This window comes from Accipiter gentilis, chromosome 2, assembly GCF_929443795.1.
Source record: "Accipiter gentilis chromosome 2, bAccGen1.1, whole genome shotgun sequence".
NCBI lineage: Eukaryota > Metazoa > Chordata > Aves > Accipitriformes > Accipitridae > Astur > Astur gentilis.
In genome coordinates, this window is record NC_064881.1 from 41,844,962 (window position 1) to 41,966,857 (window position 121,896).

A 121,896-nucleotide genomic window follows, 5' to 3' on the forward strand; every position below is an offset into this window, starting at 1 on the left:
AACAATTTTAACAAAACTTTGACATGAACAAAGAAATACTTCACCTCCAAATTTAGCCTGCAATTGGATGAAATTTTCTTCCAAAAACCACAGTCCAAGGACACAGGAGAACTGATAAATTTCAGGCAAAGCTTTTTAAACTTCAAGGAGTTTCAAGTAAGAAAAGCAGGTCTTACAGTGGAAAAATGTTTGGCAATACAGGCATTGCAGTTGCTACCAGCTCCACCTATAACATGTTCAAATTAGTGTATACTGCAGAGTCCCTAGTAAAAAGTAGGTTAGTGCGCCCAAGTGTTTCCACTAGTATTTGCATTGATACTGGCCATGAGAACAGCAATGTTTCATCTATGAATAAAAACATCAAGTCTAAGCCTTTCTGGCAATACATATAAAACTTCCCTTTTCTCCCACATGTTAACATGGAGATTCACGGGCAACATGCCAAGAAGACCGGAGAAGCTAAATTCACTGTATAAATAATTCAGGATCAAAACCACTGGTGGTAAATCTGGAAAGTCACCATCTGACCTACCATATGTGGTTACTATGGAAATAGCTTTCTCCTTTAACTTAATGTACTCAGTAGTGGGAACCATTTCCTTATGATTCACATGAATCTCTGGCATGTTCTCCACTGCTAAGTGCCAGCGAAAAACTGTTTGTTGCAGTGATATTATAATACCTTGACAGGACTACAGGATGGAAAACTGCCACAAATTGGGTCTGAGCTAACCAGAGTGAAGTTAGAATACCTGTCAGCAAAAGCAAATCAGAAGAGGGTCTGGCACCCAGGATTGCTATGTGGTCATGTCAAATGCTAGTAATATCAGTCCCAAGTTGATAATAAAACTGTAGTTCACAATGAATAGGCACAGCTTGTTTCCAACCCAGAGATGAGGTTCTGGCCACCTGCTTATAAAATGTGTTCTTGTTTGGATTAAAAAGACAGGGTTTGTGATTTGAAGGATTAAGCACTGTGTAAAAATTCAAGAACTCAGGAATTCTTCCCTGCCCCTGCTACTGCTGCATTGTCTGTGGAATTCTTTTCACTTGTCTATGCCTGTTAAACTGAAATACTTATATATTCCTGTGTATACATCATGGTGTTTAAACAGATTGGATATCCTGGTGATTATAGCATGAGTCAGGAAGAAAAGAAAAAAAATCTATTGGAGGGACAAGGGAAAGGGAAGAAGGGTCAACTACTAATAGAGTAAACCCCAGAGTTTTAGCAAAAACAAGAACAGCACACTAGCGATGCTCAAAATCAGTCCATTTTGAGCACTATTGGGAAATAGTGTGGGAAACTGAACAGGAAAGAACAGAATGGTCAGGTTATTGTTATATGAGTAGTTTTTCCAAAGCCTTCATTTCATCTGTGAGATAAATAGCATGTTTTGCTAAGTAACAAAAATATTTAAATTTGTGTAATGCCTCTACAGTAGCAAATCAAAATTCTGCATCATGCACCCTGGCTTTACAAGGCCACTAAAATGAAGCCACCTCTGTGATGAAGTGCAGCAGTAGTTACACTGCTCATATTAACACTCTATCCAAGGGCAGCAGCAGAAGATACAAATTTATTTAATATTTTACAAAGCAAAGCCATGTACAATTCCTGGTTATTAACCAGTGCTCTGCAGAGCCTGTATCAGAGCCTGCCTTTCCCTTGCACGGGCCAGCAGAGATTCCTGTCGTTTGCAAGGACATAAAAATTCCTAGTCACTTGCTACATGACAGATAGGAGAACGGTGCAAAGCTCTTTAATGTGAAAGGAAAAGTGTAGGAAAGCCCTACAGAAGATGCTCTTCTTTAGGAGTGCTTGGATCCATCAGGCCTTGAAGAGTAGAGAGCGGGTCCTTGAAGAGCAGTCCGTGGGGCAACGGGTAAGCACACTCTCTGTAGAAAGAAGGAAGAGGCACATCCAGAGGGCTCAGGACTTACCTTCTCCTGCCTTTCTCTGTGGGTGATATAGCTTTCCCACTCCTCGATGCAATCCACAAGTCTGCAGTCAGATGTGGTGAATATGGACTTTGGAGAGTCACCGGGCATTTGGCACTTTAATAATTCCTGACTTACTCTGACTCCTTGCTTCCCCCCACATCCTTTCCTCTTTTTATCATGCAGCAAGAAGAACTGCTTTCAAATACATCCGAAGTTGACCAAACAAAAAGTACAAAATAGAAGTCCTTTTTGACACCTTTGGAACAACAGCGAGCACAACACCTTGGTGTAATTTAGGATACCATTTGGACTCCAGATTGGTTATCTGATATCTGCTGACAAGGAAAAGTCAGCATCTGTGGCAGCTGGGTCACACTGATACCTACAAATGTGATGGCCACAAGAATCACAGCTCTTGAATGACAGTGGCCCTGATTCTCCTTACTTTTAATAACTGCTGTTCATTATTGTTTTGTTCACATAGCTCAGTTGTGGCCAAAATGGGGAGCAATGCTGCCTTTTACAGTTATTGGGAGATTTAAGCACTGTTCAAGATCCTTCACGTCTAGATATGATGAAGTGCAACACGCTTTTTTCCTGAATTTAGAATCTTTTCCCCTAACAGCCAGCTAGTCATGATAGAGATTGAAAAGCTAGCAAATGGGTCACTAGTTCTTTCTAGAGCCTGTCCCAACTCTGTAATACAGAAACCATCACAGTCTACAGATTTACACCCCATTACCTGCAGCACTGATGTGCATTTTTCAAACTCAGGCAAATGGAGTTTGATCACAGCTGTTAAAACAGTGTCAGCAAAGCATACATCAAGAAGTAACAAAGCTCTCTTCACTGTGAATAACAGTGATGAGAAATCTTTTGATTTGGTCTCACCTCCACATTGCCCTTTCCCAAAGTGCAACACATAGCACACTTTTCTGGAGACAGCGTGCAGATTCCCTGCACCTATCCTCTCAACAACATTTATTAAGTGATAGCAAGGATACTGTGTGTTACCAACATTTATTGGCCATTAGCCTGGCTGTAAGGGGCAATGCAGATCTCGCACTGTCAAGCAGGAGAGCTCAAGGCAGCAGACCCTGGAAAGGCACTTTGCTCTGCACCTCCACGCCTGGAGTGGGTCGGCTGCTCTGCTCGCCCAGAATAGCACGGGTGAAGGACAGTCCCAAAGCGCTGGAAATCTCCTAAGGGGAAAGGCGGACCTTGCACCTTCACACATGGGACAGCTAGAGTGGGGAGAAGGCTAAAAGCTACATATTCTGCAACTGTCTCAGTCTGGCCAGATGCATTAAATGGCTGTTCTGCTTAATCAGTCAATATTACAAAGATATATACTTAGTCAAGTGAGGTGTAAAAAACTGAAACACAAGCTGCAACCTTGCAGCTCTGTGTGTGCTGAGATACAATCAGCCTATAGTCGTAGAAATAAAATCTTTAATCTTCTAGGGCAGCTAGTCACAGTTACTGCCTCAGGCATGCGGGGGTGACCTCAGCCTTGGACATAACCCTCAGCCTGAGCAGAGACTCACCTGGCACCTAAGTTAGGCGCACCTCCCCGGGCCAGGGCAGCCCAGCTGCCCCTGCACCTCAGCCCCTCAAGCTCTGCCTTCCTAATTCGCGTGGTGCTGGGGTGCTTGCGTCTGGTCCTGCCTCATCCTCCAGTTGCACTGGAGAGCATGCGGAGAGACCCACGGCAGCGCTTTCAGGGCTCGTCATCTCCGGCTCTGCACGGGGCATGCACAGCTAACCCGCTTCCCAGACTTACTCAAGTCTGCAAACGCCATCCCCATGCTCACGCAGCCCTGCTCTTTCCATTAGTAAGCTCTGCCAGTCCCACGTCTCTGGTCCGGTTAACCGCAAGGCATCTGAGCTCTTCACGAATGATGGAGGGGGAATGGCATTGCGCTCCCTGGGCCAGGCAATCTGTCTCAGCGCTGCGGATGCCAAAGACCTTTCCCTACCAGGCAGGCAGATAGACCTCTCGTAATTAAGTGAGGAGCCCCAGCACCTTTCATTACCTCTCGATCACATACTATTATGCTGACTCTCCTTACCTTCCTTAACTTTCATGTGAGAACCGCTCGGATGCTTAATTCTGCAAGTGATGGATGATCTCTAAATGGGCAAAGAATCTCAATTTCCTCACACGCGATTAATATTATCTGGCCTAGGCAGACCTGCGCTGCATATCTGAGAGCTTTGCACGTAAAGCTCTCCTTTCCTACAGCCCACTGAATTTCAAAAGCCATCTCAACATGTCCAAAATGTAAAAAGACACAGATGAGCATATTTGCACCATGTTTTATGGTCTTTATGGCATCCAAAGCAAATCTTTTAGTAAATAAATGTGTCTGATTAGCAAGTATTTGTGCCGGGCAAACCCTGAAATCACAGTTGTTGCTAGGTTATCTGTTTGCATGACCATGTCCACCCATTTCTGTAGGGGATGCATAAGAATTTGCATTATTGGGACAGCCAAATATTTGCACTCTCACAAACATTCCAGTGAAAGATTATTTTGTTTTGCACAGAAATATTCAGGCTTCATCTGCTGAAAAAAGGGAAATCTTTGGCCCTCAATCCAATTCACAGACAAAAACGTTTGGGCCTTTAGTTATCATTAACAAAATAGAAATAATTATTTGGCTTTTACATTGTTCTGTTTGTTTGTTTGTTTGTTTCAATAAAACCAGGAATTTTCCACATCAGTTTTTATTTTGACAATGAAGTGATTTCTTTTCAAGCAGTATTTCCAAAGGAATATTCCAACTGGCTTTAGCTGCTCACATTTTTGTCCAATAAAGAAAGGGAAAATGTCAGTGCAAGAGACAAAAGCTGCGGAGTCATACAAGGATGAGCGATCATGAGGAGGCATTTTACTTGGTTATTTTCAAAAATCTGTTCCTCAGTAAGTAATAATTCTGAGTTCTTGTTCATCTACAGATCTCAAATAACATTTCTAAGAGAAGTCTTTATCCTTAAAATAAAAATTCACTTCTTTCACATGCTTTTCAGAAAAGGGATGTACATACACTTCACATGCAAAATTATTTCTAGCCACCCACACTAGCTTCAGTAACCACATATTCCAATTTCCATAACCCATTTTCTTCCCCACAGTTTCTCCTCACTGAACTGTCAAATCCTTCGTTGTACTATAATCTCCTTTTCCATACAATTTCCTTTCAAGAACCTCATTTATTTTCAGGCGCTAACAAATAAATAATCATTTTCTAAATTGATCACCAAAGTTAAAATCTTAGCTTGCTGCTGCTGTCATTCTACATGTAGTTCACAGTCACACACAGACACATGCACAGACATGAAGAAAGTTAGGAAAAGTCTGGCACTAAAAGAAGAAACTCAAGGGATTTAAGGACCTATAGTCTTGAATTTTATATACTCCTAAGGCTACATTCATGCTTGGAGCAGTAGAGATTCACTCTGTTTCACAATAAGAAGCAGTTAAGTTGCATGCTTCCATTTCACAATTTCAGCCTACCCAAAACACCATTTCTGACAAAGTCCTGACCATGTTCATCCAAGTGACTTAAATCCACACTTTCCTGTCTCCCAGGCTCATGCTGGCTTCTGACATGCAGTTTGAGGTACCTGGTACTAAAATGCATGTAAGAAGATAGACGGACATATCATATATCACATGCAATATCGCAATAATAGACACAACATACTCTACTAGAAACTGAATTATTCATTTTCTTATTTAACTTTTCTATCTCCGTTCTCCAATATAAATGAAGTTGTTATAGAATCCCTGCTCCACTGCACCCGTATAAGTTGGTTCAGGCAGTTACAAGAGGGAATTGGAGGATGACAGTTCCCAAAAGCAAAAATTGTTTTTTCCAAAGTATCTTGGTCTGATATAACTCTGCTACTGTTTGCTTGCTTTGACTTCAGGATGAGACTCTCCAGGTGCATTTGGCAAGGCCATTCCAGAAGATCTGCCTGAATGTTCAGCCCAAGGGTAAACTTACAGTAGCAGCTGTCTGGCAAGGCTTCGTTAAGGTATTTTGGGGGCCAAAAAAAGATCTGGTTTTGTCATAATTTATGCATTTTCAAAAATCTGTTTATTCTGATAGCATTTGCCCTAGCAAGAAATTGAACTACACATTGTGAAGTTCATGTGCCTTATTTTGTCCTTTTGTAATGGCAGGTTTGATTTTCTTTCTCCTCAAACAGCCTTCAAAACAAAATTCAGTTACTAAAGTTACAAAAGATTGAAATTAAGACCAAACATTTTGTCTCATTTATCTGCTTTCCTGGAATTTCACTTACTTGGAAAGGGTAGTTTTTCCTTTTCAGTTGGGAATGGAAAATCAGAGTTTCCTTGAAACAGAAGATCTAGTCTCCACCCATACTATTTGCCATCAAATGTGCTTATAAATGCTAGGAAAGGATTTTCAAATAATCAAAACCATATCAAAATTGCTCAAAGCTTCATTCTTGTTATGCAGAGGGAATAGTTTTGTGGTCACTGTGATCAGGCTAAGTCCACAGCGGAGCATGTGGACCCAAATGGTAGGTCTTCCCCAGTGCTTTGCTCCATTAGAAGACCCCCAGGTCAACCAACATATCAGAAAGTAACACCCAGCTTTCAGAGTTAGGCAGCAAAGATTGATCACGTCCAACAGTGGCAGAAGGAGATAGCAAATTTTGCAAATAGTTAGTATTGGTGAGCTTTAATGAAGGTTTGAACCAGAACTCTAAAGAATCTCTCAAAGCAGAGTGGCTGGATTGTCCCTGGATGAGGAGGCACTGGTCCGCTTCCCCTTTTATGTGATGAAACTCTCACTTGTCTCGGAAGGACACGCTTCCGAAATTCACTTTTACCAGAATCCTGAAAGTATAATTACTAGAGGTATCATTCCTAAAACCAGATAAGATAGAAGGTTAGATCTGTTGCACAAATAAGTCCATGAACTCACTGACACCGATAGACTTCAGATCACACAGTGCCAAAACTCTGCGATCTCAGTCTTCCCTTTACTCAATCAGTAAGGGGTTGTCCTACCAGATGACATATCTGGATTTTTTTTTTTATCCCCAAATAATTACAAGGAAGATGGAAATTCTCCACTGGGAGAAGATTAATGAGTGTGTAAGTACACAGGGAATTGAAAGGGATGTTACCACACCCAAAACAAATGTATCACAGGACAACGCTTTGAAGAACGTCACATTTTATGAAATAAGATTCCCATATTATTCTGGAGTGTTTTAGGACAAGAAAAAAGTACCTGTGATGTCACCAGACCTGTTGGGTATTTCCAGTATGGGCTTGTGCTGCCAAGTATTCCCGGAGAGGTGATTTAATTTTGGCTGTGTCACTACTGCTATGTCAGCTGTACTGCTGCAAATGCAGCTCTCGTGTCGTTCCAGCTGGGCTGTTGCTGTCTTTCAAAATTCTTGTCGTGTGTAACACTACAAATGGACAAGTCAGCAAGGTAATAGTCGCAATAATAAATTCTAATTGCATGTATGGGTAAGATCAATAATGCATTACTACAGGTAGCAGTTGTTATGGGGCCAAGTCTGGGACTAACAAAACTAAACAGCAGCCTGAGTAAAATGAGCTTTTTGCAGACTCGTGCTAACCAGGTGCATAAATGTTTGCTTGCTCCCAGCCTCAGCAGAGCAGCTCGATGAGGAAAGGACGTTGGTGGGTATTTGCCTGGGAGAATGGGGCTTCTCTCCTGGTGTGGATCCTCCTAATCCAGAGAAAAGGTTAGGCCTCTGCACTCCACTACAGCAATTAAAAAACAGACCAAATGAGACCTCTTGTCACACGATGTAGATAGAAATAGTAAAGTTTGCCAGCTCCTCATTTAAGTAGGAGCACAGTAGTTCTCCCTTGGTAGTTCCAGTAGATGGAGCAGCTCCTATCCTGGCGCCGGCTCCCGGGGCTCTCTGCTGCAGCTGTGTCCCTAGCTCTGGACTTTTCCTCCTCCAGAGCTTCACAAGCACACTGTGACAGTGCCTCAGGCCTCCAGCTGCATTTTGGAAGAAAAACGAGGAACAAAGAGGTAGCATTCATTCTGAAAGAGCAATATACATCGAGTCAAGCATAAAACAACAAAAGGAGAAGTTGAACCAGTGCTGGAAAGAAAGCAGTTTGCCGGCAAAACCAGAGAGAAGCAATGTGGATGGATGCACAGCCATCCCATGAAGGAGTCCCCTTTCATCTACTTCATAGCTCTTTCACTGCAGGGACATGTGAAAACTTAACCACGGGCCATGCAGTAAGCTGACACCCATTTTTTAGCTCACACAAATCATCTGACATCATTCAGCTCCCTGGTGGGTGAAATGGAGCCAGGGTGCGAATCCCACAGAGACAGGACCCCAAGACCCCATCGCAGCAGCTCACATTGCAGCCTGTCATTGATACAGGGGTCTGGACCAGCCAGACCAGCACTAAGCCAGGATCTGCTGTCCCACCTCCATGCCACGATACAGACACAGCCTCCTGGGGTCCCCTGGGGACAGATCTTCACCTTCCTGAGACTCCAGAATATGGACCGTTTAATGACAGATTGCATGTTGCCATGTCCAGCTGAGCTGATCTAAGTGTCCGCACGCACAGCCCACAGATAGGGCTGCACCCAGTTCAAGTTTGCTTTGCTTTCATTAATCTTTTTCAGCAACAGACAGACTCCCAAGCAGCAGAAAACAGCCATATCAAACACGGGTCTTTTCCAGTTTCTCCCTGTACTGGGGAAATTGGTGTCCAGAACGAAGGAACCAGAAGCAGCAGCCTCCAGCTCATTCCTTCTCTCCAACTCATGGAAACAGAAGGTGGCACAAGGCAGAAACCACCACGGGGTAAGTCAAGAGCAAGAAAATCAGTCATGCTCTCCTGATGAGGAAAAGGTGGAAGACCTCACTAGGAACAAAGATATCAAATGAATATCCACCAAAGCACGCCGAGGGTCAATCCTCCACTTGCACAGTGACCTTACACAAGAAAAGCCAATGACTATTTCTCCATTGACTAAAATGTCAGTATAAACTCTTCCCAGCCTAAAGTGACCCACTTACGTGGCAGTAGTAGAGACAAATCTAAGACTGTGAATTTATCTACTGACAAAATGCAAAGACACGAAAGCTATGTTCTAGCTGTCTTCTGATGACTATGGGGCACATGTGTCAGTAGGGCATATATTGGCCCATTTTCGGTGACATACACAACACATAACTGGGAAAGGTCTGAAAAGCACACAAGTAAGAAGCTAAACCAATTAAAGAAGTTGTGATAGACCCATGGTAAATACAGGTAACCAACAAGATGATAGCGAAAACATAACCATCCAATGTACAAAAGGCAAACCAGAATGAGTGCTATTGCAGTCAGACTGCTACATAGCATGTTTTATTGACAGGATGGTTTGTTACTCACTGTGTTTCCTAAATAAATGAACTGGAAAGGCAAACCCATTCTTGAACTGAGACTGGGGTCAAAGATGACAAAGTGAGGCAGGGTGCCCTGATTGAAGGTGACAATGACTGTCAAACAATCGATATTAACAGAGGAAGAACCAGTCCTGACATAGTCAGAAGCTTATTACTATCACTGACTGTTAGATCCTTCTTCTGCAGTCAGTGATTTCTCGGATTAGACTGGAGGGACGGTGGTTTCCCCTCTGGATAATTTCAATAATATTTTCATTGTCCCAGAATTTTAGTAGATTAAAATTCATGTACTTGGGGAGACTTCTAGAATGTCTCTGGAGCTACATGATGACAAATCCCCTCACTACTGCCATCTGCTTTTGAACTGATCCTGGGTGATAGGGCTTTCTTCTTGCTCGTCGCAAGTGCTCAAGGAAGCTCTTTCACAGGTGTAAATCAGGGCAACTCACTGATTTCATTTCCTGAGGAGAATTAGCTAGATCGCCATTTTTAATCAGTCTAAAATTTTAGGGCAAAGAATATTGTTTTAAATGAGTCAGACCAAATCCATCATCCCTTCAGCACTGCACATATTTCTCTCTACTCTGTAATTTCATCTTTGGAAGTTCCAGCAATGTCAATCAGAGCAAACTGAGAGTCCCAAGGAATAATGAAATAAAACAAAATATTCAGTGTTACATCCAGCACAACTTGGGAATGTTTTAAAAACTGAAGTGGGACTTCTGCAAAACCCTGAGGAAGTTTTATATTTTGTAGTGTCAGCAAAGCAGGAATAACCATCCTCTCCTCCACAGAAATTCACAAAGAGCTATAAACACGTACAATAAATCTAAGACTTGTGACCACTTCTTAAATTGAATGTGTCGGAGGGCTTTTGCTGCAAATCCCAAGGTACTCTCAATATTATTATATTTTATTATAATGCTTAAATAAGCTTTAAAATTTATACATGGACTAGGTATATTAACTTCCATAGTAGCTGTAATCCAATAAAGAATTTACAAAAGAAAAAAGCAGTAAATTTTTTTATATTGTTTTATATTTCAATATAAGAGCCAATATTGATTCTTTTAGCTTTGGTATTATGTGTTAGATTAAAAAGTCTGTGAAAACGATTCCCTGACTTTCTAGGAGTTGTAAGGAAAAAGCTAGGCTTTTTTATGTGAACAGATAGCTGAAATAATAGCCACCTCCAGCCTAAACATGGCACACGCCATCACCCGAAAGAGAAGCACCTGCAAAAGGCAAAAGGATTTTTTTACTTGCTATTCTTCTTTGAACATGCATATTTTAAGCAGACAAACAGGGAGATCAAAGGAAACAGAAGTGTAAAGGATACAACTTGAAAAAACATCACCAGCATGACAAGGTAAAAGGGAAAGAAGTGCCAGGGAAAGGGCACATGGCTTGCAGAGAAAAGTCACTGCCTCTTGTCGCCCGAGTCTTTCGAAGTTCAGAAATAATGGATTTTGTATGTTGCTTAAAAGTAAGCACCCCTGCCTGAGAAGGTGACTGCATTCCTTCCTTGGTTTCTCCTCTTCACAAGAGCCCGCTGCTGCCGCCCAGCACACGCCTAGAGATCCCCACGTCCAGGCAGGTCCCCGTGAAGTCAGTGTGTCCCCAGAGCCAGAAGAATCCATAGGCAAAGCTCAGACCATAAGGTCAAAGCATTTGCAGACCCCGCATGTGACTTCTGCCAGCTCCCAGGGTGCTTAATGTTAAACAGTCCCGCTGAAATCAATGGGGCTGCTCACGTTTGTACTCTTATTCACAGCTCCCCTAGATGTTGCATGGCCATGTCTTAATTCTAAAAGCCCAGAAAAATATCATCAATGTGGGGTTATGATTGCAGAAGTGTAATTTGGAGGAGCAAGTGGTGCAAGAAGGGAGAATTAGAGGAGTATACTGAAGTGTTAGTACAAGCGCCTACTGAAAAAAAATTAAGAAAACAGCATGCTACTGTAAAGCTTCAAGTCCAATGGCAGTAAAATGAAAGAAAATTTAATGCTTAAGTCAATTATTATTCATTAAACACTGAGAATGTGATAGGTCTTAGACACCAACTGTGTTGGTCTTCACTGGCTTATCAGCTAAGGGTTCCACCACCCCAGAATACCCCAGTTCAAAGAAATATTGCAGTTTAAAAACTCTTTTGCAGACTGCACAGAGTCACTTTCCCAGAGAGGCTTTGGGAACCCAGGAGATACAACACTGAAGCAGAAGCAATACTGCCTAAGAAGCCTCCCAGCTCATCTTTGCCTGACCTATTTGTGAAAATTCCCCAATGAAGGAAGCTCCACAAGCTCCCTGGGCAGTCTGTTTCACTGTTCTTACAGGGGTGTTCCATCCAAACCAATCGCCACTGCAGGTTTTGCAGGAGCCCGTATCAGCCGCAGCATGTCATGACTCTGTTAAACATGGATTTTGCTGGTGTATGGGGCTTTATTTTTAATGGTATAAAAGTGAGCATGAAAAAATTATCAGGTGAAACTGAGTAAATATACTGGTTACATTAGGTTTATTCTGCACTTCCTTTTCTTTAAGAAGCCATTGTTTATTGGCATATTAAAGCCAGTATCTGTTAATTTAGAAGGTCTGTCTGCAGAGTAAGTTAATTTACTAACTTGTTCTGTTACTTCCATCTCTTGGTGTCTGTTTCATTGGAGTCACCATGGTGTCTCTCCCTTAACACAATCTTACTTCGAGGGGTCATCCAAATTAGTGTTAGACCCTGTGCAAACTGCTGTGAATCAAATGCGGATGATATTGGTCTTTTTGGTCTACCCTGTGCCAATCAAAGTGGCAAACAGACTACAGAGACACATATAAGTCACATTTCTATATTAAGCTATAATTGTGATACACAAGTGAGTTCAGTGGGCTGGTCAAAAATTGTCCTAGGGCTGCTGTCCTGGATCAGAGCAGTGATCCATCTAGCTCACTCTCCTGTTTTTTTAGCACAGCAAGTCCCATGTACTTCAGAAGAAACCTTTTAAAATACCACACAATAGTCAGACATGGATTGAACTAAGCTCTGCATTAAATCTCAGTGTTAAACCTAGTTTTTAAAGACTGGATTATCCCAAAAGAGCAAGATTTAGTAATAAACTGCTAAAACCTCAAAGAGAAAAAGATGTAAAAATAGCTTTAATGTAGAAACTAATTTAGCAGTGATGGATAAAGACAGTGTTAGCGGGAGATAGGTAGGCTCCAGTTGTCATCCTTTCTGATCTCAGATCCAGATCCAAAGAAGCATTTGCACTACTAACTGCTCTGTAGATACGGAAATCTCAGTGTAATCAGTAGGATCTCAGCACCCAAATGGAAGCCAGGTGCAGCGTTATTCCTTCTACACCAGTTCATGGAAGCCTTGTGTTCCACTTGGGCTTGGATGAATCCTGATTCAGAAAACATTCATGCAGGTACCTAATTTTAAACCCCAGCTGTACTGACCCCACTGCAGTTGGGCAGAGTCCAGTTCTATATAATCATAGGACCCCAGAATCACAGGATGGCTGAGGTTGGAAGGGACTTCTGGGGATCATCTGTCCAACGCTCCTGCTCAAGTGGGGCTACCTAGAATATAGCCTTCACTGACACCACTTCCCAGGGACAAAGCTAACCACTCATTCATACGTTCTCATGTAAGAGCCTCCAGCAGACCCTAAGGGAGGATTTCTGTTCTTACTGTAAAACGTTTAATTCCAAATCTTCACATTAGAACAGACAAATAGTCTCAACTGTGGTAATTCAGAGTTTCTTGGTGAGTCACCACCCAAGAATGACTGCAGGCATCTCTCCTGTGGAAAGGATATGTCAGCAACTCTACGTTATACCGAGCTCTACTAGCAAACAGACACTTTCCGAAGCAAGATCAATGGGAGGACGTCATTCGTACCTGTCCCTGAATACTAATCATCTGTGACAAAGATTGGAAATCAGAGGTATCTAACTTTTGGGGTGGAATTAATCTACAGATTCATAGGTAGAAATTTAGCTGTCCACATGTGCACTAGTAGTGTAAAGTCACATTGCAGTCAGCTCCAGGACTTGATTTTGTTGAACAAATATAATTGTCTAATGTTGTTTGATATGCTTCAGAGGATCCAGGAGATCTAACAGGGCTGTATGACATGGCACTGCGCCCATGAGATGTCCAGTTCCTCCATGAGCAGCATCAGAGATCAAGCGTGATCTCCTAAACTGATATCCCAGAACACCTTGGACCATGTTTATGGAGGCTGTACTGATTCGGTCACCTAACACAGGCACCTTAGTGTCACTGGAGATGCCTGTCTCCAGCTACAGTTCCAGAAGGGGACAGGTCTCCTTCAGGTCCTACACCATATCTGCCAGTCCCATGCAGGTGTGTCAAACACACTACAGTATCTCAAACAGCATTTGATGCATATGTGTGCACAACTGATATCCCTTTATAGTCACTGGAGAGGAAATAGTTCACACCAACTACTTCAGACAGGTTCTTTGTGATGACATGAATCCTATCATGGACAGGTCTATTGCTATTTATTGAGTATAAAGAGGCTTTAGATGATGAGCTCAGATACAGACTTCAGTGCTGTACACAGCTTCATCTGATCAGATGAGAAACACTCCAAGAAGCACACTTCCTCATATTACAGGGGTTTGCGGGGGGGGGGTGGTATTCTTCCTGTATAAAACCAAAAATGTTACATTTTGCACAGCTGGTTTAAACTCTAACATTCTTAATCATCAAAAAGTTGTGAATACCTTTCATTCAGCAGAATGTGTTCTTATCAGTAAAGAATACAGCAGCTCATTTCAGGAGTGAAAATCTTCAAATTTTTCACAAAAATATAGCATGAGAATTTACTAAACTAAGTTACAATCATGGGAGAAAAAGTTGGAATTATTAGATCCCTTAAACTGCAGAAATAGATTAGGGGATGAACATAAATAGAATTATGTGCTTCCTTGCATCCTCTGCCAATGAATATTCTATCTAAAGTGAATACAAGCTTGATGGGATCAAGCAAAAAAGTTATGACTGGGGTGGCTAATTACTGAATGGAAGGCTGGCAGCGGAACAAGTAATGACACCTCATTGCTAGCTCATCAAAATGGGCATTTCAATGTTGAACTGAAATCTGTAAATAAATAATTTAAGACACTTTAACAAATTCTATTTTCCAGGAAATGAATTCAACATAAGTACCTAACACTCATTGCAAGACTCACTTTTGATGTTTTTGCAAGTGAGAGGTGTTTTAAGAGGAACAGTCCTTCAGTCATTAAGAGTATCACAAAAGCAGCTCACACTATGCTTTCCTTGATTTATTTATGTAAGTTTGGCATGGGCCTTTATATACTACAAATGTGTGTGTTTATGTACTCCTAAGGGTTGAGAGATAATTGTGGAGGAGAATAGCAAGTTAACCATTGTTTAAATGTAATGTATAACTTTCATTTTACTTAGCAGAACAACAACAACAAAATAGAGAGATTCTTTTCACATTTCTAAACCAGGAAGATGCAGACTTATCGCACCACATTAAGCCAAACACAATTCCCTAAAAATTTGGAATCAAATAACACTTTTGCTTCCAGTTTTCATACCAGATTATAGTCCACAAATTTGAGTAGTATATGGGATTAGCAAAATACACAGAAACTTACTGCTTTTAGCCATCTTCCTATAGAAAAGCAGGAATTGATTTGGTCCTTCCTAGAGGACTAGATTATCTAGTCCAACCCCCCTGCCTTGGGGGTCTCCTTCAGAGTCCCAGCTGCACATGCCAACTGGTTGCCACAGTTTAGCTAAGAGTGGCAATTTCCATGTAGTGATAGGACCACACACGGTGTAGTTTCCCACCGTCAACTGGGCAATGATGGGACCCTGCTGAAAAGGACCCAAAGATCATGGTGGACACCATCTGACTATGAGCCAGCAACGTATTCTCACAGGGAAAAAGCTGCACTTTTAGTTATGTTTGGAGCAGCAAGGCTCCAAATCAAGGGAAGTTATTATCCTCCTCTACTGGGTATTGGATTGCTGGGTCTGGTTTTTGGCCCCCCAGTCGAAGAGGCATGAGGCTTAGGGAACAAGACCTAGGAGGAGATGCTGAGGGAGATGAACTTGTTCAGTTTGATCAAAAGGAGTCTAAGGGATTATCTAACAGAGGTCAGCAGCTACCAGGTGGGTAGTTACAAGGGTGACAGGCTTGGGAGGATCAGGTTGGATTGTGTTTCACCGTAGGCAGCATGGGAGAATGCTGCCCAGAGGGGTCATGGCACCTCTATCCTTGGAGGTTTTCAAGATTCAGACAGGCAAAGCCACAGCTGACTTGGACTAAAGTTGTCCTGCTTTGAGAAGGAGCTTGGACTAAAGACCTTCAGAATTTCATACCGTCAACTTGCCTGGGACCCCTTGCTTGACCATTCTGCCAGCCTGATCCTCTGCCCAGCTCAATGGTTGACTAGGGGCCCGGGGGCATGGGAGCAGGGGCAGTAGCACCTCTGAAAGAAAAACTTCCCTGGGTAGATCCAGGTTTCCTCTGTGCTCAGAAAGATGGCAACAACTCTGACAGCTTCCCTAAACTAGCATGCACAGAAATAAAAGCAATACCACCCTTCTTAAGTAATTTTTCTCATTGGTTGCAAGTAATATGAGTTGTAGTATTTGTGTTTGGTTTTTTTCAGGAAGAGAAGGCAGGGGAAGGACTGGCAATCAGAGAAGCAGCTGTTCTGGCATGAGTGGGAAGGCACCATATAGTTTCAGTCTTTTCAGCAAATTGGCCTTCCTAGGAAAGCGTACCTAGTGACAGCTTGAAATTATGTCTTTGAAAGGGAAAAATAACTTTAAGTATGTGACATGAGGACAAGAACAATTAAACACTGTTCTTGCCTCATTCACACCTGCAAAGTGTTCACAGAAATACACTTCACTCCTTCCCCTTCCTCATGTGAAATGTCTCCAGATGCATATTAAAGCACAGTGTTCTCATGTACCTGCTGCAAGACTCAGAGCAGAGAGCAAAGACAGCTTCCAGCGTTCAGAAAACCTTACACTTTGGGTATCTGGCCTTTCTGACTTAGTGCTCCCTTCACTGATGCTCAAAAGTCAATAGAAAAGGGGGCACATAGTATATGCAGAGCACCATCCGCCCTGATTATTTTGTAGGTACACAGATTTCAGACTTCAGGTGACAATAAAAATCATCCAATCCAACTTGCAGCACTGCAGAAAGCCAGGAAACTCCTTGCCATTCCTGCAGCATATCAGCTAATCCATGGTGGAGCTTTGTGATAGCCTCTGCTTTCTTTTTAGCGTAGAAAGAGAAAGGATCAGCAATGCACAATTGCTGGAGAGTAGTAAGTGCTCTGCTCTTAATCTCCCCCATGTGTGTGAGAAAGTAAACGAAAGCCAAGTAAAGAAAATGGGACACAGAGGACCATATTTTCAAAGTGCATCTCTTAAGCTGTCACCCATTACAAGCCCCGTGCACATTAGATCCATTTATGTCACATTTGCACTTGCAGATTGAAGGCCTCTGGTGCAATAACTGCTCATTTTACACCAGCAAAGCATTGACACCTGAGGCCAAGGTGGCCCTGCGAGGAGCAGAGGCAGCTCAGCGAAAGCCGCGTTCGCTTTCTCAAGAATTAAACCAGACCCACTGTTTATCAGACAGGTTCCCCTTGTTGCGTATGAGCTGTTTGTCCATGCGTCACTGGAAAAGCAGTCCCTGCAGTTCTGGTCGGTCAGGTGTCTGCTGGGTCAGTAGGCTTTTCCCCTCCTGCAGCTATGGCATGTGCAGTGCAAAACAGGGAGCTGCGCTGGAGAGGTGGGGAAGAAGCGGGACCTCCCCTCCTGGGGGCAAACAACAATCCTAACATGGAGCTCCAGCAGCTGCTTCACAAGCAGTTGAGGATGAATTACCACCATTTGCAACACAGTGTATTACAGTAAAATGGCTTCAGTTTCAGGAATCTTTAGTACATCAGGCTGTAATGCATGGCAGTTCTGCTGCTGCTGCTGCATGGAAGGCTGAGCTGTCCCTGCAAAAAGTGGTGGGATTCATTCCAACTGTTTGAAAATAAGCTGGACACCAGGAAAGGCCAGCTCTGCCCTATCCCAAAAAGTCATGGTGAAACATCTCCCTGCACAAATTCACAAATCCCCAAAGTGATTGGGAAAAAAATCAGAGATTTATATTGACAAACAAAGGAAAATAAGTAACGACCATGATCAGAGTTACCAGGTTTGTACATGTCCCAGATGGCAGAAGGCACAGACTATCTGCGTTACAGGAAAAAGATATTTTTAGTTGAAAACTCAGAGTATGGAAAGAATAGCCCTGGCCATATTTTGCCCATTAAGCTCAGTGAAGTTCTCTGGGATAAGGAAATGAGTGAGAGAATCCCTGGCCAGAATCCACCTTGGCTTCTATCTACCGCAACCAACTTCACAGCTAATTCTTGTGCACCCCTTGCTCCATCAGAGCATTTACTAAATAACTTTAAGTACATAATTATCACCCTCCCATTTAGGCATTAAACAAACAAACAAAACAAAGTTTTCCTGGAGCAGGGACCCTAGTGCGTAAGAATAAACATGGATATAGCAGTAGTCAACAAAATCAATACCTAATTTTTTGTAGCAGGGCCCTTCACATGAAGGACTCTTCTTCAGAGTAAGACCAGGAGTGGAGTTTGCTGAGACCTCACCAAGCTCTCAGGCACAATGGTGGACTCCAGTTCACCTAATGGCAGATACTTCCAATACAGGTGTTGATATCTGCTCATCACCTTCAACTCCTTTTATAGGAAGTGGAGAGAAATAATGTGTTCTTGAACTGCTCTTCATTTGATCTCTCTAGAGGTCTGTCTGGGGCATTCATCACACAACCCCTTGAGTAGTAGTATTCAGTTGGGGGCCAGCTCAGGGTAGACACATTGTCTTTAGCAGATGAATCCAACCAATTATCTGCAAAAGGCAGAGACTGTCCAACCCCCCCCCAGGCCCTTGCAGAGGAGCTGAGACCCAACCCAGATGTGAGGGTCAATGAGGAGCCCTGGCCTGGCCCAATAAAACTGGGGCTGCCACACCACTTTCTTGGGAGCAACCTGAGCAAAAACCCCTGCGTCTCAATAAAAGCCACTCTGAAGCTCAAGAGAAGCCAGTGAGCCCTGTCCCAAAGGGGAGCTAATCCTGTCCCTGGATGTGCAAGGCAACAGCTCCATAAGACGGCTCCCAGACAACAGCAGAGCCTGGGAGACACCTCTGCCCCCTTGTGCTGCCCACCCAGCGCTGAGATGGAGACCCTCCTCCCCGTCTCCTTTCCCCAGCCTTTGGCCCTTTGGCAGAAACTGGATCCCCTAGTCCCATATGACAGAGAAATGATAAGCGATGTCACCATGTGTCACAGCTCTGCGTTTTAGTGTCCACATCTTGAGGAGGTGCTGGGCTGGCCTTGTATAACTAATTCCCCATGGAGGAGATAGGGGAAGGACATCCTGAGAGCACTGAGTCAGTAACGGTGAAATTAGTGACTTACTCCCGAGGACGCCAACACCTCAAACTAGCCCCTGAAAGAGGGTGAGGATCCACCCATCAGACCCATTCATTAGTGAGGATGCAGTGTCCAGTGCAATGCCAATGCCCTGAGAGAGGATGCAAAAACCAGCCAAGAAGTTTAGTCATGGTTTTCCTACAGCACAAGGTTTGCCTCTGTGATTGCAGGGGCTCCAGGCTGGAGATGAGTGAGCCAGATGTGCATATCCACAGCTTGGGTGGCAGCTTGACTGAATGAGATGCCCCAAGTGGAATTTCTTGACAGCCCTAAAACAGATATCTTTAACATTGGAAATGCTGTGGGTTTAGTCCATCAAACTCTTGCTGAGTTCCTGCTTTCGGGTGAGTTCATTCTATTCTAACTCTTGTGTTTACCTTTCTCTGTTGAAGTTTTTTTATTCTAAGGTGGTTTAACTTGCTTGAAGCTTCTGGCCCCAGAGTAAGACTCAGATCTCCTTGGGTATGGTAACATGCCCATTGTAAAAGTTAAAGTGCAAACAGCTAAGGAAGGGAGCACTATTCCTCTCTCCTCTTATGGCTTGAGAGCTGAGGTCCAAAGAGATCATCTAGCCAGAGTCACACATGAAGTCTGTAGCAGCAGATATAATCCATTACTCCTGCGGTTTATCCTTGCAGCACTCTAACTAGAGCAAGGACTGCCAACCACTTGGTTTCTACCTGGCTTGCAAGGTTTTGTGGTTGCTGGTGAAAGAGCTGTATCTACTGGTGGGAGCTGTGATGCCAGTTTGGGCTGCACTGGAGTTATGGTGCTTTAATCAGATGTGGACGTGGCTGTGCTGTGTCCACTGGAAACTGGCTTCTAGCGTTTCCCAGCCTGGTTATAAGGTTCTTCGTCAAGTCATGCTGAACACCCTCAGTGCAGATTAATAGCTCCTGGGTTTAGATGTAATCTAGCTCAGAGGCTGCAGAGATGCTGTCCAAGAAGTTCATGAATCTTTTGCAGGGAAGCAGATACTGTGTTTTCTTCAGGTCAGTGCAGAATTCAATCCTTGTCCCAAGCAGCTGCAAACAGAGGTGGTGAAAGGCTTCTGGAGAGCAAGTGCTTTGCTGACGACTTCCAGGTATCTCCCCAGTGAGCAGAGAGGCCCATATAAAGCATCAAGAGCACATGTGAACAGCTGCCATGGGAGGAAACCGCTCGAGTTATGAGGTTTGTTTTCAATTCTTTCCCCAAACTCAGCTCCATATGTTGCTACATTTTTCCAGCCTCTGCGAAGTGATTCATGTGGCATGTTGCCTAACATTGCACAAAGTGTGCCCATACGAGGCCTCGCAAGTGTGCGGGAAGAGCTCTGCACTAAGGCAGGTCCCACCTCTGCAAGGGCAGGCAGGACTAACATCACTGCCCGTAATGCTCCTGCCCTTCTCCGGCTAAATATGGAAATCCCACAGAGCTCGTGTATTTCCCAGCCTGCAGTGCCTCATGGCAAACCCTGTTTGAAGTTCCCGTCCCTCCTGAGGCTCCAGTCATGCTTTTGCATCCAGTTGAGGGAAGACACTGTAACTCTGGCAGCGAACCCTGTCCTCTTGGCCATAAACGTCCTGCAAATAACCCGCTGGTGTCTTTGGCCCAGCACCATGCCTGATGGTCCCACATAGATCTCTTTGTCCAGGATAACAGAGCAACATCATGTAAACAGCATCTTCTATCCGGAAACATAATTGCAAACTCTCAATTGATTTTGTGCCAAAAAGATATACCATAAAACTCAAGCAGGCTATTAATGAGAAAGACGTTAGCAATAAAAATCCATATAAGTCTGCCCATAAACATGAGCGAGCATTATGAGAGTGGGAGATGGACATGCAAACGTTGCATGCTGTTTACCCGGGGTAGTTTTGCTAACATTTGGAGCTCTAGTGTAATAATCCTTCATATAAATACTGCAAGACTCCACTACATAATTATTCTATCTTGAATGTCATCATCTGTACTTTCTCCTAGAGTACAAGTGGTTTGGATAATTGGAGGGAATATTTGGGACTCGATCTCTCGGTACCAGATTCAATTGCTTTTGCAGCAGCGAGAGCATGAGCGTATGTTAAAGGTATGTCAACTCCAGGGGAGGCAGGAAGATTGAACGAATTTCATCCCCACTTACACCACATCCTGGAGGGTGGAGGGAGTGCAGTGCAGAGCTGGCTGAACCTGCATCTAAGTGAAACCATGCCAGAGCTAGTACAAATCTGCTTTCTGTGATGAGGTGAGTGGCACTCTGGATAAGGAGAGGGCAGTGGATGTTGAACACCTTAACTTTTACAAGGCTTTTGACACAGTCTCCCCTGGTGTCTTTATCATCAGATTGGTGCAATATGGGTTGGGTAAGAGGACAATAAGGTAGGTGGAAAATTGGCTGTGCTGCCAGTCTGAAGGAGGTGTGACCAGCAGTGCAAAGTCCAGCTGGCAGCCAGGATCTGGCAGTGTCCCTCAGACCAGCCCTGGGACCAGTACTGCTTCTTGTCTACCCTAATGTCCTGTGTGATGGGACTGAGTGCAGTCTCTGCAAGGCTGTAGACACCAAACCGGGGAGTGGGATATGCTGGAGGGCAGGCTGCTGTTCAGATGGACCTGGAGAGACTTAAAATTGGGCTGACCATGTGTGGGACTCCCAGAGGAGGGGCCCTTCCCCAAATTGCAGGTTCCCAGGTGATCCCCAAAGATTCTGTCCCAGTGCTTCAACACTCTTCATCCAAAGTTTTAACTGTCTCGTGTACCAAAGCCCTTCCCTCTCAAGTGCAACATCACTGATAAGGAGCCATCCTTCAACTCAGGCAGTCTAAATAACTTTGAGCATCTCAAGCCGAGATCCTTGGCCTCAGGCCCCTTGGTTTCAACTGGCATGAGTGCTGAACCTGAGGCAGCCCTCCATGGGGCAGCTGGAAGGATCAGGCCCTCCTTGAACAGTGACAGAACAAAGGAGTGAAAAAACCACTAGGAAGAGGGAAATCAAGAGACTGTTCTGCACTTGCAAGCAACCCTGAGTCTAGCTATTTTCTTCCTCACCTAGGGAAGTCCTTTTGGGTGTAAATTTGTAAGAAATGAAAGCTTCTCACCTACTTCTTTTAGTGGCAACATCTAACATTCAGGCATTCCTGGCACTCACTCCTCCTTTGCCTTGGCTGAAGCACTCAACCCCTAATAGCCCCAAAGTGGGGATGTATCCACAGGGGACTTCCAGACCAGACCCCACCTCTCACATCTGCAAGGGGTGTTTTAGCAGAAGACAAAATGCCATGTACAGGCAGGTGGAGGGCATGGAGCCATCCAGCTTCAACAGGTAAACCAAGGCGACCACCGAGCCTGCCCTGCAGCCCCGTGATTAGTGCCTATCTTGGGGATGGCATTGGGGATGGGGCAGGCAGAAGAAACGGGGTCCAGAGTCTTCATGTGCCAGAGAAGCACCCAGCACATGTCAGGAGAAAGGGCTGAGCCCTTCCCCACTCACACTTAGGAGCTACCAGAGGAAAGAGGCTTCTGGCAAGAGCACAACATGACACCTCAGCATTTCCCACCGCCTGGGCAGACATCTGCGAATCCCAGGCTCGAGCTCCCACACCCACCATGAATTCCTAAATGGGAGGTGTGAGTTCACAGGACAGCAGGTCACCTAAAAACAAGGCTTGCAGGTACACAGTGATGCAGCGTTTGAGTCGTGGTGTTGAACCTGAAGATTTCTGTCTTGATGCATTCATCTGTAAAGGAGAACTACAGTATTCACGCCCCTCCACAAATCTCCTGAGAGAACATGGGGCTTGAGGTCAGGGAAAGCTGCCCACATCATCCCCACGTATAAGGCAGAAGGTCCTGCTAAGGGAATCATGTAGTTTTAGGTGCCAAATCAAAATTAGGAGGAAGGAAAGTAAAAGTCTCCCCCTTTGCCCTCTCCAAAACACAACATTCTTTTTTTTTTTTTTTTCAGTGATGAATTCTCAAAGAAACTGCTTGTTTAAGGCAAAAAGCTGAGGCATTTAATTACAGCGATGCCATTCATAACATGACAGTTAAGCATCTGTTGGCTTTTATAGTATAATCTTTATTCTGTACCAAGAAAAAAAATTCTCTGGGCTAATCTGGGTGAATAGCCCTGACCCCAGAGCCCAAGAACAGCAAATCCCTCTCTCCAGTAACTCAGATTTGTACTCTCTGCACCACATAGTTTGCATGATCATCCACAACTTTGAGAGTCCTTCAGGGTAAGTCAAACGTAAAGGAAGTCCTCATTATATATTGCTTATTTTGCCTCACATCTGATGATTTAGGCCATATCCTAATAACAGCCTAATCCAAGGTTTTCCAAACTTTCTGTACTACTTGACATTCAAGTTGCTTCTTTCAACCCCACCTATTGCTTGTACTGCTATGGGCTTTCTCATCTCAGCTTTTCTCAGCCTTTCAGCAGGAAATGGTCAAAAGTGATGTGATTCTCCAGATTAGCTGGACCACTTACACTGGTCTTACAGAGGGATCCAGGCACAGTTTAGGAACATTAAATGGGTGACAAGAACAAATCATACGGACAACCACAGCTCTCAAATGTCCCTGCTTTTCTACCATGTTCTCCAGCCCCTGTTGAATAGTTTCAGAAAGAAGCTCTGGGAGGATAATAGTTGCAAGAGTCGCCCAACGTATTGCACTATGAGACTGCATTGATAATATTTTAATGAAGCATCAAAACCTGCTGAAATCAGCTGATTCACTGTGCAGGCAAGACAAGTTGCAAACTAAGCAGAGAGCTAGCAGAGACCTCCATCAAGTGCCCTCACCAGACATACCATGTAGCCCTGTCCACCAGCTATCAAGCTCTGCCTTAGAAACTGCCTGGTAAATGTTCACCCCTCACTCCTCCAGTCAGTTAGGACCTGTGTAACTCCTGGCTTCAGGGCAAGTTGGCAGAGCAGTTTCAGAAGCAGCAGTGGCAGTCCAGGATGGCACGCCCCTTGTCTGCAGTCCCCACTTTACAAACAAGATATTCAGGTACCAAGAGACTATGAGTGATTTGCCAAAAAAATATGAGGTAAGGTTATTTTCTGAGCCCAGTTCTCCGACGTCTTGTCCCAACACCTTATCTTTATTGTCAAGCTGCAAAGGAAGTTAAAAAGCCACTAATCTCCACCAGCTCCATCCCACCACCACCACCACCACTAACATCTTTGTCGGCGACATGGAGAGTGGGACTGAATGCACCCTCAGCAAGTTTGCCGACGACACCAAGCTGTGTGGCGCAGTCGACACACTGGAGGGAAGGGATGCAATCCAGAGGGACCTTGACAGTCTGAGAGGTGGGCCCGTGAGAACCTCATGAATTTCAACAAGGCCAAGTGCAAGGTCCTGCACATGGGTCAGGGCAATCCCAAGCACAAATATGGGCTGGGCCATGAGTGGATTGAGAGCAGCCCTGAGGAGAAGGACGTGGGGGTGTTGGTCGATGAGAAGCTCAACATGACACGGCAATGTGCGTTTGGAGCCCAGAAAGCCAACTATATCCTGGGCTGCATCAAAAGAAGCATGGCCAACAGGTCAAGGGAGATGACTCTGCCCCTCTGCTCTGGTGAGACCCCACCTGGAGTACTGCATCTAGCTCTGGGGCTCCCAATATAAAAAAGACATAGACCTACTCGAGTGGGTCCAGAGGAAGGCCATGAAGATGATCAGAGGGCTGGAGCACCTCTCCTATGAGGAAAGGCTTGAGAGAGTTGGGGTTGTTCAGCCTGGAGAAGAGAAGGCTCTGGGGACACCTTCTCGCAGCCTGCCAGTACTTAAAGAGGGCCTACAAGAAAGCCAGAGAGGGACTTTTTACAAGGGCATGGTAGTGATAGGACAAGGGGTAATGGCTTTAAACTGAAAGAGGGTAGATTTAGATTAGATGTAAGGAAGCAGTTCTTTACTGTGAGGGTGGCGAGGCACTGGCACAGGTTGCCCAGAGAAGTTGCGGATGCCGCATCCCTGGAAGTGTTCAAGGCCAGGTTGGATGGGGCTTTGAGCAACCTGGTCTAGTGGAAGGTGTCCCTGCCCATGGCAGAGGGGGTTGGAACTAGGTGATCATTAAGGTCCCTTCCAACCCAAACCATTCTATGATTCTCTTCTGTAATTCTATACCTGTAAAAAAGAGTATTGTTCTTTAATAAGCAGGTTTTCCTTGACCAATTAAAAATACCTATTTGTGAGATGCACCTTCAAAACCAGGTATTTTTAAATGCTTCCTGCAGGGATGTGCTCAAGCTGCAGTGTGATCTGAAAGTTTATAGAGGTGCAAACAAAAAAGATATAAGATCTGCTCCTCAAAATCAAGCAGCAAAAGACAACTGGGTTGACCACTGCTCCCTGGGACTGTGCATGGCTCACAGGGGCCAGCATTTCATTCTCAGCAGCAGAACAGCTTAGTGAACACATACTCTGGGAAACATGCACTGAAAAGTCCAAGTCAAAGTTCAGCTATTTTGGAATTGCTAATATGAAAAATAATAGTTTATTATAGGAAAAAATCCTAGGACACTTCCTCACACACATTCATCTCAGAGCAGCTACAAGTTGCTTACTCAAACTTTCCATCCTTACATTAATTGTAGCAGCACCTTGGAGTCCCAGCAAGAAGGAAAGCCAGACTGCAGCGGGCACTTTGCACGCATACAGTAAAGGAGACAGTCTGTTCTCTGGGAGTTTACAATGAAGCAGATAACAGAAATAAATAAATCAGCTTTGAAGGAGCAAGCAGCATGGAAAGCATCAGGCAAAATTATAACACTTTGAATAAGCTTGAATGCATGGAAATTGCTTTCTAATTGACATTTTTCTGAAACCCAAACTATACTGCTTGCCTTCAAGTGGACAAAGCAATATCACAAAAACCCTTAGTACATTCAGCACAAGCTTGACAGCTACTAATTAGCCCAACCGTTAACTGAACAGTTCAGGGAAGAAAAAAGGGCCAGAGCATCCTGATTCTCAACGTTACTGCGCTGATTAAAGTCTCTGTAAATTATGGCTCGGTCACCTGTAACAGTCTTCTTGCCTGCTGTTTAAAGTTTCTTTGCTGTTTTTTCAGTTCTAAGACAAAAACTTCTGATGATATTAGAATTTTAAAAAATAAGTCTTCCTTCTTCAGTAATGCACAGGTGGCTCTCCAGCTCACACATAAGAGCAAAACAAAGCAGGTTTGGAGAATAAATGCTTGTTTTTATGCCGTTTGCTCTACTGAGATGAGGCTTGCATTCACCTTCTGACATCAGTGAGAGCTCTCTGATGGGTCTCACTGCACACAGCATTATAAAGCAATGGTGTCTTCAGTCTTAGTTTTGAAAAATCTGTATTGCCGAGTCCTGGATTCACTTTGTCACACTGATTTCCAGATCCACGTACAAAGCCTTGCGTGCAAGGCCTCCAGCTCATGAACACCAGTTATGAAGACCAGGCAGCAGACTGCACTTGCACTTTCAGCAGGAGAAGGTATGATAAGAAAGAAGAAGGGAGAGAAGATGAGGGAAGAATTCACATTCCTCTATTTTGTAGAACTACAGAAAACAGAGGAAGAGAAGAAACTTGAAAGGAAAAAGATCAAGTTCAGAAGGAGAGGATATTTCTCAGAGAAATAGTAGAGGTACTCAGAACAGCAGAAGGAATTGAGAAGCGGGCATGGAGCACGGAGGACCAGGGTACGTCTCCTCGGCTGAATGCCCATCCCACAGCAGGTCCGCAAGTGGCACATGGTGCACTGCAGGGCATGTCCTGGGTGTTCCCCACAGGTACCACCTGGGTCTCCCAAGAATCAGATCCAAGAGCATCCCAGCAGTAGGGAGTCCAGAGTCAACACACTTATTTTCAACCCTCACTCTTTTCTACCTTGTAAATATATCCAGACATGCCAGAAAAGAGGTCAGAGCCTCTCATCACTTCAAGTCCCACAAGATGAATGTAACGTGCTCCAGGACTGCTCATCAAGGTGGTGGATGCAATACTACCAGCTTGGTTCACTGGGAAAAGCCCATAAAATGCAGGAGAGGAAAGTGATGTTGGGAGCTCGTGGATTAGCATCCATGACACTATTTCTAGAAGTGCTACACATTTACCACCACCACCGTATTTCAAAGGGAACTAACAGCTCTAAGTGCTTTCTAAAAAACACAGTATAGGATTTTAATATGCTTTTCCTGATTCAGAGCATGCGAGGGTCTCTCATCATTACAGGATGGGGAAGAGATTGCTATTCTTTTAATGTTTTGGCAGAAAAACAGAAACCTAGATTAAAAGATATAAATTAAGGCTTTATTAGAAAAGAAATGCTTCAGTATGAAAACCCCAAAACTGTGTCATTTTAGAGAAGTTGGTCACTAGGAAAGGGCATTGTTTTCTTTCTTTCTTTTTTTAAGCACATTAAAAATGGATGAAAATGAGCATACAGTCCTCCAGCAGCTCCTAGCCTGCCCACCCTCTGGGGTTCGGTTGGAAAATTGTGCTTGGAAAACATCTACAAAAATGTTGGCAACTGTATATCAGCTTTTCCCCAAAAGACCTAACGGGCTTTTATTATCCAAACAGATCAGATGGCTCGGAAAATCCACATCTGTACTGAGCTGCCGAATGGGAAATGAGATCAAAATGTGAAACTAAGAACTTCCGATAGCTCCTTCGTAAGTGACATTAAAACCAGACAGAGGAGAAAGAGGTTTGGCTCCTCCGTTCCCCCACGTTCCCCCAACTCCTGAAGCCCCAGCAGAAGGAGGCTGTTAGTGATGGAGCAAGCTCCCCATGGGGCCAGTGAGCCTCTTCCCAGCTGATTACATGGGGGGAGGAATGAAGAGCCTTGGTTTCGAGGGGCCAGCCCTTGTGATGGTCTCAGCTACCAGCATTATGCTCAGACAAATCAATCCTTGCAGCCCAGAGAGAGAAAAAAATATGAACAAAAGCACTTTCTGCTGGTGTTTTTTAAACCAGAGACAATACTTTTAATATAAGGTCTGTTTTCACCGATTTAGAGAGTCCTTTTTTAAATACAACATTGGGGCTTATTAGAAGGAATGTTAAGATTAAACTCAGCACACAGTCTTCTTTGCTTATAGTCTTTCTCCCTCCGGACAACACAAAAAAGATTGCACACTTTCTTTTTTGCTCTGGCAGTGACTGCTGTTGTTATTATTTTCCTCCCTCTCTCCTGATGCTGCCAGTTGAGCATGGAAAGACACCCGAATGGAGAAAATCGACAGGAGAAAAGGCTTTTGGAGTGAAGGTCGCCTTACATCACTTAAAGTTGCTAGGATTAGCTCATTTGAACTCTTATAGCGTTGGGAGATGTGGTATTTGGAGGTAAACCCAACTTTTTCTTCAGTGGTATGGTTCATTCACTGTAATAAAGTTTCCACCAGGATGAATTTGAGTTTAGCTTTAGTCTTCTTAGTTTCTGTTGTTGTATTACAGCACAGAGTGCTCTCTGCAAACCTGTACATTTCCTCAGCACTCAGGAAAGCAGGTCCTAACTCAAGCTGAGTCCCCCAAAATATAACCGTTTCTGGGATACAAAAATGAATTTGACACAAGTAGCCCAGGGCAATAAAAAATAATGTGAAGTGGGAGGAGTTTTTCTGTGCGAAGAACTGACTATTCAGATGGAAAAGCCTCATTAAAGGAATATAAAACTTACAACTAATCAGATCCACATAATTATTCAGATCTGCAAAAGCCAAGACAGTCCTGAGATAAGCTTTCTATATAGTTCACCTCTGATGTGTAGCTGTGATAAAGCACTTGGACTGAATCATCACTTTATTCCCAGAGCTAGATAACAGGACATACCATTGCACAAATATTTATCTTCACCCAGCTATCAGCAGCAAAGCCAATAAATGCTTGATCTATTCATCGTCCCTCTCTCCTGGAGTTTGGGGTGGGTTTTTTTAGGGAATGGTAATAGCAACTGGCAGGCTTGTAGCCCAGCTATAGAAACAGTACAAATGTCATGTTTGTACCTCACCCCCATGCCAGGGAGTGCTTTGGCAAAGAAGGAATATCTTGTAGGCGTAAAACTTGTCTGCTAAAATCCAGGCAGACACATCCAAACCACATTGTGGAGACAACAGACAACATTTAATCAGGCTGGACTTGAACCTGTATCTGGAATGAGCTACACAAGGCTCCCCAGCCTTAGCCATCCCCTTAGTGATCTAAAGGTAAGTTGCATCAGTCTACAAATTGTACTCCCATGCTTTATACAGAAAATGTGGATTTCCCACAACCTCGGTGTTGTCTTTATGTGACTTCTGGGTATGTAAATTCAGAGTATAGCCAGTGCACAGGGCTAGTACATCATTCTACCTGAGAATTAACATCTGTCCCACTACAGACAACAAGATATTTGCCGTTTTGCTTCACTGGGACCAGGTTTTCAGGCAAAGTGCTTATGGAAGTAGGCAGTAGGCTGGAAGAGAGGAAAAAAGCATCATCTGGACAGCCCAGGCCCCACCTGTTGTTACAGGTTTGTGTGGTGGGGTTTTGGTAGTGGGCGAGCGGCCGCAGGGCCGGCTCCTGTGAGAAGCTGCTGGAAGCTTCCCCGGCTCCAAGTCGGACCCGCCGCTGGCCCAGGCTGAGCCCAGCAGCCACAGCGGTAGCACCTCTGGGAGAACAGATTTAAGAAGGGGAACCTGCAGCGGAGAGGGGAGTGGAATGTGAGGGGAACCCCTCTGCAGACACCACGGTCAGTGAAGGAGGAGGGGAGGAGGGGATGCCCCCGCAGCCCGTGGGGAGACAAGATGGCAGGCTGTCCCCCCCAGCCCATGGAGGGGCGCGGGGGAGCAGATGCCCAACTGCAGCCTGGGGAGAGAGGAGCCCACGCCAGAGCAGGGGGATGGATGCCACCCAGGATGGCCGGGGCTCCATGGGGAAGCCCACGCTGGAGCAGGCTGTGACTGAAGGACTGCAGCCCCGGGGAGGGACCCACGCTGGAGCAGTTCGTGAAGAACTGCAGCCTGTGGGAAGGACTCACGTTGGAGAAGTTCATGGAGGACTGTCTCCTGTGGAAGGGACCCCATGCTGGAGCAGGGGAAGAGTGAGGAGTCCTCCTCCTGAAGAGGAAGGAGCGGCAGAAACAATGTGTGATGAACTGACTGAAACCCCCATTCCCCTGCACCGCCAGGGGGAGGAGGTGGAGAGAACCGGGAGTGGGGTTGAGGCAGGAAGGAGGGAGCGGTGGGGGAAGGTGTCCTCAGGTTTGTTTTTTACTTCTCAGTATCCTTGTTTTGATTTTATTTGTAGTAAATTAAATTGATTTTGGTTTTTTCCCCAAGTTGAGTCTGTCTTTTGCCTGTGACCACAAGTGGGGAGTGATCCCTCCCTGTCCTTGTCTCGACCCACGAGCTTTTCTTTATATTTTCTCCTCCCCATCCCACCGGGGCTGAGGGGGAGGAGTGAGCGAGTGGCTGCCTGGTGCTTTGTTACCTGCTGGGTTTAAACCACAACACCTGTTTACTGGCAATAAAGGAGAGCTGTAGGTCTTGTGTTACAACCGTCGCTGAAACTACTAAACTCTGTGGGTAGAAACCGTGCTGTCCTCCATCTCATCAAACCTCAAGGTTTCCCCCTTTCCCCCATTCCCTATGCAGGTCCTGCAGGTTTCATATGGTAAGAAAACTATGTGCTATACTTTGCTGATATGGTCACCAGATGGACCACGCTTGCAGTTGTCCTTAGATGAAAATACCACTCAAGTTTCTGGTAGGACTCAGGTCAGCTGTAGCCGGAGTGGTGACACCCTTTACGCTCATTCACGTGTGTTTCCAGCACCCGGTGCACTCAGATCCACTTTCCCCAGATCTCCAAGGAGAGAACCTACTAGCAGTGAGCAAGTCAGGACTGGGCAGGAGCACTGCCAGAGGCCCTCCTCAAACCTCTAGCACACATCCATGCTCAGAAAACTTTTCCTCTAACCCTGACACACATCACTAGCTAAACCAACAGGAATTCCCTCTTGACCATCCTGTTGTTTCTTATCTTCAGCATCTGCTCCATCATCTTCTCCAGTTAACTACTCTCCAGCAATTAATTCACAAAAATCCACTTTGACATCAGATTTGATGTTTTAATTGTCCAAAGTTTAGGTGAAATTCAGGAGCACCTTCTCAGCCTGCAAGATCCGCTGCTGCGCTCTTGGCATTTTCCCTGCCAGTATTGTGTCAGATGAAGGACACCAAGAGTCTCACTGCTGCCTGCATTTCTTACCAGCTGGTTCACTGGGATTTTTTTCATGTAGTCTGAGTTTTTCATCATGGTTTTTTACCTCAAGTGGAGTCTCACACTAACATGGTTACACAGTTTTCAAATGATGGTGAACCTGTGCATGGGACGTTGGTACCCAGGCAGAGAGAGCTTGTATCCACCCACAACCTGCTGAGACAGCATCATTGCATCCCAAAGAAGCCCCTCGCCAAACTCAGCTCTGATTTCAGCTGGGGCTTCTGGGCCTTCTCATAGGGCAAATATTTCTGCATGTAAGATCTGCTGGGACCACAGATGAAGGTGCACTGGCTGTGTTAGATATCTGTTTTCCATTGCAGTCAAGCTGTTTTGAAATCACTTGTCTTTATTGCTGAAGCATTAGTGTTTCACCATCAGCTTCAATGGGAATCGTTATGCCAGAGAAGCAGATGAGGCAGTCCACCACCCTGCCCTCTTTTTTTTTTTTTTTTTTTTAATTTTACAGTACACACAAATATTAACATATCATCCTGATAAAGCTTTGTTTACTGGCGTGGCGCCAACCCCTCTGCAGTGCCTCCTGCTCGGCAGCCTAATCTCCTGAAGTTTGAGGGATGCAGTCCAAATCTCTTAGCAACATTAAATCTCATTCAATTAACTTTGTTGGGGGACAAAGTCATTTTGTTACCGTCGTTTGCCAGTCTGCTGTATATAATATGCCATCCAGCAGCTAGGCCATTCAGCCTTTAGATACGGCAAGGAGACGCAGCACGCCCCAGCGCAAGGGCTCTGGCTAGACTGGGCATCCAAAGCTGCAAAATTACCCATTAGTCAAAAAAACCCACCAAGTCCTCAAAAAGGTCCACAGGGTCAACATATCCGAGCCACTGCCTGGGTTTTAATCCCTTTTCTTGGTGCCACTTGTAGTCTGCACCCAGCAGAGATGCCTGCTCCAAGGCATCATCACTCCTTCTTTGGGTTCATGCAGCATCCCTGGCTTCAGAGCCACTGGTTCAGCATCCCCAAGCAGATGTACCAACACAGCGTGAGTCTGAATCGGGCCGGTCAAGTCCCCTGCCAATGCTAAGTATATGAATATACGTCTCCATCTGGCACTGCTCTATGAATAAAAGGTCATTATTGCCTCTATGGGGATTTCTTTAGTACCTGTAACAAAGTAGGGAAGCGTATGAGGGTGTCTTCCAGGTCACCGATGAAGAAAAGGAAACTAGTACTGAACTCAACTAGAAGATTCTGGGGTGATGTACCCTCTGTGAAATGGTGGGTTAACATTGCAGGCCTCTCCTACATGTGATTTTACACAGTGTTTATGCTTAGTTGCAACACATGAATCTTTAATTACACATATAAGACGTTTAAGGGAAATTAGTTTAGTCCAAACTCATTTTCTTTCCAGAACTAGTCAAAAACAACCAAAGAAGCAATAATTTGTTTTCACCACACAGCAGGTGGCATTATATCCTTCATTAAATTATACAGATATGATTAATATTAATCTGCATTTGTATCACTATCCATCAAATTCAGCATCCATCACACCATCCTTAGCATAGCATTTATTTTTAAATTTATTCCATTAAAGTGTTATGACATAAGTAAAAGCAGTGAATAGGACCTGGACGTGGAGCGACCCTTCTGCTACCTCCCCCCCCCCAAACAGTAGATCCCAGCACTCCTCTGAAAGATCTGCACATATACTATGGCATTAAGGAAATCATTAATAAAATCTACACTTATTTTTCATTCCATTACTGACTTCTAAAAACTGTTGCAAATAAATTCAAAGGGTTAGGGGAAGGGGGATCCCTTATCTTCATATTTTTAATACTGAAAGGAATAGTTCTGAAACCAGATGGTAATTTACAGTTCATTGCCAGCAAAATGCATGTCCATGCCTTTATAAAGGTATACGGCTTCATCAGTTACCCTCTTGGTGTGTTCTCCCTCTGCCTTTTCCAAGCTTCCCCCTCTATTGCCACCCATGTATTGCAACTTCTTGTTCCCACCCCGTCTGCTCAGTCCTGGATGAAAGACAGTTGTTGGCACCATGATGTTAAATTTAAATTGTGTCTTGTAATGTAAAATCACCCAAAGGTTGAAGCAACAGGCGCATGTTGTTTATAAATCAAATTTTACATACAGTATCATTTTTTTTTCCCCCAGACACTCTCAGAGTGCAGGAAAATCAGTATTTTACAGGCAGCACTTGAGTTGAGTTTAACCATCTCTGTGGAAAAATGTCACCATAAATTTGCCACTGAACCAGGGTGACATTTAAGGTGGCTACCGAGACAAAATATTTTGCCCTGAGAGAGCTACCTTTCTGGATATTTCAAAAGTGGAAGAAAACATTTCCCTTTAGTTGTAGTAAATACACATAGCCTAACCTGTAATTTAGCATGTTCTCCAGCAGCTAGCTTTGCAAATCCAGCTTTCCAAAACTTACAGGAGTTATTACTAGCATGTCCTTGCAGCAAAACAGAATCCCAGAGGTACCCCAGCATGCAGGGAAAATCTATGTGCAGAGGACCTAAGGGCAGATCTCTTACTAAGAGGGTGATATGCGCTCATGGCTGAGCCCTGGTAGGATAAAGACTCCGATTTGTTTCTGTGAACACTGTGATACCTCTTTTATATTTCTGATAGTGGTACGGGTACAATTTTCTGTGAAAGCAGGAAAATTCCTACTGCCACTGCTGAAATCCAGGCCAGTCTTAGAAATACCACAACACGTAGCGAGCCAAACTGAGCCTTCCTGCTGCTGTCAGCGATGGCATGAACGATGGGTGGCACAGCTAAGCCAACAAGTTTAGACTCAGGGCATCTGGCTGTGCCATGGGTTCCTTGGGTGAACTCAGCAAAAGTCGCAAGACCCCCAATGCTGGTTTTGATTTTTATGAATGCTTGCCCACAGCCAAAGCCGCTGGAGAACTTGATCTCCAGTTTCCCACCAGTAAATTGGGATACCATAAGGGCTGACAATATGGGCATGCTGTAAAGCTTATCAAGTTAATCTTGTAAGCACCCTGAGACCCTGGTATGGACAGGGCTACAGAAGCATTGTTATTTTTGAGTACACACAGACAAAGACAAGTAAACTAATTACATTCACCTTCAGAAAAGAGAAGATTTTAATTTTCTCATGTTAAACCTGCCCAGGGTAAACATGCTTCTTTTCTCCTGCTGTTAAAATATGTTGCCATAAGTGTTTAGCGTAACATTTGACCTGTTTCTCTTGCATCTTCCTAGATTACGGTCAAGCCATTTGCACTTCAATAGTTTGGGGGCTGTACTGCATTTTCTGGGGTTGGAACATAGCTCAGCTGTAAAAACTTGCTGGAGGCTGTAAGATGGCATAAAAGGCTGAGCCAGGGAGTATTTTTCAAGCCAGTTTTGGAGGGAGAAAATCGTTATACTTGATTCCTTTTTTTTTCCCTTTGATTGTGAGCCTAAAAAAAATATGAAGGTCTTTGAGGTCAGCTCGCCAAAATGGCTTAAAGACAAAGATGCAGCAGCCATTTGCCAGCTTTCTCACTCGACAGGTAAAGCAGAGAGTCATCAAGGCAAACTTAAATGGCCTGATTAGTAATATACTGGGTCTATATGGATGATATACATTCAAAAAAGGACACAGAAGGAACAGATTTGCAAGGACTGTCAGCCTAAAGCACCAGCTCCACCATAAGGGACAGAGGAACCTAGAGAGCTGAGGGCTCTGTGCTCTTCTATCACCATACAGACCTCGGCACAGCAGACCCACTGTGGTCCCCTAGACCTTACCATCACGTAGAAGTTGCCACAAAGTCTTAATATGTGAAAGTCTAATACTATGAAAGTCTAATACTTCTCCTCTGCACAGTGTGACACTTGAGTAACTGCATAATTTTTCCCAGATTCTCTCCCCTCCACCCCAAAACACCTCTCAGCTTCATTAACATGTATCATTTAATAGGCATGTATCATTTAAGTCCTCATGAACAGCACCATGTCTGTTCAGCAACAAATAAAATAGCCAAAATAGGCTGCCTGTTAACTTTCCAGCTCCCCAGAGAGGTGGCAAATTGTATCACCTCTAGAACTGCCAAATATCCCCATCAATTCTGTTTGCACCACCAGTCTAAAGATGCTATATTCTAATCTAAGGGACAGATAAAGACATATTCTGAAATACATACTAAAGTACAGATAAATAGACAAGCTGTCTCAGTGAATTAGTTACATGTGCAAAAATCTTCCTAGAAGAGCAGGCTCAGTTTGACGGTTAAAATCTGATCCAAAATCCACAGGAATTGCAAAAAAAAAAAAAAAAGAAAGAAAGAAATCCCCTACTTTGAACCAGGGGCTCTGAACCAGGTCTTCGGTTAATTGGAAGTGGATAACACTGGATATGACACCTGCTGGGCAGTCTTTGGTCACTAATCCACTCCAGTTGTCCACAAAGGCTTGCGACAGTTGTCACCCTTCACGCCAGGCTCAGCAGGGAGGTGGGAGATGAATGCCTCAGAAAGCCAAACCACTCACCCTCAGCCCTGTTATCTTCTGGATGGGGTTGGGGCAAAGCCACGGGGGAGCATAGGTGAAGTATGCATTGCCACCGGCCATGCAATACCTCCCTCCAAACAGGAAAAAGAGAGTTTGGTCTCCAGCACTTTTAATCTATGGATACAGAAGGGGGGGGGGGGGGGGCAAAAAAGTCTTAAAAATTCCAAGGATTTCTATTGAAGTAGTACCATAAACTGGTGGAAAATATTTCTCAAAGCAAGCAACTTTCTCTAAGGAGAGAAATACATGTTTTCTCAAGTGGATGGCCACCCAGCCCTAGCACTGAAGTCCTGTAAAAAGCTCCGGGGAAGGCTTTCGTCCGCCTGCTCCAGGACAAATCCCATCAGCTTGTAGCAGAGATCCCACTTTTGTTAATACAGAAGCTGCTTTTTATTCCTCCTGCCAAAGCAGCCTGGCCTGCCCGGTCCTGCAGTGAGGTCATAACTCAGGGTTGATCACATCACAGCACGTTGCCATGGCGATGCTTGAACTGTCACAAAGGATGTGCGCTGTGATTTCACAGCAGATGGGCTGTGAGGGAGGAAGCCCTCATTTAAATTTTAAAAATTGCTTTAGTAATTAACAAGAGCAATAGAAAAAGACATTAAAAAGAAAAGAAAAATCCCCAAACCACCACTCTCAGCAAAGGTTATGGGATTCACGTGGGATCTGCAGGCCATCCGCAGGGGAGGGTGGCCAGGCTGCTGCTCCGAGTTCACCCGGGTCTTGGGGTTGCTGATGGGTCCAAAAAAGTCTGGAGCCTGCCCGGCGGCAGGAGGCCCAGAGCAGCGGCGGGCGAGCGAAGCCCCCCTGCTCATCAGTGCATTTCAAAGCCCGCCAGCACTCGGCCAGCCACCCTTCGCATGGGCCTGATAGGAATGGCAGAGGGCAGGCGGAGGGTGCCGCAGGCTTTATTAAAACGCAGACTGCCCGGTGGCAGGGGAGGTGTAGCGCCCTGGCTTCAGAAGTTTTTAGCAAGGAGCTGGCTTAGGTACTTCTATAGCCCCTTTTGATACAGCACATGAGGAGCCCAGAGTCACACAGATGTGTTTGCCCTCGCATTCTGAAGTGTTACCCCTCCAGGATGAGAGCGCGATCACTTGGTCCCCTAATTCTCACAGCCCAGCAGCACTGACCCACACGGTAGCCTACGCTGGCCTTGCCCTGCATCCTCAGCATCTCTGTCGCAGACCGATAACCCAGTCCCACCTACTGCCCCCACACTTGGAAACTGAGACCAACAGCGAACAATGGAGGCAGAGCAGATGGTGTCAAGCTTTCCAGCTAGCCATGGTGCAGCCCTGCTCCTGCCTTGGGCTTGTCCGTCCCCGGCAGAGGTGACCTTGAGGAAGCAGAGCCTTAGGTCCCCCGTCCCCGCGGTCACCACAGCTCGTTGCAGAGATGCTGGCATCCCCCAGCTTGCCGCAGCAGCTCTCTTCCACATGGCAGCAGCTCAGCAACCTCAAGGCAGAATTAAATCTCTCTCCCTTCCGCCTGCAGCAGGCAACGCACGCGGTGTTTCAGGGACCTTGGGCTGAGTCCTCATATTTAATGGGGAGAGCAGACTTCAATGCAGCATGTTCCTCGTTCGTTCAGTGACTAACTGTTGATCTCTCTCAGAATAAGCCAGATGGTTCCCGTGATAAGTGATCAGCTCTCCTGGAGTTTTTGAAACAGAAAAAGACAGATGCCTGCGTGCCTCTTGCCAGGACCCATCTTAAGCTCAGGCGATGAGTGCAAATGCTTAGGGAGGTTGTGTTCGGGGGATTCTCTCCATCCAGGCTTAGCAACTAATCTTCCCCGTCAGCCCTGCATCCTGAAGGGGAGGCATCTTGCCTTCTGACAGCTTCCCCCAGCTTAAGGGCACTACAAATCATAAGGTCAGCCCCTATAATTGGATCAGACCTTGATATTGCTTTGCTCTTCTGTGCATTTATATTAACATCTCATTTTGCAGACAGCGCATCTGATCGGTGCTCGCTGCCTCAGCTTGCGTTTGCACTCCCCGGCGATTGAGAACACCGATAGGATCGACAAAGCATTTTAGCAAAGGAGAAAGCTTGATCTGGGGAGTTGTTTTGCTGGAGTGGGGGAAAAACCACCCGGGTTGAGGAGTGAGTGACAAACACACGAGGCTAAAGAGCTTGCTTTCTCGGCCACTGGCCTGCACAACATGTGCTGACCACCCGCCAAGCGCCTCTTTCCCACCCTCAGCACAGAGATCGAGATCTCCACAAGAGAGGGGAAAAAAAGGAGCAGTGTTCATCTGCTGACTTCTTAATTTGTTTCTACCTGAATTTCTACTGCTGACTGTATAGAAAGCCTAACTCCGCTATTGAGCGATCATTAACAACGCCAAGCGGGAGCAGGGGAATCGCCGTACCTGTGCAGGGTAAGAAGAATGGGGTGGAAGCGGAGTTAGGAGCAAGGTGTAAAATTAGCAATTGAAGCTGAGCCTGGTTCTTCCCAAAACCAGCTCTAAGGCAGCAGCTTGGCCCGCCAGCCTCGGGCTGGTTCTTCCTGCCCGGGAGAAGCTCACAGCCCACCCATTTGCTGCCGCTGCATCCCGCAGGCAAAACTCCACTTGATCTTACAGCTTTAGGCCGGCATAAAAATGAGCAACATGTAGCCAAGCGCTCGACAGAAAATGACTCTTCAGTTCTTTTATTTTCATGCCTCTGTTTTGGCTCTTAAAGTATGCACATTCCCTTCAAGGATATTTACGCAGCCTCTTCAGAGCAAAATTCGGAGCTGCACCTCCAAGAGAGGGAATTAGATCTGTAATGCTGACTCAGCCTGCAATTTCACAGGATCAAACAGTCAGAAGGAAACCATTAAGCTGAAAAAGACTGAAACGTATGTGACAATACACATGTCAGACACTCATCTCCTCACCATAAAAAATATATATATATACACATATGAGTACACAGTTCATTATCTCTGACCAAGGTATTATTTCACAGGCAAGCTTGCAACTTCATCTGAGGGCTTTATGGAGCAGATGTCACTTTAAATCTAGAGGAAGTTCACAGAGGAAACAGAGAGACCACTAAATTTAAAGCAAGCAAGTGCTCTGCCCTCACTTTCCTGGGAAATTGTGAATGCATGTTCACTGTGCTTCGGAATCGGTGTGGCTTCCATTGTGTTATTAATTAAACACAGAGGCCTTATGCAAAAGAACTTTAAAATCGCAAATTTCCTTTTTGCGTCTTCTGTAAAAGCAATTTCCACTTTGTTATGTTACCCTGCATAATTTTAATGTTAGGTTTCTATAAATGAGTTACATACTGAGATTTAGCAAGAGTGTTCACATTGCATTCATCACTGATACTTCTTTTTTTTTTTCTCATGATTTCCCAAGGAATCAAGGCTTTTGTAATTATAAACTCTAATCATAAACACAGTTCTCCCATCCCTCAGTAAACTTTTGACCCTTTCACTTAACTTCAGTTAAATTTGACAGAATCAGAGCTAACTAACCACGTTTCCTAAAAGGCAGCATCTGAGTAGAGATGCCACACAGCCTGTTGGTCCAATCATTGCTCAAGATTCAGAGGAGGAATTTGATGACCAAGTTGAAAAACATTCATTCACAAAACAGATCTCCGTGCACTGTATTTTGCACTTCGATGTGGGAAAATGCAAGGTCACGCACAAGCAGGTATCCGTAGACTCACCTACACGGTCTGAGCAGCTTCCCTAGCAGTAACATTGAATACGCAGCGCTCAAAAAGTTGTCCTTACTTTGTTCATTCGGGACCGCAAGAGCAACTGCTACAGTTTTAAACCCACGTCCCCCTCACCTTAAATACAGTGAATTGTGCCCCATCTTTTATGATCTTTCAGCTCCTAATTTGTGTGCTGTCATCCAGGGTTTGGGGGAAGGCAGACGAGCCTCACTAGGGGCCTTTCTTGGTGCAGGGATCGCTTTGACCTCAGGTTAGAACTGTCTTCCTTGCAACGCGGGCTTAAAATTTGAAACCCTGGACCCGGCTGCCATTGCCGGCCCTTTTTTGCACTTGAAAGGCAGCATTAGCTGTCGTATCACCCAATCAATCAAAGATCCTTTTGCATTTGGCAGTGCAAAAAAAAAGTTAAAGAGGCCTTCAAGTAAGTGTTAATTAGGGCAAGAGCAAGCAGATGATTTTTCACCTGCTTTTCCACTGATCTGCCCTTTCAAGAATATCTTATATTCATGAGTGTAGTAGTCTTATTAAAACACTTTGGCTTTTCTTTTTTTCCAAATCATAGAAAAGGAATTTGAGACAGTAGGGAAAAAAGTGTAGGGGGGGGGGGGGAGGGGATTTTTTGCCCCCTAAAATAGCTCCTTCCCCCCCCAGGCATTCAAAATTCAGAAACGTTTCCAGGTCTGAACAGCTGCTGAGCTACTGAAGAGTTAAACAAAATATATTCAGTAAGTTTTTATAAGAAAGCAGAATTTCCATTCAAAAAACCAAACCAACCAAACCTCCAGGGAGGAAAACCAGAGTTCAAGGAGCATCGGCAAGCTCTAATGGTCATCTGCGGTGCCCCCAGCAAGTGCGGAGAGGATGCCCATGCTTGTCCCTTCCTAACAGCTTTGATCTAGAAAGAAGCGGAAAAGTTAGCAGAAATCTCGGAGCCGGCGACAGAGAGGAAGGAATCCATTCTGTTATCAAATACTTGCAGAGACTGTACTCAATCAGGCAGTCAAAAACACGCCTACTCAGATAAGGGTATCCCTGCAAAGAAATCTCTTGACACTGCTTTGACATATTTACGTTCTTCCGTGATTATTCAGTTGCAATAACTTAGAGCTCCTCTTCTGACACTCTCATACAAGCCGGTCCCCGGCCCTACACGGGGAAGGGAAACAAAATTTTGCCCAAGGAAGTTACTGGGGCGGGCTGAGGACTGCAGCCCGGCTCTGACCTGCGTGCCACGGCGCTGGTGACGCAGGACAGGGCGAGAGCCGAAGCAAGCGGAGATTCAAAGCCTTTGGAGGTTTAGGTGTACAATTGAAATATTAATTTAGTGCGATCTAATCCAAGATACCGCATGGTAGATAGCACACCCCTGAAGTTACAGTGAGATTATGCTACTCGTAAGTCCTATTAGCCTAGACTTGTTGGAAGATCTGCTATCTAGTAGCAAGATACAGTCGGGAAATTATTTCTTTTAATGAATTCATCGAAGTAAACAGAAAAATAGCCTGGGTCCTATCTGTCTACATCTCTTTGGCAGAAAGGCAAAGAGGCACGAGAGTTCATCGACAGTTTTAAATGGGGGAAAGGATTCCTGCGATGCAGCAGAGGAGCAGAGATTGCAGCATCCCTTGGAGATACACACCACCTTCTGCAAAGCGATAAACAACCGTCGCCTGAAGCCCACCCAAAATTCGGGTGGCTGGCAAAACCTCCACCGCGAGCCGAGGATGAAGAAATGCCTCCCACCTCCCCAGGTAACCGGCCACGCTTCGGAGGGGCAGCCTCATCCCGCCCCCCCCCCCCCTCAGCATCCCGCCGCCGAACCTACAGCGGGGGCCCAGCCCCCGTCCTCCCAGCAACGGGGGTCTAACCCCGCCGGCCCTACACCGGGGGCCCTATAGCAGGGGGTCCATCCCCGCCACGCTACGATGGGGGGGGGGTCCCGACCCCCACGACCGAGGGGTCCAGCCTCTCCCATCCCCACACGGGGAGGTCCAGCCCACGCGATCCTGGACCGAGGCTCCTCACCCCATGGCCCCTGTACCAAGGGTCCACACACACCCACACCCCCCCCCCCCGCCACCCCGCCACCGCTCGCACCGCCCGGGGCCGAGGGGGGTGGGGGGAGCGGGGGGGGGGGGGGGGGCTGCCCCCCGCTGCGAGCCCCGGCTGCGCCCGGAGGATCGCGGGGGGGGGGTGGGGTGGGGGGTGGTCCGCGCGGTTCCGCCCGTGGAGCGGGACGGGGGGGCGCGGCGGGGAGCGGCGGAGCGTCCGGTCGTGCCACCCCATGGGGTGCGGAGCGCCCGGCGGAGCCCACGCGCGCACCGCTCGGGGCGGGGGGGGGGGGGGTGGGGGGGGGGGGGGGGGTGCGTGGAAAATTCGTGGGGCTGAGCCGGAGGAGGAGCGGCCGGAGCCGGGCGGGGGGACGGGGAGACGGGGCCACGGCCCCGCTCGCAACTTTCCGCCGCGCCGAGGGACCCCGGCGGCCGCGCCGGCGGTGGTATCGTATGCAAATACGCACGCTGACGTCAGAGATCATGTGGGTTTTGGCGTAGATCCCCACCGATCGAGGGCTCTTTTTTTTTTTTTTTCCCTTTTTTTTTTCTTTTTTTTTTTCTTTTTTTTTTTTTTTCTCCCCCCCTTTTTTTTTTTTTTTTTTTTTTTTTTTTTCCGCGGCGGGGCCGGGGCGGCGTGTGCGTGCGTGCGCGCGTGGCGGTGCGCGCGTGTTTCCCCCGCGGGCCGGCGCGGGCGGGCGCGGGTGCGGGCGGGGGGGGGGGGGGGGGGGCGGGGGGGCGCGGGGTCCCGCGGCCGCGGGCTGCCGCGGCGGCGCGCGGAGGGGCGCGGAGCTGGCGCGCGGAGCCCCGGTGCCGCTCCGCCCGGGACAGTCGGTGCCGCCGCCCTGGGCGCAGGTAGGAAACTTCCCAGGCGGGTCCCCCCCCCGCCCCCCCCTGCCCCACCACCACCTCCCCCCCACCAACCCCCCCCCCCCCGGCGGCGGCGCGGCGCTGCCCGGCCGCCCCCCCCCCGGCCCCCCCCCCCTCCCCGCACACATGCACTCGCCGGCGCTCCAGCCCCGGCCGCTCGCACCCAACTTTTCCTCCCGCAAAAACTGTCCGGTTCCCGGGACTCCGGCGGGGGCCGGGAGGAGGGGGGGGCGGGGGAGACCGCCGGCGGGGTGTATGGGGGGAGCGGGGAGGGTTGTCGGCGGGGGGCTCTTAATTTTTGTAGCTATATTTTTAATTTTTCGCCGTGCAGCTTGCTTCCCTCCCCCCCCCCCCCCACCCCGTCCTCCTCCCCGCTCCCCGCCGCCTCCCGATCGCAAGTTTGGGTGAAGGGGGGAAGGCAGGAGGAGGAGGGGGAACGGCGAAGGGGGGGGGGGGGGAGGAAAAAAACATGTCTACGTTTGTCTGTGTCGACATCAGCAACACAAAATATGGCGTCCGCTTTCGACAGGGCGTTACGTAGAGGCGAGCAGGGCGATTTTGTCAGTGCGGTCTTTAAAAAGGAACCGCTGGCTTCCACGGGCGGGGGGAAAGCCGCCCCGGGGGTGCTGCAGGCGCAGGAGGGGCCCCGGCGCCGCCACGCGTGGCTCCGCGCCCGCGGCCGGACTTGGCAGCGGTTTCGTCTGGTTTAATTTTTGATTAATTTTTTTTTTTTTTTCCCTCCCCCCCCCCCCCCCCCCCCTCCCGTCTCCCTTCCCCCCCCCCCCCCCCTCCTTGTCAGCTCCCCCGTGGCGTGGGGGCTCGCTGCCTCCTGCCCCGCCGCTGCCGGTAAGTGCGGAGAGCGGCGGGGCGGAGCGGGCGGCACCGAGCCCGGGACCGCGGCGGGGCAGAGCCGGGCGCTCCGCTCCATCCCTCCTTCAGCCTCTGCGAAAGTCTCTGCCTTCCTGTGGCGTTTCATTTATCTCGGGATGGGGAGATTTGGGGAAACTCGGCCTTTGGTACGGTGCACCCGCTTCTTTTTTTTTTTTTTTTTTTTTTTTTTTTTTTTTTTTTTTTTTTTTTTTTTTTTTTTTAGGAGGGGTGACTTTCCCTTTTGTTTTAGCTGGTTTCCAAAGCCGTCACACAACTGTCTCCTTTATACCCCCCCCCCCCCCCCCCCAGTCTCTCTCCCTCTGGGATGAGGGAGATGGCAAAAGACACAGATTTTTCTCCCTTCTTTGCTAGGAATAAAACTTGGAAGTGGAGTTGGGATGTGCCTGCCTGACTTTGGGGTATCCCTCTGCCCGGCTCTTTCCTGAGCCCTTTTGTTCGCTTTGCGCCTGGGAATCCCTCCTGAGGGAGACAGCCTGCTGGGGGGACGTGGCCCTGATTTCGTCCCCCGTTGGGCTGCCCAGGCACCTCTCCGGGTGGAGGCTCCCCATCCTCTCAGGTCAGGTGCTTCTTTTAAACCCCAGGAGCCTGCGAGGGCTCTGCCATGCAGGGCAACTCAGCAAAACTTTTGGGTTGGAAGGTGGAGAACAAAAGGGGGAAAAGCATCCAAAGACGTAGGAATGGGAAGGAAGAGGAGGACTTGTGCTGGGTAGGAAGATGACTTGGTGGTCAGGATTGCTGGGCGTCAGCACCTCCTGCCAACTGGGTCCCGAGGCGGCAAGTGCGGGGAGCAGCAGGCGAGGGTGGCGGAGCGCGTGGTGCCTCGCAAAGCTGCACCTCTGGCAGCTCCGGGGATCTCCCTCGGCGGTGCCGGGGTCGCCGTGTGAGGCTGTCAGCTAGGCAGAACTGGTCTTTCCTATTTGGTTTTTTTTTTTTGTCCCACAGGTGTCAAGATCCCAGTTCAGGAAGGGGCTTTAGTACGTCCTTTAGTGGAACGATGGTAGTCATCCCAACACGCACAAAAAAAGCCTTTCCAAGTCGGGGCTGAGAACCAAAATGTCAAATGCCTCAACGTAATTCTTTTACAGCAAATGATGGCAAATCATTGCAGCTCTCTGCTTCGTCATCTAGCTTACCTACAAATAATCCACATGTAGCTGGTCAATGAGTTGTCTTTTTGAAAAAAAATACCTAGAGATTATACTTCGTGCAGGGTTTGTCCCTCCTGGCTGGGGCTGGGATAGTTGTGCAGGTGCAGGTGTGACTACCAGGGGTCTGACATCTCTAGCAGAAACCTCTGGCATGTTGTCTTACTGGGAAATGGCATGTGAAGTAACACTGCTGTGTGCTGCTGTGGTTTTATTAGACCAGTAGAGGACTAATTTTGTTGTTTAAGAGGTATCTGTGACTGAAGTGCTTTGCCAGTGTAATATATTCTTGTCCCAGCAAAGCCTTTCTAATGTAGATGTGGCTTCAGTCTGTTGTATGAACTCAGCAGCTCTTTGAAACATAGAATTGCAAATTGATATCCGGGTCAGGGAAACCAATCTACTGGCCAGCAATCGGGAAGAATATAAATGCTAAAAAGCCCATGCACTTTTAAAGTTGTTGGCTGGTCCTTATTTTACTTCAGCAGGTCCTTATTTTGCTTCAGCAGTCGTGTGCGTGTTTATCCACTTACAGGCTTCTGCAGAAATGAATGGCCAAGAGCTCTCCCGTGTTCGTCCTCTCTTCTTGTACCTGTGAAGAGCTCCGTGCCGGAAAGTGCTTATAGATGTGTATAGCTCAGTTACCAGCCCAAAGCCCATGTGATTACTCACCTTCATAAAATGACATTTTTCCTGCTTTCCCACCCCAAAAGTTTTCCTGTCACAGTTTTGTCCCATGGGACATCTCTGTCATTGGTGTTTGAAAGAAGCACGCTCCTTCCCACTGCTTCCTCTCAAAGTACCTCTTTTTTTCCCCCCTTTTTACTCTAGTTACAATCAACAATTTCTAGACAGTGTCTGTAAAATCAATAATCCATTATATGAGAAAGCCCAAATTGGCAATGTCACATTTTGGCTCTTTTTTGTTGGGTGGGGGGAGTTTTATTGTGTTTTTATTAAAAGTCCAAAAAAGAAAGCTAACATTAAATATAGCAAAGTTACTTGCTGCTTTTTACATTTTCAAACCAGTATCAAACTGCTGTGGGCTGGAACGAGAACACAGCAGGTTTTGCTCATCCTCACGCAAGATGAAGATTTTAATGCCAGGCATGACATCACTGTTTTTGCATGTGCGACATCTTCGGGTTTTATTCCTTTTAGCTTTGTTCTAACTCAGATGATCCTCAGCAATATTATTTGGAGTCTCTTCTGATTGGGTGTTTTGACCCATGTCTAAATTGTTTTCCTGTGTGCCCACTTAAGGAATGAAAACATCCACTGAAAATAAATCAAAATAGTATTTCGATTAGAACTTGTTTAGAAACAGTGTCACAAGTGAACTCCCTGAGATTTTAGCATGGCTGTCAGGTTGCAGTAAAGCTGCATTTGCTTTTTGTGTGGAGAGAGTGTATTTGTAGTTTTGACTTCCTGGCAGGCGTGAGGATAATTCAGCAAGTGTGTTCTTTCTCTAAAAGTTACTGCAAACTGAAGGCTGTAACATGCATATCTGCATGATGGTATCTGTTCATATTGAAAGTAAGTAATAAACAAAAGTAGGCATAAAAATAATCCATAAAGGCTTTAACTTAAAGCCATTAAAGTAATTGCTGGTCATCTGTCAAGGTGTGTTTACGTGTGTCACATCAACTGGAACTAATACTTGTGGTGTTAGTTTATTTTATCAACCCTTCAAAAATAGGCAGGTCTGAAGTTTACTGAGTGTCATGATAACAGTTCAGTCCCAGGGTAGCAGTAAGTTAGTTTGTTTTCTGAAAAAGCCAGAAGAGCTGTTGGTTTCCAGAATGTTACAAATACTTTTCATACAGGGTAGTATTTGACAGTTTGGTTTACAAAGGTGTAGCAAGACGGGAACGAAGTGAATTGGGCCCCTTGGAAGATGAAGGGAAGAGAGCTCAGTTCCAGCCTTGCCATCCCGAGGCAGTTCAGAAATCGCCAAGCCAGCCCTCCCTCCCCAAAACTGCCATGCCTTTGCAAGTCAGAAGGGTTGTTTGATTGATTGCTTTGTTTTAAAAAAGATGCACTTGGGGTTGTTTCATGAAATGCTGCGGGTTTGGATGTAAGATGATGCACTTGGCAAGCTTTCCTCAGAACTGTGAGACCCAAAACCTGTTTCTAACGTGAAAACTGAATTTTCCATAAGCTGCGTTTACGTAAAATGGCCAGTATTATGAGTCTGCTGGTGAAACTGGGAGATCCGGTGAAACTGAGGGAATGTGTGAAATGATTTTGTGTTATTTAGCACTGACAAAGCCTCAGATGGCTGTTTCTTGTTAGCAAGCAGAGGGAGAACGACACAGGCAAGCAGAGGAGGTTTTGGCATTTGTAACCAGGAGGGGACTTTTTTTAAAGTCCTCCTGGGGGGGATTATTCTGGTAGCTGAGGACATGGGTTATGATGCAACATGCCTTTGAATTCATGGATGAGACAGCACGTGCCCGAGCTGCCTGCGGCGGGCAATGTCCTGAGTGGGGCTGGTGGTGGGAAGGCTCGTGTTGGTGCTTGGCAGAGGGGAGCGTTTGCCATCTGGAGGGCTGACGGAGAAGGGAGGAAGGGTCGGGAAGCAAATGGGGGGAAGAAGGTGATCTGTAACGCCTGCGTGGTTAGAAATTGCATGTTGGGAGGTGGGCGGGGGGGGGATTTCAGTGAGTTGTGACAACCTTTCGCGAATCGGCCCGTTGCACAGGGTACATGCCGGGCGGTGAACCAGGGCGTATGTAAGGAATTCAGTGTCCCTCCGGCGGCGAGCCTCCCCACCTACGTCTACAGTTGTTATCTTCTCCAGGTTGTGGCCCCTGGGCAGACTTTCCAGCAGGGATCTGATCTAGCAGAGCGAAGCCTGCTCACCACTTGCTTGCCTCTCCGATTAACTTTTGCAGACATTTTGGGAGGAATTTGCAGATCACCACCGTCCCTCTCCCCCATAGACTACAGGTTAAGCAGGGCCATGGTCCAGGCTCACCCTTGGGCTCAGTTGCCATCTACACCGTTCACAAGTTCTGAAGTGATGTAGGTCTTCTCCATCTTGTGCTGCCCTTCATCTCGCAGCTGGGGGAAGCCTGCTGGCTGCCCACCCCCTGGGGCTCTGGCTGGAAGAGCAGCCCCAGCATCCATAGGGTCATAGAACCATAGAAGGGTTTGGGTTGAAAGGGACCCTTAAAGGTCATCTCATCCAGCATGCCCTGAGATGGGCAGGGACACCTTGTGCTAGTTCAGGTTGCTCAAAGCCCTGTCCAACCTGACCTTGAACACTGCTAATGATGGAGCATCCACAGCTTTGCTGGACAACCTGTTCCAGGGTCTCACCGCCTTCATCGTAAAAAGTTTCTTCCTATGTCCAATCTAAACCTACGCTCTTTCAGCTTAAAACCATTGCCCCTTGCCCCATCACTACAGGCCTTGGTAAAAAGTGAGCATGTATGTATTTCAGACTATTGTAACACCTCATTACACAAGGTAGGTACCCAGAGCCTAGGGGTGCACGAGTGCTTTGGTAGGGTCAGTGTCGCACAACCACGCCAAGAACTTGGCTCCTTGGGTGAATTTGCTGCTTGTGGCTTTATCCTTCCCACCCCGCGCAATGAGTTTGATAAGCGGCGTTAGCAAAAAATGCCCCTTTGCTGGTGTAACAGCCTTTCTGCTCACAGGTTTTTGCCAGGACAGCTACATCAGTGACATGTCCTGCCCTGGGCTGATAGAACTGCATGGTAAGCATTAGTGGTACAGGCCTGACATGAGACGTTCCCATGCAGAGATGTCTGTTGTTGTGTGCTTGTTCAGCTCTTGATGTCTGCACATCGACACTCCTCTCTGGGGAACCTTTTTACTGCTTGAGTTAAGCCCAGTGCTCCCTGCAGGAGCAGGCGTTGGAGGCTCTGGGCCACAGGAGCGGGGCGCGTCCTGGCCCAAACACAAGTGCCTCTGTGCACATCGTGGACTTTCCTCCCGACTGGTGTTTTCTGACCAAGGTGTAGTTCAGTTCAGTTCACTTGGGAGACTCCTCCACAGCCTGAAATTCATCTTCTGTCCTGGAAAAATATAACAAAGCTGAAAAACTTAAGTTATTTCCCTTGTGTTACTCTACTCGCTGTCCCCGTAGCTGTGGGTTTGCACAGAAACAGTCTTGGTGAGAAGCAACCCTCTGCTTCACTCCCTCCTTGCCTAAGGGAGAGAGATACAGATACATAGATATTTTTAGTGTTATTTTTTAACTTGCAGCATTTCAGTGATGTGATTTACAGTGTGGTCCCAGTTGGCACCAACAGAGGGGACAATTAACTTCATGCGAGCAGTGGGAGGGGTGGGACGGGAACTTCTCGCACTGGTTTCCGTGCCCCATCACAGACCTCAAATCTTAGTTTTTCTTCCCTTTTTTTTTTGCCGTTCTTCCTGTCCTGACCTTATTTGCCCTCTTAAATGCTAAATTTTTTTTTGAAGTTGCAACCTCATACTACCTGTCGATTTTGGCTTCTCTTTTGTCATTAATTGTCTGTTATTCCCACAATTTTCTAGTAAGTTTAAAAGCTGCATATTTCACTTGCTGGAGCTTAAAGGAAAAAAAAAAGAAAAGAAAGGAAAGAGATTTTCTCGCTTGTTTTGAGTCAATGACCATAACTAAGGAAGCCTCAAGTTCAGGGTTATTTAACCTCTTGTCCAGTCTGATGACTGGAGGAAGAAGTTCTGTGAGCAAAGCTGTATAGGGAAAAATGTGTTTCCTTTCTTTTTAAGCAGAATCTTGTTGTTTGTTGTTGTTTTTTAAAAAGCACCCAAAAAAAGCAGGTTCTGAGCTGCTGCTAAAGGCACCCTCAGAGGGGTTTAATAAAGTACCAGTATTTCTCAAGAATTCTGTGCCCCTTCCCTTGCCTCCAATGTATGTGTTCCTTTTTCTCACTCTCCAAGCTTTGGACTTTTTTAATATCTCTGAAACCTAATTTCATGCTTATTAGTTTCAGTTACTTTATGTTACACTTCACTCAGATAGCAGAAGTAGGAAAATACTTGCTCTTTTTTAAAATCTTATTTGCAAGAAGAAAATCCAAGAGTAAACTGTTGGAGGTAGTAAGTTTTGTTGGGTTTCAAAGAGTGCCGGGACGGAGGCCCTGGGAAGTGATGTGGGGAGGTTTTGCATCCTCTCATGCTGGGGAAAGCCAGTACGAAGCAGACAGCACCGGCATCTCCAAGCTTTGCTGCCGGGCTGGCAGAGCACTGCTGATTCACTCTCACACGAAATAAAGGAAAGTCCTGATGGTTCTGGCCTGAAGTGTTTTTGAGGAGATGCCTTCCTCGCCTCTCTCTCTGCCTCCCACCTCTAAAGCAAATATGTTTTGTTGTGGGGTGGGTTTTTTTCGGCATCCTGTTCAGCACAAACTGTCAGGCACTGCAGGGAGTTTTTCCTTGTCTTTTGTCTCTCCAGAAACTGATTTATTTAAATGATATGCTGGGAGCACACTGCTGTTACAGGCTTTGGTGCTTGTTGTCTTCTGGACTTTGGTACAGTTTCCTTGAAAATTGTGGAAGATGGGGTTATCCCCAGCACGGTCCCCCCTGAAGCTGATTTTTTCCTGCATTTTTCCAAAGAGATTCCCCTTCTCAGTCTTCTGAGAAGAGCAGCGTTGGGTCCGACCTATTTATTTTCACGTGATTGAAAGGCGAGGAAGTTGTTTGAATGCTCGGCTCCTTCCTGGGGAGAGCACTTGGTCGCCTGGGTGGGTGTCCACCTGGCTGTTGTTGCTCCCATCTGTGGGACCACTGCGCTAACGCCCTCCTTTTGCTCAGCCAAAGGTGGTTGGAGTCCTTTATCGCTGCTTTATTTCCTTGTCACCGTCTGGCATCCTCATGGCATCTCTTGCAGCCTGTCACAGTTATGATACTGCTTTTCATTACTGTCATGCAATGCTCGGTACCAGGAGGAGTGACCTCGTGGTTGCAGGTTTTTGGGATCTGTTCCTCTTCTCTAAGGACTGGTCAGCCAGGTATTTTTGAGACCCAGAAGCCCTTTTACCTGGGCTTTGACCTAAGGCACAGGTCTCCCCAACCTGTGCTCAGGTACAAGCATCTTGCCGGGAAGATGCCAGCTCCACTGTATTACTGTTTTGAGGGTGAGGTTTAATTTTCTTTGAGAAGATGCTGAAAAAGCCTCGTGTGGGGTTTTTGAACCAGGGACGGTACCTGGGGATGCTGTGCGGGAGAGCTGGCAAACGCGGCAGAGTCCCTGGTGCAGCTATGCCAGGCTGCTGTGTGCCGGGGCTGGTGGCTGCTGAGGACCTGCAGGATTTTGCCCAAGTGCTACGGGTAGGAAGTTTCCAGGTACAAATGGTGATGAATAAATTCAGACGACTGCTGCCTTAGAAAGCCTTTACTTCCCTCTGTCTGTCTGGGATCCTCTGGCATAAGGAAGGAATAGGCTCCATGTGTGCTTTAAAGCAGTTGGAGTGACGAGGAAGAACGATGCGTTTGGAGGGAACTGTTTTCTTAACTGCTCTTAACCTGGTATCTTATCTTTCTTTACGGTTAGAGCATCCTCGCAATTTTGCTGTTGCTAAAACAGTTTTTATGGGACGCCCCTCATCTGCATATCTGCCGGCATCTCGTCTGTGTGCCTTGCGCTTATGTCGAGGGGATGAGGTGGTTTGGGAAATACTGCTCAAGGCGAACACAAGTTTCAAGATCCACAGTTAATCAGATACAGGAAAAAAATGTTAGCTCTCTAAAGTATTTTGCTTTCAAGCCTAAATATACTTGAAGTGCCTAAATTCTGTTTGCTTGTCCTGTTATCCTGGATCTTATCTATAAGTACCTTATTTTCATGTTTTACCTTATATTTACATGTTTACCCTCTATGTGATGGTCCAGGAGACTGTGCGAACACTTGGTGCATGTCTGAGCCGGGAGAGGAGTGTCACAGGATATTATTTATGCTGAAAAGAGCTCATACATAGGGATGATCTTAGCTCCAGCCCCGTCTCTTCAGCAGCAGATCAGAGTGCCGAGTCGGTGGATTTAAAGTTAATCGCCTGAAATCTGAACTCCTTTTTGTTCGCTCTGCTCTTGCTTTTTGGCGAGTGGCGGACCGTCTTGTTTTCCCCGCAAAGAGCTCAAGAGCAGATGCTTTCAGCCTCGGGTCTGCAACTCTGGGGTGCGGGAGGTGACCAGGCACCAGCACAACCCTCACCAGCTGGTCCCAGTTCCCTGCTGGGCCCTCTGCACCTCTCCCACAAAATGTCAAGGGGATTTAAATATGTTTTGGTGTTTGGTTGTGGTTTTTTTTACCAAAAAAAAAAAAAGCCACAAGCCCCTGTCTGCACCCTGAGCCCAGTTTAGAAGGAAGTACGTTGTTGAGCGCGTGTTTTGCGTTTTCAATGTTTTTGCAGTACCCTCTTCCTTCCCTCTTCCCCCACCTGCCTGTTTCCACCCTGCCATCACTTCCAAGGGCTCCGTCCGCATCCCAGCAAGGAGCCTGCCGTGGCAGGGGGCTCACAGGGAAGGGAAGGCTCCATCGGGGGAAAAGCGTTTGTGGTGCTTGACGAAGTGAGAGACCTGCTTTGAAATGTGCTATTAAATGTGAAGAGCACCCCCTGAAAAGTGTGCGAGGTACTTTGCAGGGAGGATATTGGGTATTTAACATTAGCATTGCTGCCTCACAAAATTGGTGGTGATGTAAACAGTATGCAGTACTGTATGGCAAAGGATTTCTGGCTGTTTGCAGGCTGCTTTACTTACAGAAGGTAGCGGGCAGCAAGAGGGGATGGGGATTACCATCTGATCTCTGCCATGCTTTTAACTTTTCTTTTAGATGTTTTGTGTGCAACGGTGTGAGGTGTAGCTTGCTGCGTTTTGGAAATGGTGTATTTGCACAGGAAAGCTGAATTCGTACCTGAGCCTCCTCTCTGTATCGATTTCTGCAGCCAAGGTTGGAATTTGATCATATTTTTCAGTTAGCTGCTTTGGTCTTGATGCATCCTTTCCTATTTGCCTCTCCCTGGCACAAGCAGTACCCCACAGTAGGTGCAGTTCTCGCAGGACCACTCAGACTGGCTCACGTTTTCCTGTAGCGTGCTTTTGTTATTTTATTTTTCAATCTGCCTGTATTTTGTTCATGCCTGTGTAGAAGGGGTTTTTATTTGTTCCTTCTCATTCTCGTCCTGACCTTTTTACTGAATCTCAGGGTGGAGGCTGCTACTGTGTGTCACAAGGCTACTGTCACGTTGGGTTTGGTTTGTGCATCTAGGCACTGCCATAGCATCCTCCAGAAGAGTTCCCACACCAAGCTTCTGGCACAGATCAGCCAGGAGACCCTTCTTCTGCTCAAATTTGTGATTGCGGGTCTGCACAGCAGCGGAGAAAGACTGGTTTGCCACGCTTTATTACTGGTCTTCTACAACCTACAGATACTCATCTTGAAACATTCTCCACCTTTTGCTGTAGCCACTTGGCTTGGTTGGGTTGCAGCTTGATTAATTTTTGGCTAGCGCATGAGTGGCCCTTGTCCCTTTGCTGTGTTTTAAAGTCAGTAAAAAGTGCTCAAAAAGTTGGAAGCAGCAAGTTTAACACATGCTTAGTACTGAAACTTTTACAATATAGCTAGAGGAGGAGGAAAAATATCAAGAATCTTACTACTTTTTTCCCCCTCTTTTTTTAAATGAAACGGGCAGCTAATAGGAAGCTGATTAAGAAACATTTGAGGTTGGGTAGCTTTTTTTGGTCATTAAACTTTTTTTGTACTTGTCTGCGGTTTTAAAATACCTGTTCTTAAATTATGTAAAATAGATGGTATGAGGGTGAGGAACAGCCCAATGCATATCTGTGTTTGGCAGCGTTCTTCATACGTGAAGTTTCATCCTTAATGTAATTTAAATAGTTCAAGGTATTAAAGTCTTTAAATCAAAGTTTATAACGACTTTAAGATTCTCCCCACTTAAAGCATGAAGGAAAGTTACATGCTATGGGTTTTAAAAGGAAGCACTGTACATTCATTGCTAATTATGTACTTTATTACTAAGTCCAAGTAGTGATTTTTTTTCCCAAGGCATGTTTGGCAAATGATAGTTTTTAATCAAATTACAGAATAAAATAATTACTTGAAATTTAACATAAACTTATTTTATAGGTCTTAATACACTGAGGATCTATTAAGGTCACCTTTGATCTGCATTGAAAGTAAGCAGGCAGAGTCTTGTTTGAAGGCAAGCAAAGCCAAGGACCGGTTTTGTTAAAAACTAAAAGAGGATCACCCCAGGAGGTTCTTGTTGGAAGCCCACTGTTTAGGTGAGAGTAGGGTGTTGATAGAGAAGGTTTTTGTCTCTTCAGTGAATACCTGCAGATAGATTAGGCAAATCATAGTTAATTATTTAACAAAGGGCCCAAAGCTGCAGTCGCCTTTGACTCCTGCACTACTTAACACCTCTGGCTGGGAGCGTGGAATTAAGACTGTAACTTTGAAATTAAGCTTTTCTTTTCCTTTTCTTCTTCCCAATGAACGCAAGTCTCTTGACTGCCAGCTCTGAGCATCACAGCCTGAACAGATGAAGTGCAAACTTTTGCACTCTATGCTAAGGACACTTACATAAAAGGGAGATACTCAGATTGCCCGCCCAGTTCATGAGCTTGCTGTTGAAGAAGATGGGTCTGTGCTGTCCCTATCCACCTGGGGATCTTCAGGGAGTCTTTCTGCTACCAATCCTTGCTTTTTGTGCAGACCCCTGTCAGTTGGTTGAGCAGAAAAAGCTTCATCTGTGACAAGCCAGATGTGATGTGAGCTGAAATCCAGGAAACTAATTATTCCTGGGGCCAGTGGGACTGACGCAAACTGCTTTCCAGCACATCTGACTCGTGAGATTGAATTCCTGCGTGCACTGGGAGAGGGGTCAGGCTAACCCCCCTCTCCACTTCATGGCACCAGTGATGGGGATTTCTCCTCTGCACCCTGTCTGTTATCGTGAGACCGGTAGGAAGTCACTGTCTTCAAGATTTTCACCTCTGTCAAATGTGACAGACGTTAGCCAACAAATTAAAAAAAATGTAGTGCTGAGATTGACAGAGCCACATACAAAAATGAATGTGGAGGCAGCTGGAAACCAACCTCACAAGTCCCTTAAAAATCAGTGATACTGCCAGGGATAAAAAGAAGGAAATGGAGTTTGGCAGTGTCCAAACTTTTACCCGGTTCTTCTTGCCATCCCCCTTTTGTTTTGCCCCTGCCTGGGCTGTAGGGCTGGAGTTGCTCCCGGCAGCCTGGCTGGCAGGCAGCAGCCGTGTGGTGCCCTTCCTCGGTAAAGCTCCCGGCAAGTGGAATTACCAAAAGGTGACGTGCTTTCCCGGCTACAGACAAGGCAATGTCAGTTCAGAGGTATGAAAGGGTAAGTATAGCAAAAATACCTTTTCACCAGAGTCCTTGCTGGATGCAAGGCTGACATCACAGGAGCTGTTCTTTGAAGTTGGCTGCCTAATTCTATTGTGAATTTGGCTTTCAAGGTACAGCTTTGAACAAGCAGCTGAGACCTTTAAAAGGCCCAAACCCTTACCCTTTTTATCGGCATTTTTACGTATGTACGACTACAGGGTGCACACACGCTCCTGCACACATGCATTGTGTGGTCCTAGCTGGATAAGTGTTTGGGACATTGAACTTGTGTTAAGTAAGATGCAGCACTGAGGCCTTTTCACTCCCACAGATGTGCCCAGAGCATCAGGACAGTTGGTTCGGACACTTTGCAGCAGTCACCCACCATCCCTGCTGGGTGACAGCGGCAGGGCAGAGGGGTCAGGTGTGGTTCTGCTGGAGGTGCTGTGATCACGTCCTGGGTCTTGCTGTGATGGGGAGGATTTGATAAGAGAATCAAGCCATTCCTTCGCATTATCACATTGTAGTGAATGGGCAAACACTGCTGTTCTCATCTGGCTGTTACCTCTGAGATCACCAGCAGCTGCTTCATTAACTATTAATGGCCTGCTCATTAATGCTGTAAAAGGCTAGGACCAATCTTGCAAATTTTCTGGACTCTTTCCCTGAAATATTTATGACTTGCTCGCTGTGCAAAAGGGCAAGAGCAACAGCAGAGAACATGCCTCCAAGTTTTGTTGAGCATTATTAAAGAGCTTATGAATATGAAGAAGCTGGCAGCTTCTCTTTTTTGGCTTTCTGAGCTTGCGTGGCACATCTGGACATAGGGATCGAGCGGGCAGGTGGTTTCTGGAGCATCAGTGGCTCAGTTGGTCCGTTGGTGAGCTGTTACTCCAGACAACCCCCTGTAACACATCAGATTCATAACCAGACTAACCTAGTCTAGCGTCTGGTCTTCTGCCTTCTTAGGAGAGTCTTGGCTGCTTTAGTGATTATCTGTAGTTCCTGTAGTGCTTTCCTTTGCGTCATGCTCTGCAAGCACCAAGGTGTAAATGATACCTCCAAGAAGGTTTTATTACTCTTGTTTAACAGATGGGAAACTGAGGCACAAATGTCAAACAATTTGCCTGGAGCCAAGCAGTGGGAAGCCAGCAGAGGATGGAAATGGTTTTGCCCAAAACTGTAATGCTGCTTTTGATTAAAGTCTGGTTAGTGTGAAAGAGGGGGACACTCAGCAAGCCTCATCTGAAGCCATTGCTACAAGTTGTTCCCATCCCATCCCAAACAGAGCTCCTACATGATCACAGAGAGGATCTCTGAGTAGTGCTTTCCCTGGGAAGATGCCAGTTGTTTTAGCTCCCTCTGGTACCAAGTAGCAGCAGAGAAGCTGTTTTTCCCTTCCGTCCAGATTTTGAAGATAAAATTGTGTTCTTCCCATCACTTACATCTACCAGCAATGAAGAGTCTGTCCACTAAATCCCAACTGCAGCTCGGCTGGTGGTGCACCAGGCAGATTAAAATCTGTATTTCTTTCCCACAGTCATCTGCAGAGCAAACATTAGGGTAGATACACGTGGGAGGCTTTTTTTTGGTAAAGTAGGGGGATATGCTTTAAAGAGAACAGGTATGACTCCAGGAGTGAGGACTGGTCAGTACAAAGTTTAACATCTTTTCCATTTGCAGCTAGAGTTTAGAGTAAAAAGGCTTCTGTGTGTTTGGAAGAGGCAGGGTGTGTCAGGAATGACCAGCCTTTAATACTGTTTGAGCTTCTGGGCTTGCGGGTAGCGCCGGAGTGGAGCTAGGCGGCAAAATAGATCCATATCAGAAGCATTCCCTGGTATAACTTTTTCATTATTATTTCTTACAGAGTGTGAATATTTTATCCCACATTATGTCAAATTACAAGGGATGTTTGGTTTCTTTCCTGGAGCTATTCCTTTTAGTTGATGGAGCAAAGTTACGGTGGACCCAGGATAGAATTTTAAAGTCCCGTCCTTCACCAAAGCAGTGTTTAAGGGTTTATCTTAACAGCTTAATTTCATACTGCTAGGACAAGGTGAAGAGCCTGCTCGGGTAGCCTGGTGGTAGCCACAACTTAGTGATAGAACATGGTCATATTGTGCCCTGTATGACTGCAGCAGGCCCTGGTGGCACTCCATTGTCACATTCATCTCCAGGAATATCACGGCAGCATGCTGAATGTCATCTGGTCTTGCTCTCAAAACTAGCATAAGTAAGTGTCTTTGGGGAAGACTTCTGGGACTCTGCTGCTGCAAGAATAGCATCCAGATATTGAGCGACTCTTGCCACTCTTCATTGAAGCAATTCCTCCAAAAGCTAGAAGATGGATAGATGTAGGAATCAAGTCCCAGTCCCTTGGCTGGTGCAGCTCTTCCAGAGGTAGCTGCAGTAGATGCTGCAGAGCAGATAGTCCTTATTTTTTTAGTTATCAGTGGTGCTGTTACGTCTCCATCTGTAGAGCTGCTCTCTTCCTCATGGAAGATCTGCCCCCTCATCCCAGAAAGGGCATGAAGCTCCACCTAAGTTTTGGGAGCCCTTTCCTCACTTCTTCCTTGGTTGTTAGGAGGAGTCTGCCCAAAACAGACCCTGTTCCTCCTCTCTGAGTTTGGGGTTGAATCACAGATGAGGGATGTTGCAAAATCTCTGTTTCTGAGCAGAGGGAAGACCAGTGTAATTCAAAATGTTGGAGGCTGTGTCTCATTTTTGCCAAAGGCACCAATAGTCAAGAATTGATGATGTGAGATCACAGCGATCATTAACATTTTCAGTAAGTAGAAACTTACTGTATCCTACAAAATAACTGGAAGAGGGAGGGGTTCTCTGTAGAAACATCAGCTCTTGGTTCTTGATGTCATAACATGAACTAAAAGAGCTGCTGGCAGCAGAGGAATTCCAGATGTGTCTTCTGCATGCCACTCAGCTGTGGGTTATGTTTCCAAGGAAGAAGCATGTCAGTTCACACTCTTGGGCAGATTCCTGATTTCAGCACTTTTGGACTGAGGACTGGACCGTGCTTTGGAGAGTGCTGCAACTCGTTATTCATTTTCCTTTTCTGCCAGTGTACTCATGTCTTGTCGAGATAAAAATGATTGCTCACATTTATGAATAGTGGTTTCTAAAGTCTAGCCTTTAAAGTGATGTCTTGGCATCTAAGTAATCAATGCGGTACCAGTAGTTCACTGGGACTTGTGGGTCTCCAGCATTTTTGGTAGAAACTAACTGTTCATTAGTTATATCTGTGTTTTCCTTGTGGTCTCAGGTGGGGTAGTGGGGTACCCAGGTTTGGAAGTGTTAGCTTACATTTTCATGTGTGTTTAGATTGATAGGTACTCCAGCCAGTAGCCGCTTTGGTTAACGGTAAACTCTGACTCAGGAAAATGTTATCTAAGCCTAAAATTAAGAGGAAGAAAGGGCAAAACCAGCATTGTAGTTCATGGGTAGAAATGGGGAACCGGTCAGCCAGCCAAATAAAATGGCTCCTGGTTGACTCTGGAATGAAGCTGTCCTGCAAGACCTGCTAAACTTGGCCTTTTCAGAAGAGCTTAATCATCCTTTGAGATGTGTTAGTTTCTCATTTTTGCCACTGATACTGTTTATGTATTGTGCTTGCCTTGGCTTAAAGAGTGCATATTCACCTTGCAACTGCCGTGCTCAAGTAGCTGAGTCCTTCTGCACTAATGTGACGTGATGGGGCCCAAAACAGCACTCATCTAGAGTTTGCGTATCAGTGAAAACTGTCCTGTCGGGCTTTTTATAAAAACCATTTGTTTCACAGCATCAGTGTCATGACTCTTACTTGACAGCATCTGATGGTCTCCACTGCCAGTGGACTGAGCAGCTCTGTGTGGAAAGGCACAAAGGCTGAATTTTGTATCACAACGTGGGTTGTAACATGCTGGGAAGTTAACTCACATCTCATCTTCTTCTGAAAATAGCTTGGGGTTAAGCCATGCCTACACTACAGACTTCTGCCAGCAAAGCTGTACTGGCCAAAAAGCGTGGAGAGGTGTGATTCCCGAGTGACATGGCCATGGCCCCCAAGACACAGCGTGTGTACACTGGGGAAGCTGCCCATTCTCCAGCCTGCGAGGGTCTCACGCTGGGTTCTTGTAGACCAGGGTTTGCTGCGATAGCCCTGTCTGCCCTGTAGCGTTTTGACAAGATTATGTGGGTGTTCGTCTGCTGCTGGAGTGCTTCTGGGGTCTTGGTTCCTGTAAATTTTTAAAGGGGTGTTTTCAGATCCTCCTCAGTAAAACAGAGGTGAAAGGCGCATTATAACATTTGTAGGTCCTCTCTCATCATCCTTCTTTGTGGGGTGGTTCTGGTCTTCCTGCTGCGCTCTGGAACGGGGCACGGCAGCTGTTATTCTAGCTATGTGCCATCTAATGCTGGCTAATGTTGCAAGATCCAAAAATAAAAAGTGGGAAAATACGCAGACAGAGGAAACAAGGCACAACTTTACCTCTTGGGCAGAGTAACCCTCTTCCCTCTTCCTAGCACAGCTTCGTCCCCTGAGTCTTGAAAGATGGGTAACTTTTGGGTTTTTACCATGTACTCTTGTGGTGGGTTGACCCTGGCTAGACTCCAGGTGCCCACCAAAGCCATTCTATCACTCCCCCTCCTCAGCTGGACAGGGAGAGAAAATATAACAAAGAGCTTGTGGGTCAAGATAAGGACAGGAGAGAAAACTCACCAATTACCGTCACGGGCAAAACAGACTCAACTTGGGGAAAATTAACTCCATTTATTACCAATCAACCAGAGTAGGGTAAGGAGAAATAAAACCAAACCTCAGAACACCTTCCCTCCACCCCTCCCTTCTTCCCGGGCACAATTTCTCTCCCTAATTCTCTACCTACCCACCCCAGTGGTGCAGGGGGACGGGGAATGGGGCTTGGGGTCGGTTCATCACATGTTATCTCTGCCACTTCATCCTCTTCAGGGGCAGGACTCATCACACTCTTCCCCTGCTCCAGCGTGGGCTCCCTCCCACAGGAGACAGTCCTCCACAAACTTCTCCAACATGGGTACTTCCCACAGGCTGCAGTTCTTCACGAACTGCTCCAGCGTGGGTCCTTTCCACGATGTGCAGTCCTTCAGGACCACACTGCTCCAGCGTGGGTCCCCCATGGGGTCGCAAGTCCTGCCAGAAAACCTGCTCCAGCGTGGGCTCCTCTCTCCACAGGGCCACAGGTCCTGCCAGGAACCTGCTCCAGCGCGGGGTTCCCACGGCGTCACAGTCTCCTTTGGGCACCCACCTGCTCTGGCATGGGGTCCTCCATGGGCTGCAGGTGGAGATCTGCTGCCCTGTGGACCTCCCTGGGCTGCAGGGGGACAGCCTGCCTCACCAGGGTCTTCCCCACGGGCTGCAGGGGAATCTCTGCTCCGGCGCCTGGAGCATCTCCTCCCCCTCCTTCTGCACTGACCTGGGGGTCTGCAGGGCTGTTTCTCTTACACGTTCTCACTCCTCTCTCCAGCTGCCTTTTCCGTCCGTCCCAACTTTTTTCCTTCTTAAATGTGTTATTTCAGAGGTGTTACCACTATTACTGATTGGCTTGGCCTTGGCTGGTGGTGGGTCCATCTTAGAGACGGCTGGTATTGGCTCTCTCGAACATAGGGGAAGCTTCCAGCAGCTTATTACAGAAGCCACCCCTGTAACACACACCCCCCCTGCTACCAAAACCTTGCCACACAAAGCCAATACAACTCTCTCTTTCCACACTGAGTTTTAATCCTTGGCTTCCTTCAAGACCTTACGTTGTTACACTGCTACTGGAGGTCTTTTGGTGAAATACTGCTCCTATCTTCCTCCCTGGCCTTTTAGAGTTTCTTTGCTCGAGAACACCTCAAGGTCATCCCCAGCCTCGTTGGAGAAGCAAAGGAGAGAGTGGTTTATCGGTGCTTATTTGATCCCATCTCTCTTAAAGCACCTGGTATCTGCTTGCATATTTTCCATCCCAGTATTTGTGATACAGAAAAGTTTTGTTAAAAGAGTTAGGTGTGGAAGCACTGAGGAATAAAAATGGTTTACACAAGGTCACGCGGGGAATTCAAACCTCCTCTCCCATAGTCTGGCTGGGACCATACCCTCTTCCCTCTCCTTTTCCTCTGGTGCACCCGTGTGCCTGGGTTATGAGTTGCTACCTGAATAGTTTGGCTTCTCAGTACAGTGTAGGACACACTGATTTCTGAGCAGGTACCTAAGGATGTGCCAGCTGAGTGCCACAGATGGCAAAGGCCACATCAGACCTGCAAGTCTCTTATTTATCTGTCTGCTTGTATGTTTAAAGTTACTTACTGCCTTTGGCAAAACTAGTGCAATCATTTGGTCTTTTAGAATTGCCCAATTAAGTCTCAGATCAGATAAAAGTCTATTGAGATGTGATTATCAAGAAGAAAGCATCAAGATCGCCAGCTTGGCCTCCGTGAGGAATGTGGGTTCTGACTTGAAACAAATATATGGCAAGGCTGTGACTTCAGCTTGGTTTTCTCCCAGAATAAGAATGGGAAGTGTCTCATCTTTTGTAACAGTCTTTACCCCCCACCCCTTCAGTGAAACTTGGCATTTTTTCTTCCTGCAAAAGGGACCCAGAAAATTATTTTGCTAGAGCAGGGTCTAGTCAAGATGCAAACACGCTACAGAGGAGCTGAGCCTGAAATGTTACTTCTCTCCAGCAAGTTTCATATATATGTGTGTGTGCCAGTTCACTTCACAGCCATGGAGATCAGGGATGCCCAGCTTCCCAGGGCATGCAGCTCTCATGTATAACCTGTTCCAACAGGTCACAGGAGATGGGACCTCAGTATAATGTTCTTAATTATGTCTCCATTCCCAGTTCCCCCTCTTGCACACTATCCTTGCAGCTAGGAACTCACTGTTACTGTAGTAATTCACACCGGCGTCCCAAGGTTCAAAAAGAACACTTGCTACTTTTACCTGTTTATTGGGGGGTTTTTGGGAAGCAAAATGCTAAAGACAAATAAACGAGTCAATAAACAAAGCATTTAAATGAATGTGCAGTCATTATGACTGGTATCAGGGCAAAGGAATGCAAACTGGCCAGTCTGTGGCTTGATGCCTTTAGCTCCTGTTCCTCTGTTTTGTTTTTAATTTTGAGCACAGGAAGGGGCCAGTATATGACCATATGCTTACAAAATGCTGGTTACACATGTCTTGCAAGCAATGTTGTCACAGTAATGATATGTCATGTATGTGTCATGTTCGGTCACGCTGTGAATGTACCTGTGTGACTCCAAACCTGACTGCATTTCCTTCTCCTGTTCTTTGTCACCAGTAATAACAATTGTTTCCAGTCAACTTCTGCATCCTTTCTGAATAAATTGGAAATGTGATTTCACTTCATTCAGTGCTGGTGGGAAATTCATACCCTGGGAAATTTGGAAGGGTATTGCAGGAAAATGTTAAGCATGTGCTTAAGCATCATTGAAGTTGATCATGTTAAGTGTGCTCTTAAGCCTTAGGAGCTATTGACTCTTTCCAAGGGCTGGTCTTAGTATGGAGCGTTCTGAAAGAATGGAAATTGATCTTCACGTGCAAGGCCCTGAAGATGAAAATGCACTTCAGGGAAGGAATAATCAGAAGTTGATGCTGATATTGCTGTGAACGTTGTCTTGGTCATACCTTTTCATTTTCCAAAGATAAGATCCTTTCAGCATGATCTAAACATTCCTTCAATTTTCAAAAATTAGGGGTTTTTTTCTTCCCTTGTGATTTGTTTTCCCTTATTTTTCTTGTCATGTAATCGCCTTTGCAGTTTTAACAAGGTTTTGAAGTTAACACTACTTTGAGGCAATGATATGTAGGCCAAAGAGGTTCACACCTCTTTGGTGTGAGCGAGTTCTTGTGATTTTTGGGGAGGGAGGTCTTGTGATGAGAATGTGGAGGAGCAGGGAATCAAGGCTCCTAGGTCCAGATTCGATCTCTGTGGCTTTCCCTCCTGTGAGCCTTTGGCAAATGAGAGATTAATGCAGACTCCATATAACCATCTTTAAAATAGATCTCCCTTGGGGACAGTATGGATTAATTAACATTTCAGAGGCGCTTTGCGTTCCTTTGATAGGTGTTGCAGAAATGCAAAAGGTTTTTTTTCTTGCTAGACATAGGCTGTCTAAGGAACGGATTTTAATGATGTTGGTTTACCTCCTAAGAGCTCTTTTTCCAAAGGAAGACTATTTAACTTCTTATGTATGTACCAATGTGGTGGTTTACTGCCACTTTAAGCCAAGTAAAATACACAGCGTCTGGACCAAGACTGGATTTGGTACCTTCACATCATGAAAGCTCATGCTGATAATTTGCCAGTAGCCTCAGGGCTCTGATAGTAATTTGCCAGATGCTATACTGAACCTAATTTGCATCTGTATTTACATAAATGCTTTAATTAAAATAATGCGCACCAACCTGAGATAGATGAGCAGCACTGCCTGCTATTTGTTTACATTCCCTGACAATAAAACCCTGCCTTGGCTGCTTCTTGCCAATTGTACGACTTGACAAGGCTGTTTGAGGTGTGGACTAGGAACTTGACAGATTTCTAGTTAGGCTCTGCTGCAAACTGAGGAGCAACCTTAAGCTTCCAGGACCAGATTCTGCCTTGATCTTAGCAGCAGAGGAGATTTGAGCATCTTGATTCTAGGGGTCAAATTTGGTCCATGGATGCTCTAGATTTAGGGTAGTTTTGTGCAGTCAAGATCTATAGCTTCTTGCTGATGATGTCTGCTTTGTCACACATGCAAAATGTGAAACCCCACTGAGGACAGTAGAAAAACATTTCAAATACAGCTTCCATCAAGAATAAAATTTCTGAGCACTGTTCATCTTTGAATGGAGCATTACAGAGCTCCTTGTAGGGCAAAGTGGTCTGAATAAAAGGGATTTCAGGGCCCAAGTGGGGTCCTGGTTGTTTCAGTGAGACATGTGAGAGGTCATGGCTGAGTTTGGATGAAGGCAGTAGACTCTGGCTGAGGTTTTTGCTTAGACCACACATTTAATCTGGAAAATTCAAGGATATAAATACAAATTAAATCCAAGCTGTGCAGTTTGCCTTTGGACAGTGGAGGATGTTTTGGCTGATATTGCCATGCTGCTTCCCAGTTATTCAGAAGTTATCGTAAAGTCTCACAAAGGAAGGAAATCTCGTGGCAAAGTTATGACTGATTTCACAGACCACTTTGAAGATACACGAAAGACAGGCTAAAGAGAGCTGTAACTACCCTGCCTGGATTTGGGGGGTTGCTAAGCTTTATTTGACCGTGTTTACTTAACTTGCTCTATACGAGATACTTCAAAGCTGCTGTTTCCCTCATTGAGAGGTTGTATATATGTTGGGAGTTGGGACTAGATGACCTTTAAAGGTCCCTTCCAGCCCAAACTAATCTATGGTTCTGTATAAATGTGAGCATTACCAGTCACTTTCTCTGGTGACCTCTGACTATATTTGCCCGTAGTTATTTCTGAATCCAGTTTGAGAGTCCATTCAGGTTCAGCATATTCGTACATTAACCCGTTTGCCTGATAGCTGTGACGAAGACGATAAACTGCCCCACGTATTATAACCTGCTGTGGGACGGGTGGCCAAAACCCGTTTATTGAAGTCCATATGCAAGAGCACAAGCACAAAAGCATCTACGTTTGTTGCAAAGTGGCCTAAATATTTAAATTAGCAAGTGTTAGTAAGCAGGCTGAAGCACACGTCTGAGGGTGTGGGGTGAGTGACAGTACAGGGTGACCCAGTGGCAATGGGAGCCGGAGCCTACCCCGCTCCCCCGAGCATTGCAGTGCCGGCAGCCCTCAGCCTGGTACAGAAATGGCAGCCGCTGGCGACTGCAGGCGTGATACGCTGCCGGGGGCACCATCCGCCCGGCAGCTGGGGTCTGTCGGGGGGATCATAGCCGGGCAGCGCTTTGCAGTGCTGGGACATGGTGGTCTCAGTCGAGTAATGGGCACGACAAAGACGGATTTGCAATCTTGCAAAGGCACAGCCTTAATTTAAACTGAAGTGACATAAATAAATCCAAACTATCAGTCTTGCTTTACCTCTTTCGTAATAAGAGGATGAAAACAACTTCCCATACTAAATTCATTATGGCGGGTGCGTGCTCTGATACTTGACAGGAAGGTGGGGAAGGCAGCTGAAGGAAGGCAGCCCTCATTTCCCCTGGTGTGAGGGAGAGGAGGGGAAGGTACTTGCTGGTTACTCAGTCCCGCTTTTTATGGTCACTAACAGGAGCGAGGAGGGCGGGCAGAGCTCAGCTCCTCTCCGCTAACGAAGATTTTACAGCATGAGGGGAGCAGATGAAGGAGAGGGCCTGGGATGTGGCGCACAGGGTTAAAAAAACATTTCCCCAGGGAAAGTGTCCTGTTAGGGTGGGATATGTGTTTGTGTGAAAGTCTGCTCTGCAGCTGCCTCCTCTGGCAGGGAGATCCATCAGCCGGTTGTCCCTGCTCACCCCTCCATTTTCCCCTCTGCCGTCCGCACCGCATCTCCCGCCAAGGCCGGCGCCGCAGCCCAGCCCCTGGGGAAGGAGCACAGGAAGGTTGGGGTTTGCAACCCTGCTTCAACGCTGAAACAGCCACTGGTTTGAATTTGGACCAACATCCAAGGTGTTGGTACCTCTGTTGGTACCAAGTTTGGCTATCCCAAGGTGATCTCTCGGTGTGTTTTGCGGTGGGAGAGCAAGCCAGGGAGGAGGTTCAGCGAGCAGCCCTGCGTTTGGAGAAGGTTTCCTTCAAAAATCATCATGTCTGTTTGATTTTAAAATTCACCGCTAATGCTTTAAGTGTAGCGAGTGCTGTAAGCCAGCCTTTAATCAGCCTGTGCGTATTTTAAGAATTGTGCCAACTGTTGCTGCCTCAGAGATACCTGGAGATTTGGTCGAGAGAAGCCTGGCCTAGTTTTTCAGGGTTGCTGGCAATGCGTTTTCATTTCCCTATTTAACATGAGCCTCTCCAGTCTTACTTTTCAAGGCGTTTTCCTCAAAAGGTTGCAAACCTCCAAGCAACCAGTTAATGTATGAGGGAAGAGAGAAGGCGGGGTGTAATATAGCAATAATTCTTACAAATAGAAGTATATTAAGAACTGCAGTTCAGCCGTGGATGGAGTTTGGTTGTGGTGGGGTGCTGGAAGGAGAGTCGCCCTTAGGCGAGGGGACCTCCGGCCCTGCCGCGGTGAGGGCATCTCACTTGTCTGCAGCTTTTTGGTTACAGATGTGCAGTGCTGGAGGCAGGACTGGCATGGTGTCCCTAACGAAGACAAGTCTTAACTGAGTAAAATTGTGGCGAGAAAATGTTGGGGTTTAATCATTTGCATATCAGAAATCGTTAAGCTGTTAAGCTGGGGAGGTTGTTTCTGTTACACAACTGGTGTGGTGTAAATGATTACTTATCTTTCCATCCCAGCTCTCCAGACTGGGAAAATGGAATATAAAAAGGCTGAGGGATCTGTCCTGACCATTCTCTGGGTCTTGAGCATGCCAGATGGGTATCCCAGAGCAGGAAAGAAATGTTTGGCTTAGACCCTTCTCAAGCTCTGTCTCGGAAGCGTGTGTGCAAGTGGCCCCACTCGCTGTGCACGGGTCCCTGTGAAATGAGGTCTTGCCAAAGCAGGCACCGCTCTTGGGCAATGTGTTGTTATTCCCAGCATCCCACCACCAAAATATGCACAAAAGCATCTCTCAGAAGTAAAAGGACTCCATCCTGGAAAAGCACTTTAGAACCAGTTCATTAGCTCTTTGTTTTCACCAAAAGTTAATTAGAATTCCCAACTACTTTATATATTTTTTTCTGCTGTCATCTGGAGTTGCAAGCAAATTTTCCAAGTTGTTGTGGTTTAACCCCAGCCAGGAAGTAAGTACCACACAGCCGCTCACTCACTTCCCTCCCCTATCCAGTGGGATGGGGAAAAAATCAGGAAAAGAAGTAAAACTCATGGGTTAAGATAATAACAGTTTAATAGAACAGAAAAGAAGAAACTAATAATGATAATGGTAACATTAATAAAATGACAACAATAATAATAAAAGGATTGGAATATACAAGTGATGCACAATGCAATTGCTCACCACTCGCCAATAGATGCCCAGTTAGTCCCTGAGCAGTGATCCCTCCACCCCCACTCCCCCCAGTTGATATACTGGGCATGACATCACATGATATGGAATATCCCTTTGGCCAGTTTGGGTCAGCTGCCCTGGCTGTGTCCCCTCCCAACTTCTTGTGCCCCTCCAGCCTTCCTGCTGGCTGGGCATGAGAAGCTGAAAAATCCTTGACTTAAGACTAAACATTACTTAGCAATAACTGAAAACATCAGTGTTATCAACATTTTTCTCATACCTAACTCAAAGCCACAGCACTGTACCAGCTACTAGGAAGACAATTAACTCTATTCCAGCTGAAACCAGGACAGTTGTTCCTACGACAAACTGTCATGTCATGGCACATGATAGGCATCCTCCTAGAAGTGTCCTTTCTCCATTTCCTACCTATGTGTACAGATGAAGTTGATAGGAGACCTTCAAGATGTCTGCAGCAAGTCACCACCTCCTAAAGCAGGATCCAGCCTTTTGTCACCTGAGGCCAGTTCTTACTTATTATTTCTATTTCAGAGTGCCTCAAGACACACATTGGGGTTGATGAAAGGACATAAAGCAAAGCTGGAGATGGTGCCAAATAGTTCATAACCATGGAGGAAAACTTGGCAGAGGGGCAGAGAAAGGAAGGGATGAATTCATGGTAAAATGTGTGTGTGAGTGTTTTTAATGTGTTTGTCTCACGTTAGCTTTCCTAGATGTTGTCAGCTAAGTTTTGTACACCTAACAGCAAAGGCGTTAAATAGTATTTAATAAACACAGAAGCAGTATGGAAAGAGGGCATTTACTGAATTTAGAAATCAATCCAGATGTTCTTTCGCTGTTAGTTGGACTTTATTATTAAAAAAAAATCTACCTTTTTGATTTGGAGTCACCCAGCAAAACTAATCCTTGGCTCAGACGGATATTTGACTTAAGTTCTGATGTTCTCTTTTTCTTCTTTTTAAACTAAAAAAACCTTAGCTTTAAAAAAATGATATGGTATTTGCAGAATCAATAGAAAAGCTGACCCAGATAAAAGTGCGCAAAAATTGGTTTCATGCCCTAGAACTTTTCCTGCATGCTTTTTGATGCAATGTATCTGATCCTTCAAAAAGGAGGTAACATACAGTGATCTCAGCAGCTTTGAAGAATTGTTCTGGAAGAATAATAAGGAGCACTGGAGAAAGGGGTGTGCACGTGTACCTTTTTTTTCCCCCTCATTAAATATATCATGAGATGGAAGAAATTAATGTCATGTTGCTGGTTATGTGGAAGGGTAGGATAAATTTTGTGTGAAATCTGGTTTTGTCTGATTTTTAAAGGGTGAAAGTGCATTTCTCCTGAACAGCATTTCACAGTAGGATGCGAATTGCACTTTATCTTCCTTAGTTCAGACCTACTCCTACTGGAGTGAGTGGCAAAGGTGTATCCAAATAGTAGCAGGATTTGCTCTCAGAAATGTAATTATGCCCTGGATCCTGAATCAGGTAGAAAGCTGTAAAATGCATCTGCTGCTACAGATGCATTCCAATATAAGTAGAATCCAAATCTTAATTTGATTCAAAGACAGCACTTAGATCTGCAGGAATCAGACATTCAGTGTCTGAACCTGTATTGCTTTAACTTCCAAAAACATCACAGCCTGTTCAGGGCTGTGGACCCAGAGACGTAACAAATCAGCATTCAATGCAGGCATCACCACAGTGAAGGTGATAAATTGATAGGACAGATTTGTGGGACCACGAGACTGGCAGGCTGTACGGAGAAAGTTTCATTCCATCCCTTTGTATTCTTTGCCTTAAAAAACCCCAAACTTAAAATCTAGCCAGAGGGGAAGGATGGGCTCAAAGTTACTCATTCTTAACAGAATAAGCAGACACGGTGCCCAGGCTGTGCTGGCTATCCCCAGGATAGGGAGAAAAGGCCACAAAAGCAACTGCTTCATGGGGATTTCCACAAACCTTTGCAGTCGTCGGGGTCAGGCACTGTTTTGCAGTGCTAGGTGTATGGAGACTTTGCCTTTTCAGCTGCATGTTTGTGAGCCATCGAGGCTGGAGCACGGGGTGGGACCAAAGTGCCGGTGCTGGGGCTGTGCGGCCAGGGAGCAAGTGTAGCAGGCAGGCACGTGCCCTGGGTGATGCTCGCCTCAAATGGGCAGCTCCAGGCGTTTGCAGTGAGGAGGGCAGCTGAAGCTCAGCACCGAGCAAGACCGTATAGCAACATGTAGGGGACTCCGGGCAATCTTTCCTACAGTCTCTTTGTGGCTCCTTGATTACTTGTAGCTGAAAATAGGTCACCTGGCACGAATGTAGGGGCTGCTGACCCAGGTGCATCTCACTTAACTTTCCAGATACAGACACATGGACACTCTTACTGAAAATAAGAGACTGAATAACACCTAACGGTGCTGGTCTTCACAAATGAATGAAGCACAAACACAATTATTTGAAAGGAGCGAAGTGATTTCTTGCTTTATATTTACACTCTGTGCTCATTTTGTTTCTTGTACCACTTTTGCACTGACGGCTGCTGTGTTTGGCAGGAATTTGCAAACACGACGGCGCTTAAAGCCAAAAGTAGGAATGGTCTAAACAGCCGGAAAAGGGAAACCCCTTCCTCTCGTATTTATTTTCGTAACAGCAAAATGTAGTCACTGGCTGGTCTCAATCAGTCTTTTTTTTTTTGTTTTTCCAAGGTTTGTTTTTTGGTTTTTTTCTTTTCAGCTTGGGGGTTGAGGGAAACAAAAGAGGGAATGAATTAAGAGCAGGAGAAAAGAGTGTCTGCTGTTGGGCTGTGTCATGTGGTGAGGAAATCAGGCTGAAACTGGAGAGACCAGGCCAATCCTAACAACAGTACTGAGAGGCTTTAAATTGTGTCACTCTGACAGCGGATCTAAGCGGTGAAAATAGCTAGTGATGTTTCTGGCTGCAGTCTAGGTTAAATAGCATTGTGAACACGTGAAGTTTTGTTGATGGGCTGCTACTCATGTCACTTGCCCTACCTGCCTGCATGAAACTTCTTACAGGCAGTCTTGAACGATGACCCCCATCCTTTCCAAATTGGCACATGCGTTTAGACCACAGGGACTGATGTGAGTTAGCATGTTTTTGTATTGTGTTCACTTCAGTTCTCTCTCTGTTGGTCTTTTCCTCTATACTACTGCTGTTGCAATGAGCTTGGGTATTTGGGGGGGAGAGGAAGGAGCATGTGATTCTTGGCTGTGTCCCCTGTGTACAACGTACACCATGTCTCTTCACCAAAGCTGTGTGATGACACCTCGATGGATCTGAACACAGGAGCTGCAACGCTACAGGGAAGAGTGGCTTGGAAAGCTGCCTGGTGGAAAAGGACCTGGGGGTGTTGGCCGATAGCTGGCTGAATATGAGCCAGCAGTGTGCCCAGGTGGCCAAGAAGGCCAATGGCATCCTGGCCTGTATCAGAAATAGCGTGGCCAGCAGGAGCAGGGAGGGGATTGTTCCCCTGTACTGGGCACTGGTGAGGCCGCACCTCGAGTCCTGTGTTCAGTTTTGGGCCCCTCACTACAGGAAAGACATGGAGGTGCTGGAGTGTGTCCAGAGAAGAGCAACCAAGTTGGTGAAGGGTCTAGAGCACAAGTGTAATGAGGAGCAGCTGAGGGAACTGGGGCTGTTTTCCTCCTTGTCTGGAGGAAAGGAGGCTGAGGGGAGACCTTATCACTCTCTACAACTACCTGAAAGGAGGTTGTAGCGAAGTGGGGGTCCGTCTCTTCTTCCAAGTAACAAGAGGAAACGGACTCAAGTTGTGCCAGGGGAGGTTTAGATTGGATATTGGGAAAAATTTCTTCAGGGAAAGGGTTGTCAAGCATTGGAACAGGCTGCCCAGGGAAGTGGTGGAGTCACCATCCCTGGAGGTCTTCAAAAAACGTGTAGATGCAGCGCTTAGGGACATGGTTTAGTGGTGGACTTGGCAGTGTTAGGTTTATGGTTGGATTCAATGATCTTAAAGGTCTTCTCCAATCTAAGTAATTCTATGATTCTATGATTCTATGGCTGGACATCCCATGGTGTTGAAAATTAATTAGCAGATGAACAGTCCAAAGCTCGGTTGTTTAAAAATAAATAAAAGTTATTGCTGTATGTATGTTGGGCAGCAAAAGCATCCTACAACAGTGCTACTGTAGCAACTGCTGTGTTGGAAAACAGTTATCAATCATGGTTCTGGCAGAGGAGGGTCTGACATCTGTTTTCCAACACATTTATTACTATGGGCAAGTAGGTAACTAACCAGGAGGTGACAGTCTGAAATCCAAGGTTTAAGAGGAATAATGTGAAAATAGTTTAACTCTTCTAAAAGCCAAATAAATTAATGATGAACTTTCTGTTGGCCAGAACCCTACAGGACATTGTGCTCTCTCTGGTTGAATTTTCTTATGCGATCAAGCGTTCTTCTCCTTGCTTTAAAGCCCTTGCTGCCAATTTAAAATAGTATACGAGACTGAGATTTCTCACCCTTCAAGAAAACACTTTGATTTGTTGAAGGAAGCTGGGAACAGTTAAGGAGATAGGAAAGAAAGTAATATACCTTTCTCTGTGCTGACATCCACAGCTGGGGGATGTGTTGAAAAGTAAATATAATCCACTTTGAGCGGTGCTTTCCCATTCTCTTTCATTTTGGTTCAGTGCTGTGGTTCCCAATAAACTAGACTTAATGACAGAAAGCGAGGTGCAGAAAGGCTGTACGACCTCAGCGAAGATGCGTGGGATCATCCCCCTGTGCTGGGGCTGTGGGGGTTAATGTTGTTGTTTGTTTGCATATTTTTTAAGAAAGCGCTGAGATGAGAAGTGGCAGAGAGTTGCTGTCCATCTGTCTGTCCAGCGCCAGGGAGGCCAGGCCAGGACCCTCACCAGCCCCTGCCTCACCTTGCAGCTGAGCAGGCAAACCATGTCTTCTTAGCAGCTTCAGGTAAAACTATGGATGGGCATGTCTCGGCACTGAGCAGCCTGCAGCCGAGGGCTCGGAGCAATCCCCTGGGAGTGGCAGTTGGGCAAAAGTGGCCTCAGTGGTTCCCCGGGCTGCCTGGCTCAGCCATCCGCTGCCCCAGAACATGACTCGTGCTTCTCCCTGGCGGGATATAAGATCAGTTTCATCCTGATAGAGAGCATGTTTTCTGAAATCTTCTAAAGCTCTAAGAGAGGGGGGAATAGTTTCTGTGACAGTGCTGCAATAACAGTGTAAATCTGCCTAAACCTATGAAACTTTTTCCTTTAAATTTTTTTTTCCAAGACAGCTTATTTGCTTTTTGCTCTTATTTACACTTGTTTTGCTGTTATTTGCTTTTTGCTTATTTTTATGCTTCTGAATATTTCCAAAAGCAGCTGGTGACATTAAGAAGGCATTGCGACGAGGGGTTTGGTCCATTCCTGTAGTTTATAGAAGTTTTCCTGGGGGGAAGCAAAGGTTGGAGAGCCACAGCAAGCTGCAGCCTTGGAGTGACTCCCTGGGACAGCTTCTGCTCACAGGTACCTGCACATGATGCAGCATGGATTAAGACCTCGTGCAAGCAGTTGTCACACTGCTGAGGTGGAGAAGACAACTCTTGGCAGGAGCCTTCTACTCTGTTTTCCAGGTCAGCGCTGGTGATTTTACCAGGGAGCGCTGGGGCTGCTGACAGCAGCTACTGTGGGGTGGAAATATCTGTCTCCATTTCTGCTTTGTTCAAAAGGCTGGAGAAAGGCGGCTGAGTGTTGAGTGGGGTAGGGGTAAGACTGCTGGGGCTGGAGAGGTGTGGGGGATATCCTCAGGCCTCTCCAAGCATCTCTGTCCACACGGTGTGCGTGTGCTTGTGCTTATGCAGAGACCTCAGAGCACTCTGGGGTTTTTTAATGGCTTTTTGACTGTGTATTTAGGTATTTGATGGAAACTCTGGATTGTGTTTTATGCGTTTATCTAGGGATGGGGGCAGGGATAGGTTAATTTTATTAGCTTTGTAAAAAGGTGTTGAAGTGAAGGATGCTCATGGGCACGTTACTCCCTTGTGCTGAAGTCTGCCAGGTTTGGTGATGTTTAATGAGGACCAGCCCAGCAGCTGGGAGCTGTTGGGGCTCTCGGGATCTGTCGGGATAACTGGATTTTCAGCTTGTGGAGACAGACGACTTTCAGGAACGCTTGTATCTGCTAATCATGCTGTAATAACAGTCTGCAGTCTACAGGCTGCAAACCCCCCATTTCCAACACAGCTGTGCATATTTAATTCGATAGAAGGCATTTCTAGTCTAGTGTTAAAAGTAATTCAGATCGCTAAGGTGGTAATTTTGATCATGGTAGTTTTTAGGGAAATCTAGGTATAAGCTAGAGTGAAAAGTTAATAAATGCCTAGTATGGTACAAATGCCAGGGGGTGAGGCACGGGGACGTGGCAGGTGGCTGCCAGTGCCCCAGCCTGCACCCCAGCCTCGCTGTATTCCTGCCTCGCTGAGCCAGCAGCGGAGGAAAGCAGCATCCCAGGGCTTGTTAGCTTGATGAAGAAAGTTTGCCCTGACCTATTGCCTGTGCCACCAAATTTTGGGTGTTGGGGTAGGAGAGCCATGAGGATGGGTCACCAGCAGTGCCAGAGGGGAAGCACCACAGCCTCATGGGGCTGTGGAGGGTTGGCACCACCTTCTCCACAGCGATGCTTTTGGCTGACCGCAGGGTTTAAACCACCAAGTTGGCACCTTTCAGGAAAAGAGGTCAGGAGGAGTTTGGGTTTTATTTTTCTTCATCTCGAGCGCAGCTGGGGAAAGCAAGTGCTTTCAGGGCTCCCAACTCCATTTCTCTCTGTAAAATGTTCTTTTGCAAAATTGATCATTTCCGTAGGTTGAGAGAGTCTCAAAGGAACTTTTCTGTCAAGCATCTAAAAAGTACCGTTATTTCTCTTCCCTGCCCTAACAGCAGCTCGAGATTTACATTTTAGCTCACTAAGGATATCTTGACAATCTGTTTTTTGCGAGAAATTGCATGGTGAACAAAGCAAACTAACCCCATTTTCAGATGGTTAGTGCTGTAGTGTTTGGGCTGCAGAAACAGTGTGGAGTGCTGGTGTTTATCAAGTTACATACTTTAAAGAAGTATTTTAAAAATCTTTTTGTTTATTTTGTTTTGTTTTGCCATGAGTTGTTACTTTTTTTGGAAAGCAGCTAGAATAATGAAGCAGCTGGTTGCTGAGTCTCCTGCTCAGTGTGCAGAGAATGAAGGATGGCTGGGGTAGCTGGAGTTACCATCTGCGTGCTGCAGGCTACGTAGACACACACAGAGGCAATTCCTGTGAACCAGGAGGTGTGTGGTAACTCATAAACCATGTCACCTGTTTTGTACATGTACTCGCCAGGAGTACACTGCGTGTGAGCCAGCAGATACAGATCTCCCCGGCTCTTGTCCGTGACTCTGCAGGTGTTTATGTGGCACAGCTCATGTAGGTGAGGACATGACACCTGCGTGAATGCCCTCCTGTGGAGTGGGGAGGTCTGGTCTGAATTCGCCTGATCCTGGAGTTGTGATGCATTTCAGCAAAGTGATGCTTTCATGCCAAGGAAAGCTGCTTCCCCTGCCTTGAGCTGGCTTGGAGTAAGCGTGCCCCCATGGGAGGCTACTCAAGAGCTGCCCACGCAGGGATGCTCAGGACGAACAAACTCGGGCAAGAGTTTTATTTTCATTAGTAATTACCTACCTGTTGCAAAAATTTGATGTTTCTGTATGAAACATGGTTGTGACTCCTTCATTTCACTGTTGCCTAATTCCAGGCTTTCAAAAGCAGTAGCAGATCTCCCAGAACCATGAAATTGTTTAAAAAATCTGAAGTATGTATGTATATATATGTATATACATATATTACCAGCTTGTTTCTGAGCTGTTATATTAAATCCAAATCATATTCTTGTAGCCATAAGGGGTAAAAACTTTTTGCATACTTTCTGAAGAGGATTGCGCAGTACAAGTATAAGTACAAGTACAAGGCAAGGGACTGGATTTAATAACCCTGGAGATTTCTCCTGCTTTCTGTTTCCAAAAGCAGGGATCCTCGCAGAAACTTCACCAGCTGGGTCTTTAAGAAAAGCACCAAAAATTGTGAGGTTCATTATACAGTCCTAAGAAGCGACAGCACCATACATATGTATTTATTTTAATTAACTTTCTAAGCAGAGGTTGGAGATCAGGGGAAAGACAGGGCTGTGTTGCACTGTAGGTGATTTTGTTGTTCTTTAGAACACCCTTTATTCATAGGGGTGGTTTTGGTCCTGTTGGCAAGATGTAGGGTCAGTTTTGCATGTTGGACAGCACTGAAAAGGCAGGATTTCAGACAGCGGTTTCGGTATAATGTAACTGGACTAAGCCCATTAAATACAAAAACAGCTTGGCCCCAGGCTTGCAGCCTATGATGCGAGAATGGAGGATTTGACCCAAAGGAGGGAGGAAGGGCAGCAGAAGGTGGCCTGCTGAGTCTGAAAAGTGGTGGAGGTGTAAATAGCACAAAATCTGCAGCTATCCCGTATGTTTATTTCTCTTCTACAATTCAGTGAAACTAGCATTTTCTTGCCTTACTCTGAGATGGAGCAAAGCGAGAAGCAGCTTCCCTTTTATCTATGAATAAACATGCAGCTTTTTCTATTCTAAGCTCTTAAGAAATGGTTTTGGTTGTGTAACAGCTCCTGGCCTCCCAGCTCCTCCAGTAGCCATGATGCTCTTTCAGGAAATCAAGTCGAAAAGACCCAAAAAAATATCTTCCTAACCTGCTGGGAAGGAGCAAAAGACTCTGAGTGATTTCTTTTGGGTTTGCCAGCTGACCTTCCTCTGGCCAGATAACAAGAGCCTGAAGTTTCAAACTCAAATACTTCAGCTTGAGCTGAAAATGCAGGTTGTGCTCTTGGTGCTGCTGAAGCAATCAATAAGCTTCTGCCTCTTTTCTTGAGGTACTAGCAGGGTGTTTTGCTGCATATATTTCTTTTACTCAGAGCGGTCCCATGACCATTTATTTTCTCTTTACCTACTCTTACCAGACCTGCAGGCATGGTGTTTCTGAGGTGTGTATACAGCTGCTGCCAAAGGGGAAATTTTTTAAATCAGTTCTGCTGTTGCAGCTGCTGAAGCTAAACCTTCGTCTCCCATTTCTTTAGGAGAAAAAAAAATAAAATAAAAAAAAATGAGGAAAGTCAACTTTAGCTTTGGGACACAGCAAGTGAGTCCCTTTAAGGAGGAGAAAGGCAATTTTGATGGCATTTCGTCGGAAGTTCCCAGTAGCCAAACAGAGCTTCTTCTGGTACGTGTCTGCTGCAGCAGATGTTTTGTGGGTATTTCCAGTCCGAACCGCAGCGGTGGTATCTTAGGACATCAGTGCGTGAGTGCTCTCCACTGTCTGCTTGGCCTAAGAAATGCGGATGTTTTTTTCCCCAAGAGGCCCCCAAGGTTTGTTGTGTTACTGTAACAGGGCTGGAGGATCAAATCTTTCAAATTCTGCTTCTGTCAGTGGTGGTCAGTGGAAAAGGGAATTGCTGCAATTCCTGTCAGTCGGCATTCCCGGGTGCTGGCAAAAAACCTAAATTGCCAGTCAGAGAGTGGAAGGGATGGCTGCTATTTTCTCCTCTTTTTTTTTTTCCCCTGACTGACATAGCTTTTTCCTCTTTTGTAGGTATCAGAAGTTCTGCTTGCCTTCAGAGAGGTATAAGTACTGAGATTCCCAGGATGTAAGAAGCACAGTGCTGTGAGTAGCTTTCTTTTTTTCTATTTTCCTTTAAGTGAGAAGCCTAAGCTTGCTCAAACAGAAGGAAGATTTTTTAATTTTTTTTTAAAAAGGCACTTTAAGAAATGTTTACAGCAAGCAAATCCCGTCTTTTGGAACCAGTTGTGTGCCTTTGGCACCTCTTTGCAACCCACAAAATAAAGTCAGCATTGTATTACCACATAGGCTGAATAATTATCTCGCTGCAGATAGGAACCACATGAATGCATTTAACTGAGAATATGGTCAGCAGAATAGACCATTAGCACCATCTGAAGCTTATTTGTTGTTTCCAAGCTTTACCAGCCATTGAAAGACAAAATCTTGCTGGAGAGTTGAGGCGAGGCGTTCCTTGGGAAGAAAGCCTGCATCTTTTGAAAGAGAAGAGCACAGATTGGCTGTGAGGTTGTTTTTGTGTGTGCGCACAGCACCCTGGCCTTGTCATCAAAACAGAAAACTATCCAATATTTAGCTCTTCCCTGAATTGATAAAATAGCTTTGGAGGAACTTTTACACCACAGGAGACACCTGCATGCTTGGTTCCCGCCCTTGCTCCAAAGCAGCTCAGCCAGGAGCTTTCTTATGTGTATATATATTAAATACATATAAGTATATATTTAAGGAGCAGCTGCACTATGGCCTTTTCTGGTGCATTGCTAAAGGGCCTGGGCTGTGATTTCCCAGCAGCTGTGGCTGGTTTGCAGCTCTCCAGGTGGACCAGCTGGGGCTGCACTAGACCGACCTCAGCAAACCCTAGCTGGAGCCTCTGGCCGTGTGCCTGGCATGGTGTGGGCTCCTGCGGCAGCTCCTCTGGACTGGTGTAAGGCTGGATACCAGGGCTAAAATTTGGACTGGGGGTTTGGATACCATTGCTCTGGACTTCACTGCTTTTCTGTAAGTAAATTTTCCTTAGCAGAGGGGTTGAACAAGTTGGGGGTTTTTTGAGGTTTTTTAAAATCAGACCAACTCCCATCCCGTTTTTACCATGTTCTCTGGTGATGGAAATCTATGGTTACTTGGAAATCAGCAGAGTTTTGTTTCCATTTTTATTTCAGTGGCTTACAGCCTGTTTTCTGTTACAGCAACACAAATCTATTTGGGCTAGAGCAGAATAAAATCCCAAATTGAAATCAGCCTGAAAAAAAGAGTGAGCTGTGTTTTGTTAACAGGAGAGAAATGGAGTCCATCAGTCTTTGGTAAAGATGTGGTAAAAATTCCTTAATAAATACCTAATGAGTATTCAGCAAGTAGTAAGCAAAAAAATTTAACAGGGAATCCTACTTTCAGTCTTTTGTGAAGGATACTGGCAATGAGTGCAGTTACTGGGAGAAAAGGGATGTGAAATTATGGCTATGTTTTGTGTATTGATCTTCTCTCAATAAGGTCTATATTTTGTAATCTCCCTTTGAATCACAAATGTTTTCTCCTAACTCCTTGGTGTTTAAACTGTCACATGATGAGACCTGCTGATCAAGCTGTGGGGTGTTTTGGGGTTTTTTTCAGTCACTTACAAAGCATTGCACAGGATGGTCTCTAGCCTCTTTTTTTTTCTTTTTTTTTTTTTTTTTTTTTTTTTTGTTACATCTGTGTTGGCTCCAGAGTGATGGGAAGAGTAGATGCTGATTTAGGTGAAGAAAACTCAGCAGAAAGATGCCACATGCACATATTGTGTCTCTGAAAGTATGTCCATGGGCTAGAAATGTTTTTTGATCATCTCAAAAGCAAAGTTTGCTTGTTTTTCTGTTAAGTAGGCAGTGTTGAAATTTGGGAAGCATGTCTGAGGTCCTGATGCACCCCCACTGTGGTTGCTTCCACAAAAGGAAAAATGAGGAGACCTGCTCTTCAAAGGTGGACTGCTAGTCCCAGGTAGATGTTGTCTGTGTTGTTAAGTCAAAGTGAAGCAGTGATGCTGAGGGCGGCATGCAGTCCGTGGGTGCCTCTGATATATCATAGCTGTGTTAAGAGGGTGAGAGAGAAAACAAGAGCAGGCTGTTTGGAAGCTGCCCAGGTAACTTGTGTATGGACTCAGATGGCTCTGAAATTATTGCAGTGAGATGTAGTCATTGCTCAGCAGTGAAAGGAGACTGTAAATTCCCATTCACCTGTCTCCTCCACTCTGGCTTTGTGACAGAAGCCCAAGTGAAGAACTGGGGAGCGCGAGATGGCTGCAGTGGGGCAATGCCATCCAAGAAACTCTGTCCTGCTCAGAAGCTCGGGGAGAAACCAGAGCTGGAACAGCTCAGTTCCTATATGTCCCCTCTCTGTGTCCCCTTCTGGTATTGTTGTGCAGAATGTTTCAGGATCAGGTGTTCAGCAAGAGATTTGACGGAGAGAGCAGAACAGAGGCTTCTTTGCCATTTCCCTTATTCTGTTCCCCCCAGCACCCAGAGGTGAAACTTGCCTGCGGGTGCTTGCAGAGGTGCTGTCCCCTGCAAGGAGTGGCAGTGTGGGATGCAGCAGTGGTTCTGGGTGGCTCCAGCTGATACCCACACAGAGGGAACCTAGACCAAGTGCTCATGTGCTGTGTTATGAGCGGTCAGGTGTAGTGTCGGTTTGGGGAGCTCCTGCCACTTCCAGTGGGCTTGGGAACATTGATGAGCGAAAAGAGGCAGGGCAGGATGCTGCAAGTCACAGTTGCTTAACCTGTTGGGCTTCAATCCACCTCCCCTTTGTAAGGCAGCATCTCTGTTCTGCTATTTAAAAGCAACATCCACTTTTTTTATGGGCAGGATCCCCCGATGGAGTTTTGTTCTCTGGGCAGTGCAAGGCAGGACCAGGCCCTGGGAGGATGCAGGGGGAGGATTTCCTCCAGGTTGTATGCGCTCAAGGAGAAGCATCTTCAGCTGTAGCATGGTGGTGTGGCTGCTCTCCCACCCCAGGATGCTGTGTGCGAGGACAGGTTGGTGGGTTGGCTGCAGATCAGGTGGGGCCTTGGGGTTGCGTAGAGCAGGCTGCAGCGTTGGGCTGCGGAGGCACAGCAGGTCCTGCAGGAGAGCACGCAGGGCAAAGAAACACTTTTCATGTGTTGGAAACACTTGGGGAAAACTAACTTGGGAAAATTAACCAGTTTATATGAAGGCTTCTGGATGAGTAACTGCAAAAGAGAGATACTTGTTGCAGTGGACCGTTTTCTACCAGATGAGGTTTAGATGGGTTGAGGGGCTTCAGAGTTAGTTTTCTTTTTGTTTTCTTTTTTTTTTTTGTTACTTGAAGCTTGAGCAGTGAATTTGCAAACACTTTCTGTCAAAGCAAAGAAAGGCTCTGACAGCAGTGTCTCCTGTGAGTGCCAGCGCTATGTACGTTAATGGCTTTGTGAAATGCAGCAGTGGTGCTGCCTCCTTGTTCTTACGTGGGGCGAGAGATTGGGTTCCAGCTGAGGCAGCCCTCAAAGGCCAAAACCATCACTTGTTACCAGAAAATCCACATCTCTAAACAGTGCACTCCTCGCAAAATCAATGCACATTTCCCCTGTGCTTGGTCAGGCGACTGTCTGGAAATGTTGGACAGACTGCATTTTATTTTTCAAAAGGAGGGGGAAATACTGCTATAACTGAAGATTAGAGATGGGGAAGAGAAGTTGGTTGGAGAGCAGGAGAAACTTAGTCAGGAGAGATGCTTAGCCAAAAGCCTCTATTGCTCTCTTCATCTCAGACCTGGAAGCCAGGCTTAGGCTTTGGATCATGCCGGTGGTTCCCAGCCGGGAAGGGGTGAGGTGATTTCTTCTGTGTGACTGCAGACTCGCAGCTCATGCCACAGCCGAGGGGAGGGAAGAGGGCAGGTTTCCCCAAGCGCTCAGCACTGCCTGGGGTTTGGTAAGGATAGGGTTGCTGCTGCCTGGCTCTTCAACAGCCCCAGCATGGTGGTCCTTTGGGACCTTCCTCTGTAGGCTGGAGTTGATGGTGCCTCAAGAGGCAAAAGCAGGTTTTGTTCCATTCTTCTTATTTTTGGTACTGTCTCTTCTTCCTTTTCTTTTCCATTAAGCATGATGTCACAAATGACATCAGTCCAATAACTGCTTGTGGTTGTCATAGTCACAGCCTGTGACACCCAAACAAAGCAGCAGGAAACCAAAGCTGGCATACAAATGCTGTAATATTCATCACATTCTTTTTGGTTAATAAGTATGGGGTTAGGTATTTATTTTCCATTGGGAAAAAAAAAAGAGGCAGAGGGGTTAAAAGCACAAAACCGAGTCATTGAGAGGGAGGAAGGTTGTCCCCAACTCTGAGCAACGCAGCTGCACTTCTCCCTCTTTGTCCTCTTCCCCTAAGCTAACATTGCTCTGGACCTCAACTGCTCGACTCCCTTCTGCAGCCATTCCCATCACTGCAGACCACGTGGTGATGGCGTGGCATGGACGAAGGCAATGGGAGAGGTCCCACTGCCTCTAACACAAGCTGTGTCCCCAGGGAAGAGCCTCTCAAGGGCTGGCAGAGAGTGCCAGCAGCAGCCTGTGGGTCAGCCAGCTTTGTTGGATGGATGAGGTTGCCATCCTTGTGCTCCGTGGACAGGGAGTGTAGAAGGGTTTTTTCAGCTTGCTTGGGGGTGAGATGTGATGGGCGGGGGGGGGGGTTGTTGGGGGTTTTTGAGAGTGTTTTTTTTGTTTGTTTGGGGATTTTTTTTAAATCTCTAAGTAAGCTATTTTGGGTGAGCGGCAGAGCTGGTTTGCCCTTACAAGGTTTAATCTCTGCTCCTTCAGAGTTTTGCACAGTTGGCCTGATGGTAGGAAGGCACCTGCTGCAAGAAGTAATTCCAATAATTTTAAAAAAATTTTTTTTGCAGAACTAGATCTGGTGCAAGCACCACATTTGCAAGACGAGTGCTGGAGGCAGGTGGTCAGGGCTGGCTGGGAAGGAGCCACCGAAGCCCCTTGCCGCAGCGGGCATGCGGGAAGCCACTGTCCTCGTGTGCCTTGCCAAAACTTCCCTTTGCCCTGTGTCATCCCCCTTCATGCCCCCACGGGGACATACTGACCCCAAGCGCTCTGGCATGGCTTCACCAAAATATTTGGGCATGTGATTCCTGGGCTGAGCCTGGATAACTACCCAGCCCTGCCTGAGTTGGGGGCAGGCAGCGAGTGCACAGAGGGCAGAGACCAGCAGCAAGCGCTGCCCAGCTCGGGGGCTGCGGGTTCAGGCATTTGGTGCCGCAGCTTCCGCGGGCACTTGCAGGGGGGTGCTCATTATATAATAGCTAGTGGTTGATTAATATGCTGTGAGTCAGAAACGCCAGGGTATTTTAGCTTTCTGTAGTTGCTATGGCAACATTATTTTAACAAATAGCTTTTTAATATTTAATTAAAACTCAGCTTTTGGCAGGCTGGAGTAAGAACTATTACAATTACTACTACAAAGGGTTAGCGGTGAAGTGTATTTCAGAGCCACGTTTTTTTGGTTGGGTTTTTTCCTCCCCCCCCCCACCCCCCCCCTCCGTCAGCTTCCAAAAAAAAAAAAGGGAAAAAAATAAATAAATCACTGATTCATTAGTTGTGAGAAACATATGCTTGTTCCCAAGACACAAAGCAAATGTAATGCAAATCTGCAGTTACTATTCACAATTGAAGGTTGTCACTTCTTTAATGTATAGTGCCAAGCCAGCACTGTAAGGACAGAGTGGTGTGATAGTGTTTATTAATCGCTGCTTTGTCGCTGGCGTTCCTTCTACCTTTGCCTGCCGGATGAGATCATTCCCATTTTGTTTGCTTCATGTTCCTTCTGTGTCAGGTTGGATGCTTTTCCCTCACCAGCTTGTAGAGGAGGCTGATGCTGTGTCCGGATCAGGCTCTGGACTGGTTCCTAGTCTTTTTTTAGGTGAGCTCCTCTGCTCCCTGATAGCGAACGATTCTGCAATGGAGACAAATGAACAGAGAGCTCAGTCTCCAGAGAAAAATAAATATTTAACAGCTCTCTTTGTAAATACCCTTTATTTATAGAACAGTTGCAGGTTCTATCGTGGTTGGTAAATGGGGATGCTTTTTATGCAAGAATTCTGCCTTGAGGGACTCAGTGGATACTTAATGTCATCTGTGATATAATAATGAAATAAATGTGTCGCTCTCATGGGATTCCCTCCCAGCCCCTATTTTCTGTGATTTAACTTCAGTATCGCACACTTTGTCTCTATTCACATTGCATTCTTTAATATTGTGCTGAAACCTTATTTGGAAGGCAAGACCTTTATTTCCCAAGGGGAGGGGAAGGCTGTTGAGTGTTTTGACTTATGCAGAGGAGTCTGAGACTGTATGTACCTCCATCACAGATCACCATGGTGTCTCGCCAGGTCCCTGGAATTCATAGCTTGGCCTTTCGCTCTCCCAGAGGCTGGGATGGTGCTGTTATCCCATCGTATAAATGGGGAGAGGTAGACTTGGGATGATGGACTAGGATGTGTTTCATGCCAAGCTGTCTGTAAGTTAAGCAGTTGTTCTATAGTAGCTGCCTAACCACTTCTGACATCAGTTGAGAGACCGCACCGTTTGCAGAGATGTTTCACCCTGCTTTACGACAAATGTTTGAGGCAGGTCTCGGGCGTAACCCTCGGAGTTGTCCATCTCTCCCCAGTCACTCTGAGCCATAAACTAGATGGGGAAAATTAGGTGAGAGAAGTACCATCCTGCACCAAAGATCTTCTATACCCATTTCTACAGGTGGTCTGTAACAGCGTCCGAGGCTGGAGCGTATCCTCGCTCATCATGCTCCGGTCATGCAGTGTCCGGTCCTCCTTCCAAAGCAGCACAGCCAATCTCTGCTGCGTGTTGCTCACAGGTGGGCATCCAGCATTAAAGAGCTCACAAGGAGATGCAAACCCAGTCCCCAGGCATGTAAACTAAGGTGCAAAAGATTTGCTTAAACTTTTCTAGCAAGCCAGGAAGAGAACTAAGGCTTTCCTTCCTATTTATGCTGAAAGTATGCTATTGCAAACAAAATTATAGTGATAATACTGCTGCAGTAATATTGCAAACAATATGGGTGTGTTAGGCAGTTCTTCTGAGTTGCATCCCATACTTCTTGTTTGTGAATATCACGGGGTGGGGGATTAAGTAGCTGAAATGGAAATCGTGGTGAGAAGGCAGAGAAATAACATTTCTACCTGGAATTTTCATCATGCAGCCAAATTTTGGAAAGGATACAGAGAAAAATGCTGCAGGATAGCGATTCTGCTTGGGCTGTGTGCTGGGGTGTAACAGAAATGCCCCCAGGTTACGGGCGAGAGAGATGTGGCTGATAGCCAAAATAAGGACAGTAGAGCAGATGGGAGAACAGGGAAGGTCAGGAGTACCGCCATCCCTGAGCGGAGGTGGCACGGAGGCAAGCAGTGGGCTGTTGGGGAGGGATGGCTGTGCCAGGAGCCTGTGTGGTGAAGCAGAGCTGGCAGTAAGCAATTTGGGGAATCCCTGATGTGTATTGCTCCCAGGTGTCTTGATGCACCAGATCTGCCCTGGAAAAGGGTTCCTGGGGAGGCAAATCAGGTTAGTCAGGAGGGGAAAAAAGTAGAAGACAAGAGCCTATATTTTTGTTTGGGTAGATGAGCACTGGAGTTGTCCTGGAAAAGTTGAAATATGATTTGCAGGGGGAAATAGAAGCTCCATTGCAAACACAGACTGGTGTAAAAGAGTTTACCTGCCAGGTCTCCAGCTCAGCCTCAGCTACTCAGCCTCTCTGTATGGGTGTAATGTGCTGTGTAGATTTTCAGTTTACAGTAATTTGGGACTGGCACATCGTCTGGAGAGGCATGACATGCACCCTGGCAGGCCTGACTTTCCCACCCCTGAGGGTAAGAGTGGATCCAAGCTGGCAAAAAGCCCTGCGTGGGAGTGAAGGGCATACCTCTCCCAAGTGAGTAGAGATATTGCAGTAACAAAGGCTGACCAAAATGAAACCTGAGGGGCTTTTTTTTTTTTTTTTTAAATGGTGCTTTGCGATCCATACGCGCACCTTGTATTGCAAGTTGGTGATCTGTCCCAAATCCCCATGTAACTGAGTATGGGGTCTCTTCCCATCACCCAAACCCTCACTCCTTACACTTAAAGCTAACCAAGGCCTTGCTAGCTTTCCTGTTCAGTGGCACCAGTTGATTTAAAATGCACACTGCTACTTCCACATCTGCCTGGTAAGCAAGAACATCAAGGAATGGAATAGTTGGGTGAATGGAGAGGAGAGAGATTGGAAGTGACAAAAATTGCAGTGAACTTTCCTGGAGCTTCCCGTCTCCACCTGTCCCAGACCTTTTCTTTATCTTCTGCTGCTGTTGGTAGTTTTTGGTAGTATTGTCTTCTCAGTGGCTGCTCACTTGCTGGGGTGTCTGTTGGAAATCAGGAGGTTGATATTGGAGCACTTGAACCTGCGAGTCTGCTCATGTATTGGAGAACATGCTTCTGTCTCCTAACCCAGCAAATGCAATGGGGGGTATCACATGCTTTGCATCATGAATAGTTTCATGCAATGCAACTATGATATTGCACAGGTAATGTGTGCTTAGTCCCAATTTTTCTGTTGGTGGAGTTAGGCTAGAGCAGCACATAGGCACTGAGCACAGTAGTGGTCTCTGAGTTGTCTCAGTTTTCACTGTCAACGTTAGTCATGACTCGGGTATAAACAATCTGGCATGTTTCCTGTCTGCGCTTCTCCAAGCACAGTCTTCTGCTTGCACGCCTCAAACTAGAGTGTAACTGCATTTGCCATGCTCTGAAATCCAGCCAGGCTTGCTACAGATGAATCAAACCCCACAGTGCTCAGGGCGGCTGGGTTTCAGATGTTGCCATGAGTGTGTGTAGGAAAGGTGAGGAGTGAGCGTGGCACTTGGGGTCTACTACAGGAGGAGACTTGAGCTCCAGTAGGATGGGGAATGGTCTTGCATTTATTGTTATTATTTGTTATTAATAGTATATTAAAATTTATTTTATATTATATATAATAAATATATATAATAATTAATATATAATCATTAGATATGATTATATACTATATAGATAAAAAGAGAAGCTGCTTTTTTTTTTTAACTCCATTATAAAGCGTTGAGTGGATCCCCCATCTTGATATGACCTTGCTCTCTGATGGTTTTCTCTTAAGTAAAAGAGCCCACTAAGTGACCATGGGCAAGCCATCCCTCTGATGCTGGCGGAGTGCAGAGAAGGATCAGCTTTCCACTTTGATCTTGCTTCTGCCAGAGTCAGTAGCAAAATTTCAGAGGACTTCAATGAGCCAGGATCAGCCCCTCTAAGAATACTCCCAAGGCACTTGGAGAAAGCACTTCATTCTCCAGTAGAGTAGGTGAGAAGCAGCCCTTATGTGCCTGTTGAGGGGAAGGGACAACACCTTTAGTAGGTCTTGCTTCATTATGAACACATTCCTTTTGGTGCATGTTATCAAAAGGAAAGAAGCTTCCACAGCGGTAGCATAATACGAAGTGCTGCCTATTACAGCAATAAGTTTTGGTCTGTTACTATAGAAATTGTGCCACTTCTTAGAAGATCCAAAAGCACCTTATTTTGCTGTCTGTGAAAACCTGAAGGGTGCATTTCATGCATGTCATGAGGATGTCTGAGCAACTGTTTCCAGCCGAGTCTGGCTGAGTAATTGTGTCATTTGGATGGACTCCTGACTGTGTACGTTAGCCTTGCGCTAGCCCTGACTGCTGATGGTGAAGCCGGAGGTACGCCCCGTCTTTTAAAGCTTGCAGAGCCTGCCATAACATAAATCACCTTTGGGGATCCCGGAGAGGGGTTTTGAGCGTAGAAATCAGACAGGGCACGCTGGGGGCTGGGTTTGCATCCCCTGGCATGTAGTGTGTGCCCACAACGGTGGCACAGGCAGGCGCAAGGGAACAGTGGTGCATATCTCCCTTCCCAGTGAAGAATGGCTCCTCTGTGCCCTTAAGCGAGGGGCCAACCAGGAAAAAAAAAATAATAATCCTGTGCTCAGTTGTGGTGTATCTGGTCCACACAGAGCTGTGTGCCCAGGGACATGATAAATGGAGGAGAGGGAGATAGTGACCTCCAAACAGCTGCTGTGGTGGTAGTACGGAAGGAAACTGTTTTAGCTGCTCTTGGTTTTGGTTGAGGGGAAGGTGACTCCAAAAGAGCATTTGAATAGCAAAACAAGTAGCAAGGTATTTTGAAGGTTTCATAAACTAGTTCAAAAGGAATAAACGTGAAAAGATCTCACTTATAAGGGTGGGGAGTTTCTAGGCTGCAGCTCTGAGCAGCATCCCTGGGTTAGCAGTGCTATGTAGCACAGTGCTTGTAGGTGATGGAGCTGTGAGTTCATTCCCATATGTTGGTTTGCTTCAGGCTCATGGAGGCTTGACTCCATACCTGCCTAGCACCTCTCTTTGCTGGTCTGTCTGTGCTCTCCTTGCCCAGAAGTGCTGGGTCTGCAGGAGGGGGCTTACTGTACTGCTGGCAGTGGCTGGGGCTTCCCACATAGCAAATATTAAAAACAGAAAAAATGACTAGTAGGTTTAGCTGGTGAATTAACCCTGCAAATCACAGTCTGTGCTTCTGACACCTGGCTTCTGCAACCTGTTGCTTGTCTCCCAGCAAATACACAGCCATGCCCATCAGGTCTCTGGCCAGTCATAGGTATGTGTTGAAACTGTTGCTTCTCTTCCTAAAAATCTCAGTCTACTTACTGTGCTCTGGGATGCGTCAGTGGGACAGAGCACTGGGCTCAGGTGTCATGTCCTCTTGTGCAGCTGCCTGAAACACACACCTGTAAATTTAGCAGTGGTAACATCAATGTAATGGGCTCTGAGCAATGTGCAGCATCGATAGCACAAAAGCTGCTGGAAAGCTGCAGAGTCCCTTTCCAAGACCCCTTCCCAACGCCCTGAGCACTGAAGTGATGCCATGCCAACAGCCCACTGGCTACTGAAAGCCTCCCTTAAAACATGCAGGTTTTGTGCTCTTTTCAAACCCCAGAATTTTGCAGTAAATTATGATTTCAAAATGCATCAGTTCTTGCCCCCTGCAGTGCGTGTCTGTGGCCTTGCCTGGTCCTGGTGTAGTATCTGCTCAGGTAGAGACTCCTGGGCTGCGTTGAGCGTTACAGTATGCTCACATTTTGTGTTATCGCCATGACAGTCCAGTACCAGGTCTGTTTTGGGGGAGAAGCAACCCTCTTTTGTGCAGCCCCATCAGTTGCTATCAATGAACTTGCTTTGCTTTTCAGGAGGCTCTAGCAGGATTAATCTTGCTGGCACTGTCCCACGCTGCTCTGTGCCTCTGCTCTTCCTCAAACACTCAGCCTTGAGATCTCTAAAAAGAGGAACAATCCGTGGTGTCACCTCTCAGGAAATACTGACGTTCAAAGAGTTCATGTTATTAGCCGTGCTTTCCTTTTTAGATACCACCTAATCTACTTGTGAAGGAGCCAGCCATTGTGTTTGCTTCAGCGAGACTAGCTGGGGCATTATGTAAAGACCTTGGTGTGTGTCCTGGTGCTTTCCCCGGCTCTTCCTGCTGGTGGGAGCCTCAGCTGGGATGGCAGCACAGACCCAGATAACATCATAGCTGGTGTATTTGCTGGGGTTTAAGTGCCAGTGCTGTGTCAGACACCTGGCTAAAATGCATAGGACTTCCATTTTTTTTTACCAGGACACTGAACTCCTGGGTGTTCCATTAAATTGTTTGGAGATCTGGGTACTACGCAGATCTGAAAATTAGTCTGTGGCTGCTTTACAAAGGCTGGATTTTATTCCAGGCAATTGGAAGCTTGGGTCAGGGGGTGAGGGGCTTTGTATTCCTGTGAGTGAATTTAGTGGGTTTTTTCCTTATTTGGTCAAAAGGATGACTGATAGCATGGTTCGATCCATGCACACTGCCAGCCTGTGCATCCTTTCCCATGTGGGTTACTGGAGGTGACTGGTGTTCCTCTGCTCTCTTTACCCAAGACCCTCTTTGGTAGCGGCTGGGTGCCAAATTGCTTTGTGCACTTTCAGCACAGCAGCAGTTAACCTGAGGTGCACTGTGCTTCATAGGAAGTCCAGGAGGGTGGTCCCCACTTTGCAAAGGTTGACGTCATTCTGGTGGACACCACTTGCTCTTTGCCCTTTGCAGGTAGAAGCACCGCTCAGCTTTTTGCCTAAAGGGATTGAACAAAATTTGTCTGACTGCATGAGTTAAAATTTGTTCAACTCATCCTTAAAACAGATTTGCCTGCAAGGGGCTATTGTCAGATACAGTAATGCTTGGTGTTGCTTGTTGTTCCTGAGCCACCAGTTGTAGAGCATCTAGCTTATTGCTCAAAATTGCTATTTTTATCATAGTAAAAATGCTTAGTAGAGAGTTTTGAAGAGTATGTGTTGACTCATGGAGACAGCAATATTTAGCACTTTTTTTTTTTTTACCTTCAGAGCAATTTACAGCTAATAATCCTCCTAACTCCCCTTTGAGCAGGGAAATAGTGTGTGAACCCTTTGGGACGGGAACTGGGGCTTGTTTGGTTTTGTAGCACTGTCCTGGTTTCAGCTGGGATAGAGTTAATTGTCTTCCTAGTAGCTGGTACAGTGCTGTGGTATTGAGTTAGGTATGAGAAAAATGTTGATAACACTGATGTTTTCAGTTATTGCTAAGTAATGTTTAGTCTTAAGTCAAGGATTTTTCAGCTACTCGTGCTTAGCCAGCAGGAAGGCTGGAGGGGCACAAGAAGTTGGAAGGGGACACAGCCAGGGCAGCTGACCCAAACTGGCCAAAGGGGTATTCCATACCGTGTGACATCACATCTAGTGTATCAACGGGGGGGAGTGGGGTTGGGGACATCACCACTCGGGAACTAACTGGGCATCGGTTGGTGGGTAGTGAGCAATTGCATTATGTATCACTTGTATATTCTAATCCTTTTATTATTACTATTGTCATTTTATTAGTGTTATCATTATCAGTTTCTTCTCTTCTGTTGTATTAAACCGTTCTTATCTCAACCCACGAGTTTTACCTTTTTTTCTTTTTTTTTTTTTTCTCCCTGATTCCCTCCCCCATCCCACTGGGTGGTGGGGAAGTGAGTGAGTGGCTGCATGATGCTTAATTGCTGGCTGGGGTTAAACCATGACAAGCACTGAACTCACGACTGGGGAAGAGCTATTGATCTGGGAAAACCTTCTTGCTGTAAAAATCCTGCCTGGTAATCATACAAAGAAACCACTTTACATGACTAGCTCAAAAATGGTGGAGAAGGTATTGGGATTGGGGCCTTTCTAGTGCTAACAGTTAAACTGTATCTTGTCTTTCTCAAATTTATGAAAAGCAGTTTTATCTGTCTTGGGAGGTTTTCTTTTGTTGTTTAAAGTTCCATAAATTGACACGGGAGATCTTAGAATTGGGTGAGGACTGTGTGACTAACTGAGGCATTTCTGAGTTAAGTTGTAACTTGAAGCGTAAGAAAATAAAAGTTCTCTTGGCTTGTTGCATTAGTAGGATATATTTGAACCAGTGTGTTACATGTCATTAAACATATGGTGAATCACATCTGACATACATGCCAAAAAGAGTCTGAGATAATGGGACCAAAATGTCGTGCAGTAACGATATTCACATAACAGAATAATTTCCTGGAATATAATCCTCAGGGAATGTAAAATTAAATTTGAAAATGTATCCCCATTTCCATCTTGCCCCTTGTAAAGTCAAACCACTGGAAATTGTTAACCCCTTGGTTGTTCTTACAGAAACTTGTGACTATTAAGCTTCTTGTTGGGTCTTGAGTGCCTTTTTTTCACCTGCCCAAGGGCAAAGTGAATCTGTGCACCATCCATCTGTAGCATTGCTACACCCAGGCTGCCTGTGGTAGAGGTTCCCCATAAAGATATGGATGTCTTCTGCTTTGTTCCTATGTCTGCCAACTGTTCTTCAAGTCTTCAGGTTTCCTGAAACAGTGACCATTTGGGGTAGTACCACTGCGGCCTGTAATGTAGTGGGCAGAAAAAGATTCTGTGGGCTTATTTTGGGTTTGTAGGATATATTCAGCTAAAAGGCATTGTGTGTAGTTAAGCATATTACATGCAGTTAAATGTATAGCAAATCAGTGCTGGCACAAATGATGGTGTTCTCCAGGGATCTTTTACACCTTAAGAGAAAGTATAATCTAGCCTAATTATGATAACCTATCCTAAAACTGTGGTAATTAAACTTAAGAGATTGCTGACATTGAAGGGTAGGGTTTTCTGAAAGCTAGCTTCCAAACCTGCTCAATCTGTCCCTAGTCTGTGTTTTAAACGTTGACTTCAGCTTCTAGCTAATCTTCTTTAGCTTCCGCGGTGTTAGCCAAGATTCATTGGGAACTTGTACAGGCTCAGTCTGTTTACACGGTCCTTACTGAATTAGATTGGAAGAGCACTGTGGAAGTTGAAAGAAAAGCAGAATGTGGATTTGTGATCTTTCCTTTTTTGTAGTCATTTTGAGGGAGGAAGCCTGGGGTGTCTTCATCTATGTGTACATACAAATTGCTAGGAGAAATATAGCAAAAAATGTATTTTATCATTGCTGCCTTGGCCAACGTGCTGGGTTGAGGTGGGCATGCCTGTAGGTTGGGCTAAAAACTGGGCGGGAGCAAGGGGATGTTGCAGCTCCTGTACGTTTGGCATGGGAGAGGAAAGACTGGAGCCCCTCACCAAGGCTCTGCTGGTAAAGGGAAGATGCCGCTGCTGTGTGGGATTCAGCAGCAGCAAGGCTGGCCTTTTGGCCATTTGAGGTGAATTCAGGAGGACTGAAGGAGGCTGAGGGCAAAGCTGTTTCTTATTTATTCTCTTCTTCCCTTCTCTCCAAGCCCTAGTAGCCCTTCGCTGCTGCCTATTCCTTTCTCTCTCCATTCCCCTTGTCAGCAACCCAAAAACCAGTTGAGGTGCAACCCAACTCCTGCTGTTTTCATCATTTGCCTACAAATCACCCTTCCTCCCCTCAGGAAAACCCTGTGCTATCATCCATGTGCACGCACACGAACTTATGGTCCTACCGGGATAAGTGCTGTATTAAAATCACACATGGAACATCATCAAAGCTCTGGTTTAAGCAGGGCAGATGGAAAATGCCCTGCTGACCTAATGCCCATTAAAAAAAATATCTGTAGCTGGTGTCAATGGGCTGCTTTCTTCTTTTCCTTTCTTTCCTTTTCTTACCATTTCTGTGCTTTGTCTTCAGAAGAACTTCTGTGCTGCATTAAAGAGATTATAGGTGCTTTTCATCTTTACTTCTCCCCGCCCCCCCCCACCCCCCCCCCCCCCCGAATTTTACTTCTTCCTAGCAAGCCTCAGGGGGGTTTGTTGGGTTTTTTATTTTATTTTAAAGCAATTGATTTATAGCTCTCCTACCTGCTGGGAAAGATGGACCCACTACTGAGCATCTTCAGACAGCCCTTCTTTAGAGTCACTCAGGACTGGAAGCAAACAGAGGACCAGCTTGGAAGGTGTTTCTTTCCTGGTGCTATTTACACCCTAAGGAAACAGCAATGGCGTGTGCTGGTTTTGTATAGCTTGATATGTCGTATGTCTATGTGCCTTCATCTTGAAATGGGGTTGTCCAAGGAGGAAAGACTTTTTTTTTGGGGGGGGGGGTGGGGGGGGGGTGGTGTTTTTTTTTCACTAACACCCTCTTGATTTCTTTCTTCAGATCTGAATGAAATCTCGTTGCGCTTTTTTCCCCATTCTTTCTCTCATAGTATGCTTTTGGTGGGTTTTTGCTGTGTGGTTTTGGGGGTGGTGATGGTGGCTTTGTTTTTGTAAGCCTCAGGCGGTGCTTTCATTCCTCTGACATGAGGCATGGATCCCATCTGAAGCCCCTTTCAGTGGGTTAACTAATTTGTGGTTCTCCTCCCACTTTGCTGCCCTGGTCTCTCTCTGCATGTCTGAGGCAGGAGCCACAGGGCGAGCAGTGGTGCTGAGCCACCATGCCAAGAAGTGGACAGGGAAGGATACATTTCACATCAGTTCACTGCAAGCTTGATAGACCATGGGGGCTATCCTGTTATTCAGCATTTGAAGCCCTGAAAACATATCTCGGGGCAGTCTGTAAAGGGTGGGTTTGGGGGTGGTTTTTTTCCAGTTCCTGCCATCTGATACCAACACTAAATTGTTTTGTCCTTCAAAGGAACAAACTTGATGTGCCAGGATGGCTGTTCTTCATCCTTTCTAAAGGATGAATCGGCCAGCGCTGAATTTCCTCAGCCAGGTCTTCCGCTTTTATGCGTTGGTCTGTAAACGGTGACCTCAGCAGTTGGGCTGATTTATTCCACAAAAGGAGTAAAATCTGTCTATTCTTGTTTGAATTCAGTTTTGAAAGAATGAGATACAGAATTAAAAGCAAATGATGAGAAGAAAACAGAGTGGCCCTTTTTTAACTTGCTTTCCTAGACCTAAAATTAAGCTTCCTTTTCTCACTTGCTCATGCAACAGCTAAGACCGAGTCCCGTGGACATTGCTCTTGAACTCTTTTATTCAGTGCCACCTTTCATCATTAGGAAACAGGTAGAAATGCTGCGTTTGAGCCTTGGCAAGGGACAAAAGAGACCAGCAAAGATTTAGACACTGGCCCTGCTCTGAAGATGAATCAAACACGGGGTGACCCGTCCTGTCTCGACTCTCCCATCCCTTCTTGCCTGGGGGTGGTTTGGATGCAGTTAACTGATGTGAGTTGCCAGTATTTGGAGAGGAGGAGTTTGGGAGCTGATTTTAGCAGCCGGATCCAATTTCTCAGCAGTGTTATGTGCAATTGGGCTGTGTTTCATCATATTCGCTTTATTTTAATAAGTGTTACAAGAGGACTGCTCAGTGACTGAGTGAGGATTTTCCATTACAGGCTCTGCAGCCTTTTCATGCTCCCTGGCTGTCTTTCCTCCTCTTGCAGTACCACACATGGGATAACTTTGCTTCAGAAATTATTATTTTCAAAAGGAGAGCAGAGGCCCATGACCCCATATGAGTGGGATGGGATTTTTAAGGGTTTCTTGTTTGTTCCCTCTCTCTCCTCTCTGATTTTTACCCTTTAATGTACTGTTGTGAGGCCACAGGACATATCAGGAGAGTTGAGTGCATTGGGTCATATTGGGTCTGATTCTTCCCCAAGCCAGAAGCAGCCCTCCTCTGCAGGGGCTGCATCTCAGGCACATTTCTAGAGGCCACACAAATTGGGAGCTATATGAGCTGTTTGTCTGGTTTCTTCTGCCCAAGCTTCCTTCACCACCTGAATATTTTGTTGGGGGTGGAGAAGGCAAAAGGCATTGGGAGGAGAAGCAGATCACCTCCGCAAGACAAAGAATCATGAAGAGAAGAGGAACTCTGGGGAGAAAAGACAAAAGTAATTCAGTAATTCAATTTTTTTTTTCCTTGGGTTCCTCTTTCAGGTGAGGAGCATGCAGTAAGTCCTGATCTAGTTCCCTGAATATCACAAAAGTCTTGAGATGGGGGTTGCTTCAGGAAACATTCATGAGCAAGCGTTTCCCCCTCAGAAGGCAGGTGATCTCCTGGAGCTGAAGCTTTTCACATAAATGCGTTTTGCCAATGCTTTTATCGGGAAAGAGGCTTGAAGCCCAGGATGGATTTGAGAGAGCTGATGGCTGATGAATACTCCTCTGAGATGTGGTTTCGTGTCTCTGCCATCTCCAACGTTACTGATGGGACTATTGTCTCTCCCCCCTTCTTTGGATTTTGGTGTCAGGTGACTTCAAATAATAGCATCATCTCTTGCTGTAGAATGTGTTTTTTCCTAAATCTCAGAAACTGTTGTGCAACTAAACTTTTACATGAAGCCTCAGGAGAAATAACCTTGGACTGCTCCAGTGTAGGTAATCATAGTGCTTAAGGCAGAGTCTTGCAGGTGATAAGACAGGGAGGGAATGCTCTTGCAAAGGGGAGGGGGGAAATCCCTGGGAGCTGGCTTGTGTGTCAGCTTTGGATCCTGAGTAGTTACGCAAAGGGTTTGGCTACATGGCTAGGTTGAAGATGCCAAAGATGAGATGTGCCTTGAGGTCTTAGCTTCCACATGTCTGGGGATGCTGAATTTCTAAAGTATTCATCGAAGAGCATGGGGCGGGGCGGGGGAGTGTTCTGGAGGAAAACTAGTGGTTGCAGAGACAAGCTTGAGAGCCTAGCGCATGGTTAGTTGGAGCAGCAATGGCAGGTTGGTCCTAGCAGAACGTCAGGTGCAACATCCAGCGATGGCTATCGGAGGCAGCAAGGGAACTCGTGAGCACCCTGCCTGCCTGCTTTCCACACTGGCTGGGCTGCCCATGGCAGTGGTGAGCCCAGCATGGTTGTCCTGCCAGTGCTGGGAGTGACACAGGCTTCTACCAGACCTCCAAAAGGAGATAAGCCCCAGTGGGCATCCTGCTGTTGCATGTGGATGCCATCTGAGAGCATGGCACAGTTGTCTTAATTCCATTCCCTTCTGGTACAGAGAACAATTTTGGGACTACAAAAGTAATTTTCCATGCTGTTTAGGAAACAGAATGCATTGACTGTGCTTTACAAACCAAGCAAACCAACCAACCTGCAAATGACCGAGCAGCTGGTTAACAGTTGGAGCTAAGACACGTTTCAGCAGTGAGGCTGTAGAAGTGCTGCCTTTCCCCAATGTATTTGGTTCCCCAGGGTGGCAGGATTGCCAGGCTGGAGTCGACAGCCGGAGCTTTTCAGCAGGCTCTTTTTCTGCCCTCCTTCACTGTGCAGCGAAGTCCGTGCAGAAAAGCAGGCTCGGTGCTGGTGGGTTGCCATGGAAAGAGCTGCCACATCGCACTGAGTTCATAGTGGGGTGTTTGGTGGTTGTTTCGTTTTGAGAGAGAAATTTTCACAACCATTACAAAACTGGGAGATGAACTAAATTAACACAAGCTGGTCACAAAATCGGTGGCTCTTGAAATAATATCATTAAGGATTTTTTTTATTGTTTTTTTTTCTTCCTTCCCTTGGAAGGAGTGCACATGTGTTCTGGCAAACAAATATTAGTGTCACGCAGGATTTTGATGGCTGTTTCGTTGGAGCCTGTTTTGCAGCACAGCAGAGAGAGGAGGAAGGAGGAGGGTTTGCTGGAGTGGATGGGAGCGAGTGTAAGCCCTGGACCTGCTGCTCCAGACCTGGTCCTGGCCTTCCAGAAACAGGAGGAGAAGAAAACCTGGAGAAGAAAAAGGGGGGATTTAGACAAATACCCTTCAGTGAGAAAATATTTTAAGGAGCAGTTCTCCTCCTTTTCTCAAGTATTGCTCAAGCATCATTGTTACAGTTTGTTCATCTGGACGTGCTATGAAGTAGCCCGGGGGGAATCCAGGCACCAGGGAGACAAAGAGGCTGATGCCTGCGATGACTCCAGCCCTCATGGGGAATAGTGAGTATGCCCAGATTAAAACTCGTGGGAGGACACAGGAGGCGGCAACCACCAAGTGTACTTTGTCACGCTTTAAGGTGTTCTGATGGCAAACACTTCTGCTGGTAAGAAATAAATGAATGGGAGGTTTTGCCAATTCTTTTTGTTGTTGTTGTTTTCCTTGGCAGTTTATTCTTCAGCATAGTAATAATCTGTCTGGGTGAAACATGGTCCCTTTGTGGTTTGGGAGCATAAGGGGCGTTCCAGCAGACGCCAGAGCATCTAAGCTTTGGATGGTCCAGATCAAACTCAGTTTTGGAAGTAGGAACTGGTTTATTCTGCATCCCTTGATGTTTAAAATGAGAAGTGGAAGAAATAAAATGTGTTCTTTGTGGCACACCCTGTGGCAAAAGTCTGCAAAGGCATGGGTTGTGCTAGTCTGATCATATTTACGAGTGTGTCATTATTATTATTATTTTTCATACATAATCGAGTCTTAGAAAACTTCATTTACTTCCAAAGATCCTTTTCACTCTCTTCCACTGCCTGTTTCCAAAAGAAGCACTGCTTCTTTTGAACTAGGATATTAAATAATTTGTGAATGATCCAGTAATCATCTCCTCTTTGTATTTCCTGGGTGAAATGAAAATACAGAGACATTCGTGTCCCGCTAAATCTCTTTTTTTTTTTTTTTTTTTTTTTTTTTTTTGCCACCAGCGTTGTGTCAGGGTGTGCTCACCCTCTGTCCCCTGCCCCTCAGATTGGCACCTTTTCCCAGAGCTCCTGGGTGCTGGCAGCTCCTGTCCTGGCCCGGGGACCCTCGTTGCAAGTGCCAGTTCAGGGAAAGGTGGGACAGGCTGGATTCAGAGCAGTGCCCCAGAGCTGCTGCACTGAAATAAATAAATATATATACACACGCATGCGCACACACAGAGGCTGGCAGATTAAACACAAATGGGGAAATGGGGCACAAAGGAATCGCATGTTGTTAGATCAGACCTACCTGCCAAGTTTCTGGCCTCTTGAGGACAAGAATATACCTGGAAATTGGAGAGCCTTATATTCAGGTAGTCTTGTACTATCCAGGTAGCAAAAGTCCTGCAAAGATACTGAGGGCAGAGCTCTGGCAGTCCCTCAGACCCATCTTTGCTGTGAGTCTGGTTAGAGTTTGCAGGAATTAATGCCCCAGAAAGTGGTGACTGCTCCCCCTTGTCTCCTCTGTCCTGCAGTACTTGATAGGGGAAGAAGGATCTCGTGTTGGGGAGGGGAACGGTGTTTGGGTTTGTGGGTTGCAGTTGTCGGGGAGGGTTTCTAACCCGGCCATGGAAACCCGACCCTGTGTGACAAGGGGGAAGGATTGCATTGCATGCCCAACTTCTGGCATGAACAAAGGTCCTTTGTGGCTGTGCCAAATTCTCCCAACAGCGAAACTGTTACTGTGCACAGAGGGCAGTGGCTCTGCCCTGTGACAAATCACAGCAGCAACGGGTGCTGTGGGAGGAAGAGAAAGCTTGTTGGGTCCCGTGATCCCCAGGGGTAAAATGTATTTGCCTGCCTAATAGGTGCCTGTAGGGATACTTATTAAACTGTACACACCCACCTGAAATGAAATCTCAGCATACCGCATGGCAAGACAGGCCTTTTCCTCAGAAGCACACACAGTTTTGAAAGGCTTTCTAACTCTGTTTCTTTCTTTTTTTTTGTAATTTAGAAATTGTATGTATAATCTGTGATTTTCCTAAGGAAGATAAATGATTGGGAGTATATTTGATAGATGACAGAAGAAATTAGAACAATGTTACTTTGTGAATAACTTCAGCTCCAAACAACTATTAATTTCGAGCTTCAGATGGTGCAGACATCTGGAACATCAGTGATGCTTCAGCTGGCTTCTGGTTTCCAATGATGGACAATAGTTGGTGGCTTTTGGTCTTGTCTTAGATGCCTTAAATGCCCAGTAAGCTGGGGGAAGTGTTTTGTGACCTGCGGTGGAGGGAAAGCATGCAGATGTTTCAAAGGATCTTGCTGGACTTGCTCTTTATTGTCTCTGCCTCTTCTGCTGAACGTGTGGTAGGTCCTCTGTTGTGCAGTTGATAGGCTTATACTAAAGCAATGTTTTGCGTGGGTATGAGATCTCAGTCCTCAATAAGAGAAGGAGAGGTAATTAAATACACTTTGAAAACAAAGTGCTGAGAGAAAATTTTAAGCCAGTAAGGGGAAAATGATGTGCAGAGGTGATCTAAGTGGGAATTACAGGAGATGAAGTACAACTTCAACAAGCGCAGCATGTGATTAGGATGGTGGAAGACAGAGTAGCTAAGCATCTTTTAGAGGGTCACTTTTTCAGTATTTGACCTCAGAGCTGACTGAGGAACTGATGATGGGATAATGTGATGCGTGCTCAGCTTGTATTACCAACATCAGGAAAAAATATGTCCTTGACTGAAAGAGGTGTGGGTCAACTCTTTCAGGACCTCCAGAGCCAGAGAGAGAGGAGAGAACAAGTATACTGATGGTGCCCATAGACTTTGGATGAGATGGGGTTGTCGTGAAAAGGTCTTCGTCACATGGGAACCCTCCCTAAAATACTAGATTTTTTCCAGAATTTAGGCAAAAAATGGAAAGGGGAAGAGTTCTTGAACTGTAGCAAAGGAAGACCAGGAGGAACTGGTGTGGCTTTGCTAGCAGAGGGAGGTAACTTTTAGCTTGTATAAGGACAGAGGGAGGTTTGGCATTGTCAGAAGCAGACAGGCTTCTCTGCCATTTACATGCACCTGGCCTGATGAGTGATTTCTGAGGGAGGGCAGATATTTCAGACCTTTGATCTTCAGACTTTTTCTTCTTCCCATGAGCCTGCTTCTGAGAGTTGTGGTGGTTTTGTGACTTTGGTTCTTGTTTGCTGGGACCTAGTCTAAGAGTACCAGCTCTATTGCAGGGGCTGTTAAATATTTTCAACTCACGAGCTGGAGGATAACCTGAATTTATGGAGGATGGAGTAGTAGCCTGTAGCACAGAAAACCTGAATGTGGTTTCCAGCCCTGCTGAAGACCTTGGGTAAGGCATGATTTTTGCACTGTTGCTACCCCATCCCTTTTGGTGGCAGCAAGCTGTAAATTGACTTGGCCATTTAACGAAGGCTGAGCCACACTCTGTTCATGCCTTAATAGCCCATCTGAGCAATGGGGGTAATAGCGGTGCCTTAATTCACAGGCCTGCTGTGAGGGTAGGTGTCTTAACAGCTGTAAAGCCTCCGAACACTAGGCCAGTGGGATCCTCTGGTCACCACAGGTCATTAACTATCTAAGGCAGGCTCCTACATGAGGGGAAAGGACCCAGAAAAGATACCTATTTTACATAGCTGGTGGAAGTCATTGCTTTTAGGGAAGAAAAGCCTCCAAATGTGGAACTGCATTTTTTGTGGTCTGATACAAGGCCACTTTTGAAACAGTCTTTCCTTTAAGCAAGTAGAGCACAACAAAATTTAATGTAAAATGCAACAAGATGAGAGTGAATGTTATTTACACCAAGATACTTGCAAAGCCCCTCAGCAGAACCAAATCTTCTCATCACCAGGGCCAGAGAGAGCTAAGGAGGTCAGGCTGATGCGGCGTACTGCATAGGCAAGTACTCTTCCGAGCACCTCATTCCTCTTAACCAGCAGCAGCCACCTTTCCTGCATGCTGGAACAGCAGAGATGTGCCCTGCTGACCCTATACACCTGCTTTTCATCTCTGTCTTGGTTGGGAGAGTGGGCACCAGCTATGGTTGGAAGAAATTTTGTCAGCTTTGAGGAAGGAGGTGTGTTTTGCCAGCAATACGGGGGTTTGTCTGTATCACAGGAAGTCTCCTAAATAGAGATCCAGGTTGGGAAACACTTGTGCATCATCTGCCGGCAGTTTAAAGTCATTCATCTGAATTTGGTTAGCAAGTGGGAGACCCACCCTGGCTATGGGCGCAGGCAGCATGGCTGTCTGCAGTGTGCTCCCCCAAGCTGGCAGCAGTACGTGCATGGGGGTCTGTTTGCACCCCCGGACAGAAACGTGGCATTGTAACATGGGATGCCTGAGGTTTGCTGCCTCAGTTCATTAGGGTATTGAACCATGTGAGTTAGGCCAACGTCTGACTGTTCACGTGCTTAAAATTGAGCTGTCCTGAATTGCCTTGGACATCAGATTTGTTTGGTATCTTCTGGCTGAGTTTGGAGGACGCCAGGTGTTCAGGTCCTGTGAAAATCCATCTGGCAGTTTCCAGGGGTGGTTTGGTTTCGAAGGAGGTGCGTTGAAATTCCTGCTTCTGAAAACGTTGAGGTGAATTGTTTCGGTTACATCACCGTGCAGGTATTCAGTGTGGTGGGCTCCGAGATGCTGCTTCCTACCCCAAAGCTTTTGGGCTTCCTTCAATAGTGTCTGGCACTGTAGCTCAAGACTTTCCATTCAGGAAGTTAATATTTTCAGTTGTTACAATTATAAGCCAGACCTAACCTTTTAAAAGGGGAAAATTTTATGTAGCGAAGCTTTTCCTGGTGGTGCAAAGGTTCAGACTGCATAAGCAGTGTCAATCTGGATGACTTGAAGCAATAGCTGTTGAGTTCACTGGAGCATAGACAAGTGGAGAGGGAAATGAGGGTGAGAGAGAAGAATAGCAGTGTTTGGGGGGCACAGTTAAAACTATCTTGTGGGAGGGAGATGTTACACTAGTCTGCTTGGTAGTGTTTTATCTTCTCATCTGTACTCCTCATTGGGGAATGTGAAGATACACACAGAAGCCCTTGGGGGGTGAAAGGAAAGAGGTACAGTGACTCATCAGCTTTATAAATCACAAACCATCTGCGTTTTTCTAACACATCATGAATGAGTCAAAGGGGGAGGTGTGCAGCTATAGACACATGCAGGTTACTAATGTTTTGTGTTGATCATTGAGCTCCTTCCTCTCTTTGGAGAGGTCCATAGACTCCTTCAGTGCTGCTATTGTGTTGGATGAGGCTGATGCAAAGGCTGCTCCCCATATTGGACAAATAGGGTTGGCCGGGCATCCCGTAAGTCTGTCTTGTTCAGATGTGACAACCTGGTGATACAGTTTTCTTCTCCTTTCTCTTTCCCTCAAATCTAAACCCTTCTAAGAAGTGGTCACCGAATCATCTCCTGGCCTCAGCACTTGCTCCTTCCCCTCCATCAGGTCCTCTGGGCGCTTTTCTTTCTGTTCCTTGCTGTGATGTGTGCCATGTGCTGCCTGAGCCAAGAGTTGTGGGGCTTTAGCGGCTATTTCTTGACAAGTGAAAGTTTTTTTGTTTGGTTGGTTGTTTGTTTTTTTTTTAGAAATTTAGAGCTTATTTCTACTGTGCAGCTATGCAAGAAGGACGCCCAGAATGTGCATGTGATTTTTATTTTGTTTTCCCCTTTGCAGTTCACCTGCAAAAGCGTTTGTGAGAACCTTGGTAATTTTACTTGGAAAAAATTGACACTCAGCTGACTAAAGGCAGGGTGCTGTGGTTCCCAGAGCAGAAAAATTTGCCAAGGGAAACAAGCAGTGTGAGAAATACTAAAGCAGGAAAACTTCTGTATTATTGCTGAAGTTTTTTAAGCACATGGAGTAAAGAAATCAAATGTCTTGATTCTGTCGTAGCCCATCTTCTTTCTGCTTTGGAGACATTTAACTGATATTGTCCCTATAATAACAATAAATCTGGAGAGACTATGTAATAATATATAAAAAAATAGTAATATAGGAAATGTATACAGCTGTACCCTGTCTAGGTGGCAGTGTCATGGAATGGTGGATAGCACAAAGGAGAAAGGGGACCAGACATTGATGTTAAGATGTTTGATCTTGACAAATGGGAAACGTTTACTAGAAGTTGTTTGAGCAAAGAATGCTTCTTATAACAGCCCTTCCTTTCCCAGAAAAAAATTCACTCTTTAAAAGCCTACCTGAAAAGAAATGAAGCTGAACATTCAAACAGAATAAACTATCTTTTTTTTGCATAAAATCAGATGGATACATCCAGGTTTTACCCATGTAGCTGAAGACAGTGTCTACAGATAATTTTTGTTTTCTGTCTGTGAGTCTCTTGTCCTCCCACCACATGGTGCTGGATAAAAACTCAACATAAAGAATTACTTGAATCCAGGGACTTTAATCCAGTCCAATGATGAGGATTCAGTGAGCTGCACAGACAAGTAATTAAACTAATTAGAATTAATGTTTTTATAATGTCTCTATTTCTCTCTTAAGAAATCTGTTGATCTTTATTTCTCTCTTATGAACATGCAAGTACCCACCCTAGGAGTGAACACACTACTGGTTAAAGGAGTTAATTTTGACAGGGTACATGACTAATCTTAGGAGCTTGCTGCCCCTGGAAGCCACCGATGGAGGGCATTGGACAAAGATTCAGCTCCCCTGTGGCTGTTGAGAACATCTGATGACATATCTGGCTGTATCTTGCATGGGTGGTTCATACATCTTCCTGCTTCGAAGACATCAGTTTGTATTTTTCCTTCCCAAAGGAGAGAGCGAGGCCCCAGGAGTGCACCCACTAGCGCCTTTTGGGTTTTGAGTGTGCACAGTCATAGGTCTGGGATTTTGGGTCCCTTTCTGGCCCTGAGCATCTGCAGCTCCGATGGAGAGCACCAGCAAAGGCACGTGTTCAGCAGGACCCTGAAGCAGATGCCTATGGCAGAAGCCCACACTACAAGAAAAAAACTTTTCCCAAACTGTACCAACTTCAGAAATGCAGCCCTTGCATGCCAATCGCAGTTGCCCACACACCCCATTTCATGTGCAAGCTGTGGGTTGCCAAACCTTTTTTCCGGAGGAGAAAGCAGTGGCTGGGAAGTGAAGAAAAACCTGGATTTTGTGCCCACCTCGGCACTGGTTCTCTCCCTCCTGCCCATTGCTTGCCCCATCCGCTCCAGTGTGTGCCCTCCTGGAAAGGGACCATCTGCTTCCTCGCCTGAGATTAAGGCCACTGTCTTGGGTGGGACAAGTACCATTGCTACAATATAGATATTGTTTCAGGGCATGAACCAATCTGTAAGGTGCTGGTTTTCGTCCTGAGTAGATTATTCTGTCATTTTTGCGAAGAGCAAAAAAGCTAAAGTCGGGCCTAATCCAGATTTTAGCAACTAAACTTAAGCCTGCATTTAAAAAAGGAAAAAAATTATGTATACAAGCCAGTGACTGCAGATGAGTACTTATAATAGAAAATTCACAGTACACGATGTTCAGCTTCCCCTTTTCTGGGAAGGGGTTGGCCACTTGCGTTCGTACAACGTGCAGCACAGAAAACCCACCATTTTTCCCTTGTCTTTGGCTTTGCAGCAGCCTGAATGAGACCATTTTAGTTCAAAAGAATAGCATGTGAGCAGTGTACTCTGAAATATGCCTATTGCATGGTACTGCCTGACAACCTATTCTGGTAAAGCCTATGGGGGGGGGTGGGGCGGGGGGGGGGGGGTGTCCAGAATATCTGTGTTTTCCAGAATAAGTTTCTTTATCTCTATGCAGTGGTCACATCACAGCTGGGCTGTTAAAGAGGCAGCTTTCATGTGGATTGGCTTAGGCATGAAGTTCTCCAGGGTTTTCTACCACCATTGGTGCCTTTTGAAACCTCGTTTCATCCTACCCTCAGCCCATCTCCACCAAAACCCCTCATTTTTGTTTTATCTGTGTATTTTTCCAGAGTCTCTCAGTGACTGTGCTGTAGGGGTGCAAGGCAGAGGCAGGATGTGCGCTAGGTTTTCTTCTGCCCCTGTTTCACAGATAAGTTGACATCCAGTTTCACAGGACATGTTGCTTGGGGGGGAGTCAAGAGTCCTGGAGGCAGTTTGGTTTGCTGAGCGCCTTTGAAAGGTGTGAGCCTCTGGTCCTTAAAAGAGAGAAAAATTATCAGTTGCTGCTTCTCTGTAGACAAAAATTCACGGCCACAGCACCCTGCTACAAACATCTATGTGGGGGTTTTTTTCCAATTAGAAATGTCTACACCGACATATGCGAATTGAAAATGTGTCACACTTTCAAATTTATTTTTTCACATGTCTGCAAAAATTACTGCTGTAATGATCTGTATACTTCCCCATTAATCGTGTTTTATTCAGCTTACAAAGAACTGCAGAAGTGTTGGAGCTCTAGGCTGCTCTGACTTAAATGCTGTTTTAAAAGCTCTGCTCTAGTTCACAAAACCTGCCTTTCTTTCTGTGGTTTTCTTTTGTAAATCATTACAGTCCCGATCCATCATGCAGGAATTATTTGCCCTGGTTTGCTTCTGCTTATTCTCCTGCATGTAATTAAGCAATGTTTTTAAGTGTTTTATCACAGTGGAGAGTAACAGCATTTTTTTGCTGTGCTAGCTGATGTGCTTTTTGATATTGCTGTAGCAGCTGCACGCTAAAAACAGTTGTAAGGAAGCAAAAACATCACCCTAGGCATGTTCCTTTTTTGCACCATGAAATGTGTATCTCACCTCTCATCCTTGGACTTGTAGGAGAATATTGCTACAACATTAATGAATGTGAGTTCAGCGTCTCTGATATGGAGCAGGATGATACTTCTGTTCTGTGCCCCATCTGTTTGCATTGCTGCAGCCTTCATGGGTGAAGAGTAGATGGTCGTGGGGGAGTTATGATGCTGTCAAGTAATATCAATTAATTTCTGCTCTGCTCTAAACTCTATGGCGTGACTTCTGGGCAGCCACGCAGGTTGGAGTCAAGTGTTAAAAGCAGAGATGCTCACAGGGACACGTGCTTTTGAGTCCTGGGGGAGCCAGGGACCCGTGAGCTTGGAAGGTTACGAGAGGGAGAGGACTATCATTGAAGTTAGCCAGAACTGAACAGGCCCACTGAGGTCCATCATGGTGTGGTTGGTGACATGTCCTGGAAGGGGTGGCAAATTCTTCAGCTCAGGAAAAAATAGTGGTGCAGGTGGTGTCTCTGCTTTAAAAGCAACGTGCAGTGTTTGCAAGGTGGTGGGCAGCAGGGCCTCGCTGGCATCCGAGGGCAGAATGCGGTATCCATGTTAAGGTTTGTTGAGATCCACTCACTGTGTGATAAAGTGGGATAGTATCCCAAAAAATCCCAGGGACTGAAAGACTTGTGTCCAACGAGCCTGTGCTAGTGAGCTCTGGTTGGTGCTGTGCCGTGCACCTCCTCTGTTACTCCTGCTGCATCCCCATGCTGGGGAAGTGGCATGGGAAAGCTATAAGTTGGAGTTTATACCTTTGTGATATTAATCATCGTGTTCAGAGATGGGGGAGGGTTGGTGGTGGTTTTTTGGGGGAGTGGGGAGGAGTTAAATTACAAGAGTGTAATTTGTTGTTGCTTGTCCTGTGTAGCAGAGAGGATGCTGTTCATGGAGACTGAACTTCTAAGCAGAAAAGCAGTAAAATGCTTGCACCCTCTTTAAACAACAGCTGGCCCTTGCAATTGAAACGCCCTATATTTCTGTACTTATTTGCAGGTATCCTCATGGTGATGGTTTTCCCGCTGTTCTTTTTCAGATGAGGCTAGGTGCTGGGAACTCTCTGCTAGCAAAGGGCAGAGCAAATGGTGCAGTGGGATAAAAAATAAGAAAGATTTTACACAAGTGCAGACAACTGCCGCCGAAGTGTTTTTCTTTCTGTTTTGTTTTGGTGTTTTTTTTAAAAAAAAAAAAAGCAAAGTGTATCTGTGAAAAGTAAAGATCCATTTGCACTGGGTGGGGGTTCAACATGTTTCAGCCTCGGCTGGAAGCAAGATGCAGCACAAAGTGGTGTTATGTCTGGTGCGCTTTTTCCTTTCTGCCGAAGTGAAGGTTTTCCCTGCTTTTTAATTTGACACCCCTTCAAATTTGGTTGTCTTTGGACAGCCTTTTTCAGACTCACTGTGGTAGGTTGACCTTGGCTGGGCACTAGATGCCCATGAAAGCTGCTCTATCATTCCCCCTCCTCAGCTGGACAGGGGAGAGAAAATATGACAAAAGGCTTGTGGGTTAAGATAAGGACAATTAATAAAATGAAAGCAAAGGGCATGCGTGCGAAAGCAAAGGAAAACAAATGATATTATTTTCTACCTCCCATCAGCAGGCAATGTCTGGCCACTTCCTGGGAAGCAGGGCTTCAGTACAGGCAGTGGTTGCTCCGGAAGACGAAAATGTCCCCCTTCCATCTCCCTTTACTCAGCTTTTATAGCTGAGCTGACATCATATGGTATGGAATATCTGTTTGGTTAGTTTAGGTCAGCTGTGTCCCCTCCCAAGATCTTGCCCATCGCCAGCCTGCCATTGAGGGGGGCAAAAATGTTGGAGAGGGAGCCTTGATGCTGTGGGAGAACTGCTCAGCAGTAGCCAAAACACTGGTGTGTTATCAACAACTTTCTAGCTACCAATGCAGAACACAGTGCTATGAGAGCTGCTATGGGGAGAATTAACTCCAACTCACTCATGTTTTGGGGTATGAGAGAAGACAGACAGCATCTCACCCTGTCTTTCCCTTGCTCCACCACTTCCCCAGCCACAGCTCATAGGGTTTTGGCCAATGCTTTGTGTGACCAGGCAGTGTCCCAGCTGCTAGGGAAAATTCCCACTCTGCCACCACCTCAGAGGAGCCCATGTGGGAACTACAGAAAAGGAGTTCAGTCTCTACCCCAAATACTTGCTTTTTTTTTTAGGAGTGGGGGGTGTAAAACTAGCTATGGGCACAAAGGAAAGATGGGAGATAGTGAAAAGATTTCAATGTTTGGCAAGAGAAAGCTTTTTGGTTTATTTTTTCCATCCCTTCGCTTCAACTTAGAAGATAACTTGGTTATCTTTTGCTGCTGGAAGCTGGCATTGCTACACAGGCAAACATTTTCCAGTGCCAGCCAGGCCTAAAAGCATGGTTTATTTTCCCTGTGTGGTTCTCTGCAGTTTCTTCAGACCACGTAGGAAATCTGGTGTTTCCTCAGCCACATACACAGTCACCAAATTGGGTCCCACTTTGTTCTCACGTCAGGTGTTCTGGAGCTATTTTAACAGTGGTTTGAAAGATCAGAGGACTGTGGCTGGGTTATTTTGTTAATTAAACAAATTTAAACAAATTTCAGAAATTAAAACCAGACTAGGGCCTCACTCATAACTGCTGTGCTGCACTTTTGGGGGATATAGGTTTAAAAGAACACGTTGCTTCTGACCTGTATGCTCCTATCCTTGATGGCTTTGCTGAAGCAAAGCAGATTGAAAGCTCTTGTTCCTGCACATGGGCTCTCTGTGGTTTGGTGTGGACCTCGTTCATGACAGCAGCTGTCTGCTCGGAGCAAAGCGCTTTTGTTTTTCACCTGGTTGCTTTTTGCTGCTTCGTGCATGTGGTCATTTAAAAAAAAAAAAAAATCAAAAAATTAGATCATTTTATTTTTTGCAACCCCTCGCAGTATGGCAAGACAAGCAGGAGATGTGGCAAGTGAGCTGGAGGGATGGGGGCTGCCTTCCCTCCCCGTGTCTGGGGGGACTGGCTGCTCACGGGGCAGCCAGCAGCAGTACCCCTGCACCCCACGCCTGTGGGCACCCCACAGTGGCAGCAGCCCGAAAAGGAGGTCAGTTGTTCCAGGGTCCTGTCCGTAAACAAAAAGAGTGAACCAGGCCAGCTTTAGGGATAGAGGCTGACCTGTCTGTGGTGCAGACCTGTTCATCAAGCATCGGGTGTCAGTTTTTCCCATCAGAGGGATGTGTGTGCCATGGATGTGGCTCAGGTGATGAAGTGCAGCTCAGGTTCCCAGCAGGATGCACTGGTTGCTAAGCCTTGGCTGTTGCTGAGGGTATCTTCTTTTCTACCCGCCCCCCCCCCCCCCCAAAAAAAAAAATTTTGGTAGTCATCACTAGGTGGAGGAACAGCCATCTGCAGGTGAAATCCAGAGGTTTGTGGGGTCAGGTTTGTGTTTTCCCCTGCCTGCTGAGCTCCAGCGGAGCAACAGCCTGGAAGAGCTACCTTGTTCCTGAATCAGAGGAGCTGAAGCGGCATCGTTTAGCAGTTTTGTCAGGAGTAACACTGCATACTTAAAGCTGTCCGCTGGGGCTTTGATGTTCCGGCGAGAGGCTTGCGTTTGAAAGCTGTGAGATGCTCCTGGTGCTCTCTCTGACATCTTTCGGTGAGACGTGGTAGCCCCTGCAAACGTACGTCATGCAGCTCCCAGAGATATGCCATGGGGGGGTCTGTCCTCCTTGGCAACTGTGTATTGATTTATCCCAAACGACATCCTTACCGAGGTCCTGGAGGGGCTGTGGCTTGGAGGTCCCAATAAACTCTCCTTGGTCGTGCAGGTGTTGGGCCTCATTTCCTCCCTCTCTTTCAGGATGTAGGTTGAAGGAACAAAGACGGTCTCTGGCTGGTTGTGAGCCCCCCAAACTGCACATCTTGGACTGAAACTCATTTGGTTTTGTTACTGACCTCCAATAAGAAGCATTTGACTTGGGCTTGATTTTTGTGGTGGATAGTGATTCTCATGTGACAGAAAAACTATTGGAAGTGTAGAGTTAGCAAACCAGCCATTAGACCTGCAGAAAACCACTCTGTGGAATAGAAGATGGAAGAGAAGCAACAATCTGTACAACTTTCTAGGAAAACTGTAGTAGACAAAATTTTTCATCTGTCTAACCATTTATATATGTTTTGGAGGGACCTTGGCCCTTCCTCCATATCAGAGCATCCTTGCTTGGGGCTGATCCTCATGAGAGGTGGGAGCTCAGCGCAGCAACTCAATGCAGCAGAGAGCTCGCTGAGCTTCCAGAGACTGGGGAATTCAAAACATTTAGTCTGACTTTTAAGAAACCTTTGATTGATTCAAGTTGTAACCTAGATGTTTCTTATTCCCCACTCTTTCTCTTCCATCCCATTCCTTTATCTTTTTGTTCTTAGCTCTTTCTTCCTTTGTGGGGGCAGATATTCAGTGAAATATAAATAAGCCTTGCTCTGTCTTTGATGTCTTTTGAATTTTCTTCCTTTTGCTGATGTTGCCACGTGAATTTTGCAGAAGGTCATACATCAGAAAAGGAGCAGACCATTAGGTGCAGCTGTGTGGCCTGGGAGGGAGAGTGAGCTGTAAAGGAGCATTCTGAGAGCCATGGCTCCATCCTCATCTCCACCGCTCTGTCCAGGGCACTGCCTTGCACATCCCTTCCCTTGTCCATGAAAGTCAACGTCACGAGTATGGTGGGATCTGCAAGGCAGAGTGAGGTGGCCTGATCACCCTCACCCTGTTTCCAGCAGCAGCCAGGCTTACAGAGCCCATTCTGCCCCCTTCTCTCACCTTTTGGCCTGCCTCAGCCAAATTGGGTATAAGGGAAGAGGCTTCAAAGATAATTAATTTTCTGCAAGCGTCATCAAAAATGGGTGGCTAGGAAGGTGGGTGTTTGGGCAGTAACACATTTGTCTCTAGCTTATGATCCTGTCTGCAGTAGGATGCAGCAAGCCACAGATCACAGCCAAAATACTCTGCAGGAGGATGATTGTGAGGGGAAGTAGAAGGGAATTTTGAAGGAATATGTGGGAATAATAGAGAACATTCAGTGTAATCCAGTTTAAAAGTCAGTCAGCACAAATCTGTAGAAAACCAGGCATCGTTTCTTCCACTGTTTGTCTGCTTGTTCATTACTAAAAGGGTGAAGGAAAAAAGGAAACAAAAGAGGAGACATTGGCTCAGATGTGCTAATGCTTTGGGGAATAATGATGACAATGTTGGTGATGCTAGGTTAGAGGGAAATGGCACTGTGTCATCCTGACCGAGGCAGAGCCATAAGCCTGCAGGCAGCCCCTTCCCTGTTTCACAGAGCTGAGCAAAGATGCTCCATTTCTCAGGGAAGCACCTGGAGCTTAAATGCACCCTTGAAATTCAAGCTGACGTTCCAGTGCTTCACTGAATCAAAGCAACTGTGCAGGAGCATCCCTGGCCTCTGTTGGAGCTGGGAGGTGTGGAGGTGGTGGTGGCTGTGAACGCAGAGCACCGCGTGGTTGTGTTGGGGCATCTGCAATATAACTAATAGCGTCTCTGTACAGCATCTTCTCTGTGGTGCATTTAGCATTTCACAGCTTGCATTTTGCAAGGGCCTTATCTGCGAAGGTGGTTCATGGAGAATTCACTTATGAAGTGCTTCGTGTATGGAGAATTGCTTCATGCTGGGTTTTGAGTACATGGACCTGGAACCTGCCATCCCTGCTCTTTATCCCCAGCTGGAGCTGCTTCCTCTGACAGTATATAATTTTGAGTTTCCATATATACAGGAGTGGTATGATCTGTGACAGGCAGAGTAGCAGAAATATGCTCTAGAGACCTGCAAAGTATTCATCAGCTGCGAACAGAACTGAGAAGTTAGCGGTTGCTTTTACGGTGACTATTTCTGGCTCTCGTGCCAATGCAGAAGCAGGAGGCGCAGGTTCAGGGACAGCACTGAGGTGGTTATAAACTGTCTCCTGGTGCTGGATGCGTCCAGATGTAACAGCAGTGGGATTTTATCTCGTTTGATCTTCATGTCTACTTAGTACTGGATGCAGCTTACCATTTACAGGCTTCACAATGAGAAAAGCTGCATTTGATTAGACATGAGATTATAGAATGGTTTGGGCTGGAAGAGACCTTTAAAGATCATCTAGTCCATCCTGCACATCTTTCATTAGATCTCTAGTTCAGATTCTCCATTTAATACACTTCTACAAAAATCAATGCAGGTCTTACCCGCTCTACAAATCTCCACTTTCTATCCTCCAGTCTGTAAACCCCAGTGCCTTCTCCATCCCATCCCAAGGAGTCCTTGGTTGTAAAAGATGAGTTTTCCATCAGGACTGGAAGTATTATGAATCCAGAGCCCATCTGACCACAAAAAGTAGTAAATTGGAGTCAAGGATTGATTAGAAAAAGCATCTTGTCAAATAGGAGAGTGAAATTTTTTTATTTTTTTTTTCCCCAATTAATGAAACTGTTTTGACAACTAAATTCCCCTCCTTCCCTCCACCCACTCCTGATGAGTGTGGGTAGATCCTAAAACAGCTGGTGTAGTTTTTCTTTGTGGTTGTTCTGACTGATGTTGACTTCAGATCCTTTTAAAAATATGTTTTACAGAATTCTTGCATTTGGGAACTTCCAAAAATGCTTGGACATATGAATTATGCTTAAAAATGGATTTTTTTTAATTCTGTAGGGAGTGATGTGCACAAATCAGGGCTTGATGAAAATATCAGAAGGGTCACAGGAAGGAACCCTGTTTAATAGGTATATAAGGGCTTCTGTAACCTTTGCTAGCTACCTCTGTCAATATTGAGTGAAAAGTGGTGGTTTAAGGAACGTTTTGTTCTGGAAGAGACTTGATAAGCCTCCACAGATCTGCTGCAGTTTCTTTGAACCCACCTCTCGTCAAGACACAGACCTTTTGAAAGTGTTGATTTGCATTAACTCTTCTTTTTGCCTTTGCTTTTACAACCAAGGCAAGCCCTATAGCTTTATTTAGAAATCACCCATCGTTAGTAACCACAATCATTTAGTAGACATATTTACAAGGTAAGTGACAGTGGGAAGTAATTAAGTTTAATATAAATCGCAGTCAATTTCAAATCTGCAGGCTTCAAAATAATAATTAATAGAAACTGCAGCTTCTATAAAAAGATGCAGTATTTATAGCAGTATCTTCTTTCTTTTCCAGCTAAATACATTGAGTCTAGTGGAGATTAAAATCCCCTGTCTGTTCATCTTACTTGTTTCAAAGCCATTTTCTTCCTGTAGGCACATTTCACTGCGAAGTACCCACTGCTTTTATTCTTTGTGGGGAGATTTTTTTACTCTTAAGTTGATGATGGAGAGGAGGAAGAGTACTTTCCATTGTCCGAAATGGCCTTGTGAATGCACACATCTTGAGCTGGGGCTTTCTGCTAAATCTGTGTTTTATAGATCAGTGCCTAACGATGTGTGCTTTGTTTCACAGGTGTCATGCAGCTGACAGGTCTACTGGCGGAGCTGATGGTCACAGCTGGGGTGGAAGTTCTTCATTAAACAAAACAGAGTAAAATAATCAAGGAAGGTTGGAGTTGTTTGCAAGATCTATTGAGTTGATTGCTAACCCTGTCAAAAAAAGTCATCATTTGGGACGACAGCCCAGTGCCAGCAGCTGCCATGGCTAGCAAAAGAAAGTCAACAACTCCTTGTATGGTGCGAACTTCTGAAGTCATGGAGCAGGAAGGTGCCGAGGGTGTAGAGGCTCCTAAAGAGAAGGGGACTGGCGTACCACAGCAGGACTCTAAAAAAAACTGGCCTTCAGAAAGCTCAGTCAAAGACTGCGAAGTGGTTGAGGCAAAGCCCCCAGCTGAAAATCAGTCTAAGAAACCCCAGGGTGGTTATGAGTGTAAATACTGCCCTTACTCAACACAAAACTTAAATGAATTTACAGAGCATGTTGACACTCAGCATCCAAATGTCATTCTCAACCCCCTCTATGTTTGTGCTGAATGCAACTTCACTACCAAAAAATACGATTCCTTATCTGACCACAACACAAAATACCACCCGGGAGAGACTAACTTTAAACTGAAATTAATTAAACGCAATAATCAGACTGTTTTAGAGCAGTCCATTGAGACCACGGCTCATGATGCCACTGTAACAAGCGGTGGGCTAGAAAATGCAGAGTGTGATGATTCCCTTCATGGGGGAATTAGCGCAAGTAAAACACCAATGATGAAAGTGGGAAAGCCTAAAGGGGAAACCAAGAAGGGTCCCAAAAAGCCAGAAGAGGGAGTTACGGAAAACCATGTGGATGGTGCTCTCCCCCGCATCATAACTGAAGCCACTGAAGCTATTGCTTGTATAAATGGAGACCTTCTCCATGATGTGTTAGCCCATGTTATGCCCTCTGTACAGCTGCCACCAAATATTAACCTTGTCCCCAAGGTCCCGGTACCTCTGAACAGTACCAAATACAACTCTGCACTGGATACTAATGCAACCATGATCAACTCCTTTAATAAATTTCCTTACCCGACACAAGCAGAGTTGTCGTGGTTGACGGCAGCATCAAAACATCCAGAAGAACAAATCCGAATCTGGTTTGCTACTCAACGTTTGAAGCATGGTATAAGTTGGTCTCCTGAAGAAGTGGAGGAGGCAAGAAAGAAGATGTTCAATGGTACTATCCAGGCAGTTCCCCAAACCATCACCGTCCTGCCAGCTCCTTTGACAACTGCAAAAATGCCCCAGCCCATCATCCAGACAGCTTTGCCTTGTCAGATACTGGGCCAGACTGGTCTGGTTTTGACTCCGGTGTCAAATGGTTCAACTGTTTCCTGTTCACCAATTACGCTTGCTGTTGCCCCGAACCAGGGGCAAAAGAGGACGATACAGACCTTATCAAGTGCCCCAGAGGCCAAGCGTCCTCACGTAGTTCAGGTGCCTGAGATTCCTGCCAAGTTGAATGCTGTACCACTGACACCAGCCAGTGAGCGAAAAAAAACAAAGGAGCAGATAGCAGAGCTGAAGGCCAGTTTCATGGCAAGCCAGTTTCCCGACGATGCAGAAGTCTACCGGCTGATAGAGGCGACGGGTCTCTCCAGGAGCGAGATCAAGAAGTGGTTCAGTGACCACAGGTACAGAAGTCAAAGGGGCATTGTGCACATCCCTGGTGATGCTTTAGGGAAAGATCAAATAGCACCTTCAGCTGGTCGACATGGACGTTCATTTCACCCATACACAGATTTTACTCTCCAGAGATTCAAAGAGAAAACCCAAGAGCAGCTTAGGGCCCTTGAGGAGAGTTTCCTAAGATGCTCTTTTCCTACCCAAGGAGAATTGGACAGGCTTCGAGTAGAGACTAAACTGAGTAGGAGGGAGATAGATTCGTGGTTCTCTGAGCGGAGAAAGATAAGGGACAACATGGAGAAAGCTGTCTTGGACTCAATGGGATCATACAGAAAAATTAAAGAACAAGGAACTCCCAATGGTGCAATAAGCCAGGCAGAACTGCTGAGTAGCTCTCAGCTCCCTGGTGCTTTATCTGGGTCCTCCACCACGTTTAAGAAAACCCAAGAGCAGATTCATCTACTGAAAAGCACATTTGCAAGGACCCAGTGGCCATCACCCCAAGAGTATGACCAGCTAGCATCTCAGACTGGGCTCACAAGAACTGAAATAGTTCGCTGGTTCAAGGAAAACCGGTCTTCACTAAGATCAGGGTCACTTAAATGGATTGACCAGTACCAGCAGCAGTATGTTGTTGATGGTCATAACGAGCAAAGCCAGAAAAAGGGATCAAAACACATCGAGAGTCCAAAGAATGGTAACGAGGTGTCTCGGCAGCATTACCAGGAGCATAAAAAACTGAATGAAGAGAATGCGGGCAAACTAGTGGTGAGAGCAAAAAGAGACTGCGAACCACTTAAAGACTCTTTGTTGGGGAATCAGGCGGAGGGTACAGACAGGTTGGAGTGCAACAGCCACGGCAGTGAGGAGAACGAGGAGCCGGCAGAGGTCAATTGGGTGGAGGTGACAGTGGGTGAGGATGACGCTGCATCGGACTGTACGGACAGCTGGAGCCAAACAGCACCCGAAGGCCAGGCAGAGCTGGCGGACTTTGACTCTGAGAGTATATCTGGAGACAATTCCCACGTATAGACAGGTAATGCTGATGGTGCCCTGTTTCTCTGAGCCTGCCTCTGTCTGGTGTGCTTCCAGCATCCTGTAGCCCCTCTTCAGTATAAATCCCTGGAGCCCATGCCTGCCGGATCCTTGTGCCTGCTGGAAGCCTGAACAAAAGAGAGACCCATCCTGCTTGTAAATTAAAGCAACTGCATGGTAGGGGAGGGGTTAGTGCTGTTTGCCTCGTTTCTTGTCTCCTTGTGAGTCAAGTCCTGGATAAGGGAGATATTTTATCTTTATTCTTTTTTTTGGTCATAAGTGATTAAACCTTGAACTTTCTGCCTTTAAATGACCTATGTAACCTCTGCAGCGCCTGATGTAAAACATAGCAGCTGAGCCATGCAAAGAAATAGTAAGTAATACTAGTTGCTAATATCCCCCTTGCTAACAGATCATTGATCTCCTGTGAATAGAGGCTGTGCCTGGTTTTGCACCTTGGGTCCTTCCTTTGCAGCATCCTGCCCTGCTCAGAATAAAAGGTCACTGGGGGAAGGGCCCAGGACAGAGATGCTTCTTTATGCAACAGCAAGTAAAAAAAAAAAAAAAAAAAAAAAAAAGTCGTGGGGACTGAAGTGGCTCATGCAAATGTGCTGTCTTCCTCTTGCAGGTGAGAACTGTCTCCACCTTGCTTTGTTCTGCTTTCTCACTCTAGAGGTTTAGGAAATGCCCCAGACTAAGCTGTGTGGGTGTTTTAGCAGATCTTCACAGGATCTTGAATTTAAAAGCAAGCTGCAGGGCCTTTCTTTAAGGGGGTTTTATACGATCTTTCACAATCTGAAAGGACGTGTTATTTGGAGACCTGAAGCCTCACAGATCACAGTTGCACAGGTATAAATCTGGAGCGAGCACTGTCAGCATTTCTTGACTTGCATGTTCAATTGAGTTCACTGGAGCCTGTAACATTTTGTGTTCAGTATAACAGAAGCTGTGTCTCTCGAATTGGAGTCTCCTTAAGCTAGAACTTACTCCACAGAAAGCTCAGCACCCTGCATTAACAACCACAGTGAGAGAACATCTATTTTAGAAAGAGTTAGTAGTTTTCTGGTGTCTAGTAAGTATAAGATACTTGAGCATTTCTTTAAAAAAAATAAATTTAAAAAGTCAAAGAAAAAAAAGGAAATACAAAAGCCAGGACTGATAGAAGTCTCTCCACACTTGCACTGAAGACTTCTACTATTGCAACTCGCAGTACTTGAATTGAACTAATATCTGTTGCAGAGGTGCATTTTTTTCTTAGCAAGCCCTGCTGGGTAGCCTAGAGCCCTCCACTTCCTCCTTGCGCAGTGCTTGTCCAAAAGTCTCCTGGATGTTTTCTCTGCATTGAAAAGGGAAGCCCTGCAGTGGTTTTATTTTGGACTATGAATTGTGTCGGCTAATTTTGAGAAATGTTATCACAGCGTCTGTATCACAAAGTATCTTAAAACTCCAGGCTGCAATGCAAGGCAGTGTCCTGTGTTATGCTTGCAGAAGTTGGTAATTAGGGATGTGAGGGGCAGGCTGTGTTACCTGTGTGGCAAAGGCAGAGATTAAAGGAGGCAGGACGTGGGAACATCAGCTGGAGGCACGCTGGGGTGCCACTGTTGTGCAGCCACATAAGAAAGGAGAGACAGGATCTGATTTGCCTTTTAAAATCAAATGTGCAATGAATAAATGCATTGTGGGATTTTTTTTTTTTCCAGGGTTGTTATTCCAGACCATTTCCCCCTTCCAGCTATAAACATTCATACTGAGTAGAGGGAGCAGGCCAGGGGCTAGGAAGGAATGGGGAGGAGGGCAGGAGAGGGGGGTTGCCTGAAACCACTATTTCTTACAAACCTCTTGTGCCATGAAACTAAGCTCTGCAACAGTCGTCTTCCAACAGCATAAGCTTGGTGTCTGCATTTTTGTGCTTGCGAGCAGCATAGGGTACTTTGGGATGAACCTCCTGCCTTTGTGCTGTGGCACAGACCATAAAGCTCCAGGGCTGTGAAGGTGCTCGAGTGTTAACAGAGAGGAATTTTAATAAGAACTTTGATCTCAGCTAAACTTTTGCTGGGTTGTCCTTTTGATGAGGAGCTTTCCAGTGGCTGGTTGTAAAATACACCTACTGAGAAGAGATGCACTGGAGCAGGGCTTCCGCTGTGAAGACGATGCAGTAAGATCAGAGGACCATTTTGTCCTCTGTTCTTTGCCCATTTCTCAGCATGCTGGCCTGGGGACTTGACAAAAGCCCAAAGTCTTTTTCTCTTTCATTTTCCTTTATTCTCCCTGCAAGTCTCAGCCTAGAAACGCAAGCGCCTGCTCTCTGGTACCCGCATGGAGGCATTGTCACAGACGTTGTGACACAACAGCTGGAAGCTTTATACCCCACACTGATGGGACCTGTGGAAAAATCCCAGCTACTGGCTCCTGTGTCCTTCAGGATTAACTTTCACTCTTACCTTTGTGAAGCCTGTCTTACATAACTTAGTTAAAACTTTGGTGTTAAATTAACAAGGCATTTTCTTAGGTGCCATCCAGGGTATGACTCAAAAGCAAAGACTGTAAGACCTGATGGAGAGATTGTTTCTGCCTGTTGTCATATAAAAGCCTGATTTTTCCTAACGTTACGCCCCTCGGTACCTTAGAGGGGTTGTGTGACTGACTTAGCTGCAGGTAAGAGGTGGACTGAAGAGCTGACAACGGACTTCTCTTGACTCTCACACAGCCACAGTCATTATGTGAAACTTTCACTGTTGAACCCTACATCAGGCAAAAACATGCTCCTTTGATATTCATGGCATTGCTGTTTTCTCGGCTTGATGGACGTAGTTTAAATTGAACATTTTTCAGTGATCGATCTCCGTACTCCTGTTGTTGGCTGAATTTGTGTGCGACCTCTGTAAAACCTGGGCTCTTCCAGACCATCTTGGTCACTCTCTGCTCTGGTGTGTAGTTTTAGGAGTTTCTGAAGCTATTAGGGAGTATTTGTATTACAGTGTAGACAGACCTTATGCTTTAGAAAATTGAGTTTTTCAAAACTGATATGTGTTCAGCAGATTCTGCTGCTGCAGCTAGTGGGAGTTTCACAAGCACCCAGCCTTGGCAAGAGGAGGATTCACACCAGGCTCTGAAATATTATCCCTGGACTAAGAAAAGGCTCTGTTACTAAGTCCATATCTGAAGCTTTTGGCCAAATTTGATTTATTTCACAGAGCGGGTTAGGTTTCCTAAACGGTGAGGCTGGGAGATCAGTCCCCATAGGATACTGTGACCTTCAAGATGTTGAGTGGCTGCTGTAGGGTGCACTAAAGCCATCACTGAAAATGCTCTAGATGCTACGTAATGAAGAGTCGCATCCCTCTTGTAACGAGGCTCAACTGCTCTATCAAGAAAGTGCTTTAGCTCACTTTCCATCAGTAGAGATATTCCTACCTTTGAATGGCATGGGTCAAAATTAGGTCTGTTGTCCCCACAAGCCTGACAAACAGAAACTTGTTCTAAATTAAATCAGCAAATTGCAGCTCAGACATGAGAGCGGGACCAGAGCATGCCAAAGTCGTTGGCAGCTACCTCTGGCTCTCTTCATAGCGTTGTCTCTCCGCGGGGTTTTCCCAAGATCAGTACTTCCTCAGCCCGGAGCTTTTGGGTTTTTTCTCAGAAGCTTACTTTTTTTCACCACCACAGTCTCCACTGTAAACTTTCTTTTTTAGAGTTACCTCGTGACCTCCATTTTAAGCCCAAACCCTGCAAAATGTAGGTACCAAGTCCATGGCTCACAGGGGGAGTGAGATAGGTGGACACCCCAGAATATGCGTGCCCTGGTTCTTGATGGCTGTGACCACTGCTCTGTGGAGATGTGCCAAAGGAAAACCCTGTCTGGGAGTTGCACACCAGAGGAAAAACAAAAAGTCTGAAGGAAGTCACCCCTTGCTTCCACTGCATGCATTGTACTGGGCATCAGAGGTGGTCTGGGGTCCCCTTGGTATCTCCAACCCCTTTTGCATCGCTGTGGGAGCTGAGATCACTCAGTTGCTGGTGGCCCAGTGAATTCCTCGGTGTCTGAAACTGGTAAAAGTGAACACTACTGGGGTTTCCCTCTGTTTCTGTCCAAGTTCTTATTTTTGTTGTGGTTTAGGGTTTCATCCATAAAGCTAGCTATAGTGCCTGTTACTGGTGTTGGGCTCCAAGGCACCATCCTGAAGTCAGCGTGGGATTGACCAGTGGTTTTTGCAAAATTCGCATCACCCTAAAGCATTTCAGGGAGTGAGGCTGAAGTAAAGAGGACTTGCTGTTTTCCCTGAAACCACTGAGGTGTGTCAGAGACCCAAGCTGTAATGCAATGAAGGACTTCAGAGGGGGGAGCAAAACCCAGTGCAGCAATTAAAACTTTCCAATGAGTTAGGAGGAGCTGGGGGCTGTTTGAGGAAAGGTGCAAGGATGGGGAGGACTTTTGCCTTTGGTGTTGGTGCAAGCCTGTGTCCTTTTACTGGGCTTGACCGTATTGCTTTCTGCGTTGCAGATGCCAGACAGAGCTCACTGCTTTTGCGGGAAGTGATAGACCTTTCATGAAAGGTGTGAAAAAACAGGTTAACTCAGGTTTCGGTAAACCTCACTGCTGCAGGATGCGTGAGGAGGATGGTGCAGGGAAGCCACCTCATGCTGCTGCGTGCAGCTCCAGCCTGAGCGGGTGCTTGCGCTTCTTGCACCTTTATGCCTTAATGGGGAAAAACATGCTGAACATAATCCCTGTCATAGAGCCCTTGCTCTCTGCTGGGAACTGGGGATATGTATAGGTGGGTGAGTATTTGAAGGTTGATTTTTGGGGGGTTAGTTTTTAATCACTGGTGCGTGGCGCAGCCTTTATGTAGGTGCAGGACTTGTAGCAGAGCCAGGGAGCTGCTCTGCAGAGCACAGGCATGTGCAGTTTTTTCCATCGTCTTGCAGTTTGTATAATTATTTTCTAAAATCATGCAAAAAAATTATTTAATGAGAGGATTTAACGGGGAAGAAAGACCTGAAGTTGTCTTGCCTTTAGCACTATCTGGCCTGTGGTCGCAAAGTAGCTGCCCCCAACATGTGCACATCATCTTTGAGCCAGCCTGAGGATCTGCTTGAGGTGTACAGCAGTGAGTGATCAGCAGAGTCAAGGCTGGGCTGTACATCCCTGTTAGAAATCTGTACGGGATTATTAGCTGGGTGTTACATATAGCAAAAATCTGGCACCCTACCGCAGCATGAGGCTGTGATGGGGATAGGCTTCAGGGTATGGTTAATACAAAATACAGTGCTACTGCATGTGCAGGGATGTAAACTGGATGCTGTGTTAGTTGACAGCTCAAATAGTTGTTCATAGTGCCTTCAAAAATAATATTCTGCTTTTATAATTTTTGCAGGGGTACTCCTCAGCTGCACTGTCCTGACATTGAAGGGGAAATGCTGTCTGAAAATAGAAGAAAACTATTTTCCTGCCTGGGGTGAGAGAGCGTGTTGCGACTTCAAGTCTCAAACCGCGCTTGCAGAGGCACAGCGAGAAATACTCTCGTGGAGCATCATCATGGGATCGTTTATAGTGCCAAAGTCCTACTACTGCATTGAAAAAAGAAAGAAAGAAAGAGAAAAGGGTCCTTGTACATAGGTTTCTCCTTAGCTTCTCTCCTACCCACTTTCCTGCCCAGCCTCTTCCTGTACTGGAACAGATTTGTACAATGTGGAAATTTTGTTAACTTTTTAATAGGTGCAAGTTATTCTTGCATATAATGCCATTGCAAAATTTGGGGGTTGGTTCGGGGGAGGGAAGTGTCTTTTGTGGGGGAGGGAGAGGAGATTTTTTTTCTGAAGCATTTTAAGACAGATTTGCAATCTTGTGGAGTCTTGTTGGTGCGGATCAACATCTGAGCCCAGATCCCCACCCCAGTTTACATTTCAGCCCACTTAAACACATTATGGGGTTGGGGAGGGTCGTTCTGGAGTGGTTGGGGTTTGTTTTTTTTCTTGTTGTTTTGACTTTTTGTTTTATTTTATGGCCACCTGCTACTGATTGAAGTATTTAAATCTTTGCTTTTCCATGCTCTTACAAGGCAAGTCTTCTCCAGCTCCTGTACTTCACTTTTTACAAGCCAGCCCCAGCTGTGGGTCTCTGAAGATTTGGCTAGAATGCCTTTTTTGGGTTTCTTTTTTAGCACTTTTTGTTTAAGCATGCAGGGAGCGAGGAAATTAAGATGCTTCGTCATCTGAACTTGTTTGTGTTTTTCTGGCTGGTACAACGATGGACACCATAACGAACAGTCTGCCCTCCAGCTTTAGATGTTGTAGCGCAGAACAGAAATTTCTGATTAACCCTTGCCACTAAATTTTTAGATCAATCCTAGGTTCTCGAGTGCACTTTTTTTCAAATACTGCTAATTTGGATTTGTGTGAGAGTGTCTGTCCATGCACGTGTGAGGAGGAGAGCGGGAGCATGGGTGTGTAGGTGAGCGGGTGCAAGAGCCGTCCGGTGCGTTCCTCTGATGAGCTGGGTTTGGAAAATTTACCCACCTTTCAGTACGCTGCACAAATAGGATGCTAGGGAGTTTGAATAAATCCAACTTTTCTAACTTGTTGCTCATTTGTTGTAACTCAATAAAACAAAGGCTAAACATTTTGGTAACCTTTTTCTCGTCTCCTTTTTTTTCTTTTTTTTTTTTTTTTTAATCATTTTATTTTATTCCATTTAAAATCACGTACTCAGCCCCTACCAGCTCTCCTTGGTGCACAACAGCTCAGTGTCTTTAGAGCTGTGATTGGAGTTTTAACTGGTTTTGCAGTAATCAGCTTGGCAAACACTAACCAGATTAAAGTGAACTGGGTGAACTACTGATGTTTATTTCCCTCGTGTTCGATGGCACTTCCCTGTGCAAGGGGGTTGGATAGCGCCTGGGCATGGGGACGTGGGGGGCACCTTTATTTTGGTTGCAGTCACAACCTGAATGAATGAATGAAAGAAACTATCTCCATGACTCACCCATACAGAGTTATTTTTATTAATTATCAGCACAGCATTTAAGTGTCAAGGGAGGTCTGCAGTGGGCGGCAGCAAGCACTCGGCGACTTTCCTTACAATAAAGTTGTCCAGTTCAGTGCTGAAGAGGAGTGACTGGATAGGGCAGCGCTTGCACTTGCTGTATTTCCATGTCACGGGCCAACAGCAAGAGGTGGGGAAGCAACCTCGGCTCTCCCACAAGCAAACGCAGTCTGACAGCGTGCATGTGTCCCATCGCATGTGGTGCTGTGCGTAGTACTCCTGCATGTGTGGAGGCGGATGCCTGTGCAGTCACGTCCGTGCCCCCCACGTGGGTTGTCAAATCGATGGATGCAAGCATCGGGTAGCCAAAAAGAAAATGCCTCTGAGGATGCTCCTCCAGGACTCCAAAGTTGTAACTGAAACTAATTGCCACTTCTGTCTGCTTTGCTTACATAAGAGGATGCTAATATTTTAATTGCCCA

General features: G+C 45.9%; 1 protein-coding gene across 4 annotated transcripts; it reads left to right on the plus strand.

The window, feature by feature from the left end:
- The first annotated feature begins 41,100 nt into the window (after positions 1-41,100).
- Positions 41,101-121,044, plus strand: ZHX2 (zinc fingers and homeoboxes 2). Of its 4 annotated transcripts, XM_049824693.1 has the most exons (5): positions 42,295-42,309; positions 72,183-72,433; positions 76,468-76,539; positions 111,752-114,433; positions 119,808-121,044. In XM_049824693.1, the coding sequence occupies exon 4, from the start codon at positions 111,940-111,942 to the stop codon at positions 114,427-114,429; it is 2,490 nt and encodes an 829-aa protein (XP_049680650.1). In that variant the 5' UTR covers positions 42,295-42,309; positions 72,183-72,433; positions 76,468-76,539; positions 111,752-111,939; the 3' UTR covers positions 114,430-114,433; positions 119,808-121,044. The 4 variants fall into 4 exon arrangements, with proteins under 4 accessions (XP_049680670.1, XP_049680661.1, XP_049680638.1 ...); XM_049824713.1 differs by lacking the exons at positions 42,295-42,309; positions 72,183-72,433 and adding an exon at positions 41,101-41,154; XM_049824704.1 differs by lacking the exons at positions 42,295-42,309; positions 72,183-72,433 and adding an exon at positions 41,828-41,939.
- The last annotated feature ends 852 nt before the right edge of the window (positions 121,045-121,896 follow it).

What these genes read in the sequence shown, in the direction of transcription:
- ZHX2 (XM_049824713.1), top strand. Translation starts at nt 111,940, where the DNA reads ATGGCTAGCAAAAGAAAGTCAACAACTCCTTGTATGGTGCGAACTTCT.